This window comes from Aquarana catesbeiana, linkage group LG01 (assembly GCF_042186555.1).
Source record: "Aquarana catesbeiana isolate 2022-GZ linkage group LG01, ASM4218655v1, whole genome shotgun sequence".
In the NCBI taxonomy this organism is placed as follows: Eukaryota; Metazoa; Chordata; class Amphibia; order Anura; family Ranidae; genus Aquarana; species Aquarana catesbeiana.
Window position 1 is genome coordinate 136,170,752 of NC_133324.1, and position 144,179 is coordinate 136,314,930.

Sequence of the window (144,179 nt, forward strand, 5' to 3'; positions counted from 1 at the left end):
TCTCTCTGTACAGGCAGTGTGAAGCGGTCTCTCTGTCTCTGTGCAGGCAGTGTGAAGCGGTCTCTCTCTCTGTGCAGGCAGTGTAAAGTGGTCTCTTTGTGCAGGCAGTGTGATGCGGTCTCTCTCTCTGTGCAGGCAGTTTGAAGCGGTCTCTCTCTCTCTGTGCAGGCAGTGTGAAGCGGTCTCTCTCTCTCTGTGCAGGCAATGTGAAGCGACCTCTCTCTCTGTGCAGGCAGTGTGAAGCGGTCCCTCTCTCTCTCTGTGCAGGCAGTGTGAAGCCGTCTCTCTCTCTTTCTCTGTGCAGGCAGTGTGAAGCGGTCTGTCTCTCTGAGCAGGCAGTGTGAAGCGGTCTCTTTCTATGCAGGCAGTGTGAAGAGGTCTCTCTCTCTCTGTGCAGGCAGCGTAAAGCGGTCTCTCTCTCTGTGCAGGCAGTGTGAAGTGGTCTCTCTGTGCAGGCATTTTGAAGCGGTCTCTCTCTGTGTAGGCAGTGTGAAGCGGTCTCTCTCTCTCTCTGTGTAAGCAGTGTGAAGTGGTCTCTCTCTCTCTCTCTCTCTCTCTCTCTCTCTGCAGGCAGTGTAAAGTGGCCTCTTTCTCTCTCTGTGCTGGTAGAGTGAAGTGGTCTCTCTCTCTATGCAGGCAGTGTGAAGCGGTCTCGCTTTCTCTGTGCATGCAGTGTAAAGAGGTCTCTCTCTCTGTGCAGGCAGTGTGAAGCAGTCCCTCTCTCTGTGTACGCAGTGTGATGCTGTCTCTCTCTCTCTCTCTGTGCAGGCAGTGTGAAGCGGTCTCTCTCTCTCTCTCTGTGCAGGCAGTGTGAAGCGGTCTCTCTCTCTCTCTCTGTGCATGCAGTGTGAAGCGGTCTCTCTCACTGCAGGCAGTGTGAAGCGGTCTTTCTCTCTGTGCAGGCAGTGTGAAGTGGTCTCTTTCTCTCTCTGTGCAGGCAGTGTGAGGTGGTCTCTCTCTCTGTGCAGGCAGCGTGAAGAGGTATCTCTCTCTGTGCAGGCAGTGTTAAGCGGTCTCTCTCTGTGCAGGCAGTGTGAAACGTTCCCTCTCTCTCTATGCAGGCAGTGTGAAGCGGTCTCTCTCTCTGTGCAGGCAGTGTGAAGCAGTCTCTCTCTCTGTGCAGGCAGTGTGAAGCGGTCCCTCTCTCTCTGTGCAAGCAGTGTGAAGTGGTCTTTAGCTTTCTGTGCAGGCAGTGTGAAGCGGTCTCTTTCTCTCTATGCAGGCAGTGTGAAGCTGTCTCTCTCTTTGTGCAGGCAGTGTGAAGCGGTCTCTCTCTCTTTGCAGGCAGTGTGAAGTGGTCTCACTCTGTGCATGCAGTGTGAAGCGGTCTATCTCTCTGTACAGGCAGTGTGAAGCAGTCTCTCTCTGTGTGCAGGCAGTGTAAAGCGGTCTCTCTCTCTCTGTGCAGGCAGTGTGAAGCGGTCTCTCTCTCTCTCTCTGTGCAGGCAGTGTAAAGCAGTCTATCTCTCTCAGAGCAGGCAGTGTGAAGCCGTCTCTCTCTCTGCAGGCAGTGTGAAGCAGTCTCTCTCTCTGTGCAGGCAGTGTGAAGCGGTCTCTCTCTCTCTGTGCAGGCAGTGTGATGCGGTCTCTCTCTCTCTCTGTGCATGCAGTGTTAAGCAGTCTCTCTCTCTGTGCAGGCAGAGTGAAGCGGTCTCTCTCTCTCTGCAGGCTTTGTGAAGCGGTCTCTCTCTTTGTGCAAGCAGTGTGAAACGGTCTTTATCTTTCTGTGCAGGCAGTGTGATGCGGTCTCTTTCTCTCTGTGCAGGCAGTGTGAAGCTGTCTCTCTCTCTGTGCAGACAGTGTGAAGCGGTCTCTCTCTCTTTGCAGGCAGTGTGAAGAGGTCTCACTCTCTCTGTGCAGGCAGTGTGATGCGGTCTATCTCTCTGTAAGGGCAATGTGAAGTGGTCTTTCTCTCTGTGCAGGCAGTGTAAAGCGGTCTCTCTCTCTGTGCAGGAAGTGTGAAGCGGTCTCTCTCTCTCTGTGTATGCAGTGTAAAGCGGTCTCTCTTTCTGAACAGGCAATGTGAAGCAGTCTCTCTCTCTGCAAGCAGGATGAAGCAGTCTCTCTCTCTGTGCAGGCAGTGTGAAGCAGTCTCTCTCTCTATGCAGGCAGTGTGAAGTGTTCTCTTTCTCTCTCTGTGCAGGCAGTGTGAAGCGGTATCTCTCTCTGTGCAGGCAGTGTGAAGCGGTCTCTCTCTCTCTGTGCAGGCAGTGTGAAGCTCTCTCTCTCTCTGTTCAGGCAGTGTAAAGCGGTCTCTCTCTCTGTGCAGGCAGTGTGAAGCGGTCTCTCTCTCTGTGCAGGCAGTGTGAAGCGGTCTCTCTCTCTCTGTGCAGGCAGGGGGAAGCGGTTTCTCTCTCTCTGTGCAGGTAGCGTGCAGTGGTCTCTCTCTTTTTTTGTAAGCAGCGTGAAGCGCTCTCTCTCTCTCTGTGCAGGCAGTGTGAGGCGGTCTCTCTCTCTCTGTGCAGGCAGTGTGAAGCGGTCTCTCTCTCTGTGCAGACAGTGTGAAGCGGTCTCTCTCTCTCTCTGAGCAGGCAACGTGAAGCGGTCTCCCTCTCTGTGCAGGCAGCGTGAAGGTGTCTCTCTCTCTCTCTGTACAGGCAGTGTGAAGCGGTCTCTCTGTCTCTGTGCAGGCAGTGTGAAGCGGTCTCTCTCTCTGTGCAGGCAGTGTAAAGCAGTCTCTCTGTGCAGGCAGTGTGAAGCTGTCTTTCTCTCTCTGTGCAGGCTGTGTGATGCGGTCTCTCTCTCTGTGCAGGCAGTTTGAAGCGGTCTCTCTCTCTCTGTGCAGGCAGTGTGAAGCGGTCTCTCTCTCTCTGTGCAGTCAATGTGAAGCGACCTCTCTCTCTGTGCAGGCAGTGTGAAGCGGTCTCTCTCTCTGTGCAGGCAGTGTGAAGCGGTCTCTCTCTCTTTCTCTGTGCAGGCAGTGTGAAGCGGTCTGTCTCTCTGAGCAGGCAGTGTGAAGCGGTCTCTCTCTCTCTGTGCAGACAGTGTGAAGCGGTCTCTTTCTATGCAGGCAGTGTGAAGAGGTCTCTCTCTCTCTGTGCAGGCAGTGTGAAGTGGTCTCTCTGTGCAGGCATTTTGACGCGGTTACTCTCTCTCTGTGCAGGCAGTGTGACGCGGTCTCTTTCTATGCAGGCAGTGTGAAGAGGTCTCTCTCTCTCTGTGCAGGCAGCGTAAAGAGGTCTCTCTCTCTCTGTGCAGGCAGTGTGAAGTGGTCTCTCTGTGCAGGCATTTTGAAGCGGTCTCTCTCTCTGTACAGGCAGTGTGAAGCGGTCTCTCTCTCTCTGTGTAAGCAGTGTGAAGCGGTCTCTCTCTCTCTGTGTAAGCAGTGTGAAGTGGTCTCTCCCTCTCTCTCTCTCTCTCTCTCTCTCTCTGTGCAGGCAGTGTGAAGCGGCCTCTTTCTCTCTCTGTGCTGGTAGAGTGAAGTGGTCTCTCTCTCTGTGCAGGCAGCTTGAATCGGTCTCTCTCTGTGCAGGAAGTGTGAAGCGGTCTCGCTTTCTCTGTGCATGCAGTGTAAAGAGGTCTCTCTCTCTGTGCAGGCAGTGTGAAGCAGTCCCTCTCTCTGTGCACTCAGTGTGATGCGGTCTCTCTCTCTCTCTGTGCAGGCAGTGTGAAGCGGTCTCTCTCTCTCTCTGTGCAGGCAGTGTGAATCGTTTTCTCTCTTTCTCTCTCTGCAGGCAGTGTGAAGTGGTCTCTCTCTCTCTCTGTGCATGCAGTGTGAAGCAGTCTCTCTCACTGCAGGCAGTGTGAAGCGGTCTTTCTCTCTGTGCAGGCAGTTTGAAGTGCTCTCTTTCTCTCTCTGTGCAGGCAGTGTGAGGAGGTCGCTCTCTCTGTGAAGGCAGCGTGAAGCGGTATCTCTCTCTATGCAGGCAGTGTGAAGCGGTCTCTCTCTCTCTGTGCAGGCAGTGTGAAGAGTTCTCTCTCTCTGTGCAGGTAGTGTGAAGCGGTCTCTCTCTCTGTCTCTCTGTGCAAGCCGTGTGAAGCGATCTCTCTCTCTCAGTGCAAGCCGTTTGAAGCGGTCTCTCTCTGCAAGCCCCGTGAAGCGGTCACTCTCTTTCTGTGCAAGCCGTGTGAAGCGGTCTCTCTCTCTCTCTCTGTGCAGGCAGTGTGAAGCGGTCTCTCTCTCTGTGCAGGAAGTGTGAAGCGCCCTCTTTCTCTCTCTGTGCAGGCAGTGTGAATTTTCTCTCTCCCTCTGTGCAGGCAGCGTGAAGCGGTCTCTCTCTCTCTCTCTCTGCAGGCAGTGTACATATCAACGCGCATGCCTGAGTGAGAGAAATAATTCTAGCACCAGAGCTCCTCCATAACGCTAAAATGATGACCTATATGGGGGCTTTTAAAGCATCGTCTATAGAAAATATTGTAGTAGGTAGTGCACAAAGCAATTGGGCTATTTTCTTGGTTGATGCAGCATTCATCTCTGGTGAGTTGCCACTTCTTCCTCATATACACACACTGAAGGATCATTGCATAATCTTATGGACTATTATTGGTGGACTATTTTTACATTTTGTGGGTTTTTATGAATATTTGATTGTTCATTTAGGACTATTTTGTATCTAATGCCGCATACACATGATTGGAAATTGCGCCAGCAAAAGTCCGATGTGAGCTTTTGGTTGGAAATTCCAACCGTGTGTATGCTCCATGGGACTTTTGCTGGTGGAATTTCCGCCAGCAAAATATTGAGCGCAGGTTCTCTATTTTTCCATCGGAAAAAGTTCCTATCGGAAATTCCGTTCATCTGTATGCATTTCCGACGCGCAAAAAAACACTCATGCTCAAAATCAAGTACAAGACGGAAGTGCTCGGCCTGGATTAGAAGAAGGAGCCCAAAGGGTGGCACGCTTCATATGGAACTTCCCTTTTCTAGTGCCATTGTATGTTTTGTACGTCACCGCTAGGGATGAGCTTCGTATTCGAATCGAACACATAATTCGCCGAATTCCGAACGATATGGGCTGTTCGCGCCAAATTCGAGTGGCGCGTCACGGCCCATAATTCACTGCGGCATCGCAGTGCATTGCTGGCTGATTATTGGCCAAGCATGCACTATGACCCGCATGTTTGGCCAATCACAGCACCGTCTGTACAGAGAGCCGTAATTGGCCAAAGCCAGGGTGGCTTTGGCCAATTATGGCTCAGGGGGTTTAGTACACGCCCCACACTATATAAGCCCGCCTGCATGGCAGCCCTGTGTAGTGTGTTCTGGCGTTGAGAGAGAGATAGATAGAGAGACAGTGTCATTTGATTTAAGTTAGACAGAGTAGGCAGGCGAGTCAGTTAACTGCACTTACAGTGTATTGTGTGTGTATATATATACATCCTAGGTGTTGTGTGTTATTCTCTTCCTACTACTGGCAGGCAGGTGTTTTTACAGTATTTACAGCTACCTGAAGAAAATTGCTGGTGTTCTTCTGATCCTATTAGTCCTATTAGCTACAGTATTTACAGTTAGTGTAGTGCGTCCTCTGCACAGTGTGCACTTAAAGCTACCTGAAGAAAATTAGTCTTCTTCTGATCCTATTAGTACAGTACCGCAGGCAGCTGCAGTATTTACAAGTTAGTGTAGTGCGTCCTCTGCACGGTGTGCACCTAAAGCTACCTGTAGAAAATTAGTGGTGTTCTTCTGATCCTATTAGTACAGTACCGCAGGCAGCTGCAGTATTTACAAGTTAGTGTAGTGCATCCTCTGCACAGTGTGCACCTAAAGCTACCTGAAGAAAATTAGTAGTGTTCTTCTGATCCTATTAGTACAGTACCGCAGGCAGCTGCAGTATTTACAAATTAGTTTAGTGCGTCCTCTGCACAGTGTGCACCTAAAGCTACCTGAAGAAAATTAGTGGTGTTCTTCTGATCCTATTAGTACAGTACCACAGGCAGCTGTAGTATTTACAAGTTAGTGTAGTGCGTCCTCTGCACAGTGTGCACCTAAAGCTACCTGAAGAAAATTAGTGGTGTTCTTCTGATCCTATTAGTACAGTACCACAGGCAGCTATAGTATTTACAAGTTAATGTAGTGCGTCCTCTGCACAGTGTGCACCTACAGCTACCTGAAGAAAATTAGTGGTGTTCTTCTGATCCTATTAGTACAGTACCGCATGCAGCTGCAGTATTTACAAGTTAGTATAGTGCGTCCTCTGCACAGTGTGCACCTAAAGCTACCTGAAGAAAACTAGTGGTGTTCTTCTGATCCTATTAATACCACAGGCAGGCAGCTACAGTATTTACAGTTAGTGTAGTGCGTCCTCTTCACAATGTGCACCTAAAGCTACCTGGAGACAATTGCTGTTGTTCTGCTCCTATTAATACCACAGGCAGGCAGTTACAGTATTTACAGTTAGTGCACTGTGTCCTCTGCACAGTGTGCACCTAAAGCTACCTGAAGAAAACTAGTGGTGTTCTTCTGATCCTATTAATACCACAGGCAGGCAGCTACAGCATTTACAGTTAGTGTAGTGCGTCCTCTGCACAGTGTGCACCTAATGCTACTTGGAGACAATTGCTGTTGTTCTGCTCCTATTAATACCACAGGCAGGCAGCAACAGTATTTACAGTTAGTGCACTGTGTCCTCTGCACAATGTGCACCTAAAGCTACCTGAAGAAAATTAGTGGTGTTCTTCTGATCCTATTAATACCACAAGCAGGCAGCTACAGTATTTACAGTTAGTGCACTGTGTCCTCTGCACAGTGTGCACCTAAAGCTACCTGGAGACAATTGCTGTTGTTCTGCTCCTATTAATACCACAGGCAGGCAGCTACAGCATTTACAGTTAGTGTAGTGCGTCCTCTGCACAGTGTGCACCTAAAGCTACCTGGAGACAATTGCTGTTGTTCTGCTGCTATTAATACCACAGGCAGGCAGCTACAGTATTTACAGTTAGTGCACTGTGTCCTCTGCACAGTGTGCACCTAAAGCTACCTGAAGACAATTGCTGTTGTTCTGCTCCTATTAATACCACAGGCAGGCAGTTACAGTATTTACAGTTAGTGTACAGCGTCCTCTGCACAGAGTGCACCTAAAGCTACCTGAAGACAATTGCTGGTGTTCTCATACTAATAATACTACAGGCAGGCAGTTGATTCTGCTAGCTGCAGTATCAGTATATATATACATCCCAGCTTGGTGCAGCTACATCTCACTGCAGGCCATTAGTATGTCTGGAAGGCCAAAAAGGAGAGGCAGACAGTCACAAGCAAATAAAAGAGGGCAAGCAGGCTCTGTCTAGAGGCAACAGTGCTGGTTGTGGAGACGGTGCATCCTCATCAGCACGTGGCCGTGGGACACGATTGTCCTTTTTTGCGGCAGCTGTTGAGCCGTAACATGCGGAAGACTTGGTAGAGTGGATGACCAAGCCGTCCTCATCCTCCTCATCCTCTCTCACCCAGGCTTAGGGTACTTTGTCTGGCAAAGCAGCTGCCAACACGGCCTCTTCCCTTGGCTCAATGGCATCAGTCAATCCTTCCCTAGCCCCACCTTGTCCTCCTGAGCAGTCCCCCGAACTGTTTGACCACAGTGTTGGGTACATGCGCCAGGAGGATGCCCAGCATTTTTAAGGCTCCGATGATGGTACCCAGCTAGAGGAAGGCAGTAACATGAGCCCAGAGAGAGGGGGTGCCCAAGAAGGACAGCAATCTGCCAGTTATGTTCCCCCAGCTGCAGCATACTGCCAGCTTTGCTCCAGTGATGAGGAGGGAGGGGATGATGAGGTCACTGACACCACGTGGGTGCCTGATAGGAGAGAGGAGGAGGAGGCACATCACCAAGGAGGCAGGATGCCCTCCAGGGGCCAGCTTAAGTGCAGCACACCGACTGCATCACACCGCAGAGCTCCGCATGTGCAGGGCGCTGCTGTCTCTGTGCGTTATTCCAAAAGTTCTTTGGTGTGGGCCTTTTTTGAGACGAATGCATCAGATCCTACCGCTGCTATTTGCAACATATGTCTCAAGCGTATCTATCGTGGCCAAAACATCTCCCGCTTGGGCACCACATGCTTGACCAGACATATGTTGACCTGCCATGCAGTTTGTTGCCAAGCATACCTAAAAGACCCACACCAAAGAACAAAGAGGACCTCACCTTGCTCCTCATCAGCTGGAATCTCCAACCCCACTATACCTTCAGTCCTCTCTGAGACCTGCACTGAGAAGAATGAAGGTGTAGAATTAGGTGTGTCACAGCCAAGTACTTGGTGGCAATCTGCTATCGGTACACCGACATCAGATTGTACCAGGCAAGTTTCCTTGCCCCAGCTGCTGCACCGCCAAAAGAAGTTCGCTCCCAGCCATCCACATGCCCAGCGATTGAATGCTAGCTTGGCTAAATTGCTGGCACTTCAACTGCTGCCTTTTCAGTAGGTAGACTCTGCCCCCATCCGTGAGTTTGTGGAATGTGCGGTTCCTCAGTAGCAGGTTCCCAATGCCACTTTTTCTCATGGAAGGCAATTCCGGCTCTCTACCGGCATGTAGAAGGCAATGTCTTGGCCTCGCTGGACAGGGCGGTCAGCGGTAAGGTGCATATTACCGCTGACTCATAGTCCAGCAGGCATGGACAGGGACGTTACCTATCTTTCACTCTTTTCACTGGGTGACTCTTCTGGCAGCTGGGAAGGATGCAGGACCAGGTGCAGTAGTGTTGGAGGTTGTTCTGTCACCACGCCTCCAAAATACTACTAGTGGTGATTCTGCCACACCTCTCTCCTCCACCCGCTCCTCTTCTTCTTCCTCCATGGCCTCTTCCTGTGATTTGACTTCGGAACCAGTGGTGCTCCGTAGGCGTTCAAGGGGCTATGCAAGCACGCAGGCCAAAAGATGCCATGCGGTGCTTGAGCTGGTGTGCTTGGGGGACAGGAGCCACACTGGGGCAGAGATTCTGTCAGCTCTTCAGGGGCAGGTTCAGAGGTGGTTGACGCCACGCCAGCTTAAGGCAGGTATGGTGGTTTGCGACAATGGCACCAACGTCCTCTCCGCCCTCCGATGGGGACAACTGACGCATGTGCCCTGTTTGGCTCACGTCCTTAACTTGGTGGTGCAGCGGTTCTTGGGCAGGTACCCAGGCTTACAGGATGTCCTGAGACAGGCCAGGAAAGTCTGGGTGCATTTCCGCAGGTCATATAATGCCAGTGCTCAGCTGGCTGACCTCCAAAAGGAATATAACCTGCCCAAGAACCGCCTAATCTGTGACATGCCCACCAGGTGGAAATCAACGTTGGCCATGCTGCAGCGGCTGCACATGCAGCAGAGGGCCATCAATGAGTACCTGTGCGATTATGGCACCAGGACAGGGTCAGGGGAGCTTGTTTTTTTTTTCCCCACACCAGTGGGCCATGATCAGGGATGCATGCACTGTCCTGTCACCATTTGAGGAGGCCACAAGGATGGTGAGCAGTGACAGTGCATGCATCAGTGACACTGTCCCCCTTGTCCACCTGTTGGAGCACACGCTGCGTGGAATAATGGACAGGGCACTTGAGGCAGAACAGAGGCAGGAAGAGGAGGACTTCCTTAGCTCTCAAGGCCCCCTTTATACAGACAGTGTTCCTGCATGCACACCGATCACACAGGAAGAGGAGGAGGAGGAGGAGGAGGAGGAAGAGGAGGATTGTGTCAGCATGGAGGTGGAACCTGGCACTCAGCATCAGCAGCAGTCTTTAAGGGATCATTTACAGTCTCAAGAAACCCATGGACTTGTACGTGGCTGGGAGGAGGTGGCTGCGGATCATGTTGTCCTTAGTGACCCAGAGGACTCCGGACCGAATGCCTCAGCAAACCTACACTGCATGGCCTCCCTGATCCTGCAAAGCCTGCGAAAGGATCCTCGTATTCGTGGTATCAAGGAGAGGGATCAATACTGGCTGGCAACCCTCCTTGATCCACGTTACAAGGGTAAGGTTGCGGACCTTATCTTGCCGTCGCAGAGGGAGCAGAGGATGAAACATCTTTGGGAGGCCTTGCAGAAAGGTCTGTGCAATGCTTTCCCAGAGACTGGGAGGTTACAAACTCTTGTTCCTGGACAATGTGTTGCTGAAACTTCGGTCAGTCAAAGAAGGAGCGGTGGAGAAGGTGGCCTTCTGACTGATGCGTTCAGACAATTTTTTAGTCCGCAGCCCCAAGGTATGATCGGTTCCAGCAACCTTCGCCAGCGTCTGTTTTACATGGTACAGGAATACCTAGGGGCAAGATCTGACTTGGACACCTTTCCCACCGAAAATCCTCTTGGTTACTGGGTCTTGAGGATGGATCACTGGCCAGAGCTTGCACAGTATGCAATTGAGCTACTGGCCTGTCCTGCATCCAGCGTTCTTTCGGAATGCACATTCAGTGCTGCTGGAGGTTTTGTAACCGATCTCATTGTGCGCCTGTCCACCGACTCGGTCGATCGACTGATCTTCATAAAAATGAATCAGTCTTGGATCACCACCAGCTACCAAGCACCTTATGCTGACGTAACCGAATAATTTTTTTTGAAAAGTCAGATACCTTCAAGACTGCCCATGCTGATGCTGAGTAACTATCCTGTTATGCTGAGTGACTATCCTCTTCCCCCTCAATGATCATGCTGATAGCTTGTAAGAATATTTTTGGTTCTGGGCGCCACCACCAGTGGCTAAGGCCCAATTTTTCAGCCCCTGTTTAACAGTGGCATGTAATTACAATTTTTGATGCAATATTTTGCAAGGAGGGTTCGTTGCTGCACTCAACTAGAGTATTTGTGAGGGGTTGCAATATTGTGGCACCAGCACCAGTGCCTAAGGCCCAATTTTTCAGCCCCTGTTTAACAGGGGCGTGTAATTAACATTTTTGATGCAATACATTGCAGCAGGGCTTGTTGCTCTGCTCCGACTAGAGTATCTGTGAGGGGTTGCAGTGTTGTGGCACCAGCACCAGTGCCTAAGGCCCAATTTTTCAGTCCCTGTTTAACAGAGGCGTGTAATTGCAATTTTTGATGCAATACTTTGCAGCAGGGCTCGTTCCTGCGCTCCAACTAGAGTATCTGTGAAGGGTTGCAGTGTTGTGGCACCAGCACCAGTGCCTCTTCCTCCTCAATGATCATGCTGAGAGCTTGTAAGAATATTTTTGGTTCTGGGCGCTGCCACCAGTGGCTAAGGCCCAATTTTTCAGCCCCTGTTTAACAGGGGTGTGTAATTACAAAGAGGAGCACCCCACTCTTTCATTAAGTACCTCTCATTAGTGTCCACTTGTGTCATGGGTGGAGACCTCATAGTTCTCCCATATAGAAGAGTTTATTGCTCTCATGGTTCAGAGAAGCAGGATCTCCCAATCCATGGATAGTGTAGGACCCACTAATCATGGGGTCCTTTGATGCAGTAAGTGGGCTTAGCACCATATAGCAATATGGTGTGACCAAATCCCCATATTTTTTGATAATATTTTTTTTTTTAATTGTCTAGGTGTTTTAAAATAGCCCTGCTGGAGGTAAATATCTTTTTTGCATGTGTGCGCTGTAATATTTTGCTCTGTTGTATGGTCTTATGGCTGCACCAGCTTTAATGCATCTTTTAGGGTGTGCCCCCCAAATATCTTGTTTGTTTAATTACAATTTTTGATGCAATATTTTACAGGAGGGCTCATTCCTAGAGTATCTGTGAGGGGTTGCAGTGTTGTGGCACCAGTGCCTAAGGTCCAATTTTTCTGCCCCTGTTCAACAGGGACATGTAATTACAATTCTTGATCTAATATTTCACAGCAGGGCCCATTTCTGCGCCCAACAAGAGTAACTGTGAGGACTTACAGTGTCGTGGCACCAGCACCACCACCACCACCAAAGGCCCAATTTTTCTGACCCTGTTCAACAGGGGCATGTAATTACAATTCTTGATCTAATATTTCACAGCAGGGCCCTGTGAGGGCTTACAGTGTTGTGGCCACAACAACACCTAAGGCCCCAATTTCTGCTAAGTATATAGGGCAGGCCCCTACTTTCAAACATCCAACTTACAAACGACTCCTACTTGCAAACGGAAGGAGACAGGAAGTGAGATGAAATCTACCCCTAGGAAGGGAAATTCTCTCCTGTAAGAGTTAATATGGGAAAAAAGTGTCTCCCCTCTTCACTGATGCTTTATCACCAATCCTTGTTTCACTAAAAACCCCAAATTGTCAAAAAACATTTGGCATTGGGACAAAAAGTGAGGTGAAATCTTCTGAAGAGGTGCACAGACAGCAAAACAAATGTCACATTGGTGATAACCCTTCCCTATGTTTTCCAAAAAGCTTAAAAATAGATTTTTTGGCTGGAGCTACACTTTAAAAATGTACCAGTTCAAAATTACAAACAGATTCTGCTTAACAACAAACCTACAGTCCCTGTCTTGTTTGCACTGCCTGTATACTGCTGTTCAGAGTATATAGGGCCTGGGGGCCCCACGCCTTTCCTTTTTTTAATTTGGGTGCGGGGTTCCCCTTAATATCCATACAATACCCAAAGGACCTGGTAATGGACTGGGGGGGGGGGGGGGTACCCATGCCGTTTGTCTCACTGATTTTCATCCATATAACCGGGACCCGACATTACATTAAAGCCGCAAGCAGTTTTAAATTACTTTTATTACTTTACAAATGTCATTTTGTGCAGGGACTGTTCTAAGCACGGGAAACACGCGCCACTTTACAGGCATACTATAGACACCCCCCAGGTACCATATTTAAAGGAATATTTTACTTTTTTTTTTTCACTTTAAGCATCATTAAAATCACTGCTCCCGAAAAAACGTCCGTTTTTTAAACTTTTTTTTGCATTGATACATGTCCCCTGGGGTAGGACCCGGGTCCCCAAACCCTTTTTAGGACAATACCATGCAAATTAGCCTTTAAAATGAGCACTTTTGATTTCGAACGTTCCAGTCCCATAGACTTCAATGGGGTTCTAACGTTCATGCGAATTTTCGGTCCGTTCGCAGGTTCTGGTGCAAACCGAACCGGGGGTGTTCGGCTCATCCCTAGTCACCGCGTTCTTGACGGTTGAGAGTTCAGAGAACTTTTGTGTGACTGTGTGTATGCAAGCCAAGCTTGAGCGGAATTCGTCGGAAAAACCATCCAAGGTTTTTCCAACGAAAATTACGATTGTGTGTACAGGGCATAAGTTGGTTGTCTGATGACCATTTAGATTTTTCAATTACGACTATTTTTGTTTTCTTTATAGAAAATATAGGGTACTGTATGTCACCATTTCACGGACGCACACAGATTTAAGGTTTGACATGTTGGGTATCTATTTATTGCATTTGTTTGCCCTAAAACTCACTTTAGTGTGTTTTTTACTGAAATTTGCATTAACTAGACCGATGCGGTAATTTATCAACAACAGCAAAAAAAGTTGGTCTTGTCTTTTTGGTTGGGGGGTTCATAATTCTCTGCCTATAGGCTCCTGAGATGTAAACCACCCTATAGATGTGTCAGAGGGGCTGAGGGTGTCCTTGGAGTGTGGGCACAGAACAGAGAACCCCAATTACCGAGTGGCTCCTGCAAGGGGGGGGGGGGCACTACACATGTCAGAGGTTGGCTGGTAATGACATAAAGTTGGTGTATGATTCGTGTACGATGTGATCGGGGGAGGAGATCCGTTGTGTATGTGATGGGAGATCCGCTCATACTAGTTCCTCCCCCTCTCCCCAGTCATCCTGCCCCTTGTCTCCATCGCATAGCTCACACTCCTCCTGAGCTGTCACACCGCACAGCCGGCTGGGAGGGAGGACTCTGCCCCGGGCACAGCGATCCCAGCACGGAGCCCCGCACCGCTCAGCCCGGTGAGTACTTTACATGTAGATGGCCAGCGGAGCCGCACCGCTACCGGCCATGTATGGAGAGGGAGGAGATGATGAGCGATCCGCACACTGCGGGCCTCCTATTCATAATGCACCACTTGTATGACAGCTCCGGACATATCGCTGGATTTACTACAGGGGGATCTATAGTCGGGGTCGTTTATTAGGAAGCAGAGCACCGGGGTAGTTCAGTGGGGAGCAGAGCACCGGGGTAGTTTATTAGGAAGCAGAGCACCGGTGTAGTTCAGTGGGAAGCAGAGCACCGGGGTAGTTCAGTGGGAAGCAGAGCACCGATGAAGTTTAGTGGTGAGCAGAGCACCGGGTCTTTTATTAGGAAGCAAAGCAGTGGGGTAGTTCAGTGGGAAGCAGAGCATCGGGGTAGTTTATTAGGAAGCAGAGCAGTGGGGTAGTTTATTAGAAAGCAGAGCACTGGGGTAGTTTAGTGGTGAGCAGAGCACCGGGTCTTTTATTAGGAAGCAAAGCAGTGGGGTAGTTCAGTGGGAAGCAGAGCAGTGGGGTAGTTTATTAGGAAGCAGAGCAGTGGGGTAGTTTATTAGAAAGCAGAGCACTGGGGTAGTTTAGTGGGAAGCAGAGCACCGGGGTAGTTTATTAGGAAGCAGAGCACTGGGGTAGTTCAGTGGGAAGCAGAGCACCGGGGTAGTTTATTAGGAAGCAGAGCAGTGGGGTAGTTTATTAGGAAGCAGAGCACTGGGGTACTTTAGTGGGAAGCAGAGCACCGGGGTAGTTTATTAGGAAGCAGAGCAGTGGGGTAGTTTATTAGAAAGCAGAGCAGTGGGGTAGTTTATTAGGAAGCAGAGCACTGGGGTAGTTTTAGTGGGGAGCAGAGCACCGGGGTAGTTCAGTGAGAAGCAGAGCGCCGGTGTAGTTCAGTGGGAAGCAGAGCGCCGGGGTAGTTCAGTGGGAAGCAGAGCACCGGGGTAGTTCAGTGGGAAGCAGAGCGCCGGTGTAGTTCAGTGGGGAGCAGAGCGCCGGGGTAGTTCAGTGGGGAGCAGAGCGCCGGGGTAGTTCAGTGGGGAGCAGAGCACCGGGGTAGTTCAGTGGGGAGCAGAGCACCGGGGTAGTTCAGTGGGGAGCAGAGCACCGGGGTAGTTCAGTGGGGAGCAGAGCACCGGGGTAGTTCAGTGGGGAGCAGAGCACCGGGGTAGTTCAGTGGGGAGCAGAGCACCGGGGTAGTTCAGTGGGGAGCAGAGCACCGGGGTAGTTCAGTGGGGAGCAGAGCACCGGGGTAGTTCAGTGGGGAGCAGAGCACCGGGGTAGTTCATTAGGAAGCAGAGCACCGATGAAGTTTAGTGGTGAGCAGAGCACCGGGGTAGGTCAGTGGGAAGCAGAGCACCGGGTCTTTTATTAGGAAGCAGAGCACCGGGGTCGTTTATTAGAAAGCAAAGCAGTGGGGTAGTTCAGTGGGAAGCAGAGCACCAGGTAGTTCATTAGGAAGCAGAGCACCGATGAAGTTTAGTGGTGAGCAGAGCACCGGGGTAGGTCAGTGGGAAGCAGAGCACCGGGTCTTCTATTAGGAAGCAGAGCACCGGGGTCGTTTATTAGAAAGCAAAGCAGTGGGGTAGTTCAGTGGGAAGCAGAGCACCAGGTAGTTTATTAGGAAGCAGAGCACCGGGGTAGTTCAGTGGGGAGCAGAGCACCGGGGTAGTTCAGTGGGAAGCAGAGCACCGGGTAGTTTATTAGGAAGCAGAGCACCGGGGTAGTTCAGTGGGGAGCAGAGCACCGGGGTAGTTCAGTGGGGAGCAGAGCACCGGGGTAGTTCAGTGGGGAGCAGAGCACCGGGGTAGTTCAGTGGGGAGCAGAGCACCAGGGTAGTTCATTAGGAAGCAGAGCACCGATGAAGTTTAGTGGTGAGCAGGACACCGGGGTAGGTCAGTGGGAAGCAGAGCACCGGGTCTTTTATTAGGAAGCAGAGCACCGGGTCTTTTATTAGGAAGCAGAGCACCGGGTCTTTTATTAGGAAGCAGAGCACCGGGGTCGTTTATTAGAAAGCAAAGCAGTGGGGTAGTTCAGTGGGAAGCAGAGCACCAGGGTAGTTCAATGGGAAGCAGAGCACCGGGTAGTTTATTAGGAAGCAGAGCACTGGGGTAGTTCAGTGGGAAGCAGAGCACCGGGGTAGTTTATTGGGAAGCAGAGCAGTGGGGTAGTTTATTAGAAAGCAGAGCAGTGGGGTAGTTTATTAGGAAGCAGAGCACTGGGGTAGTTCAGTGGGGAGCAGAGCACCGGGGTAGTTCAGTGGGGAGCAGAGCACCGGGGTAGTTCAGTGGGGAGCAGAGCACCGGGGTAGTTCAGTGGGGAGCAGAGCACCGGGGTAGTTCAGTGGGGAGCAGAGCACCGGGGTAGTTCAGTGGGGAGCAGAGCACCGGGGTAGTTCAGTGGGGAGCAGAGCACCGGGGTAGTTCATTAGGAAGCAGAGCACCGGGGTAGGTCAGTGGGAAGCAGAGCACCGGGTCTTTTATTAGGAAGCAGAGCACCGGGGTCGTTTATTAGAAAGCAAAGCAGTGGGGTAGTTCAGTGGGAAGCAGAGCTCCAGGTAGTTTATTAGGAAGCAGAGCACCGGGGTAGTTCAGTGGGGAGCAGAGCACCGGGGTAGTTCAGTGGGAAGCAGAGCACCGGGTAGTTTATTAGGAAGCAGAGCACCGGGGTAGTTCAGTGGGGAGCAGAGCACCGGGGTAGTTCAGTGGGGAGCAGAGCACCGGGGTAGTTCAGTGGGGAGCAGAGCACCAGGGTAGTTCATTAGGAAGCAGAGCACCGATGAAGTTTAGTGGTGAGCAGAGCACCGGGGTAGGTCAGTGGGAAGCAGAGCACCGGGTCTTTTATTAGGAAGCAGAGCACCGGGGTCGTTTATTAGAAAGCAAAGCAGTGGGGTAGTTCAGTGGGAAGCAGAGCACCAGGTAGTTCATTAGGAAGCAGAGCACCGATGAAGTTTAGTGGTGAGCAGAGCACCGGGGTAGGTCAGTGGGAAGCAGAGCACCGGGTCTTCTATTAGGAAGCAGAGCACCGGGGTCGTTTATTAGAAAGCAAAGCAGTGGGGTAGTTCAGTGGGAAGCAGAGCACCAGGTAGTTTATTAGGAAGCAGAGCACCGGGGTAGTTCAGTGGGGAGCAGAGCACCGGGGTAGTTCAGTGGGAAGCAGAGCACCGGGTAGTTTATTAGGAAGCAGAGCACCGGGGTAGTTCAGTGGGGAGCAGAGCACCGGGGTAGTTCAGTGGGGAGCAGAGCACCGGGGTAGTTCAGTGGGGAGCAGAGCACCGGGGTAGTTCAGTGGGGAGCAGAGCACCAGGGTAGTTCATTAGGAAGCAGAGCACCGATGAAGTTTAGTGGTGAGCAGGACACCGGGGTAGGTCAGTGGGAAGCAGAGCACCGGGTCTTTTATTAGGAAGCAGAGCACCGGGTCTTTTATTAGGAAGCAGAGCACCGGGGTCGTTTATTAGAAAGCAAAGCAGTGGGGTAGTTCAGTGGGAAGCAGAGCACCAGGGTAGTTCAATGGGAAGCAGAGCACCGGGTAGTTTATTAGGAAGCAGAGCACTGGGGTAGTTCAGTGGGAAGCAGAGCACCGGGGTAGTTTATTGGGAAGCAGAGCAGTGGGGTAGTTTATTAGAAAGCAGAGCAGTGGGGTAGTTTATTAGAAAGCAGAGCAGTGGGGTAGTTTATTAGAAAGCAGAGCAGTGGGGTAGTTTATTAGGAAGCAGAGCACTGGGGTAGTTCAGTGGGGAGCAGAGCACCGGGGTAGTTCAGTGGGGAGCAGAGCACCGGGGTAGTTCAGTGGGGAGCAGAGCACCGGGGTAGTTCAGTGGGGAGCAGAGCACCGGGGTAGTTCAGTGGGGAGCAGAGCACCGGGGTAGTTCAGTGGGGAGCAGAGCACCGGGGTAGTTCAGTGGGGAGCAGAGCACCGGGGTAGTTCATTAGGAAGCAGAGCACCGATGAAGTTTAGTGGTGAGCAGAGCACCGGGGTAGGTCAGTGGGAAGCAGAGCACCGGGTCTTTTATTAGGAAGCAGAGCACCGGGGTCGTTTATTAGAAAGCAAAGCAGTGGGGTAGTTCAGTGGGAAGCAGAGCACCAGGTAGTTTATTAGGAAGCAGAGCACCGGGGTAGTTCAGTGGGGAGCAGAGCACCGGGGTAGTTCAGTGGGAAGCAGAGCACCGGGTAGTTTATTAGGAAGCAGAGCACCGGGGTAGTTCAGTGGGGAGCAGAGCACCGGGGTAGTTCAGTGGGGAGCAGAGCACCGGGGTAGTTCAGTGGGGAGCAGAGCACCAGGGTAGTTCATTAGGAAGCAGAGCACCGATGAAGTTTAGTGGTGAGCAGAGCACCGGGGTAGGTCAGTGGGAAGCAGAGCACCGGGTCTTTTATTAGGAAGCAAAGCAGTGGGGTAGTTCAGTGGGAAGCAGAGCATCGGGGTAGTTTATTAGGAAGCAGAGCAGTGGGGTAGTTTATTAGAAAGCAGAGCACTGGGGTAGTTTAGTGGTGAGCAGAGCACCGGGTCTTTTATTAGGAAGCAAAGCAGTGGGGTAGTTCAGTGGGAAGCAGAGCAGTGGGGTAGTTTATTAGGAAGCAGAGCAGTGGGGTAGTTTATTAGAAAGCAGAGCACTGGGGTAGTTTAGTGGGAAGCAGAGCACCGGGGTAGTTTATTAGGAAGCAGAGCACTGGGGTAGTTCAGTGGGAAGCAGAGCACCGGGGTAGTTTATTAGAAAGCAGAGCAGTGGGGTAGTTTATTAGGAAGCAGAGCACTGGGGTACTTTAGTGGGAAGCAGAGCACCGGGGTAGTTTATTAGGAAGCAGAGCAGTGGGGTAGTTTATTAGAAAGCAGAGCAGTGGGGTAGTTTATTAGGAAGCAGAGCACTGGGGTAGTTTAGTGGGGAGCAGAGCACCGGGGTAGTTCAGTGAGAAGCAGAGCGCCGGTGTAGTTCAGTGGGAAGCAGAGCGCCGGGGTAGTTCAGTGGGAAGCAGAGCGCCGGTGTAGTTCAGTGGGGAGCAGAGCGCCGGGGTAGTTCAGTGGGGAGCAGAGCGCCGGGGTAGTTCAGTGGGGAGCAGAGCACCGGGGTAGTTCAGTGGGAAGCAGAGCGCCGGGGTAGTTCAGTGGGGAGCAGAGCACCGGGGTAGGTCAGTGGGAAGCAGAGCACCGGGTCTTTTATTAGGAAGCAGAGCACCGGGGTCGTTTATTAGAAAGCAAAGCAGTGGGGTAGTTCAGTGGGAAGCAGAGCACCAGGGTAGTTCAATGGGAAGCAGAGCACCGGGTAGTTTATTAGGAAGCAGAGCACTGGGGTAGTTTAGTGGGGAGCAGAGCACCGGGGTAGTTCAGTGGGGAGCAGAGCACCGGGGTAGTTCAGTGGGGAGCAGAGCACCGGGGTAGTTCAGTGGGGAGCAGAGCACCGGGGTAGTTCAGTGGGGAGCAGAGCACCGGGGTAGTTCAGTGGGGAGCAGAGCACCGGGGTAGTTCAGTGGGGAGCAGAGCACCGGGGTAGTTCAGTGGGGAGCAGAGCACCGGGGTAGTTCAGTGGGGAGCAGAGCACCGGGGTAGTTCAGTGGGGAGCAGAGCACCGGGGTAGTTCAGTGGGGAGCAGAGCACCGGGGTAGTTCATTAGGAAGCAGAGCACCGATGAAGTTTAGTGGTGAGCAGAGCACCGGGGTAGGTCAGTGGGAAGCAGAGCACCGGGTCTTTTATTAGGAAGCAGAGCACCGGGGTCGTTTATTAGAAAGCAAAGCAGTGGGGTAGTTCAGTGGGAAGCAGAGCACCAGGTAGTTCATTAGGAAGCAGAGCACCGATGAAGTTTAGTGGTGAGCAGAGCACCGGGGTAGGTCAGTGGGAAGCAGAGCACCAGGTAGTTTATTAGGAAGCAGAGCACCGGGGTAGTTCAGTGGGGAGCAGAGCACCGGGGTAGTTCAGTGGGGAGCAGAGCACCGGTGTAGTTCAGTGGGAAGCAGAGCACCGGGTCTTTTATTAGGAAGCAGAGCACCGGGTCTTTTATTAGGAAGCAGAGCACCGGGTCTTTTATTAGGAAGCAGAGCACCGGGTCTTTTATTAGGAAGCAGAGCACTGGGTCTTTTATTAGGAAGCAGAGCACTGGGTCTTTTATTAGGAAGCAGAGCACCGGGTCTTTTATTAGGAAGCAGAGCACCGGGTCTTTTATTAGGAAGCAGAGCACCGGGTCTTTTATTAGGAAGCAGAGCACCGGGTCTTTTATTAGGAAGCAGAGCACCGGGTCTTTTATTAGGAAGCAGAGCACCGGGTCTTTTATTAGGAAGCAGAGCACCGGGTCTTTTATTAGGAAGCAGAGCACCGGGTCTTTTATTAGGAAGCAGAGCACCGGGGTCGTTTATTAGAAAGCAAAGCAGTGGGGTAGTTCAGTGGGAAGCAGAGCACCAGGGTAGTTCAATGGGAAGCAGAGCACCGGGTAGTTTATTAGGAAGCAGAGCACTGGGGTAGTTTATTGGGAAGCAGAGCAGTGGGGTAGTTTATTAGAAAGCAGAGCAGTGGGGTAGTTTATTAGAAAGCAGAGCAGTGGGGTAGTTTATTAGGAAGCAGAGCACTGGGGTAGTTTATTAGGAAGCAGAGCACTGGGGTAGTTCAGTGGGGAGCAGAGCACCGGGGTAGTTCAGTGGGAAGCAGAGCACCGAGGGTAGTTCAGTGGGAAGCAGAGCACCGAGGGTAGTTCAGTGGGAAGCAGAGCACCGAGGGTAGTTCAGTGGGAAGCAGAGCACCGAGGGTAGTTCAGTGGGAAGCAGAGCACCGAGGGTAGTTCAGTGGGAAGCAGAGCACCGAGGGTAGTTCAGTGGGAAGCAGAGCACTGAGGGTAGTTTATTAGGAAGCAGAGCACCGGGGTAAGTCAACGGAAAGCAGAGCACCGATGAAGTTCAGTGGGAAGCAGAGCACCGAGGGTAGTTTATTAGGAAGCAGAGCACCAGGGTAGTTTATTAGGAAGCAGAGCACCGGGGTAAGTCAGCGGAAAGCAGAGCACCGATGAAGTTCAGTGGGAAGCAGAGCACCGGGGTAGTTCAGTGGGAAACAGAGCACCGGGGTAGTTCAGTGGGGAGCAGAGCACCGGGGTAGTTTAGTGGGAAGCAGAGCACCGGGGTAGTTTAGTGGGAAGCAGAGCACCGGGGTAGTTTATTAGGAAGCAGAGCACTGGGGTAGTTCAGTGGGAAGCAGAGCACCGGGGTAGTTTAGTGGGAAGCAGAGCACCGGGGTAGTTTAGTGGGAAGCAGAGCACCGGGGTAGTTTAGTGGGAAGCAGAGCACCGGGGTAGTTTAGTGGGAAGCAGAGCACCGGGGTAGTTTAGTGGGAAGCAGAGCACCGGGGTAGTTTAGTGGGAAGCAGAGCACCGGGGTAGTTTAGTGGGAAGCAGAGCACCGGGGTAGTTTAGTGGGAAGCAGAGCACCGGGGAAGTTTAGTGGGAAGCAGAGCACCGGGGTAGTTTAGTGGGAAGCAGAGCACCGGGGTAGTTTAGTGGGAAGCAGAGCACTGGGGTAGTTTAGTGGGGAGCAGAGCACCGGGGTAGTTTAGTGGGAAGCAGAGCACCGGGGTAGTTTAGTGGGAAGCAGAGCACCGGGGTAGTTCAGTGGGAAGCAGAGCACCGGGGTAGTTCAGTGGGAAGCAGAGCACCGGGGTAGTTTAGTGGGAAGCAGAGCACCGGGGTAGTTTAGTGGGAAGCAGAGCACCGGGGTAGTTTATTAGGAAGCAGAGCACCGGGGTAGTTTATTAGGAAGCAGAGCACCGGGGTAGTTCAGTGGGAAGCAGAGCACCGGGGTAGTTTAGTGGGAAGCAGAGCACCGGGGTAGTTTAGTGGGAAGCAGAGCACCGGGGTAGTTTAGTGGGGAGCAGAGCACCGGGGTAGTTTAGTGGGAAGCAGAGCACCGGGGTAGTTTAGTGGGAAGCAGAGCACCGGGGTAGTTTATTAGGAAGCAGAGCACCGGGGTAGTTCAGTGGGAAGCAGAGCACCGGGGTAGTTTAGTGGGAAGCAGAGCACCGGGGTAGTTTAGTGGGAAGCAGAGCACCGGGGTAGTTTATTAGGAAGCAGAGCACCGGGGTAGTTCAGTGGGAAGCAGAGCACCGGGGTAGTTTAGTGGGAAGCAGAGCACCGGGGTAGTTTAGTGGGAAGCAGAGCACCGGGGTAGTTTAGTGGGAAGCAGAGCACCGGGGTAGTTTAGTGGGAAGCAGAGCACCGGGGTAGTTTAGTGGGAAGCAGAGCACCGGGGTAGTTTAGTGGGAAGCAGAGCACCGGGGTAGTTTAGTGGGAAGCAGAGCACCGGGGTAGTTTAGTGGGAAGCAGAGCACCGGGGTAGTTTATTGGGAAGCAGAGCACTGGGGTAGTTTATTAGGAAGCAGAGCACCGGGGTAGTTTATTAGGAAGCAGAGCACCGGGGTAGTTTATTAGGAAGCAGAGCACCGGGGTAGTTTATTAGGAAGCAGAGCACCGGGGTAGTTTAGTGGGGAGCAGAGCACCGGGGTAGTTTAGTGGGAAGCAGAGCACCGGGGTAGTTTAGTGGGGAGCAGAGCACCGGGGTAGTTCAGTGGGAAGCAGAGCACCGGGGTAGTTCAGTGGGAAGCAGAACACCGGGGTAGTTTAGTGGGGAGCAGAGCACCGGGGTAGTTTAGTGGGAAGCAGAGCACCGGGCTGATCTGTGTTCATTTATGGTCATGAACAGTAGCTTGTTGTTTCAGATGCCACCTCAGACCATGTGAGTGGAGGGTGATGGTGTCCTTTCTCAATCTCACATGCTTCCTCTTCCTGCAGCAAGGTGTATAAAAACATGAAAGAGAGACAGCAGAAAGAAGCCAAGGATTATCTAGTCTGTTAACCCCCCCCCCCCCCCCCCCCATAACACATACTTAATATATTGTAGCCCTTAGATGTGATGGCTGCATTATCTTTCATTTTCGTTTTGTTTTTCCTTTAATTGTACTGATCAGTAACACATTTCCTGTGCTAGGGCTCATTAACACTATGAGCGCTGACCTGCGTCTCAACATTAGCTTACACAGGAAATGATTGTCTTCTATGTACCCCAGTCACATTACATCCCTGGTGTACAGTAAAAGGCATCATGCCTGTATTTTTCCAAAGCACACTAGAGGGCGCTACATGTCATCACACAGCAGTGGAACACACCACGCTGCTGTGCAGTGACATTAATGAAGTTAAAGAAACAACACATTTACTGGCCATAAACCTGACAATAAAGGAAAAAAGAGAACGGATGCAACCGCCGCAACTAAGAATTGGTAAGCTGTAGTATATTACAATTTGTTTCTGGGTTTAATACCACTTTAAAGTCACATACTGGTGAACGGCTCACTACCTCTGCTGGAATTTTGTTCTGAGAATCAACTAAGTTTTTGATAAAATAATCCCCCCCTTTCCATTTTTTTCTACCTTTAATATTCGCATCCCAACATCCCTTTTCCACACCGCCATCTTTAAAGTGGTTGTAAAGGCTACGTCTTTCTTCCCTAAAATAATAAGCATCCTATACTTACCTGCACATAGTGGCCCCCCTCCTCTTCTGGAGTCTCCCTCTGACGCTCACGGCTCTTTCTCTTATGTGTCTGCCACCATAACAAACTGCTTGCTATGGAAGCAGACGTGCAGGCTCAAATCGCTAAATGTTGTTGCGCTGTGCCTTTAAATCAAATCCTAAAGAAACAAATACATGCAATAGGTGCACCAAATACATGTGCAATGCCTTTAAGCTTCAAAAACTCATACATAAGTAGGAATGCACTAATATCTTTTTTTTTTTTTTTTTTTTTATAACAAATACCGATACATTTTTTTTTTTGTTATACTCGTCGATACCAATTACTTACTGCTGTTTTGTTTACACTTCAGCTGTCAGCAATGGTACATAGCAATGAAAAGTTATTTACTAATGAAATACATTTTATTTATTTTTTTGCGCTTTTTTCAATGTAAAATTTGTAAATCTATGTTAAAGGTATAAAAATATTAACAAACAAAGCAAACAAAATAAACCTTTTAATTATTAATAGTTTATAAAATAGAAGTGTACAAAAAAAAATCAGCAGGAAAATAATAATGAAATGGAGAAGGAGAATAGGCTAATTAAGGCTGATTAGAGTAAATTAAGGGTTAATAAGGGATTAAACAGAGAAACATGCACACTGGATGGTTTTACAGCTGCTGTTTTTGGCTTCAGATGTTTTTTCTGCAGCCAGTAAACTCCTTAGCATGTTATCCTATGTGTCCATGCACACATAGGCTGTTATCAGCAGTTTTTGGCAGAGGCGTTTTCTGGCTGGAAAAAGCCCCCAGAAGTAGTGGATTTTGTCAGGAGTTTTTTCAGCTTTAAATACGCTATAACTCTGATAAAAGCTTAAAAACGCTGAAAAACGCAGCTATTTAGTGTTTATCAGCATGTTTTTAGGCATAAGCTGGGCGGCACAGTGGTGTAGTGGATAGCACTTTCGCCTAGCAGTAAGAAGGGTCGCTGGTTTGAATCCCAACCACGACACTACCTGCCTGGAGTTTGCATGTTCTCCCTGTGTCTGCGTGGGTTTCCTCCGGGTACTCCGGTTTCCTCCCACACTCCAAAGACATGCTGGTAGGGTAATTGGATCCTGTCTAAATTGTCCCTAGTATGTATGAATGTGAGTTAGGGACCTTAGATTGTATGCTCCTTGAGAGTAGGGACTGATGTGAATGTACAATGTATATGTAAAGCGCTGCGTAAATTGACGGCGCTATATAAGTACCTGAAATAAATAAATAAATAAAATAAGCTTTTGTGGAAGTATAGTTTTACTAAAAAAAGCTAAAAACCGCAAACACTAAATGCTGCAAAACTCAGCTTTCTACAGCTGAAGCTACTGCCATTTTTATAACGTCCAGTGTGCATGAGGCCTGACTTCACCTGCAGATAAGTTCATCCATTTCATGTGTAGATAAATAAACAGAGAGATACAAAAGAAACAATGGGTCTTTTTACCTTTTCTGTTTCAGTGGCTGAGTAATGTTGTTGGGTAAACATTGCCTGGCTGCTTTTTTTTTTTTTTTACTGCTCCAATTGTTGTTGTCCTGTCAATTTGTTCCCACCGTCAAAAAGTGCCCACGCATGCGCAGAACACAGCAAACCCTAAAGGTTTGATTCTAAAGGGTTTTTTTTTTTTTTTAAACAAATTTGTCATGCTTACCTGCACAGATCAGCCCAGATCCTCTCCTTCCTGAGTCCCCCATCGGTGCTCCTGGCTCCACCCCTTCGAACAGTGCCCCCAAAAGCAGGCCGCTTGCTATAGGACTACTGGTGCATGCTTGCTCCCGAGCCCCACTCTATGCATTCATAAGACACAGACAAACCGCTCGGCTCCACCACCCGCTATCTCCTTATTAGCTCACTGGCCGTGATTGACAACAGTAGGTGCTAATGACTCCTGCTGCTTTGTTTCCAATGAGGAGAGAGAGACCAGGGACATCCGAGGCTCCCGTTCGCTGGACTGAGAGGGAACTGAGTATTGGGGGGGCATTGTATGGAAGCAGGACACAGAAGGTTTAGAATGCATGAAGTCTTTACAACTACTTTGAGTGAATGACAAAAATCCATTAAGGCCCAAATTATGTGTGGTCTTGGTGGGCTTTCAAAATGCAGTTGTCTTCAGGCACATAGAGACCTCCCAGGATATCAACAGGGGCTATGTAGGTAGGGTACCTTGATTTAGGATCCGGAAACCACAGGAGAAGCTACAGGATACTTCTCTCCCTCCCATCATATCAATCTGGCAAGAGAAACCTAACAGCAGTCCATAGTGTGAAACTGTATACTTTTAATGATGTAAATCAAGTGTTCATTTACTCACAAGCATCGCTGAATATAAGGCATTAAAAAACTTTTAAGCACTGCCACTGACTCGGTGAGTGTGATGACGTCAGCACAGGCTCCGCCCAACGCATTTTCTTCATTAGGACAGTCTCAAGAGTTTGGCCAACATTAGGTTAATCACCCTTTAACATTTAAAGTCATAGCACATTTATTAGGTGCATATTTTGTTAACACTAAGTTATTGTTAGTACTTGGTTTGATATCATAAATGATTGCACATTTGTATGGTACACTTATCATGTATGACTGTATTTAAAGTTTCAAGGCACTGCACATTAAGTTCCTGTTCACACTGTTACGTAACAGAAATCTGTGCAAGTCGCAATGATATTGGCAAAAAGTAGTGCAGGATTCTTTTTCAAAATCGCTGCGGTATGAGTTGCGGTAATATGAGCACTTCCATTGCGGGCAATTGGGTGCCACTTGTCATGCCATTTGGAACTGTCAAATTGCATGACAAGTTGCGCTGGTGTGAACAGGGGCTTATATGGTGTACCTATTGCATATATTTGTTTAAAATTCAATTTAGACGCAGCGCAACAATATTTTGAGTGTTTTTTACACTTTTGTATTTGGTGTTCTTTGAGTGCAGCTGTGAGTATAAGTTATTGGAGCACTAAGCCCAGTTTAGTATTTATTTATTTTAGATGTGCGGACTCGCTTCCAAGCTGGGCTGTGTGTGTCCCTAGACTCACACAGCATGGCTCAGCCCCACCCCTGCTCTCTCCTTAGAGGATTTCTTTGACAGCAGCTGGAGCTTGTGTCTCACTTTGTTGTTTCTCTGTTCTGTGAATGCAGGAAAAGAGGAGAGAGCCACATTAGACAGGCACAGCACTGGATTGAGTGAGGACTTCTGTAAGTATTAGGGGATATTTTTTTACTTCACAGTAGTTGTAAACCCTTACATATATCTAGTGAAGTGTCTGGCCTCGGGTGATATGCAGAGGTGAAACACATCCTCCTACATAAGTTGTACCTGTATTTCTGCAGCCCTGCTCTACATTTGTTTAAAGTGCTGAATTTTAAAGCTTGTTTGAGAGCTCAAAAAAAGGGGGCGGAGAGCTAAATTTACACTGCAGAGCTCAGTGAGGAATGCTCTGAGAGCTGATTGGAGGGAAGGGACACCTCCCCCCCCTCCACACAGCACACAGGTCCAGAGTCTGTCAATCAGCTGGAGGTCCTTTCCCGTCACTATTTTTCTCTTGGTGTCAGGAAAACTTGTCAGAAGTGCTAAAAGCAAAAGAAAAAATCAGCAGACAAAAGTTAATAAAAGTAGTGCTCTTGATTAGGACAAGCATGCACTATGGAGGTATATGTCTTGTTCATATTTAATATCTAAGGTTTACATCCACTTCAATGCAAGGACTGCATTGAGGTAAAAAAATGTCCTGGCTTTAGATCCACTTATTGGTTGACCTAGATGGACTTGTGTCTATTTTTCAACCAGACTAATTGTAAGTTTAAATATCTAACTATGTAAGTTTAAATATCGTCCGCAGAGGTGCTGCAAGTCTCTGCCAGGTATTCGAGATCTGCAGCATGTCTGCAAATGCATAGGAGTGTTCCCCATGCATGCACACAGTTGCTGCTGCTTTCTGGTATCTGGGACTTTGCAGAGACCCGCTGTATCTGTGCACATGAGCATGAACCCCCTGGGACTGGGGTGGCGGGGGGCAGTGTTTTACCCAAGGGTCCATGCGCAGCTTGACATTCCACACCCGTGCAAATGTAACAGATTTCTGCCAGGTTCCCAATATCTTGAAGAGATCCGTGTCATGTAAGTGCACATGGAATCTTGTGGTGCTCAATGTGCCCCTAGGTAAAACACTCCCTCCTGGGATGTGACTTGGCAATTGTAGAAGGCAACAGGTTGTAACTACCGAATTCTCGTCCAGACAAGGAATGTAGAAGTGTGCTGCACTGCAGAACAAAAAAGTTAGCCTATTTTTCCAACAACAGTGAAACATTTTTCAATTCTGTAAGAAGGGGGAGAATGAAATAGAAGAGAAAAGATTCTTGTAATGGTTGAAGGTGCCCTTGAGTTCCTGCGGTCTCCACTGAGGTTTTATCTCTTCATCCCTCAGATCTTTATCCTCCAGACCTTGTTCCCTTAGACCTTTATTCCTCAGTCCTTTATCCCTCAGTCCTTATATTGTCTTATATCAGGGGTCTCCAAACTTTTCAAAGTGCCAGTTTACTTTGCTTTAGATTTTGGGAGGCCAGACTGTGGCCAGTGGGAGTAAGAAAAAAAACCAACATCAGTGGAGGTAAAAATTGCCTCAAGCTTGGTGGTAAGTGGGTTTACTAAAGGAAAATAGACTGTGCACTTTTGCAAGTGCAGTTGCTCCAAAGCTTAGTAAATGAGGTAAACCTTCACTCTACAAAGAATACCCAATCACGTGCAAGAAAAATTTAAACAACAGCATTTTTGCTTGCACATGATTAGATGATTGAAGTCAGCAGAACTTCTGGTCATTTATTAAGCTCTGGAGCAACTGCAGTCTATTTGCCTCTAGTAAATCTACCCCATAGTGTTTGTGGTCAGTAGAAGGAATAGTACCTAATTATTGGTATTAATGGGAGGAATAGTGCCCCATCATTGATGTCAGTAGAAGATTAAATGGAAGTGTCCCCTATCATTGGTGTCAGTGAGGGGAATAGTACCCGATTATTGGTGTCAGTGGTAGATTGAATGGAATGGTCCCTCATCATCCGTGTCAGTGTGAGGAATAGTGCCCAATTGTTGATGTCAGTGGGAGGAATTATGCCCAACTGTTGGTGTCAGTGGAAAGAATGGTGCCTCATTGTTGGTGTCAGTGGAAGGAATAGTTCCTCATATATCAGTGTGAAGAATAGTCCCTCAAGGGCCGAATAAAGGCAAGCAAATGGCCATCGTTAGATCAACTTGGGTACAACTAGCCTATCGAATCTACTTGTGATTATCGCTAGCGGCTGCTATAGCCACTAGCAATAATCACTGTCTTCTCCCTGCAGCTATCCCCTCACTGGGAGATCACAATGCCTTGGCAGTAGGGGTTCTGTCTGTGTTGATGGTGGACATGTGAAAATTTCAAACAGGAAAGAAATTCACACCATCTATAGCCTGCCCTAGACCCTTATTCCTCAGATCTTTTTATAGCCTGCCCTAGACCGTTATTCCTCAGATCTTTATCCCTCAGACCTTCCTCCATTTGTGTTGTTCATCTTTGGATTCCTTTTCTTAGACCAGGATCACACTGGTACAACACGACAGTCGAAAAAACTGTGGATCTGGCTTTTCCCTGCGACTTCATGTCCGACTTCTGTCCGACTTTAATGAACTGGATCCTACTTTGAACCCGACAATACCAGGCACTTTGAGTCTGGTATCAATCTTGAGGAAGAACCACTTGCCAAAATGAAAAAAAAAATGGTGTGCCCCCCCCCCCCATAGAGAAAAGGCGTGGGGTCCCCCCCAAAATCTATACCAGGCCCTTATCTGAGCATGCAGGCTGGCAGGTCAGGAAAGGGGGGGGGAGCGAGTGGCCCCCCCATCCAGCGTCTCTTCTCCCTCCGATTTCTTCTCCCTCCAGTGATGTCTTCATCCTCCTCCAGTCCTTCTCGCTGCGCTGATGTCTTCTTCCTCTGGTTCTTCTTCTGGTTCTTCTTGCTGCGCTGATGTCTTCTTCCTCCGGTTCTTCTTGCTGCGCAGATGTCTTCTTCTGCTGCCCGTTCTTCCCCTGGTTTGTTCTTCTCCCGTCACTAGCTCTCACTGTAAATGTTAGCTCTGGCGTTTGCCATTATTTATATAGCAATAGGGCGTGGCCACCCAGTGACATCATCCGGAGCCCCTGCCCCTTGTGACGTCACCGCCCCATTATGCCCTGTGTGGTGACGTCGCAAGGGAGTGGAGTCTCCGGATGACATCACCGGATGGCCACGCCCTATGGCCGGGAGAATAACCGAAGGAACAAGACATCGGTGAGAGAAGAACCGGAGGCAGAACCAGCAGCGGAAGAGGACATCAACGCAGCGAGAAGAACCAGAGGAAGAAGACCTCAGCGCAGCTAGAAGAACTGGAATACAAAGACATCACCAGAGGGAGAAGAAATCGGAGAGAGAGGAGATGCTGGAGCTGGTTTAATAAAGGACTTTGTCAAAAACCTGTGTGCTGGCTTTATTTCTTTTTAACACTTTTTTTGGGCGAATGGGTAGGGGTAAAATGTACCCCATGCTCATTCACATAGGGTGGGGGTCGGGATCTGGGGGCCCCCTTGTTAAAGGGGGCTTCCAGATTTCGATAAGCCCCCTGTCCGCAGACCCCCACAACCACCTTCCAGGGTTGTGGGGAAGAGGCCCTTGTTCCCATCAGCATGTGGCCTAGTATGGTCCAGGAGGAGGGGGAGGCTCGCTCGCCCCCCCCCCTTCTCTCCTGCCGGGCTGCATGCTCAGATAAGGATATGGATTTTTTTGGGGGGGACCCCACGCCGTGTTTTTTTTTTTAATTTGGCGTGGGGGTTCCCCTTAAAATCCATAAGGGTCTGGTATGGTCTGGGGGGGGGGCGACCCTACACAATTTTTTTTTTTTAAATTAGCTGTGGAGTTCCCCTCAAAGATCTTCACAGCACAAGTCGCATGCCAAAGTCGGATCAGTTAAGATGATTTTCTGACTTTGATCCAAATTCAGTGATATTCAGTGGGTTGAAGTAGGACCAAATTCGGACCAAATAAGAGGAAGAACCTTTTTCAAAGTCGGACCATCTTATGTCAGGCCAGTTAAGATGGCTCTCATAGGGAACCATTGATTTATACATGCGACATGTGCTCCCAAGTCAGAGCGTATGTCGCACAAGTGTGAACCCGGCCTTAGGGGAATCAGGTCCTCCTTCCTCCTATTCTCCTATATACATCTTTAATGAGACCTCCTTTAGAATACTGTATCCAGTTCTGGGGACTTTACTTACACAAAAATAATTAGACAGAACAAGTCCATGGTGTAACATTACATACACAGGCTTGTTTAACAAACTAAAGACAATCAAAATTCATCTTCTGCAGATCTGTGTTAAGCCAGAAAGACGGCTTTACCATGGGCTACACGTGTAATTACTGTTTGTGTTGTTTAGAGTTGTGTTTTCCTTCCTGTTATCTCTGGGCAGTTACTTCTGGCAGGTTCCTGGGATTTTACCAAATTGTCCGGCACAAATGTTTCTTTAATGCTATGTAAAGGTATAGCACTATTCTATTAGGTCAGTGTTATAATATGCCAATGACAATGGGTGCAAATACTGGCACACAACAAATATTTAACCATGTTAGGCCAGTGGCGTCACTATTGTTGGTGTCACCTGGTGCGGTTAAACTTGGTAAACACTTCATATTATGGCAATAGTATGAATGGACTGCCAAATTGCACTGCAGGGGAATGCAGACTGCATACCTGTGCAATTCGGATGTGAACTGGGGGCTTAGTTATTTTTGGTATTCAACAAACATTTCTTTCTCAGACTTGGAATACTTTTGTATTCCAGTCTGGAAATGTCACAGTTTCTTATATGGGGGATTTGAATGGTGTGCTGCACTTTATTGGATATAATAAAGAGTGTTGCTTTTTTTCAGTTGCTGTCTGGACGTCTCCAGTGCACATTACTTTGTTGAGATACTAAACATTAAAGCAGAACTGAAGTTCTACTGTAAGAAACATTGAGCAGGCAGGCAGGCTTTTATTGAAGAAGAGACATGCAAAAAAATCTCCCTACCTGCCTGCTCAATGTCTTCTCCAGCTCTGTAAACTGAGCTGCGGACCAGTCTCTGAGCGTCGGGATGGCTAGCTCATGCCAATGAAGAGGCCCAAAGACTGGCACTCAGAAGAAGAGCATTCACCTTTTATCGCCACTTAAAGTAAGGACTGTTTTGAGCAGGCAGCTGGGGGATGGTAAAAACAGGCAGCTGAGCTATGGTTTTGCCACCCTCTATTGCTGCCTACCTGAACTGTAACAGAATGGTTGGACAGAGCTGTATACATGCTGAGGCTGGGACACTTCACTTTGCAGCTATGGCATTTTTAACTCAAGGTGCCGCGTTTGACAGGTGGTACCACCTGTCAAACTCACCCATTGAGCTTACTGGGGCCGCACCACAACCATTTCAGTTACTGCACAGTTCCACAATGTACAATTGTAAAAAAAGATTTAAAAAAAAGAAAAACATCTGTCAGCCATTGCTACACCACCCTCAGAAGTGTTCCACAAAGAATCACTTTTCAGAGGGGCTAAGCATTAGTAGTACTACTGCAGTTCTGGAGGAGCACTAAAAGGAAAAAAATCCCAAGTGCATTGCTTACCAAATTACTGCTTCCTGAATGTGTGTCCCCATCTGTTGAGAGAGCCCTCAGTTTCCTCTGTCCTCCTAGAAGTGCAGCAGCTCCCTGTTTAAAACCCAGGCCTCCCCAATGCCAACATCACGGGCCATGTGTACCAGTAGGTCCCGCCCACCTTCACTAGCGGGTCCCCAGGACTTCCAACAGTGTGCCCCACCCACCCCCACCAATGGGTCCCGCCCACATCCAGTGAGTCCTGTTGACCTCCAACAGGGTGTCCCAACCACCTCCACCATTGGGTTCCTGGCCACCTTCACATCATCCTTCCCCCGTCTCCAGAAAGGTGGGGTTTGGTGTCGCCCTGTCCAATCTCTTCTGCCCACATCAGACGGCTGCGGGAGGGAGGAGAGAGCAGAATCCGCTCCTCCAGCAGATGTTCTGAGCACTGCTATGCTATTCTATAACTGAATTATGAGGGTGACTGTGACAGCGTTCCTCCTATCACACACTGACAAGCTCCCAGCACCCCTCTCACAGGATGGCATAGCACCCAGGGCAGGTGTCCCGGTCCTGGTGTCACCCCTCTGGCGGCTGTCACCTGGGTGCGATCTGCACCTCCAGCATTTAGTGTTTTTTTTTTTTTTTTGTTGTTTTTTTTTTAATGCCTGTATATTAGCCTTTGTGGTAGATCTGCACAATTAATTGTTAAAGAATCAATATTCTACCCCCTTGCGATCTTAACACAGCATTTTTCCTATTCAGTGCAGAAAGTTCTCTGCTGACAGCTGTTAAAAAAAAAAAAAAACAGGCAGCCTGCCAAGTTTAGTTTAGTTGGAGATAAAGAGAAACATTGTAACAATTTAGTTCTTTAGATCAAAGGAAGGAACTTTGGTCTGTAAATGAAGTCAGTTTACCTACTTAAAGTGGAGTTCCACCCAAAAATTGAACTTCTGCTTTAAGGGAAGGTGACCCCCTGACATGCCACATCTGGCATGTCATTTTTTTTGGGGGGGGGTGGCGGGGGGAGCGGAAACCCTCTTTTAAGATGGTCCCAACTCCCACTTCCTCCAGGGGCACCGGAAGTAAGTTCACCTCTCCCCCCCCTCCCTCTCGCCGATCATCTGGGACACGTCACAGGTCCCAGATGATTGCCCGGCCAGTCACAGCGTTCAGCGCGGCTCGTGCATGTGAAGCCACAGCCGGGCGCCACAGAGAGGAGGGGGAGACGAGCAGGGCTTCATTCCCCCGCATCTCTGGACCCTGGGACAGGTGAGTGTCCGATTATTTGTAGCTGTTGACTTTTTTTATTTACTTTTTTTTTTTTTTTTTTTTTTTAGTCGGAACTCCACTTTAAAGACTAAACCTTTTTCTGACATTTGTTCCTTACAAATTAAAATCAGTAATTTTTGCTAGAAAATTACTTAGAACCCTCAAACATTATATACAGTATCTCAGAAAATTGAGTACATCCCTCACATTTTTGTAAATATTTTATAATATCTTTTCATGTGACAACACTGAAGAAATGACACTTTGCTACAATGTAAAGTAGTGAGTGTACAGCTTGTATAACAGTGTAAATTTGCTGTCCCCTCAAAATAACTCAACACATAGCCATTAATGTCTAAACCGCTAGCAACAAAAGTGAGTACACCCCTAAGTGAAAATGTCCAAATTGGGCCCAAAGTGTCAATATTTTGTGTGGCCACCATTATTTTCCAGCACTGCCTTAACCCTCTTGGGCATGGAGTTCACCAGAGCTTCACAGGTTGCCACTGGGGTCCTCTTCCACTCCTTGTGCTTGTGGATGTTAGCGACCTTGCACTCCTCCACCTTCCGTTTGAGGATGCCCCACAGATGCTCAATAGGGTTTAGGTCTGGAGACATGTTTGGCCAGTCCATCACCTTTACCCTCAGCAAGGCAGTGGTCATCTTGGAGGTGTGTTTGGGGTCGTTATGTTAGAATACTGCCCTGCAGCCCAGTCTCTGAAGGGAGGGGATCATGCTCTGCTTCAGTATGTCACAGTACATGTTGGCATTCATGGTTCCCTCAATGAACTGTAGCTCCCCAGTGCAAGCAGCACTCATGCAGCCCCAGACCATGACACTCCCACCACCATACTTGACTGTAGGCAAGACACACTTGTCTTTGTACGCCTAACCTGGTTGCCGCCAAACACGCTTGACATCATCTGAACCAAATAAGTTTATCTTGGTCTCATCAGACCACAGGACATGGTTCCACTAATCCATGTCCTTAGTCTGCTTGTTTTCAGCAAACTGCGGGCTTTCTTGTGCATCATCTTTAGAAGAGGCTTCCTTCTGGGACGACAGACATGCAGACCAATTTGATGCAGTGTGCGGCGTATGGTCTAAGCAATGACAGGCTGACCCCCCCACCCCTTCAACCTCTGCAGCAATGCTGGCAGCACTCATACGTCTATTTCTCAAAGACAACCTCTGGATATGACACTGAGCACGTGCACTCAGCTACTTTGGTCGATCATGGCGAGGCCTGTTTTGAGCGGAACCTGTCCTGTTAAACCGCTGTATGGTCTTGGCCACCATGCTGCAGCTCAGTTTCAGGGTCTTGGCAATCTTCTTATAGCCTAGGCCAGGGGTGTCAAACTCGAATTCATCGGGGGCCGCATCAGCAGTATGGTTGCCCTCGAAGGGCTGGTTGTATCTGTAGGACTATGTATATACTCAGACTGCAGGGTTCAGGAATGCGCTATGTACAGAGTGCAGGGTTCAGGAATGCTCTATGTACAGAGTGCAGGGTTCAGGAGTGCGCTATGTACAGAGTGCAGGGTTCAGGAGTGCGCTATGTACAGAGTGCAGGGTTCAGGAGTGCGCTATGTACAGAGTGCAGGGGTCAGGAGTGCGCTATGTACAGAGTGCAGGGGTCAGGAGTGCGCTATGTACAGAGTGCAGGGGTCAGGAGTGCGCTATGTACAGAGTGCAGGGGTCAGGAGTGCGCTATGTACAGAGTGCAGGGGTCAGGAGTGCGCTATGTACAGAGTGCAGGGGTCAGGAGTGCGCTATGTACAGAGTGCAGGGGTCAGGAGTGCGCTATGTACACAGTGCAGGGGTTAGGAGTGCGCTATGTACACAGTGCAGGGGTCAGGAATGCACCCTAAGTTTCCTCACATCTGTTCTCTCTCCTACCTTCCTACCTGGCCCAGCTCTGGTACCTCCCTGTATAGGTGGCTCCCTTCCTTTGTATTGGGCTATAGTTAGTAGTTTCCTGTTTATTGGGCTATATATACCTCCCTCTGTGGGCGGATCTCTGTGTTTAGTATCAGTACTCAGTTTTGCAATGTTTTTTTTTCACCATCACTTCAAAATAAGCAGCACACACTTCATCAACACAAGTGCTTAAAAAGCCCTCAGGACGCAGCCCGCTGGATGGGGAAAAAAAACAGAGCTGTCAGCAATCTCTGCCACTATGCAAAAAATGTCACTATGCAAGAAAAATGTCACTATGCATGAAAAATGTCACTATGCAAAGAATACCAGTATGCACGAAAAATGCCACTATGCAAAAAGCCGGCGTCGCTGGGGGGACTGGGGAGGCAAGAGAGCAGAGGCGGGGTGGAGGCGGGTACAGGGCAGATCCTCAGAGTGTTCTTTGTCATGAGGTGCCATGTTAAACTTCCAGTGACCAGTATGAGAGAGTGAGAGCGATAACACCAAATTTAACACACCTGCTCCCCATTCACACCTGAGACCTTGTAACATTAATGAGTCACATGACATGAGGGAAATGGCTAATTGGGCCCAATTTGGACATTTTCACTTAGGCTCGGTTCACACATGGGCGGCACGACTTGCAGGTCGCCTCAGCGAGGCGACCTGCAAACGACTGCCGGGGCGACTTGCGAGACGACTTCTGCATAGAAGTCTATGCAAGTCGCCCCAAGTCGCCCCCAAAGTAATACAGGAACCTTTTTCTAAGTCGGAGCGACTTGCGTCGCTCCGATTAGAACGGTTCCATAGCACAGAACGGGAGGCGACTTGTCAGGCGACTAGGTCGCCTGACAAGTCGCCCCAGTGTGAACCGAGCCTTAGGGGTGTACTTACTTTTGTTGCCAGCGGTTTAGACATTAATGGTTGTGTGTTGAGTTATTTTGAGGGAACAGCAAATTTACACTGTTATACAAGCTGTACACTCACTACTTTACATTGTAGCAAAGTGTCATTTCTTCAGTGTTCTCTCATGAAAAGTTAGCCCAATTTTTTTTTGTATAATGTGAAAGATGTTATGCCGGGAGAATCGTGAGAGAATCATGATCTTTATTTTAAGCAAAAAAATTGTGATTCTAATTTTGGCCAGAATGGTGCAGCTCTACTATGTGGCCATGCACACGTAGGCGTTTACAGGCAGGAAAAAAATTGCACCAAAGGCACATTCTGCCATGCGATTTTTAAGCAGAAAAAAGTGTGTAAAGCATAAGGCCCCATGCATACTGGGTATTTGCACAGCTCTTCTATATTCTTTTGTCCTGAAAGCAGCTTAAAAAATGTGCTTAAACTGTGCTTTTGCAGACACGTTTAGGTCAAGCTCTTGGGTGTTCATTTATTTCTTTGGCTAGAATATTAATTTATTCTGGCCACTGAAATGAATAAATGCTCATGTGTTAAACAGGCCGAGAGCTTAGGCATGTTTAGACACGTTTGGTGTTTTTTTTTTTTTGCCTTTTAAGCGCTCTTGCTTCTAATCAGACAGGAAATCTTCTCCAGTCCTGTCCAAGAGTGACAACTCTGTCTCTCCATTGGCAAAGTTGTCACCTTAGGACAGAAGCTGTGTTGCTGTTAGGATTACTAGTGAAAAAAGTTTAAAAATGTAAAACTAATGCAGCCACTACATCCAAGGACTGGTAGGCTGCAGTAGATTTTTGCTATTAAAATTAGATACTCATAGGTGGAACTATGGGAGAAGTAAAAGTGATATATATCAGGCAATCTGTCAGTAGCAGTTTTTTTTTACCCCCCCCCCCCCCTTTAACATACACTATATTGTCAAAAGTATTGAGCATTCTTCCAGAAATGCATTTGTGAGGTAGGGCACTGATGTTGGACGAGAAGGACTGGCTCCAAGTCTGCTCTAATTCATCCCACAGGTTTTCAGTCAGGTTCAGGTCAGTACTCTGTGCAGGCCAGTCAAGTTCCTCCACCTCAAACTCGCTCATCCATGTCTTTTTGGACCTTGCTTTGTGCACTGGTGTGCAGTCATATTGAAACAGGAAGGGGCCATCCCCAAACTGTTCCCACAAAGTTGGGATCATGAAATTGTCCTCACTGGAACGAAGGGGTCAAACCCTGAAAAACAACCCCACACCATAATCTCCCCTCCACAAAATGATTTGGATTTGGGGTGGAGGAACTTGACTGGCCTGCACAGAGTCCTGACCTCAACCCGATAGAACACCTTTGGGATGAATTAGAGCGGAGACTGCGAGCCAGGCCTTCTCGTCCACATCAGTGCCTGACCTCAGAAATGCACTTCTGGAAGAATGGTCAAACATTCCCATAGACACTTGTGGACAGCCTTCCCAGAAGAGTTGAAGCTGTTATAGCTGCAAAGGGTGAGCCAACTCAATATTGAACCCTACAGACTAAGACGTGATTAAAATTCATGTGTGTGTAAAGGCAGGCATCCCAATACTTTTGACAATATAGTGTTGTTTTATTACCTCTTGATCCTGCCAATAGATCCATTATTTTCCCACTTTTTGTAATAGGGTGACAATGCTGTTTGTTCTGCATTGTTGTCACCCCGTGGACAGGGTATCCTGAGGCAGGTAATACATCATTTATTTATTTTTTTTTTTTTTTGTTCAACCATCTGTGGGAGTTTTTTGGCCAGGCTTCTTGAGATATGTAAATGGCCCTTTCTATGGACAGGTCAACTAACCCTTTAAGTAAGCAATAAATGAAAGCTTAGCTCCAGCTATTACTTTTTAGGCAACTGCAGTGACAGTGGTAGCCGTAGAATAAGTATGAATTAAAGCTGACTGATGTAAGCACCCCCGGCAGTATTATACCCTAACCGCTGTAATTGTCACTTTTGCAGGACAGCTTGGCTTGCACATCGATGTGTAAAAAATTCTAAATACAGGCATGTGAAATGAAGCAGAAAGATACAGAATTCTATCATCACAGGTATTAACCACATAGTTACCAGAATACAATATATTTATTGTGACGATAAATACATACAAGTGTCATTTCACCCAAAGCTGTTTTCTTCCTTGGGTGGGTGCTTGTGGTTGACTTGGCACTTCCTTTCTCTGTCAGAAATGACAGTGAGATCTGGGCCCTGAATCTCTATGCTGCTGAGGGCTTGGTTAACATGCAGCATGAAGGGCCGGGGATACATCACAGGGACGTTCAGTATAGAGATCTTACTGCTCAAAGGTAATGAAAGCGGGGGGAGATGCAGCCCACCAGTCTCCAGTAAAATGTTTGCTAAAGCGGAACTTCACTCTATTAGTCAACATTGACTGTTTTTAATCCTTATACTGATAACATTAGTAACAGTATATTATATTTACTTGTTTTAAACTTTTTTTTTTTACATTTCTTCTGTTACTTCCTGGTTTTTGGCCCAGGCCAAAATGATGTCCTACATTGCAGGAGTCTTCATGTGTATTTTTTTTTTTGTTTGTTTCATTTGGAGAAGGGGCTTCCTCAGCTAAGCACATCCTCCTTTCCTGCATGTCTGAGTTAAGTGCAGAGGGATTCCAGGAAGTAAATACTACCCTAATTCAAATGGCTGCAGCTACAAATGCTAGGTGGTGCTTTTCACTGTGATTTCTCAAAAAAATAAAGCATGGGGACATGGATGGATGGGTAAGTTTATGTTGAAGATAAACTACTTGCCCCCTGTCCACCAGCCCGCAATGTGCTGTGGGCAAGCAGCCGCTGTGGGCAAAGCGTCATACCCGTACAACGCTGCCTACTTCCGGGTTTAGGATTCGCGCTCTCTACCACACAGAGCTCTGTAAGAAGGGAACGATTTGTCAGTTTCTCATCCCTGCAAAGCAGGGATGAGAAACTGAGAGCTCACATAGTAAAAGCAACACACTGTTCACACATTACACATAGTTAGACGCAAATGTAACCCTTTGATCACCCTAGGTGTTAACCCCTTCCCAGCCAATGTCATTAGTACAGTGACAGTGCATAGTATTATCATTGTATTATTCCCCTTTCACACTGGGGCATTTTTCAGGTGCTTTTGGGCTAAAAATAGCCTGAAAAACGCCTCCCCTGCAGCCCCAGTGTGAAAGCCCGAGTGCTTTCACACTGGGGCGGTGCACTTGCAGGACATTAGAAAAAGTCCTGCAAGCCGCATCTTTCGGGGCAGTGCAGGATTGAAGTATACACCACTCCTTCACCGCCCCTGCCATTGGAATCAATGGGCACTGCTGCCGAAGCGCTGGCAATTTGCAGGCACTTTTAACCCTTTATTCGGCCGCTAGCAGGGGTTAAAAGCACCCCGCTAGTGGCCGAAAAGCGCCGCTATTATAGGGTAAAGCACCGCTAAAATTAGCGGCACTTTACCGCTAACGCCCCCCCCCCCCAAGTGTGAAAGTAGCTTTAATGTCACTGGTGATGTGTCAGTGGCAGTTAGTAATTCCCCCCCCCCCCCCGTGTTTCAGTTAGTGTCAGATTGACTGGCGCAGTATCGCAGTCCTGTTACAATGTTACAAGTCGCTGATCGCTGCCGCCGATTAGTAATATAAAAAAATTAAAAATTCCAGTATATATCCCATAGTTTGTAGGCGCTAATACGTTCACACAAACCAATCAATTAACACTTTATTGGGATTTTTTTTATCAAAAACATGTAGCAGAATACATTTTGGCCAAGATTTATCAAGAAATTTTATTTTTTTAAATATTTTATTGGATATGTTTTATAGCAGAAAGTAAAACATTGTCTGTATCTTTTTTTTTTTTTGTTTACATTGCAAGGAAAAAAAAAACAATACAACAACAATGGTGATCAAATACCACCAAAAGAAAGCTCTATTTGTGTGTGAAAAAAATGATATAAATTTCATTTGAGTACAGCATTGCATGACCGCACAATTACCAGTTAAAATAGCGCAGTGCCAAATAGCAAAAAATGGTTATGAAGGGGGTAAAATCTTTTGAAGCTGAAGTGGTTAAAATTTGTATAAATATCGTTTTCAGTTTGTGGTGCTCAGATACCATTAAGTTCCACTTTAATTACAGTTGACTGTTAGTAAGCACATTCAGTCTGTTCTTATCCTAAAATAACTGATTACAGGGAACAAAAATAGCCCTGCATAGGAAATGTGAATGCAATCGATACTATCTCACAACTCTGTATTTCTGAAATTTAGTTATTCATGATCTCATCATTGGATCATGTCAGACATCAGTGTAATACACATGAACGTCTGGTTCTTTTATCTGGTCCCATGCAGGGAAGTACAAAAAAAAAGGGCGGGTGCAGTTGTTGGCACCCCGGGCGATTTTTCAATCGGCTTTCGGGTGCTGCCGCCTTTTGCTTTAACCACTTGACCTCCTAGAAGTTTTTGCCCTTTCATGACCAGAGCTTTTTTTGCTATTCAGCACTACTGCTTTAACTGGCAATTGCATGATCATGCAACACCGTACTTAAATTAAATTTATATCATTTTTTTTCACACAAATAGAGCTTTCATTTGGTGGTATTTTAACACCAAAAAATAGTAACAAAAAAATACCAAAAATTTTGAAAAAACTATATTTTCTACTTTCTGTTATAAAACATATCCAATAAAATCAAATTTCTTAAAAAAATTAAGGCCAACGTATATTCTGCTATATGTCTGTGGTAAAAAAAAAAAAATCCCAATAAGCGTATACAAATGGTTTGTATGAAGGTTATAGTGTCTACAAACTATGGTATATATATATTTTCCTTTCCATTTGTACAATTCTTTAGATTTGAGGCTCTATAAGCAGGGCAGGGCCCTCCTATTCCTTCTGTATTGAACTGTATTGTGATTGTACTGTCCCCCTATTGGTGCTATTTAACCGCTTCTCGACCGCCGCACACCAATGTACATCAGCAGAATGGCACGGGTGCACAAAAGGGCATACCCGTACGTCCCTTTGTAAACCCGGGCTAGCAGGAGCGTGCGCCGTGGGAGCATGCCCGCGGGTAACGCAGAATCGATGTCCGCTGGTGGCCCGCGACGAGGAGTGGCAGAACGGGGAAGTGCCTATGTAAACAAGGCATTTCCCTGTTCTGCCTAGTGACATGACAGGGATCTACTGCTCCCTGTCATCATGTCCTAGGTAGCCCATACCCTACAGTTAGAACACGCTGAGGGAACACATTTTACCCCTTGATCGCCCCCTAGTGTTTAACCCCTTGCCTGCCAGTGACATTTACACAGTAATCAGTATTTTTAGCTCTGATCACTGTATAAATGTCAATGGTCCCAAAATAGTGTCAAAAGTGTCCAATCTGTCCGCCGTAATGTCGCAGTCCCGATAAAAATCGCAGATCGTCGCCATTACTAATAAAGAAATTAATAATAAAAATGCCATAAATCTATCCCCTATTTTGTAGACGCTATAACTTTTGTGCAAAACAATCAATATACACTTATTGCGATTTTTTTTTTTTTTTTTTTTACCAAAAATATGTAGAAGAATACATATCGGCCTAAACTGAGGAAGAAATATTGCTTTTTTTTCAAAACTGTGGGAAAAAAAGGACGTCAATTTTGTTTGGGTACAATGTCGCACAACCGCGCAATTGTCAGTTAAATCGACGGAGTGCGGAATCGCAGAAATGCTCTGGTCATTAAGGGGGTAAAATCTTCCAGGGCTGAAGTGGTTAAATCCTGTATTATAATAATGATAATATTTGAAAATTGATCAATCCTCATGTACTGACGGCATATCTCTATGCTATGCTTTAAAATGCCAGGACCCCCAAATGATCCCTTTTTGGAAAATGGACAGTCCAAGGTATTTAATAAGAGGCATGGCAAGTTTTTTGAAGTTGTAATTTTTTTTGAATAATGAAGAAATTAAATAAAATGAGTATATTTCACAATTTTTCCTTTTTTATATACTGTCCCCAGTGCAGTATAGCGTCATCATATAACTGGTGTGGCGGTGATCAGGGATACTGACTGGTGACAGTATGTAAAAAAAAAAAGAGAAGAAGGGAAGGACAGAGAGGCACCAAGCAGGCATGGCGTAGCACAGTTTATTAAAATATAAATATATGAACAACAATAGCACTCGCATAGTGGAAGAGATGACCAACTGAAGCCAGTAGTAGATGTTCCGGGACAATCACAGAGAGCTGCTGTCAAAAATCCAGGGGAGATGTATTGTTCTGCAAACCTGGGAGAGCCTGCAGTGCGAGGAATCCTTCTGGAGAGAGCCGATGCCGGAGAGACCAGGGACCGCCGTTATAATGTGTCCAGAGTAGGGGTGGATGCCCAGGGAAAAACCTCCAGCCGGTGTGGATGTGCTGTCAGCCTGACAATCTCAGGAGCAAATAGGGACAGAGGCAAGCCACACCTCCTTCATTAATCCATAAAGAAACGGGGGGGGGGGAGAGGAAAACAAGTTTAGTGCTAGCAATGGCCTTTACACAATTTCAGATTTTACCAACAGAACATATTACCTCCATGTGTAAGCACGGAGAGGCCTCACCCGCTGGCCAGGTGGTCCAAAGTCGGATCCAGCCACTCTAGGGGCAGAAGTCACACAAGGCAGAAAATTGCCCTTACCTCCCCAGGGCTGCAGTCTGACTATAGGTGAAGTAAAGAGTTGACCACCCTAGAGCACTAGCGAGACCAACCATTGACTCAAATGAGGTCTAGTAGACAACTAGCGTCTGGGGCTGCATGAATTTTGATACAGCCCCAGTCAATCCTAGAGAGGCAGGCTCTGATGGCATGCTGGAAGACTGTATTTATTTAGTGAGCACGCTGAGCTCTAGGTCTTGTCCCAGAGTGGAGGAGTCCAGCCTGAGGGGGGGAGGGGCTCAGGTGTGCAACCTAAGGGAGGAATACAAAGACCTGGGTTATTAGAAGAAGCTGACTGAGGGGAGCTGTCTGCCACAGTTCTGTCTGGTATCATTAGAGGGCATTGCTTGGAAGATTGGATGGGGCATCCATCTGTCCTTGGGTCTTTTGAGTATGAGTACAGACACTGGAAGGATCTTGGGGACCTTGTGCTTTAGCTACCCCTCTGGTGCCTAGTATAGTCAGCTGTTGGTCTGTTAAAGGGGACTCCGGCAGATGTCCTGAAGAGCTGTGTCTACTAAAAAAGAAGGACTTTGCTACTGGCTCTACTACTACTACTTAAGCAAAAAGGAAGAATAAGTCCTCATAGTTCTTATCTTGGAGTATCCACCACATCCCTCATCTCTATCCAAATTCTCCAAAAATAAAAAACAACATCCCCTAGACTGTTTTTTGGAGATAGTGAATGAGCCTGGCTGCGGGGCGGAAGTTGGGAAGACGTGGACAAGTAATTCCTGCAGCTGCTATGGGAGTAGGGCTACACTAATAAGGGGACATTTTTTGCACAAGAGCAAATCCAGGATAGTTGAAAGGAACGTCTGTAAACCTGAAAAGGTGTTATAAATTAGAATTTCAGATATTATCCTAATTGCATACATGGGTCCAGCTTGGCACAATGTAGTTTTGCATTTTTCGTATGCCAAAATCCCACAATTTTTTCATCTTTGACCAACCTGCGTTGCTGCTGTAGTGGAGGTGGAGGATCTACAACGTTCTGCCTGTCAAGGTGCATAGATCACAAAACTGGCTGCCAACATTATAAATACTTTGGCAGGTAAAACAAAAAGCTATAAATATGTTTTCTACACTGTTCTAAACACCATTTCCTGACAGACTCCATGGCAGCCTACGTATGGGTTAATACCGCCTCTCATACCTCATAGGACCCCACCCCCATAAATCTTTGCATCTAGACAGAGACCGTGTTCCTTTTTTGTCCTCCTCCTAGGTCTTACCTTACAAGTTTTCAGTCCAGTCCTGGTGGTTTGCACGTGAAGATGGCGGTTCAGGTGGTGTCCTTCTTGGAGTCCATTTACCTTGGCTATTAGCGAGGTGGACATGGGCAGTTAATGTGATGCCTTGAAGATCTTACTTACCAGCCATTGGCAGGCAAGCGGCAACATGGCCAATCATCCCAGCTATTAGTGGGAGGCTCTTTTCGTGAGATGCCCTGGTCGTGCAGTATGAGCAAACTTGGCTCCCAGTCCCAGGCCGGATCAAACGGTGCCGTGGTGGTAATGTATTGAAGTTAATTTGGCTTGCATGGCAGCTGTGTTTGTTATGTTGTTTGTTGTCCCCTAGCGCTGTTTTTTTTTCTTTTCTGGCCATGACGGCTGGGACACATCTGCGTTCCAGCCTCGCCGCCTTTCGGTCCATCTGCGCGAGCCGTGATCGAGGCACGCGGTCCAGGAAAGATGGCGGGCAGACGCGCATGCGCACAAGGTCCATGGGGTGGCGTCGGGCACAGCGCAGGTGCGCTGGGTGCGCGATGACATCATCCGAAGGCGGCAGATTTAAATAGCTGTCAGATTCAGCTATTCTTTGGGATGCCTAGCAGGCTTTAGTAGCTGCTTCCCCGAGCACATTGCTTTGCTGATTAAGGTAAGGGGTTATGCTGCACTGCTTATCCATGATTTTAAATCACTGCCAATACTTTTGTTTTTCTTATATGCCTTGTTGATCACTTTCAGTGTCTTTCTGAGCCTTTTGCCATGGATGTGTCACCGCCCCCCCAGTGGCCAACCCTTACACTGCAGGTAGGATGGAATTAATTTTCCTCTTCCTGTTTGTTTTGGGTTTACTAGTCAGGTGCATGTTAACTCTTTCTTTCCCTCAGCCCTTTTAGGTCTTAACACCGGCCTTCGGCACGTGAAGTTAATGACAATTCTAGATCACAAAGTCGTCATTCAACATCAAGTTCTAGACGTCCTAGATCATCTTCCAGACGGTCCACGTCTAGTCATCATTCTCACCGCCATTCCAGCCGCTCTGAAAAGAGAGCATGCTGGGGATGCAAAGCTCAGGTCCCAGAGGTAGAGTTGCCACCTCATCCCTTTAAACCCGAATACCTTTGAATTACACGGGTTCTGAGGCTAATTAAATGCAGATAAGGCACCAAGTGGGTTTAATTACCACCTTAATCAGCCACAGAACCTATGTAATTCATATGTGTTCGGGTTTAAAGGGATGAGGTGGCAACCATACCCAGAGGGTAAATCTCTCTGTAAGTTATGCTATTCTCGAGCTGTAAAGGAAAGAGGAGCTGGAGACCAACAGGTGGAAGCTTTGGTCAGAAGAGTAGTTCAAGAATCTCTGAACAGAACGGATTGCGTCCGTACAACCAGCCCTCCTGCTGCTCCAGCACCAGTTCCTGGCGGGGTTGACCCTGTGATTCCAGGTCCTTCTCGACGAAGTCTCTCTTTAAGTGGTTCCTCGGACAGCGAACCAGAGGTGGAAGAATCCAGTACAGGATTTGATTTTTCCTTGGTTCCACAGTTGGTTAAAGCGGTTAAAGACGCATTGAGATGGGAAGAGCCAGTAGAAGCACCCTCTAAACAGAGGAAGTACTTCAAGCAGCTCAAGAAAGAACGCCCAAACTTCCCCTTCCTGGGTGAACTTGGAGAAATTGTTTAAGATGAATGGAGTAAAGTTGAGAGGAAAAACTCGCTAATTTCCAAAATAGCGAAAATGTATCCATTCAAAGGTGAGGAGGTAAAGCATCTGGAATCGGCTCCCCTCATTGATGCAGCTTTTAATGAGGTTGGTGAAACATGTCACACTTCCTCTGGAAGACACCGTTTCTTTCAAGGATGGTTTAGAGAAGACACTGACCTCAAGCGCATTTATATTACGGCAGGCATGGCTTGTAAACCAGCCCTGGCTCTTGCAGCTTTGTCTAAAGCTATGGAAGCATGGACGGATGATATGGATGCAGTGTTAGGAAAGACCTCTGAGGAGTTGGTCAAGAGCTCACTAGTACACGAGCTGAAGCTGGCGTCAGTCTTTTTGGGAGAAGCATCCCTTGATATTATTCGCCTTGTGGCACGTGTCATGCTTTCTTCAGTCACAGCGAAGCGCGCCTTGTGGTTGCGCCCATGGGTTACGGATCCTGCCTCTAAACAGCATGGTTTAAAATTCCCTTTGAGGGCTCCTCCCTCTTTGGGAATAAGCTTGACTCTGCCATTACCCATGCTGCAGGGGGTAAATCAGGGTACTTATCCCAGGACCGCCGTCTTTTGGGTCAGAGAAGAACTCAACCCAGACAAGATCAGGAGCGTGCTAGGGATGCACGTCGTTACAGGCCTCGTCGCGATTTCAGAAAAAACTGGAAGAGAAATCAACCTTCAGGACAGAAATCCTCAAAGTCAGCCTCTTCTGGGGGACGAGAAGCTTCAAAGTCCTTTTGATATAGAGCCTGTCCAGACGGAGCGAGTCGGGGCTCGTTTACTCCGTTTCCAGCACGTCTGGGCAGCCTCAATTCGAGAATACTGGACCGTCAAAACGGTCTCCTCAGGTCATACTTGGGTGTTCAGCAGTCCACCCACACACCGGTTTGGTCCCACAGTCCTACCACACTTGGAAGAGAAGAAACAAGTTCTTCTGTTATATACAGAATCACTGATAGCCCAAGGGGCCGCCATTCAGGTACCAACAGAAGAAAGATTTCTAGGGGTTTATTCCCCCCTTTTCATGGTCCTCAAAAAGAATGGCTCCTGGAGGCCAGTCATCGACTTGACACACCTGAACTCCTTCATCAAGAAGGAAAAATTCAAGCTGGAAACTCTGCTAACAATACGTCAGACAATACAACCAGGAGATTGGCTTGTCTCCATAGACCTGAAAGACGCCTACTTTCATGTGCCGATTGCAAAGGAATTCCAGAAGTATCTCCGATTTTCAATAGACCAGAGGCATCTCCAATTTACATGTCTCCCATTCGGGCTTACAACATTTCCTCGAGTGTTTTCGAAGCTCTTATTGGCTGTGGTGGCATTAATCAGGGTCAGAGGTATCCGGGTTCCCCATTATTTGGACGACCTACCCCTGCTTTCACAAGACAGGGAACAGCTTTTGTCACATCGAGATCAGGTCATCTCTTTTTTTTTTTTTTTTTTTTTAAAGGGTAAATTTTATTGAAGTTCACAAAATTATTTTACAGTACTGTATCACAATTCTTTGTCACCTTATAACATCTTATATTGTGTAACATTGTATACTGGTAACAATCATTCAAATCTAATATTTGTTATCATAAAAAAATTTATAAAAAAATAAAAATAAAGCTCTGTCAATATACGTATTAACCAACTTATTCGTTTCTTATCTTATTGTTTCCTTTTCTTATTCCTATTATTTCCTTTGGCTTATATACTCTATTATTATTCCCAACAGTAAATCTATGTCCTACCTCGCGTCCATCACACCTGCACATATATCTTGTTAATTAAGCTGATATTAATTATATATCAATCTCTCCGGATACCTTTGTGATCCATTTCCCCCAGATTTTGTTAAATTTTTTGTTACTCCCTCTAGCCTGATATGTGAGTTTATACATTGGTAGGGCTTTATCTATCAATCTTAACCAGTCCCCAAGAGAGGGAGGGCTCTGTTCCCTCCACTTGAGGGCCAAGGCCTTCTTAGCATAACAAAATAGTATTCGTAAAAGGGTTTTCTTTGATGTGGGTATGTCTTCCTCTTCCAAGTCTCCAAGCAAGCACCTAGCTGGAGAATAAATATTTGGAAGCTCTAGCTTTTCCTCCACGAATGTAAGGATTTCCCTCCAGTATGACATCACCTGGGGGCATTGCCATACCATGTGGAAGAAATCTCCCACCTCTGCTTTGCAACGGGTACACTCCGGGGAATCCCTCCTTCCCATTTTATGCAGCCTTTTCGGGGTGTAGTATATTCTATGCAGATAGTTGAATTGAAGCATTTTATCTCTAGCCGAGATCATTGATGACATTGTGGTGTCTAACACTCCCTGCCACGTTTCCTCTGTAAGAGATGGAATATCTGTTTTCCACTGTAAGGCCACCCTATCCAATCCAGGTGAAGAGGGAGCCAACAAAACTGAGTAGTATCTAGAGATCAGTTTTGAGTGGTCTTCCTCAGCAATAAGTTTTTCCATTGCGGACATGGAGAGATTAACCACACCCCCTCCGTATTGCGCCCTGACGGCATGCCTCAACTGGAGGTATCTAAACAGGGAGGTATTGGGTATGTTGTATTCAGTCTTCAGATCTATAAAAGTTCTGAAAATGCCATTCCTAAACAGTTGATGTGCGTATTTAATCCCATAAACAGCCCAGTGGGCTCCGTCTGGAACCTTGGCTATCTCGGGGAGTTGAGGGTTATGCCACAGCGGAGCATTAGGGGAAACTGCCAGACTTGATCCCCCTATTAACCCATTACATATATGAAATATTTTATATGAGAGCTTTAATATATTAGACCCCCTAGTCGGGTACGGGCCATTTCTAAACAGGACATTGTTCAGTGCTTCGTACGAATGAACCTGGGCAGCTTGAGTAGCCACCGAAGCTATGTTCATCTGCGGGAAGCACCACCAATGTATATGTGTTAATTGGGCAGCTAGGTAGTAATATCTCAAGTTTGGTAGAGCTAGCCCACCCGACCTTATAGGTAAATGGAGTGTTTCCATAGATATTCTAGCGGGTTTGGGTCCCCATAGAAACGTACCAAGTGTCTTGTTTATATCAACAAACCATTTCTTTGGAATGTATACCGGGGCATGCCAGAGTAGGTACAAGAACCTGGGCAAGTAAATCATTTTAAATATATTAATTCGCCCAAAAAGGCCAAGGGGAAGTTTAGCCCAGGTCTGCGCACTTTCCCTTAGACGTTTCCAGACCGGTAGTAGGTTAATCGACACATACGAGTTCAATGGTAGCTGTATCTCAACCCCGAGGTATCTAAACCTTGATACCAGGGCTAGTGATATCCCCTGAGAGAGTTTCGGAGCATATGCGGGGTCAATAGGAAATATTACGGATTTGCTCCAGTTCACTTTGAACCCGGAGTATCTCCCAAAATCGGATATTCTGTCCAAGGCTATGGGCAATGACCCCTCCGCCTCCTCCAGATATAGAAGCATATCGTCGGCGTATAAAGATGTTTTTTCTTCTCTGTCACCAATCCTACATCCCTTGATCTGCTCGTCCGCCCTCAACATCTCCGCCAATGGTTCTATTGCCAGGGCAAACAGCAGGGGCGACAAAGGGCACCCCTGCCGCGTGCCCCTAGCTATATTGAAAGGTCCAGTAATGGAGTTATTGACACGTAATCTAGCCCGAGGTTCCGCATATAGGAGTCTGACCCACCTTATGAATTTTGGGCCGAACCCCAGCCGCTCAAGAACCGCTATGAGATATGGCCATTCTATAGAGTCAAACGCCTTATGAGTGTCTAGTGACACCACCACCCGAGTATCGGGGACAGGGCCCTTCGATTGTAATATAGTAAATAGGCGTCTCAGATTTATGGCCGTCGATCTCTCAGGAATAAATCCTGTCTGATCAGGATGAATAATAGATGCTATCACCCCATTGAGACGTTTCGCCAGAATTTTAGCTAGGATTTTTGCGTCTACATTAATAAGGGATATAGGCCTATATGATTCACAGAAATCGTGGTCCTTGTGCGGCTTGGGGATCAATACTATCAGAGCTTCCCTCATAGATTCAGGTAGAATACCCCTGTCAAAGGCATCTTCATACATCTCAAGCAACCTAGGGGTTAAGGTTTCCGCATATGCTTTGTACCATTCGACTGGAAACCCGTCCAGTCCGGGGGTTTTATTAGGTTTAAGGGACTTTATAGCTGATAATACTTCTTCAGTTGTAAACTGGGCATCTAGTTCCTCCACTCCCTCTGCCGTAAGCCCAGTCAGGGGTATTGGGGCAAGGTACGTCCGCACCTCCTCCAACTCATAATCCACCCTTGACCTATACAGATCTTTATAGAACGATAAGAAAGCATCTGCAACATCATCGTGTGATGTGCAGATTTTCCCATTTGCGTCATATATTCTTGGAATAGAAGTGGGGGTCTGCTGGGAGTGTGCCAGGTATGCCATCAATCTACTATTTTTATCCCCAAACTCAAAGATCCTTTGTGACTGATAAAGTAGTTTTTTCTGAGTTTTTTCTATCAACACTAAATCTAGTTTTCTTATATTATCTCTCCATATTCTATGGGTATCAGAATTAGGGTTTTTAATATACTCTACTTCGGATTCCGTGGCTGTTTGTTCCGCCTCTCTTACCTTCCAACCTTTATCAGACTGCAGTTGTTTTACTAAACCTGAGATGGATCCCCGGAGTGTAGCCTTAAAAGCATCCCATGTGACCCCAATCGGGACCTCTTTCTGGTTTACTAGCCAGAAATTGTTAATAGATGCTGCGGTGGACCTCTCGAAACACTCCTCCTCAAGCCATAGGGGAGTCAATCTCCATACCACATAACCCCTCGGTTTTTCCAAGTCAATGGAGAGAAGCATGGGAGAGTGATCCGAGATGGCCCTTGGCAGATACTGAACATCTACCACCCTTGGGAGCAGGTTTTTAGAGACAAAACATAAATCTATCCTCGAGAGTGTATTATAAGTGGCAGAGTAACAGGAATATTCTTTAACGTCAGGGTGTTTCCACCGCCAGGCCTCCATTAAATCATAGGGTTTCACACATGCCTCCAGGGGTGAACCTCCTACCGCAGCCATTTTAAACCTATCCTTGTCTGGTGATAATACAGCATTCAGATCCCCGGCCAAAATAATCGGGCCCTCCGCCATCTGCAATACATCAGCCATCATCTCCTCCCATACCTTGATTGCAAACGGGGGAGGTATATACACTGCTACCAGGGTAAAAGCTTGATTATTAATAATAACCGCGAGGGCCACATATCTACCCATAGGATCCATTTTGACCGTTTTAATAGTGTGTAGAAGCGATTTGGCAAGCAAAATGGACACACCCCTAGCATAACTGGAATAAGTAGAGTGGAATGCTCTACCTACAAAAGCCCTATGAAGGGCTAACGTCTTGGATCCCACTAGATGTGTTTCCTGAAGGAATATGATATGTGGCCTTCGTTTTAATATGTATTTAAATACTAAGGCTCTTTTTATTTTTGAATTTAGACCTCTCACATTCCATGAGAGAATATCAAGGGACTGCACCATGGTGAAATTTGGGTATAATAGCAAGAACGTAAATATCTCGGGGGTATATCAGCATTTCCAATCCCCCCGCAAAGGGACGCTCCATGTATTTCCTTCCTACATCTAAATCTTGCCCCCTGGAGTAACATATGGTGACATCCTTCCCATCTATAGGTATATCTAGCATGTACCGTACTCTTGAATATGCATATGAACTCTTTTCCCGATACCAGAGTACCCATATCCTAAGCAGTGTTAAACTTTTAGGGTATCCTTTCGTTGCTTGATATAACTTCAAAAACAAAAGAAACAAGAAAAAAAAAGAACAAAAGGCATAACAACCAACATTGTGATCACTATAAGTGATCTGAACTCCCCGTCCCCCCACCCTGCCTGCAGCCCCGAACAACCCACAGACTTTCACCCCTAACATTGAAACCGAAAAGAGCACTTCCTAAAGGGGGGTATTCTTCCTACGCCAGCTGGCCTGGAAGCTTTAGGAAAAAGGTATATGTGAGTTTACAGAGTTCTACCGACACCGCGTTGCTTGAAGATCATTTACTAGTGTTCCCAACAGGTCAACTTATAGCAGAATCTTGCAAACCGGCATCCATCTAGCTCAAAAGACATCTTTGATACCCTGCAGGGTATGACAAAATGGGATTATGTTGATCATTATTCGTTTCTTTACAGGAATCCACCCGGGCGTTCACCTCCAGTTCTGCTAGCTGTTAGGGACATCCCATCTTTATCCTTGACCAAGAGATTCCAGCCATCTATTCGCCTCTTTGGGTGAGGAAAAGAATTGCGTTTGTCCTTTGTGGACCACTCGAAGTTTGGCTGGGTAAAGCATGCTGTATGGTAAGCTGCGGTCCCGCAAGCGCTGTTTTACACTTTGAAATGCCGCCCGTTGTTTCTGTGTCGCAGCAGAGAAGTCAGGGAAAATGGAGACTCTGTTGTTGTTAAACATTAGCTCAGGTAGATTTCGGGCCTTTCTTAGAATCGTTTCCTTGTCTCTGAAGTAGAGAAAGCGCGCTATCATGGGTCTGGGATATCTCCCAGGAACAGGAGCTCTCAGCGGGATCCTATGCGCGCGCTCTATGGCGAATAGGTGGGAGAAGCTATCAGTGCCAAATACCTGTTTAAGCCAGGCCAGCAGGAATTCCTCCGGGTTTTTTCCCTCTGTGCCTTCTGGGAATCCTAAGAACCGAAGGTTGTTCCTTCTCAACCTGTCCTCTATGTCTCCCAGTTTAGCCTCCTGGGCTTTGTTGTCCGCCGAGAGATCTCTGACATGTATCATCAGGGGGTTAAGATCATCCTCCACTGCACTGATTCTGTGTTCCGTTTGGGTGACTCTCTGCCTCACCTTCTGCACATCATCTTTAAGCAGGGCAAAGTCCACTCTAATGGTTTCTATTTGCGTGGATAAGGCCGCATGGCAGCTTTTGATAGTATCCATAATTTGTAAAAGCGTCGGTTCACCACCTTGCGTACCGGAGCCGCTCTCCTCAGGTTCCGAACCCGGAGATGGCAGGGGATGAGCCAGCGGGTCTGTCGGATCTAGCCAGTCTCTATCCCCCTCGGTCCACTCACTGTTAGGCGGAGCTGCCGGTGGAGGCCTCGCTCTCCCCGTCCGGGCGCCATCTTGGGAGTCGAGATCAGGTCATCTCTACCCTGACAGAGTTCGGTTGGCTGTTGAACAGGGAGAAAAGTCATCTAGACCCGACACAGTCTCTAATATTCTTTGGAGCCCAATTCGACACGGTGAAGAGCACCATCTCCCTGCCTCTGGAGAAAATTCCGGTGATACGGGAAAGAATTCATCTCGCAATGTCATCATCTCTTCTCAGAGCCTCACAATGTCTTAAGATAATCGGCACCATGGTAGCCACAGCTCCCATGGTGAAGTGGGTGCAATGGAAGATGCGGCCCTTTCAGAAGGGCTTTCTCCAACAGTGGGATCCAGGGTCTCAAGAACATCTTGTACGGATAACCCCTTCCATGCGGGAGAGCCTCCCCTGGTGGCTGCAATAGAAAAATCTCCTCAACTGCCATTCCATAGCACCTGTCCCCTGGATCACAGTGACAACGGATGCCAGCAACAGAGGTTGGGGCGCTCTCTGTCTGACGGAGGTAGCCCAAGGCAAATGGGATTACCCATCCCAAGGGGTAGTCTCAAATGTTCTGGAGCTTCGAGCTGCCTTCCGTGCTTTTCAAGCTTTTCTCCACTTGACATCAGGGGCCTCAGTCCTCCTGAGGCTAGATAATATGACCGCAGTGTCATATATCAAGAGACAGGGGGCACCCGCAGTCTCTCCTTACTGAAGGAAGTAATTCCGATTATGTCCTGGGCCCAGGCGAACTTGACAAATCTGACGGCTGTTTATCTCCCCGGAATTCAGAATGTCCAGGCAGACTTCCTTTCAAGGGTCACCCTGGACAACAACGAATGTTCTCTCCACACCGAAGTTTTCAACTGGGTCCTGTCTCTGGGAATGATGCCGGAGGTAGATCTGTTTGCATCCCCTTGCAACTTCAAACTGAAGAAATATTACACAAGATGTCGTTGTCCCCAGGCCTTCGGAGTGGATGCCCTGACGGACCAGTGGAGATTCCACAGGGCTTATGCCTTCCCCCCGGTTCCAGTCATTCTCTGATTTCTATCGAGGCTCGGGTGGGAAGAAGCCAAAGTAGTGGCAATTGTTCCATTTTGGCCCAACAGGCCATGGTTTCCTCTCCTGATTCAGCTCAGTTACCGGGATCCGGTTCCTCTCCTGTCCAGACCAGATCTCCTGTTGCAGGTAACGTCTCTTCACCCATGCCCATCTCATCTCCATCTGATGGCTTGGTGGTTGAGAGGGGAAGGCTGGAAGCGCTAGGATGTCCAAGTACAGTTATTGCTACATTGTTGAATGCCAGAAGAGCGGGCACCAACAGAGTTTACCAAAGAATTTGGTTGAAGTTTGCAGACTACGTTGTGTCCACTAATGGTTCCTGTAATGACCCAAAGATGCAGGATATTTTGTGTTTTCTACAAACAGGCCTGGATCTGTCCTTATCGATTAGTTCCTTACGAATTCAAGTTTCTGCAATCTCTGCCTTCACAGGCGTATCATGGGCCAGACACCCTCTTACTAGGCAGTTCTTCAGGGGAGCAAAAAGGCTTAGACCTCAAAGAAAACTGAGATTCTCTAAGTGGGATCTTCCTCTTGTCTTGGATTTTTTCTCAGGAAAAGAAATACGACATATGGATCAGTCATCTATTAAAGAACTTTCGCTCAAGGTGGTCTTTCTAGTAGCCATAACATCGGCTAAGAGGGTTTCCGAAATTGGTTCCTTAGGATTCAAAGAACCATTCCTTACTTTCTTCCCAAATCGAGTAGTCTTGATTCCTATGTTAGGTTCAAATCCCAAAGTAACAACTGTCTTCCATGAAAATCAGGAGATTGTTCTTCCTACTTTTAGGTCTACTGAGGACTCTAATATTCATCCTCTAGATGTTGGAGAAGTTCTAAAACAATACTTAGAAGCCACAGCTTCTTTTCACCAGTCTGATCACCTGTTTGTTCTCTTCCATGGTAAAAACAAGGGATTGCATGCTTCCTCTAGAACCATCGCAACATGGATTGTTCAGGCCATTCAGTGGGCTTATAAGTCTAAGGGTTTGGCTCCTCCGGAGGCAGTGACCGCTCATTCTACCAGGAGCGTTTCCACAATGTGGGCAGCATCCCGTCATGTATCTCCGGAAGTAATCTGTAAAGCGGCCTCATGGTCATCGATTAACACTTTTATGACGCACTATTGTGTAGAACCGGCTTCTTTGTCTTCGGTTAATTTTGGTTTGCACGTATTATCTGTTGATGGTGCCAATTAAACCTTTTTTTCTTTAGCCAGCAATTGCCCACCCGGGTGTGTATGGCTAGTTATTTCCCATACGTAGGCTGCCATGGAGTCTGTTAGGAGAACGGAAAATTTATATCAAATACTTACCGTAATTTTCCTTTCCTAATGGACTCCATGGCAGCAGGAGTTCCCTCCCATTTGCTGGAGTATGCTAAGTTACTGAACACGGTCTCTGTCTAGATGCAAAGATTTATGTGCGTGGGGTCCTATGAGGTATGAGAGGTGGGATAAACCCATACGTAGGCTGCCATGGAGTTCATCAGGAAAGGAAAATTATGGTAAGTATTTGATATAAATTTTCCGTTATCCACTATTACAAAGCATTATGCTGATTTATTAGACCCATTTCACACTGAGGCAGTTTTCAGTCATTTTAGCACTAATAATAGCGCCTGTAAAGCACCTGAAAATTGCCTCCTATTCATTACAATGGGTGCTTTCACACCCGGGCGGTGCGCTTGAAGGGCGTTAGAAAAAAGTCCTGCAAGTAGCATCTTTGGGGCGGTTTGGGAGCGCTGTATACAGCGCTCCCAGACCGCCCCTGCCTATTGCAATGAATGGGCAGCGCTTCCGAAGCTCCTAAAAAGTGTTTCGGAAGCGCCGCAACATGGGAGTTTTTAACCCCTTTTTTGGGGTAAAAAAAGGGGCCCCGCTAGTGACTGAAAAGCACCGCAAAAGCGCCGCTTGAACAGCAGTAAACCAACGCTAAAACGAGTGATGCTTTACTGCTAACGGCTGGTGCTTTCAGTGTGAAAGCAGCCTTACTGCTCTGGTGAAAAGTACAATGTTGCATCTTTGCCGCTGAGAGCTACTCTCATTTTACAGGCTCAGTGTGTGTGATTGCTTGTTTGTTGGGTTACATAAGAGATATATTTGTTTCACATAACCTATAATAGCCCTAGTGCCTGTAAGAACCAGCGAAATTGAGAATTTTATACTTCTCAAAACGTTGGCGAAATTTCGCCATTCTGGTAAAGTGCGTTGGAGTCAATGTGAATGATGAAACAAAGGGGTTTTTGGTAGTTATAAAGGGTGCAATAGGCGTTGAATGGCTTCTGATGATTACAGAACTTTTTTTTTTTTTTTTTTTTTTAACTATCCTCAATCTTTTCTTGTTCCAAAAAAAAAAAAAAAATGATTTTACTTTTTTTTTTCATGAAAAGAAAAAAAACAGACTGGGGAAAAAAAAGGTAAATAAAACATTTAATGCGACAGTATTCAAAGATTGATCAAACACACACACAAAATTGTTTACGTTGCTTTAACTAGGTAAAAAAAATTAAGCTCATGAAGGCAAACCATGCTGTATATTGTTTTCTTCGCGTGAGTACCAATTGGCTCCAAATGCGACTTGAGACGCACAGAATCGCATGACAATGGAAATCACATTGTTTAAAATAGTGCCTATTCACATCAATGCAACTCAGGATGGTGCAATTTTGGAAAAAAAAATTCTGTATTACTTATGTGTGATTCTAGCACAATTTTGGCCCCATAGAATAGGCAAACCACATCCAAGTTGCATCACATAATTGCACTGAAAATTGGATCAAAATCGAATTGCAGCAGTGTGAACCTAACTTTGTTGGACTGTATTGCGCTATGAGCCTGTCCTCTTCCTCTTTTAGGGTCCATGCACACTAGGGGCAGAAAAAAATACCAGAACCATTTGCATATATAAACAGCATAAAAAATGCTCATAGTGGCTTATATTGCACAAGAGGCTATGATATTTTATAGGAATTTGCTTTTAATAAGCATTTTTCCCCAAAACATTCTTCTCTGCTCTTATTTCAATGTACATGTAAAAGCACTGAACGCTCCTAAACGCTGCATTTATGTGCATTTAAGCATGTTTATTAGCATTTGGCGTTTAACATAGAGCTGCTTCTACAGACTGAAGAACGCCTGTATAAGGAGCATTTTTTATGCCCAGTGCGCATGAGCCCTTATGATTAATCTTTGATTATACCAGGGAGATGTGAAGTTTTGATGGGGTGGTCCTGGTTTGCCTTCATGCACTATTTGACCTTACTATAGAGGTTTATCAGTTTGGTAAGAGGCTCATTTTGGTTTTTGGCGGTGGAACACTGGAGTAATCACGTGAATTTTATACAAGCATCAGTCACTGTGGGGTTGATTTACTAAAGATGGAGAGTGCAAGTGGGGCGTGGCTGGCATGTGAACCAGAGCAGACGTGCTTCACTGGAGCTCCGTTACTGTAATCCCTCTACCAGCAGCTTCCAGCCCTCGTTCTCCGCTCTACTGACCACCAGCTGGCTCCCGGCCAGCCCAGGACCATAATTAACAGCCTGGCTCCTGCTCGAGTGGGAGACAGTGGATGCGGCTTACCCCTACAAAGCAGACATCCTGGCGGCGATTGCTGAGTGCAAGGCGTCCCTAGCAGCCAAAATAGATTATGTGTCAATGGACGTCAGCCTCATCCACCAGGACTTCGACCAATTTTGCGCAAGAGTCTTGGAGGTAGAGGACTGGGTCTCCACAGTTGAAGATGTGGTACGGACGGACTCCGGGGACCTCTGAGCCCTGCAGCTTCAGGTAAGGGCACTACAGGAAAGGGCCATAGACATTAAAAACCGCCTCTGGCAAAACAATATAAGCATCTTGTGCCTACCACAATGGGCAGAAGGTTCTAGGCCCACAGAATTCACTGAACAGCTCCTGACTGACCTGTTTGGCCTAACCAACCTGCTGCCAAAGTTTGTGGTGGAACGCGCCCACAGGGTCCCGCCGACCTCGCCTAAACCTGGGGCTCCACTGTGCCCTTTCCTCCTACGTTTTCTCAATCAACGAGACCGGGATCGTATCCTGGCTGCGGCCCGGGCCAAGCCTGACCTCCAGTATGAGAACACCAAGCTACTGTTTTTCCCAGATTATTCCCAGGAAGTGCAGCAGCGGCGCAAATCCTTCACAGAAGTGCGAAAGAGGCTTAGAGAAGAGGGCATCCGTTTCGGCCTCCTCTACCCCAGCAGAATGAGGATTACAGATGGCGACCGCACACGCTTCTTCAATAACCCTGAAGCCGCATCAGCATGGCTGGACACCCGCTGAGATTCACCCTGACATCATGACATCTTGCTGAACTTCCATTGGGCTTCAGGATACCAGCTAAGTACTGTGCCTGCTTCCTCCATATGCCCTAATTGTGTTGGAGAACACAAAATCCTTCTTTGTACTGCGCCTCAGGTCCACACTGACCCTCAGGGCAAATATGTGATAGTGGTGCTCTCTGTATGGGGCACTCGTTATATTATTGTGAATGTGTACATTCCCCCTCCCTTTTCATTGGCCATTTTATACAGTATTCTAGAGAGTATTACCCCTTACTGCCCTGCCAGACTGTTACTGATGAGCGACTTTAATGCCATTTTGGCCCATGGTTTAGACAGACCTATTCCTCCTAAACAGTTTTCTACAGATCTGCTTACCTGGGCCCAGGCAATGGGAGTTACTGAGGTCTGGAGATGGAAACATCCCACAGTCAGATCTTACTCCTGTTTCTCACTACATACAAAACATCCTCTCAATTGACCTGGCCTTTGCAAACCCGACCATGTTGTCAGATGTTTTAGATGCCATGTACTTACCCAGTGGGCTCTCAGATCACTGCCCACTGCTCCCTTATATTCGCTCCCCTTCTTCTCGGACTTCTGCCCTCTGGCATCTGGGAGCTCATTGACTCTCCCCCACTGATTTGACAGACACTATCCCGCCTCGCAGAATACTGGGACCTCAAGGCGGGGTCCTCCTCAATGGAAATCACCTGGGATGCCTTCATTTCCTCTATTGCTGTAATCCGTAGAGAACTAGCCGCTACTACGACTGCCCTGCAGGACGCTGTGAGGACCCATACGGACACACATGCAGCTGACCCCACAAACACTCACTTTGACTCCCTCAGTGCAGTGAAGCGCGAGCTTCATCTCCACCTCGCTGAGGTTATCAGACTAGGCCTTTACAGGAACAAACAGAGAATTTTCTAACAGGGGACCGCAATGGTCGCCTTCTGGCGATGTTGGCGCAGCATGACCAACCCCTGACGGTGATACCTAGCATTGTGACCCCTTCGGGGGAGTCGGTCTCTTCTCTACTAGCCATACTGGATACTTTTTGACAATACTATTGCTCCTTTTACACCTCCGTGCTGCCTTTGGGTTTTCAGCCTCAGGACCTGGCAGCCTGACTGGACCCAATGGCACTTGGTTGGCTTTCAGATGAAGAAAGAGAGGCCTTGGTGAGACTGATTACCCCGGAGGAGGTTTTGGTGGCGATCAGGTCCTTCCTTACCAGGAAATCCCCGGGCCCAGATGGCATCCCCATGAAATTTTATAAGACCCATGGGGATCTTCTTGCTCCTATATTGGCCTAGTTATACTCCCAGTGTCTGGCTGGTGGTGCCCTCCCGGCTTCTATGAGTCATGCCCATGTTATACTAATCTACAAAGCTCCGAAAGACCCTACTTCATGTTCCTCATATAGGCCAATTGCACTCCTCAACACAGATTTTAAAATCCTCACTAAATTGTTCATGAGACCATGAAACTACAGCCCTTATTACCAACCATCATTGAGATAGACCAAACAGGCTTTATGGCCCATAGAGCAACTGACATTAATTTAAGGAGACTGTTCACTAACATACACGCGCAACATCTTAATGAGGGTTCTAGGGTGGTGGTCTCCCTAGATATCAAAAAGGCCTTTGATACAGTGGAATGGCCCTTTCTTTGGGAAGTCCTCCGTAGAATGGGGTTTCCACTGATATTCATTGAATGCTTGCAAATACTATACAAAAATCCCACATCAACTATTAGGATGGGGGGGGGGGGTCTGTCACAGCCCTTCCCTCTATCCAGAGGCACTCGGCAGGGTTGCCCCCTCTCTTATTTGCCATCGCAATGGAACCAGTGGTGGAGACCCTTCGCACCTCCCTACACATAAAAGGGTTGCGTGTTGGATGGCTGGAGGAGCGAGTGGCCCTGTACACAGACGACCTCCTACTTTTTCTTAATGACACTGACTCATCTCTCAGCCCGCTGTTCTCTATGGGACGGTCAGATGGAAATGGATAGCATGTCCGTTTCCATCCAATTGTCATCCGATCCGCCCGAAGGATGGCAAACGTATCCCCATTCGTCTGTTTTTAGAGGATTGGATGCCAGCGAGTGACAGTGGACACATGTCTGCTGACATCTGCCAACCCATAGAGAACAATGGCTGGCCCGATCGGGTCCCCCTGAAAAACGGACAGGCGGACTCGATCGGTCCTCTGGTGTGAAAGGGGCCTAATGAACAAGCTGATGTTAGAAGCTGATTGGCTGCCATGCACACCGCCACCAGATTTTGTACTCTCCAGTTCTAGTAAATCAACCCCTGTGTATGGATTTTCCTATATTTTAGGACTTTTTTTTAATATGCATTTGTTTAGATTTTTGTGGATGGTATATTTAAAAGGAGGAGCATAATTTATAAGTGTTTTTCTTCACATTTTGTACATTTTGAGGATTATTGATGTTACAGTAAAAGGATTGTTTCCTATTTTGAGTGAAATCACATGCAGCACTACCTGTTGAGAACCTGAGATTGCAGACTGCTTTTCTGAGGACTTGTAATATAAATAGCATGAGCTGGTCCTTCAGTCGCTCTCCTTTCTGCCCTTTGGCCTGCAAACCTGTTACTCATGTACAAATGTATAATAAAAATGGATCTCTGCAACTTTTAAAAATAGCCGGTAGGTTTAATAATTTCTAGATGTTATTTAAATACAGATATACGCCCTATCTTACTACCATGCATAAATAAATAGAAAGCCCAGACTGATGTGACATGATGATTGCTTGATTGATGCAAATGCGATTGCTTGATTGATTGATGATGATTATACTTATGTTATCAATAAATGTTTAGCTATATTAGTTTTCGGCTAAGTACACTTACTATTGTGCTTTGTTAATGTGTAACCTTTTGCCTTCTCTCTGTGCACTGAAACCAGAAGTAGTTGGCCAGATATCATATCCATGCTGCACATTTACATAATCTTTCTCAGCCATTTATGAAATAATAAGGAAGAGCCCACCTACAGCAATATGTGTGATATAATGCTGATGTTATATAAGCAAAAACATAAAAAATCATACAAATGTAATTCCAAAAAGCTCAACATCTAAAATCCCTTGGTTTTCAGTTGTGCCTTTTCACACGTGAGTGTAGAGCAGTGTTTTTTCCAGTCAAGGCCCCCATTAAAAATTAAGTACAGTCTCGAGACACCCCATCCTAAAATGTAAAAACGATTCTAATAGTTTTACAGCAACATCCACAAATCCAAGTAGGACACCCAGTGTTAGAGGTGATTTATTATTCCAAAGCAAATACACTTTAGCCAATGTTTCTCTTCTCCCTCAGTTTTTTCCCATCACTCAGCTAATGTGACCCCAAAGCTGATGGAGAGGGGAAGAGGAGGGACAAACAAGGATGCTATGCATGCGACTGACATCTTCCTTATCAACTGATGACGACATTGGTCATTAGAACGCCGGCAGCTAGAAGGTTGTAGTGGTGCACAATGAAAACCTGTAACTAGATGGCAGCCTTCATCCACACGCCGGCTTGTATACAATTATTGGACAATTTTTAGGCATTTTGCCAAGGCACCCCTGAAGAAACCACAAGGCACCCTGGTTGAAAAAGGCGGGTGTAGAGTTGCTTAAAACTTGTAGCTCGAAAAAGTACAATGCACACGAGCTTCTTTTCAGCTACAAGCTTCCAGCTTTTAGCCCCAATAGACTTCACTGTGGATATAAGAAAAGCATGTATCACATGTTTTTTTTCTCCTAGTAACTAACTTTCCATTGGCTAAAAAAACCCAAAAAAAGCGCTCATGCAAAAACGCCTGCAAAAGTGCTCAAAAATACCCATACAAACATTCAAGGAAAAAGCCTATTAAAGTGACCAAAGACACTCTGTAAATGTGGGGTACTGTCTGACCACCTTCTTTAGGGAGATTCATCAAATAAGGATTATATCAATTGTGTATAATGGTGGGTATGCTTATTAAGTATTATTTTGGGGACCCATTTGGGAAAGAGTTTATTAGATGTTCAGCACCACTAAATTACCCATGTTTGCAATATAACAGCACCCACACTGCAAGGGTTGACTTACTCCTTCATGTCTAGGGGACTCAGTAAAGCAGTTTTACTTACCTGATCCTCCATTCCTAAAGGCTTCTCTGCACTACTAGACCTGTCCCTGCAGCCTTTTCTCTTCTATGCTTCTGATGTCCTCAAGACTAATAGAAGGACCATAGCCCTGCACTGGATGTCAGTATACCAAGGGACAGTCCACTGCTGGGTATAGGGGAGTGCTGTCTGCCAGGGAAGTGGAGGAGCAGGTAAGAAAAAGACGCTTTAATGTCCCTTAGTCAGAAACAGGCACTTAATCTTTGCAGTGGGTCTGTTAGGTTTCCTGAAGCTACGCTTTATTTAAAGGTGTGCGATCACCATTAGTTTAGTCATTTAGGTCTAAAATAATCTTTCTCAACAAGTGACCTGCCAGCCTAAAAGAACATGTACTGAAAATACATAGGTTGCCATTCTTGAGCCCTCATTATGTAAATGCTAGTTGCGTGGTTATTATGGCAATCCAAAGCCTTAAATACTTTGAATCACTGACTCAGAACAAGTAATTAGATCAAAAGTTCTGACGTGCCTCTGACTTCACTGGTTGCAAAAGCGTTGAGGTCAGACACAGACAAAAATGTTTACATTTTCCGAAAGTCAGCAATGACATCCTTCATATACCTTTCAATACAGTTTTCATTTCCTCCCACTCTCCAAAGATTTGCTGGTAGGTTAATTGGCTCCTGTCTAAATTGACCCTAGTATATGTATGTATGAATGTGAGGTAGGAACCATCAATTGGAAAATCCTTGAGGGCAGGGACTGATGTGAATGTACAATATATATATGTAAAGTGCTGGGTATATTAACAGCGCTATATCAGATACCAGTATAAATAATTACTTTACGGTTGGCTTCATGCTTCCCTTACTACCTTTGCAGCCCTGTGAGACTATAGACACTGAGGGAACTTTGCACTTAGCTAAGCATTATCCAAAACTTGGGTGGAGCGAGATTGCTGACATCACATATCACACGACCACCAGAATAGGATGTCTTTACAGTTTGGCGTTCTTAATGCTTTTAGTGGAGCCAGGATGATTACTCTAGCACATAACACAAGCAGACTTTTTCCTTCAATTTACAAAGCTAAATATTGAATATACTGTTAGAATGTACATTTTTTAATTCAGGGTCTGCTTTAAAGGCTATGTGCTCTTTCATAATAAATCCCATACTCTCAGGATCAGGCAATATTTACATTCCTAAAAGCTACAACAATTCATCCTGTTGCTGGGCATCTGTTGAGACCAGTCATAGAGAGTAATGGCTGTACTGGGAAATGAGCCAAGCCAAAGACCAAGATGCTCATTATTTTTTTAGAGCCAGTGTAATTGTCCTTTGGCCTGCATTAGAGACCTCTATTATTATAGAAGAAATCAATGGGAGGAGCTGGAATTACAGGATTTTACCATGAAAGCATACATGGACTTTACATGCATTCAGTATTTTGAAGAGAACTTGTGGATCTAGCCAACACATAATATTTCCACCCTATATTAATTGAAAGCACTCTCAATTCTCACTGGGTGATGACTCTCAATCACATTGGGCGATCTAGCTAAGCCATCAGTACAATTTAAATAAGTAGCAAAAAAGTAGTGTGACTGGGGTCACTTTGGACGGGGGGCTGGTGGAACATAGCTTACCTTGGAGAACACTGGAAGCTCCCTGTCCAGCTCCCCCGGCCCCTCGTATGTGTAAATCATCCTGTGTCTATTAGGGGCACAGGGTGACCAAGAACCCCAGTTGGGTCTGCCTAACCCAACTTACCATACAACCATACCGGACTCAACAATATCCCTCAAGGAATATATGAAGATAAATTTCACCTTTCCAACTGCTGGACTATTGTATGAGCTTGGTCTCATAAACTGTTGTAGTCTTTTTACTAGGTTGTTTAAAGTGTGACTGCTGCCCTATGTTCCATGCAGTCACACTTCTCCCAGCCAGGCGTGTAGAACTATTATCGGCCACCATTGTTACCATGCCCAGCTTCTCTGTACTGTTTGTACTATGTGTTTCTTGCATTAAGACCGGAGGCAGGGAGGAGAGCGAAGGGGGGAATTCCTCCAGCAGCCTACCTGCTGATAAGGTGGTCTATTGTTGAAATGTTTGAATACCTGTGTGTTTCTTATTGCTGATTGGACAGTTTACCCCACCCTGAATCATTGTGCAAAGGGAGTGGGGATTGTTCCTGAGTGTTACCTCTCTGTACATGTGTTTGAATAAACAGTCTGTTGATTTACCCTACACTGATGCTTTGACAAAGTGACTGGGTGGGCTAAGGGACCTTGGACCGTGCTGGTACCGGATAGAGGAAGCATTTACGTCAGACAGACTCATATTGAGTATGGGGCTCTGTCACAATTGGTGGCAGGGGGATCGTGCTTCCTTGCCATGAACACATCCAAACACCACTTTGATCCAAGGTCTGGATGGCAGGAGAGGAGAGGTACAGATACCAGCTGTCATGGAAAAGGAATTCCAAAGGAATGGCTTTGACTGCGGTGGCCTGGGGCTGTTGTACTGGAGGCAGTTCAAGGACCTTGACTTTGGGAGTGATCTGGAGTGGCGTTTGGAGGAAATAATGGAGTACAGAGAGTGAAGACTGAATGTCTCGGAAGTGCTCTGGGCACAGGAAGATTTAGAGTTTCTGGCCGTTCGGGAATGGGAGCTGGAGATCGCCTACAGACTCTGATCAGCAGCAGGGCGGGGCTCCCTTTGCCTGGAACTATCCAGAAGTACCATCCGACCGTCCTGAAATCATGGCTGAAGTGTTGGCAATGGGGCAGAGTAACGGGGTGCGTTGTTCACCTCCACCTCCAGCTATGGAAGCGGAGCTCTTATGGTGGATGCAGTAAGTTTTAACTTATCTGGATGAACCTGTTTCTGCACAAGACGAGGTTGGATGGAGGAATGTGTCTGTCCAGCAGCCAGAGGAGCTGTCCTCAATCTCCAGCCATAGATCACCAAAAGAATTAACTTAATTGACTTTTCATTGAAGGAGGTAACATTTACTGAAATTAAAACTGAAGTGCTAACAGGGCGGAGCTCTACTAGCCTCTGCCCAGCACTGGTAACATCTTCTTCGTTCTACGGACAGGAGATGGTGAATTTCTCTCCCCAGACACCAGTTCCAGAGACTGGGGATTTAATAGACTTCTCTGCTGAGGAAGAGCAACCTGGCGAGCCTCCAGCAGAAGAGCTGGCATCAGGGCAAAACATCACTGAGCTCTGGCTAGCACCAACAGCAGTTTCAGCCTCCCTGAGAGAAGAGGCAGTCGGCTTTTCTCCCACAACATTGACAGGGACATAGGATTTTCTGCCAGCAGAATCTATGGCGTTACAATAAACTTCTCCAGCTGAAGCACTGACAACTGGACAGAGGGTCCAAGACCTCTGCCCTACACCTGCGGCAGTTCCGGAGGCCCAGGGTGAGAAGGTGGTGGTGTTTCCTCCCCAGCAAGGATCCGTGCACCTGGGAGACAGTACCAGAGACATGTCGTCCCAGCAGCTAGATGAGGGTAAGGGAGATGAAGCAGCCGGCTTCCCTTCCCAGCAGCAGATGGCACCCCAGAATGATGCCAGCAACCCAGCAGAAGGGTTGGCAACAATGCAGAGTGCTGCTGGCCTCTGCCCTCAACTAACAAAAGATGGGTTTCCTGTGGTAGTGGATGGGACTTCGGTCTCCACTGACACAACCCCAGAAAATGGTCTGGCACTGAGATGGGAGGATGTCAGCCATGCTTTGCAAACACTGGGGGATTCTCATCCAGAAAAGGTGGATGGGACTACAGCCTCCACCTGTATACCCCAGGGATGCTTGGTAATCAGCCCAGATCCCCCACAGCATGAGGGAGTGAGCCCAATCACCCTGTCTTCTTTCCAGTGGCTGACAGGACTCCAGGGAGAAGGGCCAGTCCACGCCTCTCCCCAGCGGTGGGTATGTTCTACGAGAGAGGCAGAGGTTGGCTGGATGAGTAATACTATGTTTGGGACAATTTATTTGGGGTACTCTGTGGATTCTGGCATTGCAGGACTGGAACTACTGACTAACTTTCGAGTCAACCCATCTGGGGTCTCCTCCTGTGTTAGTCCCCCTGCCGAAAGAGAAGATGTGTGACAGGAGTCACTTTGGGCGGGGGGCTGGTGGAACCCAGCTTACCTTGGAGAGCACTGGAAGTGCTGTGCAGCTCCCCCGACCCCTCCTATGTTTAAGTCAACCTGTGTCTATTAGGGGCACAGGGTGACCGAGAAATCCAGTTGGGTCTGCTTAACCCAACTCACCATACAACCATATCAGACTCAAATTTCCTTTTGACAGTGTTGTCCTGGATTCTGTGTGTGTGGTTTGTGATGAAGGAATGAAGGGGCTTTTTCACTTTGGGCAGTAATATTCTTGAACAATATCCCTCAAGGAATATATGAAGATAAATTTCACCTTTCCAACTGCTGGACTATTGTATGAGCTTGGTCTCATAAACTGTTGTAGTATTTTTACTAGGTTGTTTGAAGTGTGACTGCTGTCCCATGTTCCTAAGTTACCAGGCAGCCACACTTCTCCCAGCCAGGCTTGTGGAACTATTATCAGCCACCATTGTTACCACGTCCAGCTCCTCTTTACTGTTTGTATTATGTGTTTTTTGTATGAAGGCCGGGGGGGGGGGGGGGGGGTTCCAGGGAGGAGAGGGGAGGGGGGAATTCCTCCAGAAGCCTCCCTGCTGATAAGGTGGTCTATTGTCGAAATGTTTGAATACCTGTGTGTCTCTTATTGCTGAATGGGCAGTTTACCCCGCCCTGAATCATTGTGCAAAGGGAGGGGGGATTGTCCCCGAGTGTTACCTCTCTGTACATTTGTTTTGAATAAACAGTCTATTGTTTTACCCTACACTGATGCTTCAAAAAAGTGACAGGGTGGGCTAAGGGACTTTGGATCATGCTGGTACTGGACAGAGGAAGCATTTTTTACAGCGGGCAGACTCATCTTGAGTACGGGGGTACGTCACAAGTATTAAATGATAATGAGTACTAGTGCGCAGACCAAAAAGCACGGCACAAATAAAAAACTAAAAGACTAATGGATGTAGCTGCCAGCATAGAGGTGTTCCCACACCAATCAAAGAGAAATAAAAGGTAATGAAATATGCGGCGCTTACTAAAAGGTGTGGTAAATCAAGCTAATGAGTATGACTAAAATTGTAACGCAACCAACAATAACAGGAGATTCATAACAGAAAATCCAGAGAATAATTGTATCTTAATATTAATCTTCCATTATATTGTGTAACCAAAGGTTATAATGAACCATTGTTACATCAAAAGATGAATCACAGATTACCCCACTTTCAGACTGGCTACAAATGGAGCCTAGCAAAAAGTAAAAATAAAAATAAATAAGCAACCAGGAGAGGAAAGACAATCTTCCAATAGTAAGTGAAAATTAATAATAATTAAAAATGAGTTGGCTCAAACAGAGCACAGCGATAAAGTGCATAAATACCTGAAACCAATGTGCGAATATAAAAGTGCAAAATCAATAAGTATAAATAATGATGGACATACTGAAAAATTAATAAATATGTACGTGCAAAATAAGCAATCTGTGCAGCATCAATTTGCATTAACAAGTAATGAGCTTTGAATAACATGCAAAACTCCACAAAAGTGTGTTAGAAATAATAAATTAAATATAAAAGTCCAAAAAATGAAAAAAAGTGCTGAATAAAATAAACCAACGCAGTGTCCATAGATGATACAATCCAAATCGTGACAATCTCAATTGAAAAATGTGAAAAGATAGTTCATCAAGGAATAACCAGTGGCAGCAATCAATCGCAAGTGTGTGGAAAGATGTGGTACTCCCAGCCTCTCACCTCACGGCTGAGTGATAACAGCCCTGTAAGCCACTACAGATGATGCAATCAGCTTCACGATCCCCTTAATGAAAGTTCCCCTAGGGATCTCTTATCTCAGACCGCACTTCGTTCTCAGATCGCTCCAGTGAATAAGCTTGTCAATATAAAGCAGAGGGGGAAGCACTCCATAGTGTAGTAGTTTAAAATATTAAATTTATTGAAAGTTATCCACTTACATTTAAAACTTTACACATAAGCAAAAACTGCAGCTGCTCCCCGATCCCAGCCGTGATCGGGAAGCCGAATGTAGCCGCCTCTCCTCCCTGACGCGTTGCGTGACTGTCACGTCACTTTCTCAAAGGGAAAGTAGCACAAGTAGCAACAGTGATTTTGCCTGGATGGAGGGTATATGACCCAGCAACTACTCTAATGGCGGTTACAGCATAAGAGGTTGCTCTTCTTCTTTGGTTGAAGAACCCCTTGGAAGCTGGAAATCACTGTAGTAGGCACCAAAACTACGGTGATTTCCACTAAGTTCCAGATCCCATGCTGCATGGCTGCCCTGCTTCTTCTATCTGAGCACAGGAGGTCACCCGCTTGGCAAGGGTGCCATCCAGAGAATGCTTAGCATTCTCCAAATGAATGAAAAGCATTCTTTGATTGGACGAGGTGGAGATTGTAAAGTCACTGGTCCACCTCTCCACGTCATCCAATCCGATAATGCTTTGCATCCATTGACAAAATGCAAAGCGTTGTCTGAATGGTGCTCCTGTTGAGCTGGCAACCTACTGTGTAAACAGTTAAGAAAAGCAGCTTCTCGGCATAAGATCTGGAAGCTCATGGAAATTACTGGAGTAGCGGTGTCTACTACAGTGATTTCCAGGTTCCAGGGGGATCTACCAGGTATGGTATTTACATAAATACATTTGTCCAAGATGGGCATCTTCTCAAACACAACATACAGAGATCTGGGAAATGGTAAATACACAATTACACCCACACAGGTTGAACTGGATGGACTAGTGTCTTAATTCAATCTTACCAACTATGTAACTATCTTTAAATCTGAATTTACCACTAGGCTAACTAGGCCTACACGTTGACACAGTTTTCTCAGCCAGGTTAGAACCAATGAAAGAAGATAACAGGTCATTTGACCAGGGTCTGCTCCTTATGTGCTCTCAATCATTCATTGAAATGAATGATGTTTTGTTTGCTAAGGGGTCACGAAAGAAGCAGAGCCTCAAGCCGATTTGTAAAGCACATGGCTGTACTTTTTAAATGTGTGGGTATTTGATTTTTTTTTTTGTCCGCCTGATGATGACAGTGTAGGGCTATGCACATTAGTGGCATAGACTATTAAAGAGGGAGAATATTTAGTAGAGTAACTCAGCCTATGAGTCTGGTCATTAGCACTATATGTGTGCAGACTATATGTGTTCCCATTTAGGAAATTATCTCAGCGGTGGCGACAGGTTTCCTTTAGACCAAAATATAATCTGCGTGACCTTCTTGTAGTTGTACTTTTCCCACTCCATCATATTCAACATAAGCTATGTACGTTCAATTTTCTTTTTTTATCTGCCATTTATAATGAAACAGTGGAAGGAAAGTCACTGCAAATATTCAAAGGATTAGTAGTCCCTAGAAAGGAAAATACATCAAGTATTTTTACTTATGAGTTAAACCCTGCAGAGTTTTAGAATAGCAGAGAGTTCTTAGCTGGCAGGAAGCCTGTTTGGCAGCTAAATTAAAAGGAATAAAACCAAGGCATTTTATTGGCTGAAGCAAGCAGCTGTGCCATCACAGCACCATATATGGCCAATAGACAGCTGCAGTGTACTTTGTCACCTCTGCATACAAAGCCTTTAGAAGTCCTATTAGCATTTCTATGAGTGTCCAAAATCTGACATTTGAACTAAAGACAACCTGAAAATTTGGCATCAGCTTTTTTGTGTCTGTCCTGTATTGCTGGGCCTCTTCACTTATGCCTATGGTTATGTTTACCTAGACAAGGAATAGGATTTTATAACATGTTTCATTGTGATAAATGTTGTAAGTAAAGGCTTTATTTACTAATGGATATAAATTGTGTTCCTTCAAATGCCCATTAATGGCACTTAGCCCAACACATCCAGCCATTCAATAAAATAATTTGTTTTTCATCAGTTTACAGCTATTAAAGGATATTAAAGGATGATTATGTGTCAATTTGCATTTTAGTACACACCACTGTGTTGAGGTGATTTGTGCTGAAAAAAGTACATCATGCAGTACTTTTCTTTTCTTTAGCACAGCACAGTGCGACACAATCCATCGCTGCTGCAGCCTACAACTTAAAGTGTTTGTAAAGGTTGTTTTTTTTTTTTAATAACAAAAATGTTATACTTACCTGCTCTGTGCAAGGGTTTTGCATAGAGAAGCCCTGATCCTCCTCTTCTGGGCTCCCCCGGCAGCGCTCCTGGCTTCTTTTCTTCATTGGGTGCCCCCACGGAGACCCGCATTCCCTGGGGGCACCCGTGCGGGCACGCTCACGAGTCCCGCTGCTGCGTCCATTGACACAGACAGCAGTACATGGCCCTGCCCCCTGCTCCCGTGTCACTGGATTTGATTGACAGCAGCAGGAGCCAATGACTCCTGCTACTATAAATCTATCCAATGAGGATGGAGACAGCGACTGGAGGTGATGGGCTCGTGCTAGGCGATGGAACGATGGGGTTCAGGTAAGAAAAAGGGGGGGCTCTGGGGGGCAGCTGCAGCACAGGTTTTACACCTTAATGCATAGAATGGCTAAAAGGGGTAAAACCTTGAGACTTTACAACACCTTTAAAGGATAAGTTCACCTTTTGTAACATGGTGCATGTTACACCCATATTTAGGATGTAACATGTTACTAACTGACCAACCTCCTCTCTCCCCCGAGCCCCCATTATGACAACGGGCCGGGGATCTTCTCCCTGCACCCGCTGTCACAATTTAAAAAATCTGGCCACATCATTAATTCACAGAGTTCCATGAATGGGAGATCTACACTTATGCCCTGTACACACGATAGGATTTTCCGACAACAAAATCCATGTTTTTTTTCCGACGGATGTTGGCTCAAACTTGTCTTGCATACACACGGTCACACAAAGTTGTCATAAATTCCGAACATCAACAACGCGGTGACGTACAATACGTACGACAAGCCGAGAAAAATGAAGTTCAATAGCCAGTGCGGCTCTTCTGCTTGATTCCGAGCATGTGTGGAACTTTGTGTGTCGGAATTGTGTACACACGATCAGAATTTACGAGAACGGATTTTGTTGTGGGAAAATTTGAGATCCAGATCTCAAATTTTTGTGTGACGGAAATTCCGATTGAAAATGTCCGATGGAGCCTACATGCGGTCGTTATTTCTGACAACAAGCTCCCATCGAACATTTTCCGTTGGAAAATCCTATCGTGTGTACAGAGCATTACAGTCCATCATTGTGGCTGACGGCTTGTAGTTCTCAATGAACCAGCTGATGAGCACTCTTGGTAGCTTAGTGAATCTTCCTGTCATTTAGTAACTGCCCACAATGTACAGGCAGACAGCTACACTGACATTCTGCAGGAGAACCTGCAAATTGCTGATCACGGGTGAAATGCTTTACAGGCTCCTAATAAAAAAAATAATAATAAATAATATTAAATGCACATTTTTTTAACTGGCAAAAGATGTGCATTTATATATTTTTTTAAAAAAGGTGAACGTATCCTTTAATGAAATGGCACTTTGGGGGAGATTTGCTAAAACTGGTGCACTCAGAATCTGGTGCAGCTGTGCATGGTAGCCAATGAGCTTCTAAACCTCAGCTTGTTCAAATAAATATATTCTGGAAGCTGATAGGTTTCTATGCAAAAGTGAGCCTGATTTTGCACTCTTCAGCTTTAGTAAATCCATTTGTGACATTTTAATAACGTTTATAAAAAAAAAAAAAGAAAGTGTGATGCATTATGATCAGCGATTTGGCACTGCTGTCATCCTAAATTCTAATGCACATCAGCGGCTGAGTTCAGCATCATTCATAAATTTCCAAATTTCCCCCCTGTGCAACTTGAAGGTTGCACCGGGACAGAATTAAACCTGACCCTGACCACTTCTTAACTAGGTGTCTTTTAGGGGTTCTTTCACATGGCCAGCGGATCCACCTGCTCAGCGGGGGATCTGTCCGCTGATCCCCGCTGAGCAAGTGGATGACAGGTCCATGTCCGCTCTGCTTAAGCAGCGGACACAGACAAAGCCCGCTTTCTTCTATGGGTGGTCAGATGTAAATGGACTGTCTATCCGTTTACTGTTATCCTAGCCGATCCACCAGATGGATAGGGAATGGCCCCATCTGTCTGGTTTTTAACAGATAGGATTGGTTCAGATGTCGGTGGGTGTAAATGAACACATGACCATTTACATCCGCCGCTGCATAGAGGGCAATGGATGGTCTGATCTAAAAAAATCAGACCGATCGGTTTGCCCGTGTAAAAGGGACCTTAAACTGAAATTCTGTCTTATCTTCAATCTGACATTTGCAAATTTGTCTAAAGCCTGGTACATACGATCAGATTATCGGACAAATTTTCGTCAGTTTTTTGTTGCATGCTAGTCTCATATCAAAATTGAGTGGTTACTCCACATATGAAAATTCTCGTACGACAGAAATCAATTTCAGAAGTGATGTCATGTGTTGAATAGTTTTGTATGTATTTTTTTATTTTTGAGCATGCGTATTCTTGCTCTTACAAAGAAAAGTGTACTAATTAAACAAAAATCAGACGTTGTGTTCATGTACGATAAAAATTTTATAGCCTGCACATCCAATTTTTGTCTAGAAATTCGGAATCGGCTGTCAAAAGCACCATACTAACGATCCGAAAATTGGCAGATCGTTCGTCGGACGAAATGTTACTTCCAATTTTCTTATCATGTGTACAAGCCTTAAGTTGGCTGCCCAGGATTTCAGGTAATAGGGTTGCATACAAAAAGCTGTTGCATAGACTTTGCTAAGTGAAAGGCAGCCTGTTCTGTGTCCCTAATTTGGCTAATAGATGTCCCCCAAATTGTCACTTGACATATGCTTTGGCTCCATTTTTTTTATTTTTTTAAGAGCCAAAAAATTGACATGTTTATGATAATATTATACAGTATATAGTTGGCACGTTCCAAATGCAGGGTTTTTTTTTTTTAAATAAAAACTGTACTGTATTTCTGTCACCAACAGTCACTTGATGTAATAAAATAATGAATACCCAGGCCTTTGGAAAGTCTTTTGTAGTCTTTCAAGCTTCATAATTCCTCCTCCAAAGGTTTTCTTTTGAATCAGAGCATGTTCCTCACTTCCGTATTTCTGTTTGTAGCTTTCATAATACAAAGTTTTATTGCCTATATATAAACACCTCTGTTGCTATCTATCGCTGGATCTGTACTACAATCATTGAATCTCTGCATGTTACAGGGGACTGCCATGCATTCATCAGGACTCCTTTCTTGCCAGCAACCTTTACTGAAGAACTGAGTAAGTAGACTGAAAAATCCCTAAACTAATGATTATTTTTATCTAGTTTTCAATGTAGATATTGCCTCTATTCTCCCCCTAGCAGCCACTCTCAACCAGGGTTCTTCCAGAAGTTGCTAGGGGTTCCTTGAGCTGTGGCTGATTGAGCTCCCATTCGATAGAGCTTGCATAGTTCCTGAACCAGTCCCACGTGACAGATTTAGCTGCATGACTCCAATGATCTTTTTGGCTGTTAAAGTGCCATTTTGACCACTGCTGTAAGGGCATTCTTACTATTGACCATCAGTGTAGGGGGCATTTTCCCACTGACCCCTCATGAATTGTTTCTCTACTGACCTCCAATGAATTGGTTTTAGCATGGGTTTCTCATGGGTAAAAAAGTTGAGAAAGACTGTTCTAGAGCAGTGTTTCTCAACCTTTTTTCAGTCAAGGCACCCTTTACAAATTATGGACAATCTCGAAGCACCCACCAAAATTATGGACAGTCTTGAGGCACCCCATCCTAAAATGTAAAAACTATTCTGATAGTTTTACATAATGCAGCAACATCCACACACATAGGAGACCCAACGTTAGAGATGCAAACTGGTACTGACTAGTATTCTAAATTTTTTCTCTCCTTTCTCAGTTTTACTCCATCACTAAGCTAATGTGACCCCAAACCTGATGGTGAGAGGCAGGGGAGGGTCAAACAAGGATGCTATACAGGTGACTGACATCCTCCTTATCAACTGATACAGTAATGTCATTGGTCGTTAGGAGGTCAGCAGCTAGGTTGTAATGCTGCACAATGAAAACGTGTGGGTTTGTGTAACTAAAAGGCAGGCTTCATCCACCCACCGCCTTTAATACAATTTTTGGGCAATTTTTAGGCATTTTGCCAAGGCGCCCCTGAAGAGACCTCAAGGCACCCTTGTTGAAAAAGGCTGGTCTAGAGTATAATGGAAGGTTGACACCACTACATCACAGAAAGTGGTTTCTGATCAGGAGTCAGATGCAGCACCACCTACCTCCTAGTGAAATCTGGTATCCAGACAGACATTATGCCGCCACTACATCTCGATTTTTATCTAAATTCATATTTCTTTTCTTGTATATGTTAAATGAGAAGTACAGCCAAAGCTTGTGTGATCCACAGGAGAAGTACAGCCACCCAACCCGCTTTCAGCAGAAGTCCGCTGATGTCACAGAGCTGGTTCAGGCTCGGGAAAGATCGTGACTATATGGTCGGGATCCACCCACATGCCTGGACCGGCATCTAGCTTGCTGAGAGGCTGAGCCAGCCGCTCCTGCCCATCCACAGCCCAGCGCTTCAGTGAGCATGGGCGGGGGGGGGGGGGGGCAGAGCAGACAGCAGTGACTGAGTCACCAGCTCTCTGCTCACGGAGCGTTGAGAACTGAGCGATCGGCAGTGTTTGATCGCTCAGTTCTCAGTGTTAGAGCCAGCGGGGTACAGATGCAGCATCGGACTGAGGCTGCATCCAGCTAGGTAAGTATGATTTAAGTAAAACCCAAATCCCATACTTCTCTTTTAAATTACACAAGCACTGGTCTATTGTAATAGTAAAGTAGAACTATAGACAAAACTTTTTTTTTTCATTTTAGATACAGCAAAGGAAGGTCAGCCAAACAGGAAGTGAGAGGAAATCCCTGCAAATTAAGGGAATTCCTTGGGGACCCCCAGATCACCAGAACTAGTGTCTACATTGGAAGTTTTCCCCTCTATTACTTTTCTGGGGACAACCCAAAATTTGGGATTTTCTGTTACTTTTACTTTCAATGATAATGGTAAACAATACAAATATAAATTGAGAGTCTCCTTAATGGGAGCACGGGCAGCAATATAGACTGACAAACGTTCTAATCCCTCTCCACTCTTTTAAAAACTAGAAAAAAAATTGCCTTTTGCCTCTTTTCAGGCACAAATCAGGACCCCTGTGCAATCCGCTCTGCAGCCGCCCCGGAGATGTGTGAACTGGCTCCATAGAGAGCCGATCACAATCTCCTGTCATGCTAATTGGATACGGGGAAAGCCGCATCCAATTTGCATAAGTTTGAACCCAGCCTTATGCCCTGTACACACGATAGGATTTTCCGATGGAAAATGTGTGATAGGACCTTGTTGTCGGAAATTCCGACCGTGTGTAGGCTCCATCACACATTTTCCATAGGAATTTCTGACACACAAAGTTTGAGAGCTTGCTATAAAATTTTCCGACAACAAAATCCGTTGTCGGAAATTCAGATCGTGTGTACACAATTCCGACGCACAAAGTGTCATGCATGCTCAGAATAAATTAAGAGAAGAAAGCTATTGGCTACTGCCCCGTTTAAAAAGACCTTAGCGGGTGAGTTGTCAACTCATAGACATGCAATGTGATAAGGAGCAGTAAAGTGCCATCACTGTGCAACACTGCAAAAAAAGACACAGAGCTTGTGTATGCAATGTGCAAATATGGCTTCTTCCATGCATATACTGTAGTTACAATTTATACATAGAAACAAGCTGTTTAAACATTTTAATGCTGAACTCCGTGGAAAAAAAGATTTACCTTTGCAGTGAGTTCCTCTCCCATCTACAAGGGTCAACCATTCAGTGTTGCCACTTGCTACAGGGAGGAAGGTGGTAGTGGGGTGAAACTCTTTTGGTTGGGCATTTCATAACATTTGAGGTTACACAAGCAGTTTGGGGGCTCCTGGGGCACACTGAAGTCCTGGAGTTCCTAACCTCTCAGACAGTTCCTGATCCCCTATTATGAAATGGTTTAGTCAATCACAAGCCTAAATTCAGCCCATTTGTTTTTCATACTTTTAGATAAAGTAAGGAGTATACATTTCTGCAAGATTTTTTTTTTTTGTCTGTGATGCCATTGGGGAGATTTTTCCTCACTTCCCTATGACGCTTGTACAGGAAATCACAGACCACAATAAAAACATTGTCATACTCTTCCTCTCTCACTTGTTTTTGTCTGTATCCCCATTAGAGATTTTCCTTAACTCCCTGCTCTGAAAGGAAGTGAGGGGAAATCTCCCCAATGCATATAGAGATTTTTACACCTGTCCATGTTTTATTTATCCAGACACTAATGTTTCAGGGCAGCATAGCAAAGTCACTTTGCCTTGGGGAAATGGCTCTGTGTGGTCCCAAAACATGGGCTGGGGTTTTTTTTTTTTTTTTGCTGATGTCTAAATAAAGATGAATAAATAAGAAGTTTGCTGGTGGCATCTATAGGCCACGGTTTATGAAATGGGTAATCTACTGTATGTGAGTTTAGGTGTCAAGATGACCTGCATGTTCCAGATCTCAGCTCTTTGATTTATTCACTACAGTCATGCCCCGTACACACGGTCGGATTTTCCGACGGAAAATGTGTGATAGGACCTTGTTGTCGGAAATTCCGACCGTGTGTGGGCTCCATCACACATTTTCCATCGGATTTTCCGACACACAAAGTTTGAGAGCAGGATATAAAATTTTCCGACAACAAAATCCGTTGTCGGAAATTCCGATCGTGTGTACACAAATCCGACGCACAAAGTGCCACGCATGCTCAGAATAAATAAAGAGATGAAAGCTATTGGCCACTGCCCCGTTTATAGTCCCGACGTACGTGTTTTACGTCACCGCGTTTAGAACGATCGGATTTTCCGACAACTTTGTGTGGCCGTGTGTATGCAAGACAAGTTTGAGCCAACATCCGCTGGAAAAAATCCTAGGATTTTGTTGTCGGAATGTCCGAACAAAGTCCGACCGTGTGTACGGGGCATTACACTTCCCTTCTAAGACATCAACATTTGTCAAGAAATTTAGGCTTCCCTCTGGGTGAGAAAATGTGGGCGCAGATATGATCCATTACTAAGTCAAGCAATCAAAGCACAGTTATATTGGTGGTAACCAGTCCCTGCAAGAAAGCCTAAATTTTGCCTGGGATTTTCCCCTTTTTGCTTTTGCAGTTGTGTGGAACCAATGCATTAGGAAGGGGGTTGTATCTACATGCACAGCTGTGTACCATTGCTGCTCCATCTTTCCCTGTTGCGGAATGTCAGTGCAGCTTTGAAATTTTTACACATATAGTGCCTTGAAAAAGTATTCAGACCCCTTGAAATTTTCCATGTTTTACAACCAAAAACGTAAATACATTTTTTGGGGATCTTATGTGATAGACCAACCCAAAGTGGCACATAATTGTGAAGTGAAATGAAAACGATAAGTGGTTTTCAAAATTTTTACAAATAAATATCTGAAAAGTGTGGTGTGCATTTGTACTCAGCACCCTATACTCTGATACCCCTAACTAAAATCTAGTGGAACCAATTGTCTTCACTTAATTAGTAAATAGTGTCTACCTGTGTGTAATTTAATTTTAAGTATAAATACAGCTGTTCTGTGAAGCCCTCAGAAAACCTTAGTGAACAAACAGCATCATGAAGGCCAAGGAACACACCAGACTGGTCAGAGTTAAAGTTGGGAAGAGTTTAAAGCAGGGTTAGGATATAAAAAAAATCCCAAGCTTTGAACATTTCATGGAGCATGGCACAACTGCAAACCTGCCAAGACATGGCCGTCCACCTAAACTGACAGGCTAGGCAAGGAGAGCATTAATCAGAGAAGCAGCCAAGAGGCCCATGGTAACTCTGGATGAGCTGCAGAGATCCACAGCTCAGGTGGGAGAATCTGTCCACAGGACAGCTATTAGTCGTGCATGCCACAAATCTGGCCTTTATGGAAGAGTATTATACAGGATATAAATCCTGTATAATAATAAAAAAGAGCGGCAAGAAGAAAACTATTGTTGAAAGAAAGCCTTAAGAAGTCCAGTTTGCAGTTTGTGAGAAGCCATGTGGAAGAAGGTGCTCTGGTCAGATAAGACCAAAATTGAAATTGTTGGCCTAAAAGCAAAAAGCATGTGTGGTGGAAAACTAACACTGAACATCACCCTAAACACACCATCCCCACCGTGAAACATGGTGGCGACATCATATTGAGGACATGCTTTTCTTCAGCAGGGACAGGGAAGCTGATCAGAGTTGATGGGAAGATGGATGAAGTGGGCCCCCTGTATGCCTAAATAGGAGGAGTGGCAAGGGCGTCTGAGACCGAGCTCCCCGATCCTCAGCCTAACAGTAAATCCGCATTGTGGGGAGCTGGTCACACTGTTTACACCAGTTTTTCCTCCATCATACTTACGTAGGTGGATCCAGCATCGGTCCGATGCTGCATCCGTCCCCCAGCACCTCTACACTGAGAACCGAGGGCTGTTGACTGTCAATCACAGCTCTCCGCTCTGCTCCTCCACGCACACTGGAGCGCTGAGCTGTGGAGGGGGCGGGGAGCGTCCGGCTCATTCTCTCTGTGGCTGGCTGAGAGGCTGAGACGGGTGTCAGTCCAGGCACCTGGCGGATCCAGACACCTATTGTTGGGATGACGCGGTGCCTGGACTGAAATTGGTGACGTCAACTTCAGTCCGCTGTCTGCTGAAAACGGGGCACAGGAGTGCAAAACGAATTGCACTCCTGTGACCCATAGGAGAAGCCCAGCCAAACGAGCTCAGGCTGGACTTCTCCTTTAAGATAAAGGATTGCTGTTTTTTAAAGGGCTATCTGTATTTATGTGTGTTTATTTATGTGTATGTGTGTACATGTATGTGTGTGTTTATATACCCTGTTTCCCCTAAAATAAGACCTAGCGTGATTGTCGGTGATGGCTGCAATATAAGCCCTACCCCCCAAATAAGCCCTAGTTAAAGTCCTTGTAGGTCTTATTTTCAGGGTAGGACTTATTTGGGGAGTAGGGCTTATATTGCAGCCATCACCAACAATCACGCTAGGTCTTATTTTCGGGGAAACAGGGTATGTATATATGTGTGAGCGTGTATGTGTGTGTTTATATGTGTGTGTGTTTATATATGTGTATGTGCGTACATGTGTGTTTACATGCATGTGTATGTATGCACATTACTTTTGATCCTGACCTCCTATATGTGTACAATTGAAACTGATTTTTTTTTTTTTTTTTACTGCTTGTTCATAGTACCAGCAAGAAAATGCTGGTTCTCTGAAAAACATTCCATGCAGACATGAAAAACATTCCAGATCACTTTTTCAGAGGCATTTGACAGGCGTTAAAGAGGCAATATGTTGTCTCCTCACCGCCTGTTTCAACCCCCTAAATGCATCATCACTATGTTGCAACTGCGTGCAGTGCACATAGTTGCAGGGTGGTTGCAGTGCAGCCCCATTCACCTATTGTTATACTTCATGGGTGCCCTGAATGGAAAAAGATTGAAAAACACCGACATAGAGGACCTCTCAATTTTCCTTTTGCAGTCGCTGAATGCCTGTGGGAGGGAGAGGAGGAGAAGTGGGGGGAAATTGGAGAGATTGGTTCCTTTTATATGCAGCCACCCCCACATCTCCTATGCAACTTCTTTCTTCTGCCCCCTGTGTGTCTCCAGCCCCCCCCCCCTGTGCTTTTTCCTGCCCCCCCCCATCCCCACAGCTCTGCGGGGTTCTCCTCTCTCCTGCCGGCTGCTGCGGAGGATCTGTCAGGATGAAGCCTTTTCTGAATGGAGAGTCAGTGATCTCTCTATTCATAACTGAAATATAGTACACTGTGTTTCCTATGCTTCAGTTTGTGAATGAACGGGAAGGTCTGTGCAGAGCTATTCCTGTCCATTCATTCTGTGCAGCTGAGGCTTTCTCTGTCTCAAAGGTGAAACATCAGAGGTCTGTTTAGACCCCCGATATCTGACCAAAGCTCCCGACGGGGCTTCTAAAAAATTTTAACACATATTTAAAAAAAATAGTTTTGTAAAAGAAATGAATCAAACAAATGGTTGAAAAAACAAAACAAAAAAAACTACTGTCACTAGTGGCAGAATGACCACACAAACGTCGCACTTGCGTCCTGCCACCGGGCTCAAAGGGAAGGGCCCTATCCAGGGGTCAGGGGGGCCCTTCATGATTTCTTGCATCGGGCCTGAAGGTTCTAGTTACGGCACTGGATGGAGCCAAATACAGAGCAATCTTAGAATCTTAGAAAAAAAACTGGTCGCGAAGGTGCACCTTCCAGCAAGACAATGACCCTAAACATACAGCCAAAGCTACAATGGAATGGTTTAGATCAGTGGTCCCCAACCTTTTTGGCACCGGGGATCAGCTGCGTAGAAGAAAATTGTGCCAAGGTGCCAAGGATCGGGGGGGGGGGGGGGGGGTCACGATTTTTTGCGGGAAATGGCTGGTGTTAGCGCTTCAATCATCCCGGCACCATGCATGATATGGTGTCAGGGTGATTGAAGCGCATTATTTTTATTATTACATTGTAGTAATAAATGAAATAGTTCAACTCACCATAATGTAGAATCAGTGGGAGCCCTGAGTGCGTCACTTGCCACGTCGCCTGCTACCAGATGTGGATAGTCACTTGCCACGCTGCCTGCCACCAAATGCGGAATGTCATTTGCCACATCGCCTGCCACACTTACTGCCACAAGATGTGGATTTGTCATTTGCCACATTGCCTGTCACCAGATGCGGAGTGAGTGGAGCGCCCCTTGTGGTTTGTCAGGCAGACAGCTGAGGGGGTGAACTACAAGTCCCAGCACACCCCACCTGTACTCCCACACACAGCTCACCTGTCACTAATGATGTCATATCTCTGTGGGATTGCCCCTCTGGATGTCGCAGGGTGTCTCCCTCCTCATGCTGCAGCCAGTCTCACCCGGCAGAGGGAGTGTCTGGGACTCCTCCGACTGTCACTCTCTGGCTCCACCCTTCTGCCATTCCTGATTAGCTGTCCGGGGGGGGGGCAGGCAATCTGCACCGCTGAACAGAATCTGTTTTCACACAGCGAGGAGCCGCATGAGAGCGGTGATGCGGGGCGGGCAGTATGAAATGATGTCATCTCTCTGCTCCCCGCTGCACCTCTGACACTGAGACAGCACTGGTTTTGAGGCCGGAAGAGCGGTGATGCGGGGGGCGGAGAGAGATATTATCTCTGCTTGCCCGCCCGCTTCTTCCATCCACCCAGCGCTCTTATGCCGGCAGCCCAGCATGTCTCTCACTGGCGGCCCGTACTCGCGGCCCGGCTGCAGAAGCGCCACGGCCCGGTAGTGGGCCGGGGACCAGGGGTTGACGACCCCTGGTTTAGATCAAAGCATATTCATGTGTTAGAATGGCACAGTCAAAGTCCAGACCTAAATCCAATTGACAATCTGTGGCAAGACTTGAACATTGCTGTTCACAGACACTCTCCATCCAATCTGACAGAGCTTGAGCTATTTTGCAAAGAAGAATGGGCAAAAATGTCACTCTCTAAATGTGTAAAGCTGGTAGATACATACCCAAAAAGACTTGCAGCTGTAATTGCAGTGAAAGGTGGTTCTACAAAGTATTGACTCAGGGGGCTGAATGCAAATGCACGCCACGCTTTTTACATATTTATTTGTAAAACATTTTGAAAACCATTTATTATTTTCCTTCCACTTCACAATTATGTGCCACTTTGTGTTGGTCTATCACATAAAATAAATATATTGTTGCATTGCACTGATCTGTATCCTTATCTGTGTATTTTCTGAAATCTACATCTGCAGTATCTGTAGAATATTTCGCTCTCACATTTTTCAAATAGTACTGCAGTGTCTCTGTAACACTGAGAATCCACCTGGGAATATTAAAGATTTCGGTAGCTTGGTGAGTACTGAACACTGGTCGCTCTGACAGTAAACAACAGTGGTAGCATTTCGCAGGTTCCTGTGGAATGTGATGTGAGGGTGCAGTTTTCATTCCACGCCTATCCTCAGGAAAAAGCTGCCAAATCTACAGGTATCAGCATGATGTCTCCTGCGGCAGCCATGAAACAAGCTGGAATTAAATTTACTTGTAACTGATTTCAGTGGCATCTCAGAGGAATCCTCCACAACAGTATTACTGATTGTATTACCTCTAATCTTCAGGCAATGGGAATAGCAATCCGAGGCCTAGATTAAAATAGAGATCTGTCTATATTTCTGAACATAGATGTATTCAGTCTGCTTTGTTGGAGAGAACTGTATTATGTCTGGCTTTGCAGAATTAGAGAAGGAGAAGGTGGCTAAGAGGTATTGTAAAAAAAACATGCACAGACTGCTGCGAGGCGGGCTCTAATTAATCAGTCAAAATGCTAGACGATGGAGCTACAGCAAGTCACACATACATGTGTTCTGTATTCCATCAGCTGTTACCTTCAGTACAGACCAGGGATGTGACATCTACGAATATAGTAAAAATTACAGTAATAGTAAAAACCAATGGTGAAAAACACTATCTATGTGTCCACCGATCTAATTGTTTATCTATCATCCCTGTCTCATATTTACTGTCTCTATATACTCATCCCTGTTTTATATCTATTCTATCTCCCTATCTAGTCATCCCTGTATCATATTTTATCTCATCTCTATCTCTTTATCTATATATTTTCTCATCCCTCTCTTACAGCTTATCTATCTATCTTTATTTGTTGTCACTCTCTATGTATCATAAACATCTACCGTATAAACTAATATAGTAAATAGTGGCACTATGACAAAAAGGAAAAATGATATAGAGATATATATATATATATATATATATATATATATATATATATATATATATATATATATATATAATATATATCAGCAATGAAACATCACCCAGTGACAAGTGATAAATCAATGAACAAAGTCCACAAATTGAACTAGTCCTTCAGATATAAAGGTGAAAATCAATATAAGTCCACAAAGTGTTTTTAAGGAGGCTTCAAACCTCAAGCGTACCCACCACACCGCGTGCAAATGGTGACTCCATTCCCTTTTAGGTGTGCTCTCACCAAATAAAGTTGCCTTGCACTCGGCAAATAAGCATCAACACACACAGGGTTAAAGAATCCACCGATCTCCAATCCTTAATGTTGATCCCATGGATAATCCACATATAAAGAAACAAAGTGCTCCAATAGTGCAAGTAAGGTTTGCTCAAAATGTATTAAAGTTAAAAGGCTTCAAACATTGCACTCACATTAGATAAGATAAAAATACACATGTACTAAATCCACTGCAGCAGCACATGACTGACATAACATGGTCACAGCGGACTCAGCATGTGTATAGGGGTATCTCACACCCACACAGAAATCCTCACCGCTGGAAGGTCACTTCCGGTATTACGTCTGATGTCACCATTGATTGCCGTAAAGCCATGTCCTGACGTGTTTGGTCATCACGACTTCTTCTTGGGATTGGCTATACGGTACCACAATCTCCCTTTTATAATTTTCCATATGCTAATGGTAATGAATACCCATCAGCGCATGCTCTAACTTCGTGTCCCCGCAACCATGATATGCACAGTTTCTACTCCGTACACAGTTATGTAGTGGGGCGATCAATGTTAACATAAATTAATGAACTAATATTAACATAATTGCTATAAAGGACAGCACAGAACAAAAGCGACCCTGTCACTTATTACGGCTAATGATTAAAATTGAACCGCATATACAATTAAAAAGGCTATAATTATTATAACATTATCATAAACTAAACAAAATAAAATAAGATATAATAAACCCATTCCTAACTATAGGCTTATAAACCCATTAATTAACTATCTATGTATCTATGTAAGTTTTGAACATCTCACAGAGCACCGTTCAATCCATCATCTGAAAATAGAAAGAGTATGGCACAACTGTAAACCTACCAAGACATGGCCATCCACCTAAACTGAAAGGCCGGGCAAGGAGAACATTAACTACTTGCCGACCAGCCGCCGTCGTTATACGGCGGCAGGTTGGCTCTCCTGCGCGAATCGCCGTAGCTGTACTTTTTCAAGGCACTAACTATCTTTGCATCCTTCAGTTACATGTACAAGTTATGTGTAATAAAATGGAATGACACAGGTACAAAGTATTGAACACGCTAACTGAAATTTATTTAAATCGGTTGTAAACCACTGGACGTTTTTTTTTTCTTACCCTGCAAAGTAATGTCACAATATGCTAGTATACATTGCATACTAGCACATTATGTTAAACTTACCTTAAAACTAAGCTCTTCCAGTGCCGAGTTGTCAGAGCAGCGATGACATCCGCGTGGGAGCCGCCATTTACGGCACAGGGCTCTGAAGGAACGGCATGGGTGGCTGTTCCTTCAGAGTGCATGCGCCAGTGATGTCACTGGCTGCATGTACAGTAAATATCTCCTAAACAATGCCGGTTTAGGAGATATTTATACTACCTGTAGGTAAGCCTTATTATAGGCTTACCTATAGGTAAATCTTAGTGATGGAAGTTTACTTCCACTTTAATAATTCATACAAAATCCTTTGTTGGTAATGACAGCTTCAAGACGCCTCCTGTATGGAGAAACTAGTCGCATGCATTGCATAGGTGTGATTTTGGCCTATTCTTCTACACAAACAGTCTTCACATCTTGAAGGTTCCGTGAGCCTCTTCTATGAACTCTGATTTTTAGTTCTTTCCATAGATTTTCTATTGGATTCAAGTCCGGTGATTGGCTGAGCCATTCTAGCAGCTTTATTTTCTTTCCTTGAAACCAATTGAGAGTTTGCTTGGCTTTGTGTTTGGGATCATTGTCTTGCTGAAATGTCCACCCTTGTTTCATCTTCATCATCCTGGTAGATGGCAACAGATTTTTATCAAGAAAGACATACACAGGATGGTGTCAGGATGAAGCCTTTTCTGAAAGGAGAGTCAGTGATGCGTACTGATCACTGACTCTGTCTATTCATAACTGAAACATAGTACACTGTGTTTCCTATGCTTCAGTTTGTGAATGGACAGGAAGGTCTGTACAGAGCTATTCCTGTCCATCCTTTCTGTGCAGCTGAGGCTGCAGAGATGGAGATTGAGGGCTGTGTCCTTAATCTCCTTTCTCTGTCTCAAAGGTGAAACATCAGAGGTCTGTTTAGACCCCCGATATCTGACCAAAGCCCCCAATGGGTCTCCTAAAAATTTGTAACAAATATTTTGAAAAATAGTTTTGTAAAAAAAAATTAATGAAACAAACAAATGGTCCAAAAATAAAATAAAAATTAAAAACTACCGACCCCAGTGGCAGAACTACCACACAACCATCGCACTTGCGTTCCGCCACCGGGCTCGAAGGGAAGGGCCCGGTCCGGGGGTCAGGGGGGCCCTTCATGATTTCTTGCATCGGGTCTGAAGGTTCTAGTTAACGGCACTGGATGGAGCCAAATAAAGAGCAATCTTAGAAGAAAAACTGAGGCGAAGGTTCACCTTCCAGCAGGACAATGACCTTAAACATACAGCAATAGCTACAATGGAATGGTTTAGATCAAAGCATATTCATGTGTTAGAATGGCCCAGTCAAAGTCCAGACCTAAATCCAATTGACAATCTGTGGCAAGACTTGAACATTGCTGTTCACAGACGTTCTCCATCCAATCTGACAGAGCTTGAGCTATTTTGCAAAGAAGAACGGGCAAAAATATCACTCTGTAGATGTGTAAAGCTGGTAGAGACATCCCCAAAAGACTTGCAGCTGTAATTGCAACAAAAGGTGGTTCTACAAAGTATTGACTCAGGGGGGCTGAATACAAATGCACACCACACTTTTCACATGATTTATTTGTAAAAAATTTTGAAAACAATTTGTTACTTTCCTTCCACTTCACAATTATGTGCCATTTTGTGTTGGTCTTTCACATAAAATAAATATATTGTTGCATTGCACTGATCTGTATCCTTATCTGTGTATTTGCTGAAACCTACATCTGCAGTATCTGTAGAATATTTTGTACATTTTTCAAATAGTACTGCAGTGTCTCTGTAACACTGAGAATCCACCTGGGAATATTAAAGATTTCGGTAGCTCGGTGAGTACTGAACACTGGTCGCTCTGACAGTAAACAACAGTGGTAGCATTTCACAGGTTCCTGTAGAATGTGATGTGAGGGTGCAGTTTTCATTCCACGCCTATCCTCAGGAAAAAGCTGCCAAATCTACAGGTATCAGCATGATGTCTCCTGCGGCAGCCATGAAACAAGCTGGAATTAAGTTTACTTGTAACTGATTTCAGTGGCATCTCAGAGGAATCCTCCACAACAGTATTACTGATTGTATTACCTCTAATCTTCAGGCAGTGGGAATAGCAATCCGAGGCCTAGATTAAAATAGAGATCTGTCTATATTTCTGAACATAGATGTATTCAGTCTGCTTTGTTGGAGAGAACTGTATTATGTCTGGCTTTGCAGAATTAGAAAAGGAGAAGGTGGCTAAGAGGTGTTGTAAAAAAAACATGCACAGACTGCTGCGAGGCGGGCTCTAATTAATCAGTCAAACCGCTAGGCGATGGAGCTACCAACGCTGTATCCTGGCCAAGGCCGGCAAGGCCCAGGCCTAGGGCAGCACTTTGCGGGGGGGCAGCAAGGAAAGAGTCCCCGCCAGCTTGCGCTACACTGTTAGTGTAGCGCCTGTCTTATGGGGTGGACTGGGCTGAGAGGCAAATTAGTCTAGCGCCCCCATAAAGCAGCCGCACTGCTCCCGGCATGCCGGTGGCCGGCATTCCGCAACTGTGGGGGGGGGGGGCGGTGCTTCTGATTTTGACTGTCCTATTATCTTGGACCGCAAACTTTCCTCACTGTGCTATGTTTTCTGCTGCACCATTGGCATGGTTATATCTTCTTAGTACTCTCCATAAAATTATCAGAAATTTGTGCTTAAAGTAGAACTATAGGCAACACTTTTTTTTTTTGAAATTTTGGATAGAGTAAGGGAGGGTTATAGCTCCTGTCAGTTTATTTTTTACCGTCCCTGTCCCATTGCAGAGATTTCCCTTCACTTCCTGCCCCATAGCCAAACAGGAAGTGAGAGGAAATCTATGCAAATTAAGGGAATCTATTGCCCCCCCCCCCCAGGCCCTCAGAACTAGTGTCCCCACTCAAAAATTTCAGGACGAGTCTTAAACAGCAAGGGGTGTGGCCTCGACAGGAAGGGGTGAGTCATATTTAAATTAGGGGGTGCACGAGTTTAGTTAGGCCTAGGGCAGCACAAAACCTAAATACACTACTGGGAGCTACAGCAAGTCACACATACATGTGTTCTGTATTCCATCAGCTGTTGCTTTCAGTACAGACCAGGGATGTGACATCTACGAATATAGTAAAAAATATAGTAATAGTAAAAACCAATGGTGAAAAACACTATCTATCTGTCCACCTATCTATTTATTTATCTATCATCCCTGTCTCATAATTTACTGTCTCTATATAGTCATCCCTGTTTTATATCTATTTTATCTCTCTATCTAGTCATCCCTGTATCATATTTTATCTCATCTCTATCTCTTTATCTATATATTTTCTCATCCCTCTCTTACATCTTATCTACCGTATAAACTAATATAGTAAATAGTGGCGCTATGACAAAAAAGAAAAAAACTATATATATGAACAATGAAACATCACCCAGTGACAAGTGATAAATCAATGAACAAAGTCCACAAATTGAACTAGTCCTTCAGATATAAAGGTGAAAATCAATATAAGTCCACAAAGTGTTTTTAAGGAGGCTTTAAACCTCAAGCGTACCCACCACACCGCGTGCAAATGGTGACTCCACTCCCTTTTTAGGTGTCCACTCACCAAATAAAGTTGCCTTGCACTCTCATGCTCGGCAAATAAGCATCAACACACACAGGGTTAAAGAATCCACCGATCTCCAATCCTTAATGTTGATCCCATGGATAATCCTCATATAAAGAAACAAAGTGCTCCAATGGTGCAAGTAAGGTTTGCTCAAAATGTATTAAAGTTAAAAGGCTTCAAACATTGCACTCACATTAGATAAGATAAAAATACACATGTACTAAATCCACTGCAGCAGCACATGACTGACATAACATGGTCACAGCGGACCCAGCGCGTGTATAGCGGTATCTCACACCCACACAGAAATCCTCACCGCTGGAAGGTCACTTCCAGTATTACGTCTGATGTCACCATTGATTGCCATACAGCCATGTCCTGACGTGTTTCGTCTTCACGACTTCTTCTTGGGATTGGCTGTACGGTATGGCAACATCCCTCTTATAATTTCCCATATGCTAATAGTAATGAATACCCATCAGCGCATGCACTAACTTCATGTCCCCGCAACCATGATATGCACAGTTTCTACTCCGTACACAGTTATGTAGTGGGGTGATCACTGTTAACATAAATTAATGAATTAATATTAACATAATTGCTATAAAGGACAGCACAAAACAAAAGTGACCCTGTCACTAATTACGGCTAATGATTAAAATTAAACCACATATACTATTAAAAACGCTATAATTATTATAACATTATCATAAACTAAAGCATAAAAGATATAAGAAACCCATTCCTAACTATAGGCTTGTAAGCCCATTAACTATCTATGTATCCCTGTTTAATATCTAATCAATCTTCTGTCCATCTACAGTGCCTTGAAAAAGTATTCATACCCCTTGAAATTTCCCACATTTTGTCATGTTACAACCAAAAACGTAAATGTATTTCATTAGGATTTTATGTGATAGACCAACACAAAGCGTGTCATAATTGTGAGCTGGAAGGAAAATTATAATTGGTTTTCAACATTTTTTACAAATAAACATCTGAAAAGTGTGGCACGCATTTGTATTCAGCCCCCTTTACTCTGATACCCCTATCTAAAATCTAGTGGAACCAATTGCCTTCAGAAGTCACCTAATTGGTAAATAGAGTCCATTTGTGTGTAATTTAATCTCAGTATAAATACAGCTGTTCTGTGAAGCCCCCAGAGGTTTGTTAGAGAACCTTAGTGAAAATGGAAAGAGTATGGCACAACTACAAACCTACCAAGACATGGCCGTCCACCTAAACTGAAAGGCCGGGCAAGGAGAACATTAACTACTTGCCGACCAGCCGCCGTCGTTATACGACGGCAGGTTGGCTCTCCTGAGCGAATTGCTGTAGCTGTACTTTTTCGAGGCACTGTATCTATCTATCTTTGCATCCTTCTGTTACATGTACAAGTTATGTGCAATAAAATGGAATGACACAGGTACAAAGTATTGAACACGTTAACTGAAATTTATTTAAATCGGTTGTAAACCGCTGGATGTTTTTTTTTTTTTTTTATTACCCTGCAAGGTAATGTCACAATGTGCTAGTATGCATTGCATACTAGCACATTATGTTCAACTTACCTTAAAACTAAGTTCTTCCAGTGCTGAGTTGTCAGAGCTGCAGACGCTCCCATCTTCACCCATCTTGCTTCAAGTTTCATGGACTCCGGCTCTGTGACTGGCCAGAGCAGCGATGACATCCGCGTGGGAGCTGCCATTTACGGCATAGGGCTCTGAAGGAACGGCATGGGTGGCTATTCCTTCAGAGTGCATGCGCCAGCGATGTCACTGGCTGCATGTACAGTAAATATCTCCTAAACATTGCCGGTTTAGGAGATATTTATGCTACCTGTAGGTAAGCCTTATCATAGGCTTACCTATAGGTAAAACTTAGTGATGAAAGTTTACATCGTACAACAACCTTTGTTGGTAATGACAGCTTCAAGATGCCTCCTGTATGGAGAAACTAGTCGCATGCAGTACTCAGGTGTGATTTTGGCCCATTCTTCCACACAGTCTTCACATCTTGAAGGTTCCGTGAGCCTCTTCTATGAACTCTGATCTTTAGTTCTTTCCATAGATTTTCTATTGGATTCAAGTCAGGTGATTGGCTGAGCCATTCTAGCAGCTTTATTTTCTTTCTTTGAAACCAATTGAGAGTTTGCTTGGCTTTGTGTTTGGGATCATTGTCTTGCTGAAATGTCCACCCTCATTTCATCTTCATCATCCTGGTAGATGACAGCAGATTTTTATCAAGAAAGACATGCCCGAAGCAGAGGAGGAACGGAATCAGTATAGGGCATACATGACAGGGTGAGAAGGGGAACCGGTTGGCAGGGGTTAATTTATTATAATGTTAGCATGTCAGTCCTTGCACTTACCTTATTGGATCAGAGGAGGGTGTGACGGGGAGGGGCCGGGAGTTCGGTTGTCCGGAAAGGGGAGGTCCCGGCACACTTGCTAAGAGGAAATCGTCGGAAGAGCATCTGCTGTCCTGGGCGGTGCTGGTACCTGAAATAGAAAAGAAAAATGAGCGATTTGGAGCATTTGATGGCTCAACTTAGGGCTGCAGCAGATATTCATGGCTCAGCCTGGGTTCAGAGCCAGGCTGCAGCCACTCTTCAAGGGGTCCACCGGAGCCCCCCACAAGCGGGGCCTTCCACTCCACGTGCTGTGAGGTCTCGGCCTCCAGAACGCTTTAGCCCAGATCAAACCCCAGGGCTCAGCGCTGGCTAGGGAGCCCACATTTGGACCCTCAAGGCCCCCCTGCTAAGAACATGCCAGCTTCTGCAGGGAGCAGTCCTGGGAGGAATCCCCATCTCAGGCAGAGCCCATGGGGGGTGATACTTAACGCCGCAAGGCCACCATCACCTCCTCCATCGTCCGGATTCAGGAGCATGCGGCTGCCTCCACTGGTGATCTGCCTGTCAGTGGGACAGCCTGGCAGGGGAGAGCTACACCTGCGGGCGCGGCCTGTCTCCTGGTGTGGCCGGCAGCCCTCCTTGTGGTCGGGATTTGCAGCGAGGGAGGTTGGGTACGTCGGCCCATGATGCCAGGAAGACAGCAGCGACTACCCCTGAGTCCCATCCAGGTACTGGGAGAGTGGATGGAGCGGCGGTGAGCGGAGGTGACGTCAGCGGGAGGCGGAGCTCCGGCATGGCTCGGGGGACACCTCAGAGCCATGGCCAGCTTACACAGCAGGGATTGCCTGCTGCTGAGGAAGGGAGAGGCAGAGCTGCTGGCAGGAGGAGAAGAGGTCACAGCCCTGAAGCTTGGTAATCAGAGGGGGAAGTGAGCAGTGAGGAAGACTGAGAGCTGGAAGAGGAGAGCTGTGCTGCATCCAGGGAATCCGGATCTGCGGCTGGGGGGGCCCACGGCCCTGTGCAGCCTGGTGAGTCCCCTTTTACTGATTTTTTCCTTACTTTCTCCTTCTGTTCTATCGGGGTCAGGGGTCACAGGGGTCAGGGGGTACACGAACTCCGGGGATGAGCGGGAGTGAGGTGTTAACGAGTTTGCGGGAATTGCTGGGCAGGTTGGAAGGCAAGGTAAGGGACTGCGTGGGACCCGCCGGGGGAGGGACAGGGGGCACCGGCACAGGGGCCATCCCCGCTGCCAGTGGTGCAGGTTGGGTCAGCGGCTGGCACGCAGATGGAGGGTGCTGAGCCAGGACCAGTATCAGTGGCGGAGAAGAAGAAGGATGTGGACAAGATGGCAGATAAGGTGAGATTAGCAGATTCAGTGAAGTGTGAGGTGTACGTCTGCTTCGAGGGACAACTCGGCGCCCATCTTAAGCAGGAGGTGCATGACAAAATCTGGAAAGGAGAATATGGGGAAATATTTTCCCTTCTCCCCTTAGAAAAATGTAATTTGGATAGACCAAATTCAGACTGATCCATCATCTTTCTTATCCTAAGGGAGCCTCTGTCAACGATGGTATTGATCTGCTTGCCTGCGCGGTTACCTATACATCGTTCAATGCGGCCGTCTCTTAGATGCATCGATATGGCCGTGGTTCACTATTGGCAAAGACGGATGTGGAAGCAGCCTTCCGGCATCCTGACAGTATCCATTTGTTGAGTTGTTAATGGCAGGGCTCGTATTTTGTCGATCGTTGTTTACCAATGGGTTGTTCAAATATATTTGCCTTGTTCAAGACTTTTAGCTCAATTGTTGAATGGGTAGTGCGGGGTGTGTCAGGTGTGAACTCAGTCATCCATTATCTGGATGACTTTCTTTGCTTTGGGCCTTCGTATTCTCGGATTTGTGCGATTCTTTTGGGGACCTTACAGCATATATTGGAGCGCTTCGGTATTCCGTTGACCCCAGACAAGAAAGAAGGTCCCACGACAGAGCTGGTCTTTCTTGGCATTACAATTGATTTGTTGGCTATGTAATGCTAGCTGCCGTTTGATAAATTGGTGGCACTAACGAAGGAGGTCAGGGAGGCCTATGGTCGCCGGAAAGTGCAGTTGCGGGAATTGCAGTCATTACTGGGTAAACTGAATTTCGATTGTTGGTTCATTCCGATGGGCAGGATTTTCAGCCGCCGGCTGGCGGCAGCAACTTCAGGTGTTGGTGCCCCACAGCACCATATCTGTCTGACCGGAAAGCTCAGAGCCGATCTTAAAATTTGACGGAGTTACATTTATGGTTATTGGGAAAACGGTGGGAATCCATCTGAGGTGTGGAGTCCTCAAGTGGCTCTGAGCCAGCGTTTGCGGCTGGGGTCGCAGCTCAGCTATCTGGTGCCTCAGACACCAAAAATTTGGCAATGTGGCACCGTCAGGGTCCTCTAACCTTGATAGTTGGATAAGTTATGTATGGTTTATGTTATGTTTTTATATAGAAAGTGTATGTTTAATAAAAGGCCATTTTAACTCCACTTATGTTTTTCGCTGTCATTCCTGATAAGTGTGGGGGGTGGGGCTGACATAGGTAGGGCAGTCTCAGGTGAGCGCTTACCTTCTCTAGTCAAGACATGCCCAGAGCAGAGGAGGAACGGAATCAGTATAGGGCATACATGATAGGGTGAGAAGGGGAACTGGTTGGCAGGGGTTAATCTATTATAATGTTAGCATGTCAGTCCTTGCACTTACCTTATTGGATCAGAGGAGGGTGTGACAGGGAGGGGCCGGGAGTTCAGTTGTCTGGAAGGTGAGGTACCGACACACATGCTGAGAGGAAATCGTCGGAAGAGCATCCCTCCCACCCACCCTTCTTAGTATTGATTTTACCGTTGTAATGTTTTGTTTTGTTTTTTGTTTGGCTGTTGGGGTCCTGGACGGAGGTCTGTTTATGGTTATTGGGAAAACGGTGGGGATCCATCTGAGGTATGGAGTCCTCGAGTGTGTACGGTACAATGCATATTAGTGTTAAGACCAGTGGGTGTCTGAGGTCAGCTGGTTTAGGCTCCGAGCCGGTGTTTGCGGCTGGGGTCGCAGCTCAGCTTTCTGGTGCCTCAGACACGAAAAATTTGGCAATGTGGCACCGTCAGGGTCCTCTAACCTTGATAGCTGGATAAGTTATGTATGGTTATGTTTTTATATAGAAAGTGTATGTTTAATAAAAGGCCATGTTCGGCCATTTTAACTCCACTTATGTTTTGCGTTGTCATTCCTGATAAGTAAGGGGGGGGGGGGTTAAGTGGGGCTGACATAGGTAGGGCAATCTCAGATGAGCTCTTACCTACCCTAGTCATGTCTTGGTACATTTTTCCATTCATCCTTCCTTCAATGATATGAAGTGTGCCAGTACTGTATGGTGAAAAACAGCCCCACATCATGATGGTCCCACCTCCATACTTCACTGTTGGTATGGTGTTTTTGGGGTGATGTGCAGTGTCATTTGACCTCCAAACATTGTGTGTAGTATGGCATCCAAAGGGTTCAATTTTGGTCTCATCTGATCAGACTATATTCTCCCAGTATTTCACAGGCTTGTCTAAATGTTGTGCAGCAAACTTTAAACAAACTTCAACATGCTTTTTCTTCAGCCATGGAGTCTTGCGTGGTGAGCATGCATACAGGCCATGGCGGTTGAGTGCAATACTTATTGATTTCTTTGAAAAAATTGTACCCGCTAATTCCAGGTCTTTCTGAAGCTCTCCACTAGTGGTCCTCTGTCAGAAATCCTGTTCGGAGCACCTGGTCATGGTCGGTTTATGGTGAATTTATGTTCTTTCCATTTCCAGATTATGACCTCAACAGTGTTCCTTGGAACATTCAGAACTATAGAAATCCTTCTGTAACCAATGCCGTCAGTATGTTTTGCAACAATAAGGTTGCAAAGGTCTTGAGAGAGCTCTTTGTTTTTGCCCATCATGAAATGTTTCTTGTGTGACACCTTGGTAATTAAACACCTTTTTAGGCTCCATTCACACTAGCGCGTTTTTTGATGCATTTTGCATTTTGCAGAAATGCACGGGAATTTTTTAACATGGGTTCCTATGGAACATGTTCACATCAATGCCTTTTTGTTTCTCTGCATTTTTGGAAAGGGTCAGGGACTTTTTTTCATGCAAAATGCAGCGTTTTGCATGTAATAGAATTCAATGGACAAGCATCAAAAACGCAAGTGCAGCGTTTTTATGCGTTTTTGGTGCGTTTTTGGTGCGTTTTTGATGCGTTTTTGCCGTTTTTTTTTTTTTTTTTTTTTTTTTAAAACTGTAAAAAAAAAACTGTAAAAAAAAAAAAAAAAAATACGCAAATCGTGGCAAAAACGCCGCAAAAACGCAGCAAAAACGCTGCTCAAAAACGTGGCAAGCATGAAAAAAAAAACTCCAAAAACGCTCAAAAGCAACATGCATAGGTGTGAATCGAGCCTTATAGGCCATCAGTTGAGACTAAACCAGTTGATATCAAATTGCACTGACAAGGGGCAGGATTGCTTTCTAATTACTGATAGATTTCAGCTGGTGTCTTGGCCTTCCATGCTTTTTTGCACCTCTCTTTCCTTGTCAAAAGAAGTTTATTGAGTATACAATGTTATAAAGATACATAAAGTAAGTTTACAAGGATCTATAAAGTAAGCTCATTGTTTTACAGTAGGGTTTATATAGGTAAATATCATGAAATTTCAAATATTAAACATTGGGTTCACGTAAACCTAAATTAAAGATATATATCATTTCCTTAGTTACTTTTGTAGGTATTTAAATGATTTATACCTACTATACATATTGTTTACAAGTAGAGTGTATATAGGTCAAATAAATTCTGATAATGAGCTTTAATCGTAAGGTGGAGAAAAGGAAAGAGAAAGAAGAAAAAGGGTTGAAAGGTAGAGGTATGGTCCACAAGGTTGTCCCACTCGTCAGTTTATTATTCTTTTTAGTTCTCTTTGAAGCCTTAGAATGGGTGTCTCTGTAAGTCATTTAATCTGTTACCATGGCAACAGGACAGAGTCATTGAAGTTTGACAGGAACTGTTGTTTTATCCAAGGATGCCAAAGTTTTTCAAATTTTGGAATTTGATTTTGATCGATGGCTGCCATCTTAGCATGGGACATTGTATTATTCATTCTGTGAATTGTTTCTGCTAGTAGCAATGTAGGAGATTTCCATGCCTTAGCCACTTTTTGTTTTGCAGCCGTTATTAGTTGGATCATAAGTTTGAATTGAGAGAGTGTTAACCATTCCGGTTTTAGATTAAGTAAAGTTAAATATGGATCTGGTTGTATTATTTTTTAAAATATTTTAGATGCAATCACGAAGACTTCCTTCCAGAAGGTTTGGATTACTGGGCTCGTCCACCATATGTGTAAATATGTGCCTATTTCTGGGCATCCTCGAAAACAAAGAGCTGAGGTATTAGGTGAATATTTTGCCACTCTAGCGGGTACAAGGTACCAGCGAGTTAGGACTTTATAATTTGTCTCCAGTGCTAAGATGTTGGGTGAAGATGACTTAGATGTGAGCCATGTGTTAGACCAGTCTGTGTCTTCTAAAGTTCGTCCCAGGTCCTCCTCCCACCTCTGAACGTAAGAGGGTTTATTAAGATTTGCTACTCCATATAATTGATTATAAAGTGATGAAATTGTACCTTTAGCAAATGGATCTTTTGTACAGATTGATTCAAAAATGGATAATTGGGATAATGGTGTATCCCCCTTTAGGAATGGTGTATAGAAATTTTTGATTTAGAGATATCTAAATATCTCAGAGTTTGGTAGATCATATTTTTCTTTAAGCGATGGGAATGAAAGGAATGATTTAGATGCTATGAAGTCATTTAGTGTCTGAATGCCTGATGTTGTCCAAGCTTTAAAAGAATTTGGGTAGATCCATGCCGGATAAAAGGCTGGATTTCTGATAAAAGAAAGGAGAGGATTGTGTGGAGATTGTAACTGATATTTGGTTTTTAGTTTATCCCAGAGAGATAAGAAGTGTTTAGTTATGGGATTATGAATTTTAAAGCGGTCTTTAGGATCAAGCCATAATAAATTTGATATTAATAGAGGGTCATTTTCTGAAGCCTCTATAAATACCCATAATGGGATTTCCTGTTTTGCATGGTATTTGGACAGACTGGCCAAATGTGATGCTCTGTAGTAGTTAGTAAAATTAGGGTATCCCAGGCCTCCCTTATTTTTGGGAAGATGTAGTGTGTGTATAGGTATACGTGGTTTAGAAGAGCCCCATATAAACAAAGTTGCTCTTTTTTGTACTATTCTCAAAAAATAGGAAGGAATTGGAATAGGGAGAACTCTGAATAGATAAAGCAATTTGGGTAGAATAGTCATTTTGATTGCATTAATCTTCCCTATCCAGGATAAAGGAAGTTGCGACCATTGTTTTATTAGATTTGTGATCTGTCTTAATACAGGAGGATAATTGGTTGAGAATAAGTCAGAATGAGATGCTGTTAAATGAATTCCAAGATATGGGATTGATTTTTCTGCCCATGTGAATGGGAGTGCAGCCCTATCCGGGATCAATTCCATGTTTGTGAGTGAAATATTAAGCACTAGGCATTTCTTAGGATTAATCATAAGGCCGGATAGGGCTGCAAATCCATCAAGAGCTGGTATTAAGTTAGGACCAGAGACCTGTGGTGATGATAGAAAAAGTAATATATCGTCTGCAAATATACATAATTTGTGTGTAATACCTCCTACTTCAATGCCAGTTATAGTTTGGTTTGTTCTGATGTATTGGGCCATGGGTTCGAGTATAAGGGCAAATAATAAGGGAGATAATGGGCAACCCTGTCGGGTACCTCTTTCGATATTAAAGGCTTCAGATTTGTATCCAGCATATTTTATATAGGCTTTGGGTTTATTATATAATGCTTTGATCCATGTTAAAAAGTGGGGTCCAAAACCCCATTTTTGTAATGAATATTGCATATATTGCCAGGATACTGTGTCAAATGCCCTCTTAATATTGAGAGATAGAAAACATAAAGGGATTTTCCGTTTTTTAGCAATATGTGCCAATAACACTGCCCTGCGTATATTATCGCCTGCCTGTCTATTTGGCATGAAGCCTACTTGATCTCTATGTATTAATTTTCCTATAATGCTATTGAGGCGTTTTGCTATTATTTTTGCTAATAATTTAATATTGAGATTTAACAGAGAGATAGGCCGATAATTCACACAGGAAGTATCATCAGAAAGGGGTTTTGGGATCATACAAACAATTGCCATTAGTGTTTCTTGCCGAAAAGAATGTCCATCTAGAAGTTTGTTAAAAGTTTCAGTGAGAATGGGAGAGAGTATTTCTGAGAATGTTTTATAGTATAAAGCCGAGTAGCCGTCTGGGCCTGGTCTTTTGTTAAGTTTTAGGTCTTTTATGGCGTTAGCAACTTCATCTATAGTTATAGGCTCATCCAAATTGGTTTTTTGATTCTGAGATAACTCAGGTAAGGTTATTTTTGAGAAGAAGGATTCAGCCTCTGTAGGATTAAATTCATTGTTTGTCTTGTATAAAGTTGCGAGATGTGAGTGAAATTTATGGACTATTTTAACTGGATTACAAGTGTAAACATTTTTTGATAATTTCAAACGTATTGGTTTGAAAGATTTGTTAGTTGAATTTAATGCCTGAGCCAAATATGTACCTGGTTTGTTTGTATTCATGTAGAAATAGTGTTAGGAGCGTTTGAGGGATTTATCAACTGACTCAGTGAGAAATAGATCGTATTCCAATCTAGATTTTTCCAGATGAGATTTTGTACTCTGAGATGGATTATCTTGAAATGATATGTAGGCTGCATTAAAATTGAGTTCTATTTTTTTTGCTAGATTTTTGCGTTCCCGTTTAAATAGTGCCATTTGTCTTTGTATTGTACCACGCAAGACAGGCTTATGAGCTTCCCACAGTGTTATTGGGGAGATGTCTGTTGTATTATTAATTGATATGTATTCCTTTAAAGCTTGTTCAATGGCCATCTGATGTAGTGGGTGTTTGAGCATTATGTCTGGTAAGTACCACGTTGGGTCATGCGCTTTTGGTATGGCTGAGGCTATAGTAGTGTATACTGCATTATGGTCAGACCACGGAATCGGAATTATATCTGATGCAATAATTTCTGGTATCATTCCTATTGTTAGAAAAATATGATCTATTCTGGTGAAGGTTTGATGAGGGTGCGAGAAATAAGTGAATTTCTTTTTCATTGGGTTACTTTCTCTCCATGAATCTACCAGATTGTATTTGGAAAGAAGTTGAGAAAAAGGTAATCTAGAGGTTATTTTGGATGGTGTAAAAGGTGATTTATCTAGAAATGGGAGGAGGACCTGGTTCGAATCCCCACACATTATCACTGTTCCTATTTTGTGTGTATTAATCACTTGTAATATATGTGAGAGGAATGGTGTAGGTTGTTTGTTAGGAGCGTAGTAGGAAATCACCGTGATTGCAGTATCCATTATATAACCCATGAGTATCAGGTATCTACCTTCTGGGTCTTTAATTTCTGATGATAAGGTGAATAGTGTGGATCGGTGAAATGCAATTAGAGTTCCCCTTTGCTTGGTACAGGCAGAAGCCGTGTAAATTTGTTGATAAAAAGGAGAAATATATTTTGGAGTAGAATCTTTGGTGAAGTGTGTTTCTTGGAGGCATACTATGTGAGCCTTCTTGTTATGGAAAGTACGGAAGGCTTTGGTCCTTTTTTGAGGGACATTTATTCCCTGAACATTCAGGGAAAGTATATTCAGTGGTGCCATGGCAATAGATAAAATAGTTTTGACTTACTTTTTGTTATGCAGAGCTGACTGCGCAGATCAACCTGTGTGGACTGAAGAGATGAATAGATAGAAAAGAAACCAGTGAATTCTGGAGTAAAGAGTAAACAAAAAACATATGAGATTAGATGATACATTGTATAAATTATTTTTTGCAAGTAATCACAATTTACCCGTGAAAGAGAATAAATATCTCTCTCAGGGGAATAAGTGCCTTCGTCACACTCCCACATAATATGGTTGGGAGAATGAGGAGGGCTAATGGGGGTACACGGATCTTCCGCTTACAGGAGAGAAGTGCTATGTCAAAAGACATCAAAATGATGTTTCATTAATTGGAGTGCAGAATATAGTTTTTGTTGAAATTATTTATTCCAGGGTGGTTGTATATGGTTAGTCTTGCCCTAGGCTAAATAATTCAGTTAGAAAGGTACTGTTAATAACTTTGGTATTGATGAAGATAGTTTGAATTATTTGGGGATTTTAACCTTTTTAGAGTAAACAATTACATATTTTATTCATATGTAACTGTTTAGATATGTTAACTCATAAAATTGAGGTTGTATTGCTTCAGATTAGAATAAACAAAAACATAATTCTAGGAACTAGTTAGGTAATAATATATTTGTTTTAAGAAAAGAAAGAAAAAGCTTCCATTACTTCTGGGTTAGTGAACATATTTGTCCTAAAAAGTAATAAATCTATTGTTATTACCTGATAATATATAACTGAACAAGAATTTCCTTATTTCACTTATATATTCTAAGGCTATATGAATCAGAAGTAATAAGAAATATAACTGGAATGTAACATGATCCCACACAGTGTGTGACTATCAGAATGCAGTTACATTCAGTTATAAATATAGTTTGTTTATAGAGAACCATCTCTTAGTATAATAAATGAAGAGATATCAGGAATTAGGATGTCAGTCCATTGAATCTTCTTGGTCCATGGATGATGTGGTATAATGGCCTCTTTTGTGAGAATGATGATTCCCATTTTGTTCTGAAATTTTCTGGGTGCTGCCTGAAGGTGAAGATGATGCCATTCTTCTGCGTGTGGGAGTGTTGCTGCTTGTGAGTTCTGTCAGATTTAATTTTAAAAGAGTTTGTTGTAGTTCATCTGCTGATCTGCTTCTGTAAATTGTACCTTGGTAGTTAAATCTGACTGAAAAGGGGAAGCCCCGTTGATACATAATGTTGTGGCGTTGCAGTTCCATTAGTTGGGGTTTCATGGATCGTCTTTTAGTAATAGTAAGTTGGGATAGGTCAGCAAAAATTTGATAATTGTGTCCTTGAAATTTAAGTTCCTTTTTTTCTCTTGCAGCAATTAGTATTTGTTCTTTCGTTCTGTAATAATGAAATTTTGTGATTATATCACGTGGGGGTCCATCTTTCTTTTTGGCTGTGAGGGCTCTGTGTACTCTGTCCAGTTCTAAACGTTCAATAGGGATATCTGGCTTTAGTTCTTGTAATAGAGCAGTAATAGTAGATTGCAGGTCTGTCACAGTTTCAGGTATTCCCCTTATGCGCAAGTGTGAACGTCTGGCTCTATTTTCGTAATCTTCGAGCTTAGTTTGAAGTATTAAATTCTCTTTTTTTAATTGTTCCAATTCTGTTATATTTTCTTGGGTTGTAATTTCAATTTCATCCATTTTTATTTCTAAGGCTGCGGTGCGGTTTCCCAGCTCTCTTATTTCTTTGGTTAGGCTTTTTGTTATTTGGTCTGAGGTTTGTTTTAAAGCCTTATGAAGCATCTTTTCAAATTGTAATAATATTACTGGGGATGCTGAGGAGTCTTGTGGAGAAGTTTGTGAGAGGATTTGTTCTGTATCTGACTCAAATGGAGAGTCTTGCTGTGACATTTTCTGTCTGTGAGAGCGCCCTGATGCTGTATCTTGTGAGGTGACTGGAGCTGCTTCAGCTGCAGTGAGTGCCTGTGAGCTCTTTGTGAGGTGATTTTTATTTCTGCCACGGTTTCCTCCCAGTACCATATTTCCTGCCCAAACTTTCACAGTTTGTTCCCTGGGGCAAAAAGGTTCAAATGGATACCTTTTGAGCCTGCAGGCTCCGTTTGTCCTTCTCTTCTCTCCTCAGCGGTGTGGAGCTCTAACAATGCATGTCTGCTCTGCTAGGCTCCGCCTCCTTGCCTCGCACCTCTCTTTCTTTATGTGATCAATACTTTTTCTCTGTGTCATTTCATTTTATTACACGTAAGTTAATTTCTGAACTTATTTGTTTTGGTTTCTTTGTATGTGTGTATTGCATGGGTTGTTATCGACATGTGGTGAAAACTTCATGTCAATAGCATCTTTAGTTATATATTTACCTGGAAAAATGGTGACGTCAATGCTTATTATAATCTATCTATCTATCTATCTATCTATCTATCTATCTATCTATCTATCTATCTATCTATCTATCTATCGACTTGTCTGTTGAATTTATAAATGACTTGTGCTACATTTGATAGTAGTCTATCAGCAGGATCAGTTTCAAATATAAAAGGAAGAAAAACATAAAAAGAGATGGACAGCTTAGAAGAAGTAAGTTAGTGTGAAATAAGCCAAACTATACAAGTACTAGAGGTGGTCTAAAGAATATTTTTCCTTCACTGACTTGTGAAAGAAAAAAACAGGGATCTAGAGGAAATGCAGACATTGGAGGAATGCATGAACCCTAAGTAGATACGAGTCCTTGGTGGGAAACAAACCTATAATACCAGTGCATAGATAGATAGATAGATAGATAGATAGATAGATAGATAGATAGATAGATAGATAGATAGATAGATAGATAGATAACAAAGAGTAACAAAGGGAAATTATGTTTGTTGGTAAAAACCAAACAATGCTTTTTTTTAGTCTGGTAATTACTGTGGTAAGCTTACAGTCAATTTGGATCCAGGCCCTTACTTGTATTTTTATGGTTATTCTTTATTGCCTCACCTTTGCTAAATTCCAAAAGCCACTTGCTAGGCTAGGCATTTGTCAACCACAAATTTACAAGGAAGGCTGACTATACCTATGAATAAAAATATTTTAGGGCATAACATTATTACGAAATACATTTTTGCTTTGTGTCATTTATATTTCATGTCATTTATCTTTCCGCAGAATGAAGAAGTGTAAGTGCTGTGCATTGGTTCTTTTACGACAGAGGGTTTTCTTCCTCATCTGCACCGTGTCTATTCTGGGTATCTTGAAATTTATGAATATTGAACTTAAATTTCCCAAATCCAAAAGTTATTTTGTGGAACCACAGCTATATTTTTCTGGTATTACTAAAAATGGCCAACCACATGATCCCTCCAGCAGCATTAACTGTACAGCTATATTTCAGTTGGAACCCTCAGAGATTGGGAAAAGTTTACAACTTCGGCAGAGGCGCATATACGACCTTGATGATGAAAAAGTTTCAGCAATGACGAAGGACTGTAAAACATATAAAAATCTAAGACAGTACCATCAAAAGCTTTTCTCAAAGGAAGAAAAGGACTTTCCAATAGCCTATTCAATGGTTGTACATAAGGATGCTATAAATGTTGAACGTCTCTTGCATACAATATACAGTCCAACTAATGTGTACTGTATCCATTATGACCTAAAATCTACTCCTGAATTCCAGAGAGCCATGATCAATTTAGCCAGTTGCTTTCCCAATGTTTTTATTGCATCTAAACTTGAAAAGGTGATCTATGCCCATTTTTCCAGGCTGCAAGCAGATCTTAATTGTCTGTCTGATTTGCTGGCCCACCCTGTTAAGTGGAAGTATGTCATAAATTTGTGTGGGCAGGACATGCCGCTCAAGTCAAATTATGAACTTGTTTCTGAATTAAAAAAACTTAACGGAAAGAACATGCTTGAGACATCAAGGCCAACAGATTTAAAGAAACAACGCTATATCTATCACCACCAGGTATTGTTCATGTTAAATCTCGATTACTTTAAAATGCCCATTAAAACATTTACTCAGAAGAATCCACCACCCTCTGATATTGAAATGTACTCTGGAAGTGCTTATTTTGTTTTAAGTCATGCTTTCATTGAGTACATTTTTGGAAGTCGATTGGTTGCTGAATTTTTAGAGTGGAACAAGGATACCTTTTCCCCAGATGAACATTATTGGGCAACCCTTGTCCGTATGCCTGGGGTTCCAGGTGAGATTCCAAGAACTCAAGGAGATGTAACAGACCTTGATAGTAAAACTCGTCTGGTGAAATGGAGCTATCTTGAGGAAAGCCTTTATCCGCCATGCACTGGCACTCATGTTCGCAGTGTTTGCATTTATGGGGCTGCAGAGTTAAGATGGCTTCTTACTTCAAAACATTGGTTTGGAAATAAATTTGATCCTAAAGTAGACCCTATTTTAGTTAAGTGTTTAATTGAAAGGATTGAAGAACAACAGAAAGAATTTGTTTCTTCATCATCAAGATGATTGGAATATTCCTTGTGTTCTACAGTAACCATATTTTTGCTTCTGGAGAACTCAATACCCAATACTTGGGAGAAAAATTGCCATTTGACCAATGCCTATAATTCATTTTTAGAGTTGTTTTAAAATGACTGCAGTAAAGTTTATTGCAGAATCAAATTTGTGAAAGGGGGCCACCTAAAAATGCCTGCAATGGCACTGTCTGTAGTAGACTTGAGAAACTAAGAGACTCTAGAAGGAACCACAGGTCGTAACAATGCAATATTGGGACATGCAGACAGTTTACAAGCCAAGGCCCTTCATCAGAGGGTGTAGAGTGATGCTGTGTCCTGTGGTGTTTGTTCTTTCATGTGTAAGTCTACAAACATTGTTGTGCTTGGTAAGGCTTCTGATAAGCCCTGTTTCAGAATCTTCAGCAAGCAAACCATGATGTAAGGGGCCCACAAAACCCCAGCTATAGTACAACCGATCACTAGTTTTGGTAATGTCTAGCCATGCATGAGGCACCTGATGCTCCAGTGGTAGATTCAACATTGATATTGTAGTTTCTGACAAACTGAGGTACCAACTGTATTTTTCTGATTCTCAACAATCATCGGGGACTGAAATAATGAAAACAGTACTCTATTCCTTTACATTTTTCAATGTGTTGTCAAGGAAACCTAGTTCAGTGCATACCCCCCAACAGTTTAAAACCTTAAACTCTTCCCACCAACAGGAGGCATATATGCGGCCTCAATGGACTGGACTTTTTTCAGTGGGGCCACACATAAACATATCTGTCTTTGTGCTGGGAGTGCGCTCTCAGCACAGAGACTGGGGACTTACTGGGAACCACGGTCCCATACTAACGATCGGGACCGGGAACTCCTGGTTCCCAGTTAACTGATCACTGTGGTAGCCCTTGTGTTTTCTCTCTCTGAATGGAGGTGGGACATGCATTGTTTTTCTCTCCCTCTTTGCAGAGAGAAAAATAAACAAAAACTGTGTTTAAAATAATAATAAAAAATATAAAATAAACAAAAATACCTACATTAAGGTTTGATCTAGGTCAGTGCCAGGGTTAGTGTTTGGGTCAAGTAAGGGTCAAATGTCATTTTCAGTATAATTTGGGCAGGAGTTTTTGTTTGTTTTTTTAAAGCATTTTTTGATTTGTATCAGTGTCAGTTAGTGTCAGTGTGTTTTAGTTTTTACTAACACATGTCAAAGTTGCAAAATTGTGCTTGGGCATTAATATGTATTTTACCCTTAGGCCGGAAGGAGTTAAATCAGGAAACGTCTTAAGCACTACTGTGGTAAATCTATACCAGATTCATCCAAACTACTACTCTTATATTCCCACAAAACCATTCCCAGTCTCCGCCCTCTTTAGAATCCAAAAATCATACCTATAAAACTAGGGACATTTGGTAGGTGTGACTAGACAATAGAAAGAAGATACTGTGACTGACCCCTTTGATAAGATTCCGCATGATGCCTTTACACTGAGCATTAAGTAACCTGTTTACACACAGCAAAGAGTCTGTACCCATCTGTCATCTTCTAGTGAAGATGAAAGCACCCTTTTGGTTGCTATTCTTAACACCTCTGTATTGTTTACTCTATTTTATACCACGTGTGTTGAATTTTGTTGTGTGCCTTAAAGAGGGGTTTGGGCATTACCCCTAAATTTACTTTCCTTTTTAATTTGTGCCAAATTTATATATATATATATATATATATATATATATATATATATATATATATATATAAATATATATACAGGGCTTTTTTTCAGCGGGAACGCGGGGGGAGCGAGTTTCGGCACCTTCAGCACTGAATGTATGCAATGGCAAGGGGAGCTGGATTGTGTTACAGTGCCTATTGATGCTGGCTGCTGGGGGATCTATTGTTACTGGAGGTGTTATTTTTTTGCAGGGGTTTATTGTTGCTGGGGGGTCTATTGTTGCTGCTGAGGGACCTATTGTGACTGGAAGCAATCTATTTTTGCAGGGGGGAGGTCTGTTGTTGCTGGCAGGGGATCTATTGTTGCTGGGGGGGTCAGTTGTTGTTGAGGGGATTTACTGTTGAGGGAGCAGTCTATTGTAGCTGGCTGCTGGAGGGTCTATTGATGCTGTCTGTGGGGGGGGGGATCAGTTGTTGCTGCCGGGGGTCTATTGTTGCTGGAGGGGGGTATTTTTGTAGGTGGTCCATTGTTGCTGGGGGGGGGGGGGAAGGGGTCTATTGGTGGCTGCAGGGGATCTTTTTTATACTGCTTTTTTTGTTATCATTAACATATTTCATACAAATTACTTAGTACCAGAAAGGTTACTTGGTTCTTTAACGGTGCTCAGAGGTGGGTAGGGTGGATAGGAGCAGAGACAAGGGCTAACTCTGAAAGGCAGAGTTCCTACACCTATTCTCTGAGAAAAAAGCCCTGTATGTGTGTATATATATAATATAATTTTTTTTTTTTTTTTTTTTTTAAGACCTATGAATTTTATCAATATTGCTTTTTTCCGAAATATTATTACACGCTGATGCATATTTTTTGGTTCCCATCAAGTTATTAATGACAAAATAGACTGAAATAACATGTTAGCTCCAAGAAAACTGCAGATAAATACAGTTACCATATTTGGTGGTTTCAGGAGTTTTTAAGCATTTGGGTTATTGTTTTTTTTAGGTTTTTTGCTAAAATGCGCAGTATGTCTTACTATTGAGAAGATTTACAGTTCAGTGCATTTTATAATACATTAAGGACATTACAATCTACTGTATGTGTATTTGATCTGCACTCTGCTTTCATATGGACATCCCTTTAGACCACGGGTCTCAAACTGGCGACCTTCCAGCTATTTTGCGATACTACATGTCTACTGACAGAGGCATTATGGGACTTGTAGTTTCGCAACAGCTGGAGGGCCGCCAGTTTGAGACCCCTGCTTTAGACGCAAAGGTCTTGTTGTTCCTTCTTCATATAGAATACTAATTGCTGAGATGCGCATTTGAACATCTGTGACTCATGCTTGCCATCAGTACATCTCAATAGGCTGATGAGTGAATATTAAAGTGTTACTAAACCCACAACCGTAAAATCAGTATGTATATGTAGTAAGGCATGCTTGTTATACTCACTGTGGAACCTAAGGGGTTAACCCTTTGCATTGTGTAAAAATTCTGTTTGATCCGGATGTCTCTGATCCTCCCCTTGTTCCACAGCCCCCAATCCATCTGCTGATAGAACAAAGCCTTCGGGGCACTCTGCGCATCCTCAGTTTGGTGTGTATTGCTAGAAAGTTTTTTCTTTTCTTGGGAGGGTGCATGTGATTGGCACAAGGACAATCAGCACTGTCCAGGCAGAGAGACAGGGGTCATGCAGCCTCATAGGCCAGTCAGAGGAGAATGAAAACTCCTCCTACAAGCTTTAACTTGACACTGATAGAAGTCACAAGACTTCTGATGAGAAAAGGTATTTAGCAGTTTATATGTACTAAAATAATTGCATTTCCATGTTCTGTGTACTGTGGGAGACCAGATATAGTGAATGAAGGGTCCTGGGTTTTGTAACACTTTAAATACAAGTTGTGTAACACAAAAAAAGTTACTAGTTATATAATCAAATGTACTTACGTGAAAGCTTCCATATCATGTTCTTCAGAGGATTGGTGCAGGAAATCAGCTGTTTTAGAGAGACCCTGTCACCTTAACCATTCAAAGTGACAAGGTTTCTTTAAAGTCCGCCCTCTTTTACCGCCTCTGAAAAATATGCTTAGGTTGGAGTTTACAAGCAGCAATGATGTCATCCCCCTCCGTCAGCTAACACTGTTTATGTCTAAAGACTGGTCTTTAAGCCTGAGCAGTGGAGGGGATCACATGCTACCCTATACCTGGAAGTACGGGGTATTTTGTAACGGCTACAAAGAGAGTAAGCGCGTTAGGGAAGTGTTGTGAAGGTTAGTACAATTGAGTTGAGAGTGGGCTTTTAAAAGCTTTTGTCATATTGCCTTATAAGTTGGCAGGTTCCCTTTAGGGCGCATTAACACCAGCAACTGTGTTAGAACACAGCCACCGGAGGGCAGTGTGATGACTGGTGCTGATGTGCTATAGTCAGTGCAGAGCACTGATATAGATGGGTGGTGCTGCGCTAATCCTAGATGTATAGACTAAAACCATAGGGTATATATATGAATGGCTATGATCAAATCTTGCATCAACAAAATATAAAATCAATATAAGTGGAAAGTGACAATAGCAAAAAAAGAATTAAGCATTGATAAGAAAAATAAATTATAAACGTGAGAGCATAGTCCTAAATAACCACATAATAAAAACATATCACTGTATAACTTAACTCAGTATGGTAAAAATATAGCCTCTTAAAACAGTGCAGGTTAAAATGAAAATGTGATTTACACTGTGTGCAAAGATATACAACTCATAAAGTGACAGTGTGCAACAGTGTATCCAAATAAATACAGCATGGATATCAAACAAATCGAAAAAAAATGTGCATCACATAAAGTGACAATGTGCAAAAATGCATCTAGACAAATTCAGCATAAGTGTCCCAAAATGTATGATTTTAAAGTGCTCCACCAAACAATCCTTCTATTTGTCAAAAAATCGTGGCAGCAACGTCCTAGCATGCAATCGTTGCAGTTTTGGTGCTCAGGATAGATCACATCATGTGCATCTTCGTGTACACACACACAAGTGGGTAATGGCCCCTTACCTTAAGGTAATAGGACAAAAGCATATGACCAGAAAGCCTTTAAGAGTATCCACCTATGGGCTCCAGCGCATCCCTCACAGTCCTAGATCCGGGGTATGATTACCTCAGGTGTAGTGCAGGGGGGGTATATAGGATGACAAAGCAGGAAGGATCCCAATAGTGTAATGTCGTTTTGGTAAAATAACAGCTTTTATTGAAAGAATAAGGTACTCACATAGAAAACAAACAAACAGCGATTTGATCCAACGAGCGGCAAGCTCGTGAGCCTCTAGCAGTGTGTGCAGCCTGTCCCGTCCCTACGCGTGACGTCACACCACACGTGACTTCATCAGGGGATGTGTACAGGCTAGAAGAGTGTCTTTAAATAGTCTAGTAATGGCCGGCAATGGGCGGCCATTTTCCCAAAGTCCGGTATTATGTGTTGCGGTGGCCATTTTCCTAGGGACAGCACGGCGCAGCCATTATATATAATGTGCGCCGGCACTCAGCATCAGCTGACCTACAGGGCCAATGGGCAGGGGTAAAACAGTTCAAGCCTCTCACACTGTCAGCAGCGGAGGACGAATGCTGATATATCAGCCTGGGACGCTCTAGATCTAAAAAATAAGTAAAAAAAACTAACGAGTGGAAATAAAAACTGGATGAGACTGGAAGTATGGTAATTGGATGGCGAGCATGCAATTAGTATTAGATCAGGGATAAATAAGGAAAAATTAAAAACCAGACCCTAAAACGATATAAAAATAACTTAACATATCAAATAATGAGAAAGTAAAAATATGTTTAAAAATATTTATCTACGAAAAACGGAAGAGAGAGGCAGCAATACTGATAGCAGGCTCACATAAAACATAGATATTCAGCCTGCATATATATACCGTAAAAAGTATTCATAGATGACAAATAATCAACATATATTCAATTGTCAAGGGCAAAAAACTAGCTCCGGGGGGTATGAATAAATATAAATCTAGCAAATAATACAAAAATAAAGGTGAATAAATAAAAAAAAAATAAAATAAAAACGGCTAGTATGCATGTTTCTATTACCAGGGGCAGAAATCAAGCTACAAAGGTGTGAATGAATATAGTAAATTATGGGATATGGTTAGCAGGATATATGAACATACGTAAAAACCACTAAATGCAAACTTTGCATGCCCGCAGTGAAAAACCTATTGCATGCCATGAGTTTTTCTAGTTTTTTTTTTTTTTTTTTTTTTTTTTTTTTAGTGCACACTGCCGCAATGCGTGTGAACTGCCCTGATAGGAAACGTGGCTTGTTTTGCATTAATACACTTGGAAAATAAGGAGAATATTTTCCCAATTATTACAGTTTAGATACCATTTGCTTTCTCCAACTTCCAAGCGTTTACGAGGCCAAAAACATATAGTAACTTGTTTTGTTGTTGTTTAAATGTTATTTAATAATTATACATTATGTTGTGAATCATTTTGGCTGAGGGGTACATACAACTAAGTTACTTATGTAATCTCTTTCTTCTGTTATGTAAAGATTTACATTTATCTAAGATGTTTTGCTATACCATTTATGACTATGATTACCTGACAACTGTGATGCATAGAAACATTTATTTTTTTATACTTTTGCAAGTCATGTGTGGGACTCCATTCAAACTTGTCTGTGTCAAAAAATCTTCCAATGCACACACAGACGCTGCAGAGAGAGCAAGAATTCACAGCAGTACTTTACATTGGTCTACAATCTTGGTGGATCTCAAAAGTGGCCTTTAATTTTATTCACAAAATGCGATAATAACGGTAACCCTATAATCAGAGCTTAGTTATGAATTCTAAGTGTGGTTCTCACTCTATGTTTACTTTCATACTGTGGGCAATTTCTGCCAATTATGTTGATACTACTACTTTAAAGGCATCACCCACCCAAATGTAGATATTCATTTGGATTGGATTTTCCGTGCAGCCTCTTGTATTTATGTGGGACAGTAGCTGCAGCACTTCTGAACACAAGTTCCTAGATCTGCCTGTGGCCATTGTTAGATGGTCTAAATCTGTTTACCAGTTTATAATTATGAATTTATTAAAGAAAAACTCTTTGAATATAAGCCATCCACGTCACATGCATAACCAAAGTGTAATTTGAGCAAAATCAACAACCATTTCACAAAGAGACTGACAAATATTTGAAGTTTTAAAGAAGATCGATCTCTTTTTTTTTTTTCTTTTTTTACTGTTCCTGTCTCCTACAGGACAAAGTACATGTAGCACATTGTCTCATGTGGCTAGGAGTATTTTAAAGTGATTGTAAAGGTTCGTTTTATATTTATTTATTTGTTTTATAACAAACATGTTATACTTACCTGCTCTGTGCAAGGGTTTTGCACAGAGCAGCCCCGATCCTCCTCTCCTGGGGTGCCCCGGCGGCGCTTCTGGGCCCTCTTCATCGGGTGCCCCCATGGAGAGCCGCTTTTCATGGGGGCACCCGTGCAGGCGTGCTTGCAAGTCCCACTGCTGCATCCCTTGACACAGACCGCAGGACTCAGCCCCGCCCCACGCTCTCGTGTTGCTGGATTTGATTGACAGCAGCGGGAGCCAATGGCTTCTGCTGCTGTCAATTTATCCAATGAGGACCCGGACACAATGGCTGGAGCTGCTGGGCTCGCGCTCATCGCTGGAACGAACGGTTTCAGGTAAGTAAAAGGGGGGCAATGGGGCAGCACAGAAGGTTTTTCACCTTAATGCATAGAATGCATTAAGGTAAAAAAACCTGGAGACTTTATAACCCCTTTAAGTCTAGTCTGCACACCTTCCCCTCTTGCTGTGGTGGATCTGACAGCAGCTAGGAAGGAGACGGCTGATTCATGACAGCAGTCCGTCTCCTAAACACTTCATAACAAAAAAATAATATCAGCAGCTCTAAACACTTTACACAGATGAGCAATGGCAAGAGGAATGCAGAGGCTGACACTCCCTCCCACAAGTGCTCAAAGCCCGAACAAGTTGTTTTAACAGACCACTAAAACTTTGTAAACAGTGACTATACAAGTTGTTTTAATGGACCACTAACACTTTGTAAACAGTGCCTATACAGGTGCTAGGCAGCATTCTCCACAATGAATGTCTATTATGGCTTTTGCCTTTGTAGTGGGAGGTTAAGCCAACGTTTGTGGTAGTATTATTATTATAATACATGATTTATATAATGCCAACTGTTAGCACAGTGTGTTACGAAATAAAATAGCGTTTTAACACTGACAGGCCAAGCAGATAGCAATAAGTACCCATTTACATTTATACAGACATACGGCAATGCATCATGATGCATTACTGCATTGTAGTGGAATTATTTTTTAATGGCACTAAAGGAATGCATTAGCACTACAGCCCAAGTTGGCACTCTACTGCACGTTGTCACGTGCTGTTTTACAAAAAATGTTGCATGTCCGACTTTCTGTCTGTTGTGGTGTGTGGGCTGTCTAATTAAATAAAGGAGCTGTCTTAACACAATGCATGTTAATGACACAGTGCATTTCTGTGGATGCACCTCAATGGATTGGAAAGGTGTGATAGGGCTCTAAATTAACATGCTTTCACACTAGAAATCACGGACTAGAAATGACTTTACTGCATACTGCCATTCCGAAATTGAAGTCTTCCAGCTCCTGTTTCCATAAATATTTATTTATTACAGTTACATATATAACGCTGTCAATTTACGCAGCACTTTGTATATATATATATATATATATATATATATATATATATATATATATATATATATTGTACATTCACATCAGTCCCTGCCTTCAAGGAGCTTACAATCTAAGATCCCTAACTCACATTCATACATACCCACACTAGGGCCAGTTTAGACAGGGGCAATTAACCTACCAGCATGTCTTTGGAGTGTGGGGGGAAACCGTAGTACCCACGCAGGTACAGGGAGAACATGCAAACTCCATGCAGGTAGTGCTGTGGTTGGGAGTCAAGCCAACGACCCTAGTGCTGCTAGCCGGAAGTGATAACCACTTTGTGAATACTAATGTTACCTTTTAGGGGCCCTATTTCCATAGCACTTATAAGCTGAAGAATTGTAGAAAATGCCCACTTCTCTTTTTCCCTATGTCATAGAAGTAAATAGCAGTGGTATGGACAGAGCAACCCTCCCACCAACTCTAAATGATCTCAAAACAGGGTTCACATACATACAAATGTATTCTGGGTTTTTGGTTTTGGAGATGTTCATTTGTTTATTAGCAGTTCTGCCAAGTTTAGAAACTGGAGCAAAATTGTTAATACAACATATTTAGAGATCTAAAAAGCTCGGCCAGTAGAAACTGCAGAAAAGTTTTTGTTTAGACCAGAATCCTTTGATTTATTCTTCAGGGAAACGAGATGGAAATAGGCCCATTCTTTGGCTTAGGATTGGACAGGATGAAAAGAGTGGGAAGACGTTACTGCAGCAATTGTCAGAAAATATCAGAAGCTATAACCTTACCTTGAGCCCGGGTTCACACCATAATGCGCTGCGGACCGCACAGGAGCGCTGTGCGTCCCTGTTCACCGTTTCAGGGACAAATCAGGGCCGATTCTATGCCTGAATTCGGCCCTGAAACGCAGCCAAAGACGCACAGCATTTTTGTGCAGTGCGCACCGCAGCCGCCCCGGAGATATGTGAACCGGCTCCATAGGGAGCCGGTCACATTCTCCTACTATGCGAATTAGATGTGCAGAAACGCACATCTAATTCGCATAGGAGTGAACCCGGGCTAAAGCTGAAATCCAGGCTCAACAAATACTGTCTATACTCCAGGGGCAGGTGTATTCTTACCTGAGTCTTAGCACCTTTTGTGTATTCCTTCCAGATCTGTGCAGTTTTCCAACATGAAACAGCTCCTACACTCTTTTTCCTGAGTGTAGGAGACCGGTTACTTCTGTTCTCTCTCCATGTACAAGGTGACTGGTTTTGTCTCCACCCCTACCTGTAGTTTTTTGCAGACAGCCTTTAGTGGGCAATACATGCTGGGTCCCCCCAACAGCTCTGCTTCCCTGGCAGGCTATGTGCATCTCAGTGATGATGTCACCACTACTTTCACATGTAATAACTAAGTTTGTAGAGGGATTTAGTGCACACTAGGTACATTTATATGATTGTGGCTATTGAGCAATACTTTTGCATTAAAATTTTTGTGCTTGAAGTTCATATGCTCCAAATGAGAACTGATGTATAGAAGTTGTTCCTATTCACAATGCAGTTATGTTCTCAGCTGTCTCAATGCTTATAGTTTGGCATGATTATAAATACCGAGGACAAAACATGGCTAAAGCTTTAATTCAACTAAAAGCTGAACTCCAGACAGACTGCTTAACCCACATTTGCATTTCATACATGGGAGTTGTGCTAACTACTAAAGGATTTGTATTTTTCTCCATACAGTCTTGAGATTTAAGCTGGTCATAGATTGTTCATGCTTTCATATTCAGTCAGTAAGCTGACTAAAAAAATGAATGGATTCCACCATCCACCTCACTGCTGAGACAGTGTATTCTGACAGCGGGATTCTCCACTTTTAGAATACACTTATCAATGGCTGCAGCTGCTGGTTGAGAACAGTTTTCCAACATTCCCGTTCAACAGATGTCAATCTAACAATCAGCTTCTGTTGAGTGGGAAAGGACACACATGGATCAATTTTTCGGCTGGTCCCTGCTGAACTAGCCAAACTTCAATCCATCTATGGCCAGCTTTACACAGCCCTGACAGATAGCATATCACAATTGTTTACCTGACTTTTCTTAACTTTTTAAAAAACAGCTTGGACACCTCCCTGCTTCCAGGCTGTGATTGGACAGTGAATGAGCAGCAGCAGACTGATGAGATCAGCAGTCCTCTTCTGCTCTCAGTATATTCTTTTTCTATTGACTTGACTGTTTCTCTCTTATGCCGCGTACACACGAGCGGACTTTCAGCATCAAAGGTCCGACGGTCTTTCCAACGGACTTTCGACTGAGTTACGACGGACTTTTGAACGACCGGACTTGCCCACACACGTTGGTTTGAACGTGATGACGTACAAAGGGACTAGAATAGGGAAGTTCATAGCCAGTAGCCAATAGCTGCCCTTGCGTCCTTTTTTCTCCATCGGACTAGCATACAGACGAACTCATTTTTCGACCGGACTCGAGTCCATCGGAAAGATTTGAAACATGTTCTAAATCTAAAGTCCGTCTGATTTTCAACAGAAAAAGTCCGCTGAAGGTCTGATGAAGCCAACACATGGTCGGATTGTTCCGTCGGACCAGTCCGGTAGAAAAGTTTGGTCGTGTGTACACAGCTTTAGTGCTGCCCCTCTCTCTTCCAGATTGAGTTTTTTGTTGTACTAAGATTACTGTGTTAATAAACACACAACTACAGTAATTGGTGTTGTTTTTATATCTGCCAGGAGTTCAGCTTTAAAAGAGAAGTATGGTTTTCTTTTTTTTGCATAATCATACTTACCTAGGTGGATGCAGCATCAGACCGCACTGAGTACTGAGCCACCGAACATCGCCGATGGCTCAGTTCTCACTCCTCCCCAAGCAGCATCGCTCCTGCTCTGATCCTCCACGCTTATTGGAGCGATGAGCTGTGGAGGGACGGGGAGCTGCCGTCTCAGCTGCTTGCTGAGACTGCCATCAATCAAGGCAGCTGATGGATCCAGACTTGGGAAGTTGGCATGATGCGGTGCCTCGACTGATGGCAATGACGTCAGTGGAGAGCGGACTTCAGACTGCTCTCCTCTGAAAACGGGTCACAGGAGTGCAAAACGAATTGCACTCCTGTGACCCAGAGGAGAAGCCCAGCCTAAAAATCTCAGGCAGGACTTCTCCTTTAAGTGTAGAATCCCTGCTGAATTGCAGAAGTCTCTACAATCCTTCTTATCTCTGGGAGTTAAAAAGTGAGTCTAGCTGGTGTCCTAACCCCACACACACACACATCTGATCATCCTGCATCGTAATGTGGAATGCCAGCTAAAAGAGTCCAAGTCTGGGACAGAATGGGGAATGGTAAAAGCCTGTTACCTTTTATTGCTGGCTGAGTGCCCACTGGGGAGTTTTCCTCCTACTTCCTGTCTTGTGTACACCATCTTTGGGACAGAAAGTGAGAAGAAATCTCTGAAATGGGAGAACAGACAAAAAAAAAGACACACCTGCTGTCCCTGGGTGGCTACACTCCTCTACAGTATCTATGGAGGAATCCATTGTTGCCACACAGGCTAGACTTTTAAGCGGGGGTCCACCTATCTATCGTTTTTTTTTTTTTTGGAGTTCATTCACAAACTTTTCTTCTCATGATTATCTACTCACATGTTCTGTGTAATAAGTCCGCCTGTGTCCGATTTCGTTGTAAAGAATAACTTATAAAATTCACTGAAGGTGGTTTCCATCTTCATTGTGGGCATTTGAAGTCCACAAGCATGTATTTCCTGGATGCGATGAATGCTGTGCTCCCAGCATTCACCGAGATGTTGTGATGACGCTGTTGCACAATGCATGCTGGGAAGCCTGAGACTAGCTCCCAGGGGACTGTGGGAGGTCTGGGAGAGGCTAGAAACAAGCCTACTCCCATGGGAGGAAAACCAGGAAGTGCTAAGAAGATTAGAAAAAAAAAGGTAATTACGGCGATTTAAATTTTTTTACACAGCATGTCAGCATCTAGGCAAGGAAGAGAATGCATAGAGATAATGTTCAAAATTTGGGTGGAACCCCGCTTTAAATATGTTTGTCTTTGTTTATCTCCATTACATGGAGATTGATAGAACTAGTAGTTTACAAAAAAAAGACAATATTTGTTTTTTTTTCAGTTCACAGGAAGTTACAAGGACATTGCATTTTTGTCAAGATCAGCAGGTATTTTCTGTACTTTCTGAAAATGTTCTTAGCCTGAAAAAAAAGAGAACCGTTGCAGCCACCACATCTTAAGACTGGTAAACTGCAACAGATTCAATTTTTTGTTCTTGGGTTTATTTATCCTTTAAGGTAACTTTACTTGCATATCAGTATGTGCAAGTGGCTCAAATGGAACGTTTGTGTTTTCAATTGTATAATTACCATGCAAAAGAACCAAAGGCTTTAGAATCTGCACAACTGTTTATGCACTTTATAACCTACACCTTGCTTCCTAACACTTTCATTTTAAAGAGCAGCTCCAATTTCAGTTTTTAAATAGAGGTTTAGAAAATTGGAGATAACGTTTCTCTTTAATCTTGTGATGGAAATTTTTCCAAAGAGAGGGTCGACGTAGGTTTTGGGAGAGGCAGAAGCTAGCTGAGGGTCTTAGACATCCAAAGAAACAGAACCTACAAGCATATCCAAAGATTAGACCATTTAAAGTACAACTGTACAGAAAAAATGTGGAATTCTGTTGCTGACCTCCTTCTGAAAATACTGGTTACTTGGGTGCCCTTGACTTTGAGTCACTGACCTAAAACAATCATTGACATCAGAGTGATATTAGAAGTCTGGATAGTGATGACAAGCGTTCAGTCCAAACTCAGTCTGAACCCAGTTTGGCAGAACTCATCACATTGCCACTGGCCCAATCAGCTGTGGGAGGGCAGTTCCCAGAGGCCCAACCAACCAGGGAATTCACCTCCTAGCTGCACATAAACTAAGGCGTGGGTATGGTCGTGACATCATTGACCTAAAATGGCCCCATGGCTATATTTAGCCAATGTAACAAAAATTTAAATTTAAGCACCACACCACTGCTAGGAGGACCAGATACAGCTTTATTCTAATAAGTCAGAGGAGACAATCCAAAAAGTAGCCAATGAGTTTTGGAGGTCCAAGAACGCCCATTTTATCATGATGAATCTTAAATCTCCAGTAGCATTGTCTACTTTTTGGATATTCCCCTGAATTTTTTTGGAATAAAGTTGTATCTGGACCTCTTGGCAGTGGTGTGGCGCCTCAATTTCTATTTTTGTTACATTACACTATAACCCAAGGAGACAGTGGAGATCCTAGGGTGTAGAAGCTGCCTGCCTGGGAACCAGAATATTTACATCAATATCAACACTCTAAAATGGCAGTACCAGTGAGATAACCCGATGGGTCCAGCACAATATTTCTACCTTACGCAAATATTTAGTCAATGTCACGGACCTAATGTGGTCATATCAAGGACATCATGAGCTTCCCACCCCTTTGTGTTTGTGCAGCTACAGGGTGGGGAATGTTCTGCCTGCATCTGATTGGGCCAATGGGGATGCAAACGTGTGACAGCTTCCCAGTTAGCATAGAACCCTGCTCATCATTACTTGTGGGTCAATTATGCAAAAAGTATTGGATTAGCATGGACGCCACCAAGCATTTTTAGAGGGAGAGGTTCGCCAACATGTTCCCTCAGTACAGATTTCCATTAAACATTCCATTCAGCTTCCTTAGTAGCCATTATCATTTATTTGTGCTAAAAGCAGAGATGCCTTGAAATATTTTTTTCACTTGTTATAGGGGAATGTTAATTTAATTTACTATGCAGTGTTTTGGAAATGACTCAGGAACTCCTGTAATATAAACTGTTTACTTTTGATGTCAGAAATTATACATTTGTTTGTTGATGCCTCTTATTCCATCCTGAACTTGACTTCCACTTAGAAGCACGCAATCTGTATTGTTGCGCTCTCTGCTCAGGCAATGGCCATTTTAGCGAACCTCAAGATCCTGATGATCGATATGGAATAGGGAAAATTATTGTATAAAATGTGTTACTCTGTGAGATGATCTGTCTGTGCTGGTACACATGGCTATATTTTATTTTTATAGAAATAAGGTGTAATATGGGGTGATAAATGAGGCAATCATTTTATATAAAAGATAATGATATCTAATGTCAAATGAAATAAATTGTTTTATTTGTAATAAATGTTTTTGATTTAAAAAAAAAATTGGTCTCTTCTTTTAACTTAATTATATGTTTTTGTGTGATATTATTTCTATTACAATGTTACCATACAATAAGAACCCAGTGCCAAGGAAAGAGCAGCAGCATCAAAATGCAGAATACTGCCTTGCAGTGTCTCCTTGAAGCAACCCAGATGTGCATGCTCCCAATGGTGGTAACTTCATGATCTCCACCTTGTTCAATAAAACAAAACATATTGAAATTGTTGAGGTAATGTAAAGTGTTTTCTGAATGGCACCCATGCCAAGCGTGCAACCTCCTCTGTTCACTAAGTAGCAGGGCAGCCAATTGGCATGGGACCCAGTAGCTAGTGGCAATCACTGTTGTAGCTGTGCCTACTTCAAAGATATCCAGCTTCCACAAGGATCAGCCAGGTGTGGCACGTACATACTTTGATCCAAGCTGGACGAACCTTTTCAAAAATGTTCATACGTAAACTTCAGTGTTAAAGACTAACTCCACTTTTGTTGAGAAAAAAACATTCCCCTCTGGGTGATTTATGTACATTGCAAGGATTTTAACACACTTTGTTGCAGATTCCTACCTTTTGTTTTTCTGAAGAAATCCCTGTGTTTGTGTCCCATGTGGAAAGTGTATCTAATGGGAGTGGTTTCATAATTATCAGCTGCTGCACCTGCAGGGCACTAATGAGGAAAGCTGCTGGGCCTGCATCCCTTTAGATGTGATTTCCTATTGGGTGTATCTCCCCAAAAAATGACATTTTTGTTGCAGGGGATGCCTGAAATCTGACTTGTATCTTAGTGCAGACTTCTGGGAAAATCAGTGAGCCAATCGCACAAGCAGGAAATGATTTTTCTGGGGGCGTTCTGTACACATTCTGTGTACAGAACACCTTCAGGTAGCCATATTGCATTGCATTTTACAAAGAATTACAGTGCTGCAGATTGAAAAGGAAAGGTCATTTTTAATAACATTCAACTACAATATGACTTGGGTCACAATTGTATATGCTATGTTATTTTTTCTGTATTTCCTATTTTTTTCCCCACAAAAGTGGAGTTACCCTTTAACCACTTGACGACCGCCTCACGCCGATTTACGTTGGCAAGGTGGCACGGACAGGCAAAATCACGTACATATACGTGATTTGGCTTCCGCGGGTGGGGGGTCCGATCGGTCCCCCCCCCGGTGCCCGAGGCGGTCGCCATTTCTTCCCGGGCGATGAGAGGTGAGGGGGAGGCCATCCATTGTTGGCCACCCCCTCCCGATCGCTCCCGGCGAATGAGAATGCTTCCTTTCCCTCTGTAATGTAAACAGAGGGAAAGGAAGTGATGTCATCCCTCCTCGAGTCGGTCTTTTTGATCCGGCGCCGAGGAGAGAAGACATCAAGTAAGTCTGCACAACACTACACTAACAGTAGAACACGCCAGGCACACTTGTCACCCCCCATCACCCCCCGATCACCCCCCGATCACCCCCCTGTACCCCCTGTCACTCTGACACCAATAGCATTTTTTTTTTTTTGCATTGGTGTCAGTTTGTGTCAGTTACAAGTGTTAGGGCAGTTAGGTTAGCCCCCTTTAGGTCTAGGGTACCCCCCCTTAGGTCCAGGGTACCCCCCTAACCCCCCCCTAATAAAAGTTAACTCCTTGATTACCCCCCGCCACCAGTGTCGCTAAGCGATCGTTTTTCTGATCGCTGTATTAGTGACACAGGTGACGCTAGTTAGGGAGGTAAGTGTATAGGTTCGCTGTCAGTGTTTTATAGTGACAGGGACCCCCATATACTACCTGCTAAAGGTTTTAACCCCCTGATTTCCCCCTAGTTAACCCTTTCACCAGCGATCACCGTATAAGTGTTACGGGTGACGCTGGTTAGCTAGTTTGTTTTTTGTAGTTTATTACAGTTTATTATAGTTTTAGGGCACCCGCCGTTTATTACCCTATAAAGGTTTAACCCCCTAATTGCCCGGCGGTGATATAAATTACATTTTTAGGGTCAGCTTAGGTCTGCGTCGCCCCAGGCAGCGTCAGGTTAGCGCCAGTACCGTTAAAACCCACGCACGCAGCATACACCTCCCTTAGTGCTATAGTATCTGAGCGGATCGATATCTGATCCGATCAGATCTATACTCCCCAGCAGTTTAGGGTTCCCTGAAACGCAGTGTTAGCAGGATCAGCTCAGATACCTGCTAGCACCTGCATTTTGCTCCTCGGCCCAGCCCTGCCCAGCCCACCCAAGTGCAGTATCGATCGATAACTGACACTTACAAAACACTAAGCACACATAACTGCAGCGTTCGCAGAGTCAGGCCTGATCCCTGCGATCGCTAACAGTTTTTTGGTAGCGTTTTGATACAGTCGCTGACAGTCAGGAGCTTTTTTGCCTGTGAGTCTCACTAGTGTACCCCTAAATTTAGAGCCCAAAATGGCAAATCGAAGGTACACTAGTGAAGAGGCCTACACGTTTCTGAGTATGACAGATAGTGAAGAGGAAGTCACTCATCTGTCAAGTTCAGGCTCAGAATACGAACCTGTAGAGGACAGCGGCTCCATGACAGATAGCTCTGACGACAGAGTTGTGGTCCCTGCTAAGGTCAGGCGTACCAGACCCCAATCTTCTTCTGTCCTTGAAGTGCAAGAACCACAGGGCTCTCGTATGGAGCAGAGAAGTACTAGCGCCGCTATTCCATCTGGTGAACTGGCAAGCACCAGCGGCCTAGTACACCCTGGTCGTACATCCAGCACTGCAGTATCACGTGGTGACGTGGCGAGTCCCATAAGTGCAGTTCAAGCTGGCGAGGTGGCAAGCACTAGTAGTGTCCCGCTGCCACCAAGAAGACAAAGACAGGCCCGTCGTGCCCATAGTGCCCTTCCTGCTGCATTGGCCAATCCGAATTGGGAACCCACCACTTCTGCAGCACCCGTACTTCCCCCTTTCACTGGCCAACCCGGAATTCAGGTGGAAACAGTTGACTTTACGCCACTGGATTTTTATTCACTGTTTTTCACCGAAGATCTCTATAGATCTATTGTGGACCAAAGCAATTTATACGCTGGTCAACACATCGCCGCTAATCCCCAGTCCTCCCTTGCCAGAGATTGGAGACCAATTACGGTCTCCGAATTTAAGACCTTTCTGGGCCTTTCCCTCCTCATGGGGTTGAATAAAAAGAGTAAGTTGCGGTCATATTGGTCCACTGACCCAATTTACCATTCACCCTTGTTCTCTGCTTCCATGGCCAGAGCACGATACGAGCAGATTTTGCGGTTCATGCACTTCAACGACAATGAACTCTGTCGTCCTCGTGGAGACCCTGCATACGATCGGCTCTACAAAATTCGGCCCCTCGTAAACCACTTCAATAAACGTTTTGCAGACTTGTTTACCCCCCATCAAGTTGTCTGCATTGATGAGTCCCTGATTAAATTTTCTGGCCGCTTGTCATTCAAACAGTACCTTCCCAGCAAGCGTGCCAGATACGGGGTCAAGATGTATAAGCTCTGTGACAGGGCCACAGGCTATACATATAGTTTTATGGTTTACGAGGGCAAAGATAGTCACGTAGAGCCGACAAACTGCCCTGACTACATAGGAAGCGCTGGCAAGATAGTGTGGGACTTGGTGTCACCCTTATTCGGAAAGGGGTACCACTTGTACGTGGACAATTATTATACGAGCGTGCCACTTTTTAGTCACTTGTTTGATCAGCAGATTGGAGCATGTGGCACCGTGCGACCTATTCGCTGGGGCTTTTCCCAGCGGCTTGTAGATTCCCGTCTTAGGCTGGGGGAGAGAGCCTGCTTGAAGTATAATAACTTGCTCGCTATGAAGTGGAGGGATAAGAAGAATGTTTTCGTTCTCACCTCCCTTCATGCAGACACGACGACCCAAATTCCTACGGCGACTGGTGTTGTGGAGAAACCCCTCTGTGTCCACGAATACAACCTTAATATGGGAGGGGTGGACCTCAACGACCAGTTGTTGACGCTGTACCTAGTTGCCCGTAAAGCCAGACGCTGGTACAAAAAAGTGTCTGTTTATTTATTTCAATTGGCTTTGCTGAACGCTCATGTGCTATACAGAGCTTCAGGACAGACTGGATCCTTCCTTAAATTCCAGGAAGAGATCGTCAGAGCCCTTCTGTTTCCAGACGGTGCTCTACCTCACCTTCCCCAACCAAATGCAGTAAGCCGGCTGCATGAGCGGCATTTTCTTTATGCCATCCCGAGTACCCCTACCCAAAAAGCCCCCCAAAAAAGATGTTGTGTCTGCAGCAAGCGCGGATTTAGGCGTGACACCTGGTCTTATTGTCTCTCCTGTCCTGGCAATCCTGGTCTTTGCATGGGTGAATGCTTTGAACGCTACCATACATTAGTTGAGTATTAGCGTAGGGTTCAGCACTGCACAGACTAGGCACACTAACACAGGGTCTCCCAAGATGCCATTGCATTTTGAGAGACCCAAACCTGGAACGAGTTACAAAAGTTAAAAGTTACTAAAAAAAAGTGTAAAAAAAAAAATAAAAAAAATAAAAACACAAAAAAAATATAAAATAAAAAAACCAAAAATAGTTGTTGTTTTATTGTTCTCTCTCTCTCTATTCTCTCTCTATTGTTCTGCTCTTTTTTACTCTATTCTATTCTGCAATGTTTTATTGTTATTATGTTTTACCATGTTTGCTTTTCAGATTTTTTATACTTTACCGTTTACTGTGTTTTGTTGGTAACCATTTTATTGTTTTCAGGTACGCCATTCAGTTGCAGCGCGGATTTATTTATCTTGACAGCAACAGCGTTTGCTCCCACGATATATAAAGCCGTGACTCCAGCGCTGTCGGAGGTGATTTCACCACCACAGTTACATACTTCAGCATATATGCCGAAGCGTGGGGGCAGCAGTGGGTGGAGGAGAAATTTGCTCCTGCCTTTTGCGGGAGGATGCCCCCATGCTTCGGCATATATATATTTTAGGCACAGGTTGCGTTAAATGTTTTATTTTTTACTATGTTTTTTTTTTTGTATTTGCTTTGCAGGTATGGTAAGTCTTACTGTTATACTGTAATGTTACTTTGTTTTATTGTTAACCATCATTTGCTTAGCAGGTACGCCATTCAGTTGCAGCGCGGATTTATTTATCTTGACAGCAACAGCGTTTGCTCCCACGATATATAAAGCCGTGACTCCAGCGCTGTCGGAGGTGATTTCACCACCACAGTTACATACTTCAGCATATATGCCGAAGCGTGGGGGCAGCAGTGGGTGGAGGAGCAATTTGCTCCTGCCTTTTGCGGGAGGATGCCCCCATGCTTCGGCATATATAAATGGTGCATGTATGCCCATCATTAGAAGTGGGTGGATGAAGGGAGGTATTCTAATGGTGGGCATACCCACCGATCAATATCTTTTTTTCGTTCAGCCCACAGGCTGCATGAAAAAAAAGTTTACAATATATCCCTAACAAGGACCAGCAACGTACTGGTATGTTGTTGGACTTTGAGTGGTTATACCAGAATGATGCCTGCAGGTTTAGGTATCATCTTGGTATCATTCTTTTCAGCCAGCGGTCGGCTTTCATGTAAAAGCAATCCTAGCAGCTAATTAGCCTCTAGACTGCTTTTGCAAGCAGTGGGAGGGAATGCCCCCACCGTCTTCCATGTTTTTCTCTGGCTTTCCTGTCCCAACAGGGAACCTGAAAATGCAGCCGGTGATTCAGCCAGCTGACCATAGAGCTGATCAGAGACCAGAATGGCTCCAAACATCTCTATGGCCTAAGAAACCGGAAGCTACGAGCATTTCATGACTTAGATTTCGCCGAATGTAAACAGCGCCATTGGGAAATTGGGAAAGCATTTTATCACACCGATCTTGGTGTGGTCAGATGCTTTGAGGGCAGAGGAGAGATCTAGGGTCTAATAGAGCCCAATTTTTTAAAAAAAGAGTACCTGTCACTACCTATTGCTATCATAGGGGATATTTACATTCCCTGAGATAACAATAAAATTAATAAAAAAAAAAAAAAAAAATGAAAGGAACAGTTTAAAAATAAGATAAAAAAGCAAAAAAATAATAAAGAAAAAAAAAAAAAAAAAAGCACCCCTGTCCCCCCCTGCTCTCGCGCAAAGGCGAACGCAAGCGTCGGTCTGGCGTCAAATGTAAACAGCAATTGCACCATGCATGTGAAGTATCACCGCGAAGGACAGAACGAGGGCAGTAATTTTAGCAGTAGACCTCCTCTGTAAATCTAAAGTGGTAACCTGTAAAGGCTTTTAAAGGCTTTTAAAAATGTATTTATTTTGTCGCCGCTGCGCGTTTGTGCGCAATTTTAAAGCATGTCATGTTTGGTATCCATGTACTCGGCCTAAGATCATCTTTTTTATATCATCAAACATTTGGGCAATATAGTGTGTTTTAGTGCATTAAAATTTAAAAAAGTGTGTTTTTTCCCCAAAAAATGCGTTTGAAAAATCGCTGCGCAAATACTGTGTGAAAAAAAAATATGAAACACCCACCATTTCAATCTGTAGGGCATTTGCTTTAAAAAAATATATAATGTTTGGGGGTTCAAAGTAATTTTCTTGCAAAAAAAAATTATTTTTTCATGTAATCAAAAAGTGTCAGAAAGGGCTTTGTCTTCAAGTGATTAGAAGAGTGGGTGATGTGTGACATAAGCTTCTAAATGTTGTGCATAAAATGCCAGGACAGTTCAAACCCCCCCCCAAATGACCCCATTTTGGAAAGTAGACACCCCAAGCTATTTGCTGAGAGGCATGTCGAGTCCATGGAATATTTTTTTTATATTGTGACACAAGTTGCGGGAAAGAGACAAATCTTTTTTTTTTTTTGCACAAAGTTGTCACTAAATGATATATTGCTCAAACATGCCATGGGAATATGTGAAATTACACCCCAAAATACATTCTGTTGCTTCTCCTAAGTATGGGGATACCACATGTGTGGGACTTTTTGGGAGCCTAGCCGCACACGGGACCCCGAAAACCAAGCACCGCCTTCAGGCTTTCTAAGGGCGTAAATTTTTGATTTCACTCTTCACTGCCTAGCACAGTTTCGGAGGCCATGGAATGCCCAGATGGCACAAACCCCCCCCCAAATGACCCCATTTTGGAAAATAGACACCCCAAGCTATTTGCTGAGAGGTATAGTGAGTATTTTGCAGACCTCACTTTTTGTCACAAACTTTCAAAAATTGAAAAAAGAAAAAAAAAATACATTTTTCTTGTCTTTCTTCATTTTCAAAAACAAATGAGAGCTGCAAAATACTCACCATGCCTCTCAGCAAATAGCTTGGGGTGTCTACTTTCCAAAATGGGGTCATTTGGGGGGGTTTTGTGCCATCTTGGCATTTTATGGCCTTCAAAACTGTGATAGGTAGTAAGGAGTGGAATCACAACTTAACGCCCTTAGAAATCCTGAAGCCGGTGCTTGGTTTTCGGGGCCCCGTATGCGGCTAGGCTCCCAAAAAGTCCCACACATGTGGTATCCCCGTACTCAGGAGAAGCAGCAGAATATATTTTGGGGTGTAATTCCACATATGCCCATGGCATGTTTGAGCAATATATCATTTAGTGACAACTTTGTGCAAAAAAAAAAAAAATTGTCACTTTCCCGCAACTTGTGTCAAAATATAAAATATTCCATGGACTCAACATGCCTCTCAGCAAATAGCTTGGGGTGTCTACTTTCCAAAATGGGGTCATTTGGGGGGGGGTTTGTGCCATCTGGGCTTTTTATGGCCTTCAAAACTGTGATAGGCAGTGAGGAGTGAAATCACAACTTTACGCCCTTAGAAATCCTGAAGGCGGTGCTTGGTTTTCGGGGCCCCGTATGCGGCTAGGCTCCCAAAAAGTCCCACACATGTGGTATCCCCATACTCAGGAGAAGCAGCTAAATGTATTTTGGGGTGCAATTCCACATATGCCCATGGCCTGTGTGAGAAATATATCATTTAGTGACAACTTTGTGCAAAAAAAAAAAAATTGTCACTTTCCCGCAACTTGTGTCAAAAAATAAAATATTCCATGGACTCAACATGCCTCTCAGCAAATAGCTTGGGGTGTCTACTTTCCAAAATGGGGTCATTTGGGGGGGGGGGGGGGTTGTGCCATCTTGGCATTTTATGGCCTTCAAAACTGTGATAGGAAGTGAGGAGTGAAATCAAAAATTTATGCCCTTAGAAATCCTGAAGGCGGTGCTTGGTTTTCGGGGCCCCGTACGCGGCTAGGCTCCCAAAAAGTCCTAAACATGTGGTATCCCCATACTCAGGAGAAGCAGCAGAATGTATTTTGGGGTGTAATTCCACATATGCCCATGGCATGTTTGAGCAATATATCATTTAGTGACAACTTTGTGCAAAAAAAAAAAGTGTTACTTTCCCGCAACTTGTGTCAAAATATAAAATATTCCATGGACTCAACATGCCTCTCAGCAAATAGTTTGGGGTGTCTACTTTCCAAAATGGGGTCATTTGGGGGGGTTTTGTGCCATCTTGGCATTTTATGGCCTTCAAAACTGTGATAGGTAGTGAGGAGTGAAATCACAACATTACGCCCTTAGAAATCCTGAAGGCGGTGCATGGTTTTCGGGGCCCCGTATGCGGCTAGGCTCCCAAAAAGTCCCACACATGTGGTATCCCCATACTCAGGAGAAGCAGCTAAATGTATTTTGGGGTGCAATTCCACATATGCCCATGGCCTGTGTGAGAAATATATCATTTAGTGACAACTTTGTGCAAAAAAAAAAAAATTGTCACTTTCCCGCAACTTGTGTCAAAAAATAAAATATTCCATGGACTCAACATGCCTCTCAGCAAATAGCTTGGGGTGTCTACTTTCCAAAATGGGGTCATTTGGGGGGTTTTGTGCCATCTTGGCATTTTATGGCCTTCAAAACTGTGATAGGAAGTGAGGAGTGAAATCAAAAATTTATGCCCTTAGAAATCCTGAAGGCGGTGCTTGGTTTTCGGGGCCCCGTATGCGGCTAGGCTCCCAAAAAGTCCTAAACATGTGGTATCCCCGTACTCAGGAGAAGCAGCAGAATGTATTTTGGGGTGTAATTCCACATATGCCCATGGCCTGTGTGAGAAATATATCATTTAGTGACAACTTTGTGCAAAAAAAAAAAAAATTGTCACTTTCCCGCAACTTGTGTCAAAAAAGAAAGTATTCCATGGACTCAACATGCCTCTCAGCAAATAGCTTGGGGTGTCTACTTTCCAAAATGGGGTCATTTGGGGGGGTTTTGTGCCGTCTGGGCATTTTATGGGCTTCAAAACTGTGATAGGTAGTGAGGAGTGAAATCAAAAATTTATGCCCTTAGAAATCCTGAAGGCGGTGATTGGTTTTCGGGGCCCCGTACGCAGCTAGGCTCCCAAAAAGTCCCACACATGTGGTATCCCCATACTCAGGAGAAGCAGCTGAATGTATTTTGGGGTGCATTTCCACATAGGCCCATGGCCTGTGTGAGCAATATATCATTTAGTGACAACTTTTTGTAAATATTTTTTTTTTTTTTTTCATTATTCAATCACTTGGGACAAAAAAAATAAATATTCAATGGGTTCAACATGCCTCTCAGCAATTTCCTTGGGGTGTCTACTTTCCAAAATGGGGTCATTTGGGGGGGTTTTGTACTGCCCTGCCATTTTAGCACCTCAAGAAATGACATAGGCAGTCATAAACTAAAAGCTGTGTGAATTCCAGAAAATGTACCCTAGTTTGTAGACGCTATAACTTTTGCGCAAACCAATAAATATACGCTTATTGACATTTTTTTTACCAAAGACATGTGGCCGAATAAATTTTTGCCTAAATGAATGACTAAAATTGAGTTTATTGGATTTTTTTTATAACAAAAAGTAGAAAATATCATTTTTTTTCAAAATTTTCGGTCTTTTTCCGTTTATAGCGCAAAAAATAAAAACCGCAGAGGTGATCAAATGCCATCAAAAGAAAGCTCTATTTGTGGGAAGAAAAGGACGCAAATTTCGTTTGGGTACAGCATTGCATGACTGCGCAATTAAAAGTTAAAGCGACGCAGTGCCAAATTGGAAAAAGACCTCTGTTTCTTAGGCAGCATAATGGCCGGGGCTCAAGTGGTTAAGTATTTACAGTATATGCACCATGTAACCCTGTACAGTACTGTTTTTGTCAAAATACAATCTTAAAGTGGAGCTCCACCCAAAAGGGGATGTTCTGCTTTAAGTACTCCTTTCCTGCCACATTTGGCATAACATTATTTTTTTTTGGGGGGGGGGGGGTACATAATTTTGACTGGTACCTGCTCCCACTTACGCTTAGCTTGCCTAGGTGATCTGAGTGGAAGATCCTTCCTCCTCCCTGCAGTCTTTTGGGACACGTCACAGGTCCCAGAAGACTTCCGGACCATTCAGGAGGTGAAGCGCTAGTCGCACACAGGGCCCTCCTGTAGGGGGCCCAGACAGAAAGGGTTGCAGCAGGTGCGTGACAGCAATTGCAGAGCAGTTCCCTGCACAGTTCTCCCCCTCTCCTTCCCACCGGCTTTCAGATAGTGGAGGGGGCGGCACACACCAGTGTAACAAACCAATAGCGCTGCTCATCTGAGTGGGAGGAAATGACTGCTGATAAATTGCTCCGCCTCCCATCACCTCTTTAGCCAATCAGCTTTCCTCTGTAACCCTCCCCTTTTCCAGCCCGCCACATTTTAACAGAAGAAGCTAGTGGCTAAAAAAAAGCTGGATGATGAGGATCCGACATACCTGAGTATGAAGAAGGTATGATCACATTTACATCCAACAGATCACTCAGCACTAGGGATGAGCTTCGTGTTCGAGTCGAACCCATGTTCGACTCGAACATCGGCTGTTCGATCGTTCGCCGAATTGCGAACGTTATGGGCCGTTCGCGCTAAATTCGTGTGGCGCGTCACGGCCCATAATTCACTGCGGCATCGCAGTGCATTGCTGGCTGATGATTGGCCAAGCATGCACTATGACCCGCATGCTTGGCCAATCACAGCGCCGTCAGTAGAGAGAGCTGTAATTGGCCAAAGCCAGGGTGGCTTTGGCCAATTATGGCTCAGGGGATTTAGTACACACCCCACACTATATAAGGCCGCCTACACGGCGGCCCTGTGTAGTGTGTGTTCCGGTGTGCTGAGAGATAGAGAGAGAGAGAGACAGTGTCATTTGATTTGAGTTAGATAGATTAGGCAGAACAGTCAGTCAGTTAGCTGCACTTACAGTGTATTGTGTATATATATGCATCCCAGGTGTTGCATATATATATATACACTGTATTCAGTTTAGCTAGATCCGTTCCTGTTATCTTCTATCTAGACTATTTACATTTAATGCAGTGCGTCCTGCTCACAGTGTTCAGCTAGATCCGTTCCTGCTATTTACATTTAGTGCAGTGCGTCCTGCTCACAGTGTTCAGCTAGATCCGTTCCTGTTATCTTCTAGACTATTTACATTTAGTGCAGTGCGTCCTGCTCACAGTGTTCAGCTAGATCCGTTCCTGCAATTTACATTTAGTGCAGTGCGTCCTGCTCACAGTGTTCAGCTAGATCCGTTCCTGCTATTTACATTTAGTGCAGTGCGTCCTGCTCACAGTGTTCAGCTAGATCCGTTCCTGCTATTTACATTTAGTGCAGTGCGTCCTGCTCACAGTGTTCAGCTAGATCCGTTCCTGCTATTTACATTTAGTGCAGTGCGTCCTGCTCACAGTGTTCAGCTAGATCCGTTCCTGTTATCTTCTAGACTATTTACATTTAGTGCAGTGCGTCCTGCTCACAGTGTTCAGCTAGATCCGTTCCTGCAATTTACATTTAGTGCAGTGCGTCCTGCTCACAGTGTTCAGCTAGATCCGTTCCTGCTATTTACATTTAGTGCAGTGCGTCCTGCTCACAGTGTTCAGCTAGATCCGTTCCTGCTATTTACATTTAGTGCAGTGCGTCCTGCTCACAGTGTTCAGCTAGATCCGTTCCTGCTATTTACATTTAGTGCAGTGCGTCCTGCTCACAGTGTTCAGCTAGATCCGTTCCTGTTAAATTCCTACTGACCGGCAGGCTTGTCTGGTTACAGTATATAAAGCTACCTGAAGAAAATTACAGGTGTTCTATTTGATCCTATTAGTACCACGGTCAGGCAGCTAGACTATTTACATTTAGTACAGTGCGTCCTGCTCACAGTGTTCAGCTAGATCCGTTCCTGTTATCTTCCTACTGACAGGCAGGCTTGTCTGGTTACAGTATATAAAGCTACCTGAAGAAAATTACAGGTGTTCTATTTGATCCTATTAGTACCACGGTCAGGCAGCTAGACTATTTACATTTAGTACAGTGCGTCCTGCTCACAGTGTACAGCTAGATCCGTTCCTGTTCTCTTCCTACTGACAGGCAGGCTTGTCTGGTTACAGTATATAAAGCTACCTGAAGAAAATTACAGGTGTTCTATTTGATCCTATTAGTACCACGGTCAGGCAGCTAGACTATTTACATTTAGTACAGTGCGTCCTGCTCACAGTGTTCAGCTAGATCCGTTCCTGTTATCTTCCTACTGACAGGCAGGCTTGTCTGGTTACAGTATATAAAGCTACTTGAAGAAAATTACAGGTGTTCTATCCCAGCTTAGTGCAGCTACAGGCCATTAGTATGTCTGGAAGGCCAAGAAGGAGAGGCAGACAGTCACAAGCCAATAAGAGAGGGCAAGCAGGCTCTGTGTCTAGTGCTGGTCGTGGAGACGGTGCATCCTCATCAGCACGTGGCCATGGGACACGCTTGGCCTTTTTTTCGGCAGCTGGCCATGTTGAGCCGCAACATGCGGAAGACTTGGTCGAGTGGATGACCAAGCCGTCCTCATCCTCCTCATCCTCTCTCACCCATGCCCAGGGTGCTTTGTCTGGCAAAGCAGCGGCCTCTTCCCTCAGCTCAATGTCATCAGTGACTCCTTCCCTAGCTCCACCATGTCCTCATGAGGATTCCCTCGAACTGTTTGACCACAGTGTTGGGTACATGCTCCAGGAGGATGCCCAGCGTTTGGAAGGCTCTGATGACGATACTGAGCTCGATGAAGGCAGTAACATGAGCGCGGACAGAGGGGGTGCCCAAGAAGGACAGCAATCTGGCAGTCATGCTCCCCCTGCTGCAGCATACTGCCAGGTTTGCTCCAGTGATGAGGAGGGAGGGGATGATGAGGTCACTGACTCAACGTGGGTGCCTGATAGGAGAGAGGAGGAGGAGGAGGAGGAGGAGGAGGAGGAGGAGGCGGCAGCACATCACCAACGAGGCAGGATGCCCTCCAGGGGCCAGCCTAAGGGCAGCACATTGACTGCATCACACCCCAAAGCTCCACATGTGCAGGGCGCTGCAGTCTCTGCGCGTTATTCAAAAAGTTCTTTGGTGTGGGCCTTTTTTGAGACGAGTGCATCAGATCGCACCGCTGCTATTTGCAACATATGTCTCAAGCGTATCTCGCGTGGCCAAAATATCTCCCGCTTGGGTACCACATGCTTGACCAGACATATGTTGACCTGCCATGCAGTTCGTTGGCAAGCGTATCTAAAAGACCCACACCAAAGAACAAAGAGGATCTCTCCTTGCTCCTCATCAGCTGAGATTTCCAACCCCACTAGACCTTCAGTCCTCTCTGAGACCTGCAGTGAGAGGAATGAAGGTGTAGAATTAGGTGTGTCACAGCCAAGTACTTGTGGGCAATCTGCTTTTGGTACACCGACGTCAGATTGTACCAGGCAAATTTCCCTGCCCCAGCTGCTGCACCGCCGAAAGAAGTTTGCTCCCAGCCATCCACATGCCCAGCGGTTGAATGCTAGCTTGGCAAAATTGCTAGCACTTCAACTGCTGCCTTTTCAGTTGGTAGACTCTGCCCCCTTCCGTGAGTTTGTGGAATGTGCGGTTCCTCAGTGGCAGGTACCCAAACGCCACTTTTTCTCACGGAAGGCGATTCCGGCTCTCTACCGGCATGTGGAAGGCAATGTCCATGCCTCGCTGGACAGGGCGGTCAGCGGTAAGGTGCATATTACCGCTGACTCATGGTCCAGCAGGCATGGACAGGGACGTTACCTAAGTTTCACGGCGCATTGGGTGACTCTGCTGGCAGCTGGGAAGGATGCAGGACAAGGTGCAGTAGTGTTGGAGGTTGTTCCGCCACCACGCCTCCAAAATGCTGATTGTGACACACCTCTCTCCTCCACCCCCTCCTCTTCTTCTTCCTCCATGGCCTCTTCCTCGGAACCAGCGGTGCTCCGTAGGCGTTCAAGGGGCTACGCAAGTACGCAGGCCAAAAGATGCCATGCGGTGCTTGAGCTGGTGTGCTTGGGGGACAGGAGCCACACTGGGGCAGAGGTTCTGTCAGCTCTGCAGGGGCAGGTTCAGAGGTGGTTGACGCCACGCCAACTTAAGGCAGGAATGGTGGTTTGCGACAATGGCACCAACCTCCTCTCTGCCCTCCGACAGGGACAAATGACCCATGTGCCCTGTTTGGCTCACGTCCTTAACTTGGTGGTGCAGCGGTTCTTGGGCAGGTACCCGGGCTTACAGGATGTCCTGAGGCAGGCCAGGAAAGTCTGTGTGCATTTCCGCCGGTCATATAATGCCAGTGCTCGGCTGACGGACCTCCAAAAGGAGTTTAACCTGCCCAAGAACCGCCTAATCTGTGACATGCCCACCAGGTGGAACTCAACGTTGGCCATGCTGCAGCGGCTGCACACGCAGCAGAGGGCCATCAATGAGTACCTGTGCGACTATGGCACCAGGACAGGGTCAGGGGAGCTTGGTTTTTTTTCCCCACGCCAGTGGGCCATGATCAGGGATGCATGCACTGTCCTGTCACCATTCGAGGAGGCCACGAGGATGGTGAGCAGTGACAGTGCATGCATCAGTGACACTGTCCCCCTTGTCCACCTGTTGGAGCACACGCTGCGTGGAATAATGGACAGGGCACTTGAGGCAGAACAGAGGCAGGAAGAGGAGGACTTCCTTAGCTCTCAAGGCCCCCTTTATCCAGACAGTGTTCCTGCGTGCCCGCCGATCACACAGGAAGAGGACGAGGAGGAAGAGGAGGAGGAGGAAGATTGTGTCAGTATGGAGGTGGAGCCTGGCACTCAGCATCAGCAGCAGTCTTTAAGGGATCAGTCCCAAGAAACACATGGACTTGTACGTGGCTGGGAGGAGGTGGCTGCGGACCATGTCGTTCTTAGTGACCCAGAGGACTCCGGACCGAATGCCTCAGCAAACCTACGCTGCATGGCCTCCCTGATCCTGCAAAGCCTGCGTAAGGATCCTCGTATTCGTGGTATCAAGGAGAAGGACCAATACTGGCTGGCAACCCTCCTTGATCCACGTTACAAGGGTAAGGTTGCGGACCTTATCTTGCCATCGCAGAGGGAGCAGAGGATGAAACATCTTCGGGAGGCCTTGCAGAAAGGTCTGTGCAACGCGTTCCCAGAGACTGGGAGGTTACAAACTCCTGTTTCTGGACAACGTGTTGCTGAGGCTTCGGTCAGTCAAAGAAGGAGCGGTGGAGAAGGTGGCCGTCTGACCGATGCGTTCAGACAATTTTTTGGTCCGCAGCCCCAAGGTATGATCGGTTCCAGCAACCATCGCCAGCGTCTGTTTTACATGGTGCAGGAATACCTAGGGGCAAGATCAGACTTGGACACCTTTCCCACCGAAAATCCTCTGGGTTACTGGGTCTTGAGGATGGATCACTGGCCAGAGCTTGCACAGTATGCAATTGAGCTACTGGCCTGTCCTGCATCCAGCGTTCTTTCGGAACGCACATTCAGTGCTGCTGGAGGCGTGGTAACCGATCACAGGGTGCGTCTGTCCACCGACTCGGTCGATCGGCTGACCTTCATAAAAATGAATGAGTCTTGGATCACCACCAGCTACCAAGCACCTGATGCTGATGTAACCGAATAATTTTTTTTGAAATCTCAGATCCCTTCAAAGACTGCCTATGCTGATGCTGAGTGACTATCCCTGAGTAATTATCCTCTTCCTCCTCAATCATCACGCTGATAGCTTGTAAGAACATTTTTGGTTCTGGGCGCCACCACCAGTGCCTAAGGCACAATTTTTCAGCCCCTGTTTAACAGGGGCGTGTAATTACAATTTTTGATGTAATACTTTGCAGCAGGGCTCGTTCCTGCATTCCAACTAGAGTGTCTGTGAGGGGTTGCAGCGTTGTGGCACCAGCACCAGTGCCTAGGGCCCAATTTTTCTGCCCCTGTCTAACAGGGGCGTGTAATTACAATTTTTGATGCAATACTTTGCAGCAGGGCTCGTTCCTGCGTTCCAACTAGAGTGTCTGTGAGGGGTTGCAGTGTTGTGGCACCAGCACCAGTGCCTAAGGCCCAATTTTTCTGCCCCTGTCTAACAGGGGCGTGTAATTACAATTTTTGAAGCAATAATTTGCAGCAGGGCTCGTTCCTGCGTTCCAACTAGAGTGTCTGTGAGGGGTTGCAGTGTTGTGGCACCAGCACCAGTGCCTAAGGCCTAATTTTTCAGCTCCTGTTCAACAGGGGCATGTAATTACAATTCTTGATCTAATATTTCACAGCAGGGCCCTGTGAGGGCTTACAGTGTTGTGGCCACAGCAACACCTAAGGCCCAAATTTCTGCTGAGTATATAGGGCAGGACCCTACTTTCAAACATCTAACTTACAAACGACTCCTACTTGCAAACGGAAGGAGACAACAGGAAGTGAGATGAAATCTACCCCTAGGAAGGGAAATTCTCTCCTGTAAGAGTTAATATGGGAAAACAATTTCTCCTTTCCACTGATGCTTTCCAATCCTTGTTCCACAAAAAAACCCAAATTTTCAAAAAACATTTTTCATTGGGACAAAAAAGTGAGGTGAAATCTTCTGAAGAGGAGGAAAGACAGCAAAACAAATGTCACAGGGGTGATAACCCTTCCCTATGTTTTCCAAAAAGCTTAGAAAAGATTTTTTGGCTGGAGCTAAACACGTTAAAAATGTTCAAAATTACAAACAGATTCTACTTAACAACAAACCTACAGTCCCTGTCTTGTTTGCACCGCCTGTATACTGCTGTTCAGAGTATATAGGGCCTGGTGGCCCCACACCTTTCCTTATTTTAATTTGGGTGCGGGGTTCCCCTTAATATCCATACAAGACCCAAAGGGCCTGGTAATGGACTGGGGGGTACCCATGCCGTTTGTCTCACTGATTTTCATCCATATTGCCATGACCCGACATGACATTAAACCCGCAAGCAGTTTTAAATGAGATTTTTTCCTTTAAAAATGACATTTGGTGCAGGGACTGTTCTAAACATGGGAAACACGCGTCACTTTACAGGCATACTATAGACACCCCCCAGGTACGATATTTAAAGGAATATTTCACTTTTTTTTTTTTACTTTAAGCATCATTAAAATCACTGCTCCCGAAAAAACGGCCGTTTTTAAAAGTTTTTTTTGCATTGATACATGTCCCCTGGGGTAGGACCCGGGTCCCCAAACCCTTTTTAGGACAATACCATGCAAATTAGCCTTTAAAATGAGCACTTTTGATTTCGAACGTTCGAGTCCCATAGACGTCAATGGGGTTCTAACGTTCGTGCGAACTTTCGGTCCGTTCGCGGGTTCTGGTGCGAACCGAACCGGGGGGTGTTCGGCTCATCCCTACTCAGCACCCACAGTGGACTCTACACAACTAGATCTATAGAAACAGCTGATCATTGTCACTAACATATCACCTGTAATGCCGGCTGCAGAAGTCACACCATCAGTGTGTTCTCCCGTCCTGTGTGCAGATTAGGCACTGAACACACTGATGGAGGGATGACTTCCTCTCTGGCTTCTCACACTTCTTTTTTTTTTTTTTTTTATAACACTTTTTTTTTGTTACTATAAAGAGAAAACATGTACAGAAATCTCAAACCTTTTTCATACAAAAATAGGTGTTGAAACAGCAAGATTGTGGTACAAATGCAAGAGCTGATACTTCAACATAAACCTATACATGTCGTCTCAGGGTCTCTTAGTGTCTTGGTACTTATGGGGTGGTCTAACTTGCTTTATCACGCCCTGACTTAGTGATAAAACCTGTGGTCTATTTTAGTATCAATCTAGTTCTCCGGTTATCTGTTGGAAGATAAGGACTATTGGGGGAGGGTGAGTATGTTTCTCATAGGTTTGATTAGAAGGGGTTATGTGTGTCTATGGAGAGTAGTGTGAAGTGTCTCCTATTCAATGGTGGGCTTATTTGGGTTTAGGTGGAGGATACGCGAAGATAGGTGTAGTTACTAAGAGACTCTAATGTGATCAAGCTGAACTTTTCCATTATTATGTGGGGGGGGGGGTATAAGAGTATGAGGGATAGGGGTCGAGATATAGGGGGTTAGGGGCGAGGGGGAGAAGGGGGGTGGGGAAGGAGGGAGGGGGAGAGGGGGGAGGCAGTGGGAAGGGGAGAAATAGAAAAAACAAAAACAAAGAGGGGGGGTAGAGAAGACGGGGGCGGGGATGATCATAATCGTTCTCTGACTCTCCTTCTCGGGTTCCTTTTCCCTTTTCTTATTTTATTTCCCTTTTTTCCCTTTTCTCTTTACTTTTTGAAGGCAATTTTGGACTCCTGTTCCTTGATTCAGTGTCTCATCCCTCCCACAATATATCCCCACCTCCGACCCAGCACCATCCATCCCTCTCCACAATATATCCCCACCTCTGCCCAGCACCATCCAGCCCTCTCCACAATATATCCCCACCTCCGCCCAGCACCATCCATCCCTCCCAAAATATATACCGACCTCCACCCAGCACCATCCATCCCTCCCACAATATATCCCCACCTCCGACCAGCACCATCCATCCCTCCCACAATATATCCCCACCTCCGACCCAGCACCATCCATCCCTCTCCACAATATATCCCCACCTCCGCCCAGCACCATCCATTCATCCCACGATATATATCCCCACCTCCGACCCAGCACCATCCATCCCTCCCACAATATATCCCCACCTCCGCCCAGCACCATCCATCCCTCCCACAATATTTCCCCACCTCCGCCCAGCACCATCCATCCCTCTCCACAATATATCCCCACCTCCGCCCAGCACCATCCATCCCTCTCCACAATATATCCCCACCTCCGCCCAGCACCATCCATCCCTCTCCACAATATATCCCCACCTCCGCCCAGCACCATCCATCCCTCTCCACAATATATCCCCACCTCCGCCCAGCACCATCCATCCCTCCCACAAAATATCCCCACCTCCGACCAGCACCATCTATCCCTCTCCAGGATTCTGGTCGGAGGTGGGGATATATTGTGGAGAGGGATGGATGGTGCTGGGTCGGAGGTGGGGATATATTGTGGAGAGGGATGGATGGTGCTGGGCGGGGATGGGGGATACTTTGTGGAGACTGGAGGGATGGATGGTGCTGGGTGGGGATGAAGATGATTGAGTTGCAGTATGAAAATGGATGAGGATGACTTTCCACAATGTAACTCATCTCCACCCAGAGTCATCCTCATCCATTTTCACACTGCAACTCAAACATGCCAGCTTGTCAGCCAAGGAGAAGGAGATTAAATAAAGTCCAAATCGACTACAGCACAGGGGGCACAGCAGCACACACTAACTTTTTATTGACTTACCCTCCATGCTGCTTGTATCTATCTGCATGCATCTGATAGGGCTGGGTCCACATTCACTGCTGACCACACCCCCTGTCCGTGTCCCGACCAATCATATTGCACACTAACCTCACAGCAGCAGCAGCCAGGGAAGGAAGAGCGAGTGCTGGCCGCGATCACCTGCTGAGGAGGCGGGGGGACGGGAGAGGGGATCCACTAGTCAGAAAGGCAGCGCAGGCTCGCTCGGGCTTGCTGTACAGTATTATATAATACTTTTTTCCTCTTCTCTACAACGAGCGAACGAGGGGGAGGGGGGCTAGTGAAAGTGATAGGATTCTCATTCTCCTTCTCTATAGCAGGCGCGGGCTAGCGGCGGCGCAAGTGACAGTTATATTTCATGTGCTGCTGCAGGGGGAACGGGCCCTGGCCAGGCGGGCCCCTAGGGACGTTCGGGCCCCTTACATGGGTACTGCCTGTACCCCCCTGATGGCGGCCCTGTACCTGCTGTTAACATTTGTGAGTCCTCCAGGTCCGAGAAGGAGGCGTCCAGTCACAGCTTTGTCCAATTCCGACGCGCAAAATTCCTACGCATGCTTGGAAACAATTCGACGCATGCTCGGAAGCATTGAACTTCGTTTTCTTGGCTCGTCATAGTGTTGTACGTCACCGCGTTCTTGACGGTCGAAAGTTCAGAGAACTTTTGTGTGACCGTGTGTATGCAAGGCAAGCTTGAGCGGAATTCCGTCGAAAAAAACATCCAAGTTTTTTCGGACGGAAATTCTGATCGTGTGTACGCGGCATAAGAGTAAAACTAATGTTCAGCAGAGTATTTGGGTCAAGTGTATTTAACATACAGAGTGCAGGGTTCAGAAGTGTGCTCTGTACAGAGGCAGGGGTAAGGAGTGTGGGATGTACTGAGTGTGGTAGTCAGGAGTTTTTAACATGCTGTCCAAGGGTTAGGAGTAAAAGTAACATACCACCCATAGAACAGAATGCAGGGGTGTATGTACAGCATATGGCAAAGTGCAAGAGTGTGTAACGTACAGAGTGCAGGAGTCAGGAGTATATACACCCTAGTGCACATCACCCCCTATGATTCAATTCACCACCACCTCCTTTATTCATGGCATAGCAGTGCTCCCTATGAGACATTATGACAGCACACACACACACACACGCTCTTATAAGCTCCAGTGAGCTTAGTAAGAATGTAGCCCTAGCTAAAAATGTTTCCAGACCAAAGGATCAGAATGTTGCTCACTAGTGGTTCTTATGGTTTCTATCTTCTACCTTTTGAAGGAAAGGGTTGCTACTGGGTTCAAATTTTGAGTTCAGTTAACAATTTACAGTGGACCCGGAAATTATTCACAGCACTTCACTTTTTTTCATTTTTGTTATGTTAAAGCCTTATTCCAAAATGGATTAGATTTATTATTTTCCTTAAAATTCTACAAACAATACCCCATAATGACAACATTAAAGAAGCTTGTTTGAAATCTTTGCAAATTTATTAAAAATAAAAAAACATTAAAAATGCCCTGTACAAAAGTTTTTACAGCCTTTTCCATGACACTCAAAATTGAGCTCAGGTGCATCCCGTTTTCACTGATCATCCTTGAGATGTTTCTACAACTTGATTGGAGTCCACCTGAGGTAAATTCAGTTAATTGGACATGATTTGGAAAGACACACACCTGTCTATATAAGGTCCCACAGTTAACAGTGCATGTCATAGCACAAACCAAGTTATAAAGTCTAAGGAATTGTCTGTAGACATCTGAGACAGGATTGTATTGAGGCACAGATCTGGGGAAGGGTACAGGAAAATTTCTGCAGCATTGAAGGTCCCAATGAGCACAGTGGCCTCCATCATCCGGAAATGGAAGATGTTTGGAACCACCAGGACTCTTCCTAGTGTGGGCTGCCTGGCCAAACTGAGCGATCGGGGAGAAGGGCCTTAGTCAGGGAGGTGACCAAGAACCTGATGGTCACTCTGACAGAGCTCCAGCGTTTCTCTGTGGAGAGAGGAGAACCTTCCAGAAGAACAATCTCAAGAACAATCAGGCCTGTGTGGTTGAGTGACCAGACAGAAGCCACTCCTCAGTAAAAGGCACATGAAAGCCCTCCTGGAGTTTGCCAAAAGGCACCCGAAGGACTCTCAGACCATGAGAAATAAAATTCTCTTGTCTAATGAAACAAAGATTGAACTATTTGGCATGAATGGCAAGCGGCATACCTGGAGGAAACCAGGCACCGCTCATCACCTGGCCAATACCATCCCTACAGTGAAGCATGGTGGTGGCAACATCATGCTGTGGGGATGTTTTCCCCGTCAGGAACTGGGAGACTAGTCAGGACTGATGGAAAGATGAATGCAGCAATGTACAGAAACATCCTTAATGAAAACCTGCTCCAGAGCACTCAGGACCTCAGAATAGGGCGAAGGTTCATCTTCTAACAGGACAATGACCCTAAGCACACAGCCAGGATAACAAAGGAGTGGCTATGGGACAACTCTGTGAATGTCCTTGGGTGGCCCAGCAGAGCCCAGACTTGAACCCGATTGAACATCTCTAGAGAGTCTGTGCACCGATGCTCCCTATCCAACCTGATGGCGCTTGAGAGGTCCTGCAAAGAAGAATGGGAGAAACTGCCCAAAAATAGATGTGCCAAGCTTGTAGCATCATATTCAAAAACACTTGAGGCTGTAATTGGTGCCAAAGGTGCTTCAACAAAGTATTGAGCAAAGGCTGTAAATACTTTTGAACATGGGATTTTTTTTGTTTTGATTTTTTTTATTTTTAATAAATTTACAAAGATTTCAAACAAACTTCTTACGTGTTGTCATTATGGGGTATTGTTTGTAGAATTTTGGAATAAGGCTGTAACATAACAAAATGTGGAAAAACTGAAGCGCTGTGAATACTTTCCGCATGCACTGTACATTCTTTAAATAATAAAGGAGGAGATCAGCAAGGGAAGGATCTTTTTCTTACCATAGTTTTGTTGATTTCCATTTGTCACCACCAGGGTTGTCCCCAAAAGGGAGCCCAATGACTACAGCCTTATTTATTATCTTTCATTTCATTTCCAAGTTCTTCCTTAACCAAATTGATGACAGCCTTGCTTGCGTGTCCTATTCTACCTTTGAACATTTTCATTGTAATTATTATATCTTTTTACTTGTTAGGAGTGATATAAAATCTGCTTTTAGATGTTTGCCTATTTGGTCTAGATTCTTTAACTTGTTTGATATGCAGTTTGAAGGTGGATTTTATTTTGATAGATGTCTCCCTATCAGGTGGTCATTGTAATACTTATATTTTAAATCTTCATGGTTCTTGGAATAGTTGGTTAAATATAAGTACCCTGAAATTGTCATCATTCACTATATGGATGATTTCCTATATGTTGGGCATAAGGATTCAGTGATCTGTAATGATTTGCTGAGAATTTTGTAATAGCTAATGGTTCACATTGGCTTACCAATAGCTGCAGAAAAAAAACAGTCTCTCTTTGTACATCTCTTCTATTTCTAAGAATCTAAATCGACACAGTCATAATGCAATTTTGGCTGCCACAATCCAAAGTTATCAAACAAAAGTTTCTTTGTACCTGATGCTTAAGAAAGAAAAGGCCACCATGAATAAAATGCAATTCTTGCTTGAGCTACTGGCATTTGCACATCATGCCCATTGAAAGGATTTTCTCTCGCTGGTTGGCCTTTATCACAACAAATTTAAAATTGTTATTTTTGTATGTTTGTTTAACCACTTCCCGTCCATTTATAAATGGCAGCGGGTTGAGGTGGTTATACCAGGATCATGACTGCATCTACAGTCATGATCCTGGTATGTATTTTTTTAGCTAGCGATTCTCTTTTAAGTAAAAGTAATCCTAGTGGCTATATAGCCACTGGATCACTTTTACAGGTGGTGAAAAAGGTGTACTTTGGCACCATTCCACGGGCATACACAATTTAAAAGCGTCATATGTTAGGTATCTATTTATTCAGTGTAACGTCATCTTTTATGTTTTACAAAAAATTACAGTACTGCGCAAAAGTTTTAGGCAAGTGTGAAGAAATACTATAAAGTAAGAATGCTTTCAAAATTATATATTTTATTTGTTTATTTTTTTCAATTTATGAAAAAAAAAAATTTGAGTGAACAGAAGAAAAATCTAAATCAAATCAATATTTGATGTGACTATAAAAGTCTGTATGTAGCGCTATAAACAGTTAAATGCAGTCCATAGTAGAAAGAGAAGAGGGAGTAAAGATGCATCGCCACACCAGCTTCAGTGTGAATAGGAAACACACCACACCTCAATGACCCTCCAATCTCCTTACCAGAGGAATAAATAAAGCAGGCATCAGCAGGGATCCAAAAGGCATCAGTTTACAGCAGGGGTCTCAAACTGGCGGCCCTCCAGCTGTTGCGAAACTACAAGTCCCATCATGCCTCTGCCTGTGGGAGTCATGCTTGTAATGTCTCGTGGGCTGTCAGCCTTGCAATGCCTAATGGGACTTGTAGTTTTGCAACAGCTGGAGGGCCACCAGTTTGAGACCCCTGGTTTACAGCAACAGGTGGATGGCTCTGTGCTGGGAACACCAAGCTTGAAGGAACTTGCCACAATCCTCTATCTCCACACAGCTCCACCAAGCCATAGTGTTTTCTACTGAATTCACCCTGTCGGCAGCCCAGGTCTTCAGAGATGGAGCCCTCAGTACCTCCCTGTCAGTCTGCTAATAGAGCTTTATCCATAGGATAGACCCACCCCAAACCACGCAAGTACCAGGTCCTGGCGTTTAATGGCCTCAAGAAATGAAATAGGCCGTCAGTACATCAGGATTGATCAATTTTCAAATATACACTATATCACATAGTTTGTGGACTCTATAACTTTCCTACAGACTAAATAATAAACACTGATTTAGGTTATTTTCACCAAATAGATGTAGCAGAATACAGTTTGGCCTAAATTTATGAAGAAAGATTATTTTTTTGCAAAAATTTTATAACAAAAAGGAAGAAAAGCTCTTTTTTTTATTTTCTGTCTTTTTTTGTTTATTTAGCAAGAAAATCAAAAAACCCAGTAGTGAATAAATACCACCAAAAGAAAGCTCTCTTTGTGTGAAAAAAAATGAAAACAATTTAATTTGGGTAGGGTGTTGCATGACCGCGCAATTGTCATTCAAATTGCGACAGCTCTGAAAGCTGAAAATTGGCCTGAGCAGGAAGGGGGTGAAAGTGCTCGGTAATGAAGAGGTTACTTGATTCCCCCAAGTATCATGTTTCTTTTATAAATTGCCACATCAAGGTTTTTCTATGCTCACTTATACAAATTGCATGCAGATGTTTCCTTCTGTGGAAGATTACATGCTGCCCATGTGTGTTTGACATATTTTGTCATCAAACAGCTTAAGAAAGGTCTTAAGAATCAGCAATAGGCAATTGATAATTGCCCTCCCGTGTCTTTTCAGATGCTTTGTGACTTAATTGCTGTTACTAATTCTATTTGTTCTACTCCATATGAGGAGATATTATTTAAAACTGTCTTTTCTTTAAGGTCTTTCGGCTGTTATAGTCAGTCCATGAATCTTGCTCTGTGTATTCTGCTTTGCTACAAGATGACATTCTTATAAATTGTTCTGTTTTCATATTTTTCAAAGACCGATCATCTAGAGCAGCAAACTGCGGCCGGAGGGGGGTCAAGATGCGGCCCTTTGCTTACTTTTACCTGCCCCACTGATACCAGCAATTGGACATAATCCCACCCCCACTGACATCAATGAAAGGGTTGAATTCCTCACAATGACACCAACATTGGGGCGCTTTTCCTCCCACTGACACTTAAAGGAGAAGTCAAGCCTGGGCTCATTTGGCTGGGCTTCTCCTATGGGTCACAGGAGTGCAATGCCTTTTGCACTCCTGCTACCCGTTTTCAGCAGAGAGCAGACTGAAGTCTTTTCTCTGCTGGCGTCACAGATATC

The 144,179-nt window shown here is 44.9% G+C and overlaps 1 protein-coding gene across 4 annotated transcripts; it reads left to right on the top strand.

Moving 5' to 3' along the window:
• Positions 1-13,644: 13,644 nt before the first annotated feature.
• On the top strand, positions 13,645-106,022 carry GCNT4 (glucosaminyl (N-acetyl) transferase 4). Of its 4 annotated transcripts, XM_073624092.1 has the most exons (5): positions 13,651-13,761; positions 26,427-26,483; positions 38,003-38,091; positions 73,627-73,686; positions 102,638-106,022. In XM_073624092.1, exon 5 carries the CDS (start codon positions 102,639-102,641, stop codon positions 103,956-103,958), a length of 1,320 nt encoding a protein of 439 aa, XP_073480193.1. In that variant the 5' UTR covers positions 13,651-13,761; positions 26,427-26,483; positions 38,003-38,091; positions 73,627-73,686; position 102,638; the 3' UTR covers positions 103,959-106,022. The 4 variants fall into 4 exon arrangements, with proteins under 4 accessions (XP_073480197.1, XP_073480193.1, XP_073480208.1 ...); XM_073624107.1 differs by lacking the exon at positions 38,003-38,091; XM_073624102.1 differs by lacking the exon at positions 26,427-26,483 and having other exon boundaries at positions 13,654-13,761.
• Positions 106,023-144,179: the final 38,157 nt, after the last annotated feature.

What these genes read in the sequence shown, in the direction of transcription:
- GCNT4 (XM_073624096.1), top strand. Translation starts at nt 102,639, where the DNA reads ATGAAGAAGTGTAAGTGCTGTGCATTGGTTCTTTTACGACAGAGGGTT.